The 121,896-nt window shown below is 41.6% G+C and overlaps 2 protein-coding genes across 5 annotated transcripts; both read left to right on the forward strand.

The window, feature by feature from the left end:
- The first annotated feature begins 43,286 nt into the window (after positions 1 to 43,286).
- On the forward strand, positions 43,287 to 106,204 carry LOC138625111 (heparan sulfate glucosamine 3-O-sulfotransferase 5). Of its 2 annotated transcripts, XM_069705817.1 has the most exons (4): positions 43,287 to 43,710; positions 77,366 to 77,439; positions 102,532 to 102,673; positions 104,367 to 106,204. In XM_069705817.1, exons 3-4 carry the CDS (start codon positions 102,567 to 102,569, stop codon positions 105,295 to 105,297), a joined length of 1,038 nt encoding a protein of 345 aa, XP_069561918.1. In that variant the 5' UTR covers positions 43,287 to 43,710; positions 77,366 to 77,439; positions 102,532 to 102,566; the 3' UTR covers positions 105,298 to 106,204. The 2 variants fall into 2 exon arrangements, with proteins under 2 accessions (XP_069561918.1, XP_069561919.1); XM_069705818.1 differs by lacking the exons at positions 43,287 to 43,710; positions 77,366 to 77,439 and adding an exon at positions 93,695 to 93,804.
- Positions 106,205 to 107,049: 845 nt separating this feature from the next.
- Positions 107,050 to 117,501, forward strand: LOC138625117 (histone deacetylase 2). Of its 3 annotated transcripts, none has more exons than XM_069705829.1 (14): positions 107,050 to 107,197; positions 108,126 to 108,238; positions 108,329 to 108,446; positions 108,586 to 108,660; positions 109,304 to 109,442; positions 109,967 to 110,108; positions 110,356 to 110,448; positions 111,717 to 111,825; positions 112,112 to 112,252; positions 113,874 to 113,982; positions 114,245 to 114,375; positions 115,522 to 115,677; positions 115,774 to 115,834; positions 117,139 to 117,501. In XM_069705829.1, the coding sequence occupies exons 1-14, from the start codon at positions 107,143 to 107,145 to the stop codon at positions 117,170 to 117,172; spliced, it is 1,476 nt and encodes a 491-aa protein (XP_069561930.1). In that variant the 5' UTR covers positions 107,050 to 107,142; the 3' UTR covers positions 117,173 to 117,501. The 3 variants fall into 3 exon arrangements, with proteins under 3 accessions (XP_069561930.1, XP_069561931.1, XP_069561932.1); XM_069705830.1 differs by having other exon boundaries at positions 117,142 to 117,501; XM_069705831.1 differs by lacking the exon at positions 108,586 to 108,660.
- Positions 117,502 to 121,896: the final 4,395 nt, after the last annotated feature.

Here is a 121,896-nt window from a genome sequence, read left to right on the forward strand (position 1 = left end):
GTGAAACAGGCTCTCCGTGGGGAACCACTCCGACACACTCCTAACTGCTCTCTCCCCTTTAAGCTTCAGAGTCCCGCATCAGACAGAGGGTAGGGGACCGGGTTGTCCCAGCAGGTCCCCAACCCGGAGGGTTGACCACACAGTGCTCTACATCAACAACAAACAGTCAGAAAGGGAAGTCAGTTGCAGCATGATGGAGAAGGAGTGCCTTGCTATCCCATGGGCGGTCAACACCATGCACTATTACCTCCTGGAACACCAATTCACCATCTGTTCACACCATGCGCTGCCTCAGTGGCATCACCACATGAAGGATACCAACGCCTGGATCAAGATATCTGATGATGTGATATCTGGCTTTACAGACTTTTAAATTCAACGTGGTAAATAGGGGCACTGGTAGCCGTTGCTGACTTCCTCTTTCTGCTGGGGTGGGGTTAGGGTTAGGGTTAGGTGGGGGTATGGAACAGTCCACTGTTACATAATGTTTGTGTCAGCTTCAGAAGCGAGAGATGGTGAGTGGTTCAGCCGTCCCTGCAGGAAATTGTGATCTTGCAATTGCAATAATTAATGCAAATTTAAGCAGTCTCCTAAATATTTATGGGAGCTTGCAATTGTGAAAAATTCCCGAGATTTTTTTCTCACAACATACTGAAAGTATACATTTTTCAAACAAAAATTGCTTTAAAAAAAAAAAAGAACTCCTCATTTACAATCAACAAGACTCCCTCTCATCTTATAGGCGAAACATACTCTATATTGCAGTCACAGAATGTCCATTCTGTAAAAATACATCACTTTTATGATTTTATTTTTTTTTAACTTTAAGCAACTTGGTGGTTCTCTAAGTTCAAACAATAATTTCAAAAAGTTTAGAACTAAAAAAAAAAAAAAAATCTTGTGACGTGCAGCATGCTTATTATGCAAGGAAGTGATTATCTATTTATTCCTTTATCAGGTAGTGTTTAACAAAAACACTTTTTTTTCCTCAACAAAAAAACCTACTTAAAACTCCACAAATTACTTTGCAATATTTAAGAAAATCCGTGACAGAATTAATCATTTTTGATCACAACAATAACCAAAAAACCCTGGTGGGACTGGTTCAGGGAACAGAGTTAGGTAATGAGGTCATTAGCACAGGTGTCTTGTGTTAACAGATTACTCTCTCTCCCTATATATTATCAGTAGCGTTGGGACCAGCAGTGGATATACATCACCCACCAACTCAAGGTGTCCACGAACATCCACAGTGGATAATTGTAGACTGGTTACCAGTCTCTTCTGTGGCTGGTCATCTGAGAGCAAAGGGCCTTTTGTGTTGCTTTTTCCATGTTGTGAGTCAAGAATTGTGTTCATTAAAACTCGCTGATTTCAAACTTCAGGTACATATATTAAGTTATTTAATGTTTAAAATGCAGGATTTGTCCACATTAGAATTTTCAGGCTGTGTTTTTGTGAGAGCACACAATGATACGTGAGCAACATAAAAACGGACAGATCTCTGCTTCTTTGCCCTTTTTCCCTGTTGACAAATGGCAAATCTGCTTCAGAGCCAAACATCAGGGAGAGTGACCAAATGATTATTACATGGTCAGGACTTCATCTGAGAAAATCAATATGAATACAAGTTAATGTCAACAGCTATGCTGTGTCAACATTAACGAAAAGGTTACACAAAAACTAAGATTACATAATGTCATCTTAACTTTGCTGCCTGTTACACAACCCCCACATAGACCACATCCACAGGCTGAGGTTCAACCTGTTGTTCCTGAGGCCTGTACTACGAAGCAGGTTCAACACACTGAGGATATCTTTCAGTTATCTGGCTGAACGAAACCTAACAAACCAGATCACGCGAAGCTGGTTAACAAACTGGCTATGTCAATGCAGGCTGTCTCAATCCAGCTACCAGCGTTTACAAAAAAAAGAAGTTTACGGCATCTGACCAATCACAAATATCAATTGTACTGGCAGCAGAGCGACATATTTCATGAATTAAAAAAAAAAAAGAATAAGTTCAACATAATCAATCTGAAAGCAGCACAGCAGCAGCTGGTGATTGATGGAAGGATGTGTTGGCCAAGTTGAAAGGCTGATATCCTTCTACCAGAAAGAGCACAGGAGGATCTGACTCTGTGTTTCATTTAATTAATTAGATGTATTTTCATGATGTGTGACAGGTTTAGTTTTATCATTTCAGAACGTATTGGAGAAGAAACGTTTTAGTCTGCATGTAGGGCTGAGATGGAGAGAAATAGATGTGCTTACAAATTTAACCACCTTAGTGTGAATATTCTGTACTTGAGTGGATGTTGTTAGAAAATAGGGTACAGACTAAAACCTTCTTAGCACTCAATAAATTTGTGACTAGAACAAACGGCCACACGCGTCAACACTATTCTAACTGCCGTTGTGAAATGCTCTGAGAGGAAGCTGGCAGAACAATGCCAAGATGGATCTGCATTAGATTAGTGTGGACAGAGAGGCCAGCAGCAGCCAGTCTCCGGGGCCTCGGCTGTTCAAAGAGATCATGGCTGCTGTAATTGGATTCATATCAGGTATCTCTGAGAGGTTGAGCTCCGTGGCAATGACGGCTTCTTCAGAGACCACAGACGTGCCGATCCATCTCTTCCTCCAGCCGCCACAGTTTACACAGCAGCAGGACATACAGGAATGTCTCTATGGTGACCCCCAAGGTTCATTTCCTGCCATCATAACCACCTTTGTCTTTGTCCTCCGTACATGTACCTTGAGTGACAGCAGTGACACATCCACTGCTTCTGACTAAGAAAAAAATTATAATTCCTTAGATTCTTTCTATTCTGAGGTTTAATGGTGTAATTTCTGTCCTGCACAGCGCCCCCTGCTGTAATATGTTTGGAGTATAGCTGGTGCTTTGTGTGGCAACAGTGGCTACTCTTACAATTCTGACCACATAGTGATGTTTTATTTTATGCTCAACACTACTGCTAGTGAGATCATACAACACTTTTAATTCCATGAATGATGCAAGTATGCTGCACCCTCCTAGATATTGTTTGTGCATGCCTTCAGAAATGAACATATTATGATGCCCACTAGACAGACGACAGGAAACAAGAGCACGGCTTGATTTTGGGTCACTTTGGTTCAGGCTCAGTGTCTTAAACCTCCAACAAAAATGTGTTTTTAGAGTTTTCCTACTCATGTAACATCCAATAAATGTAACTATGTATGAGCCAAAAATCATCATTCAGTTGTGTCACAAAACTGATGGGCGATCTAACAGAAATCATCGGTGGACGAGATCTTTTGTAACATAAGAAGATCCTTGGTACTCGTGTGTCTCATGGTGCACCTAAGAACAATGTTCATACTATAAAGTTCACGAGGCTGTTAGTTCATATCGATGACAAATTAAAGTGAAAACAATTAGTTTTATTAATGTGTTTTATTCTTAAAATAAATAGTCAAAAACAAAATGCTTTAAAGCTATGAACACAGGTCTGCATCTCCATGGTGCCTGTAAAAGCCAGACCCCCAGTGAACTGTGAGGGGGAAAAAAAATGCACACAGTTTAAGTTAGGTTACTCTCTAAAAAAATGCAGTGAGTGCACCAGTAGTGTTGTAATCTCCTACTTCTTACCATGTTTATTTAAAATTGGACATTCGTAATGAAGCAAAATGGACATCTTTAAGAGAGATGTTGTGAAGATGATTTGAGCAGAGGCTGTATTCACAAATAATGGTATCTTTCCATAAAGAGTCCACTGAGGGCATACATTACTCTAAGAGACACCTGCAGCAAGACAGATCCAGTTGCTCGGTAATACGATATCTCCAGCGCCGGTTGACAGGTGACCTATCTGTGTCAGTGAACGTGGAAAAATGTTTTCATCAATTGTGAGTGAATGGAATTATAACTTTAGACAGATGTAGCAAATCATTATACCTGCATGTGGTGATTCTATGTACAGCACAGCATCTGGATAGTCCAGCAAACAGCTGGTGATTGTATGACATGGACATAATGAACTGTCAAACAAACTGTCTCCTGAATAGGACATGTTTTTACTTAAATGAACAATGCTGTCAGACTGCAGAGGTTGAGACCATCACTGCTGCAGGTCAGGGAGTATCGTTACAATAGAAGCTTCCATCCAGCTACATGTTCAGGATTCACCTGCTTTGCAAAGTGATGAGCTCTGTGAGGAATCTGGTGTTGCAGCCACCAACCATCAGTGGCTGTCATTCAGAGGACTGGGATGTTCTGACACAGCAGTCAATATCCATGATATGTGGTACCTCAGCTTCTCAAAATGATATTGGTGTTAAAAAGTGTGGGTGTCTGACTGTCAAACTTAAACCATTAACCAGATTCAAGCCTCCAAGAGGAAGAACTAATCAAAGGGCATCTATGGGAAGGAGCCAAAGGACTTTTTCGATGAGAGCCTTTTATCCCACGCTGCGCAACAGAAAAAGTGTTGATGTTTTTTTTTTATTGTGTAACTTGTATGATTTTCTCATCAGGAAGCATGATTCTGACATTGTAGGCACTTACTGAATGGAGTTATGCAAAGAAAAGCGTTTCGAGACAGTTCCCACCAGCTCACACGAGTGCACACAGTTAAATTTGGTAATGAATGAATCTATCTGCAGGTACATCAACAAGCGTTAGAGTGCAGTAAACATGGACTCAAAGCAGCCATCAATGTAATTGCTGTTTGTGCAGTCATTTTCATGTATTTCTAAAAGTTCATGAAAATTGATGAACGAGCTGATTGTGACATGTGGAAAATAGATTCAAAGCAACATTTTCTGCAAATGTAAGTTGTACCCTGCTACAGTCTATTTGCACTGTAGGAGTCACATGTTAAACATGGCAATTTTACATCCTACTAAGATCCCTGACATTTGCAAGAACTTGAACTCTGTTCAAGGGTTAGTGAGCATCATTACCATCTCCACCAAAGAGCTTACAGTGCTTTTTTTTTTTTAGCAACAGCAGCAGCAAGAAACGCCCCTAAAAGTTCTGATATCTGCAGGTGTCAGCACAATATGTGCCTGTCTACTGTAATTGAAAACTATAATGATGTGTTAACGAACTTCATTGAGCTGAAAACAGGTGGAGACTCAAAATCCAACACGAACATAAACACAGTGATGAAGATTTTTCTAAAGATGCCTTTATCCACTGCCAGTGCATTACACTCCTTCCGCTGTCACTTGAAAACATATCTCAAGAACATGTTATATCTCTGAGTGGACCTCATGAACATCCGGGGCCTGTCTGCAAGTTTGATGCAACAGCTGGACACAGAATGAACTTCAAATAGGTAGGAATAACATTTAATTTAATTTTTCTCATGTTGCTTTGTGATTATTTATTTTAGCAGCTTGGTTTGATCCTGCTGTTTTATGTTGGTGTCACTATCTTTCAAACCACCACATGAAGTAAATACAGGTAGCATTGCTCTTCATGCTTACTTCATAATGAGCCTGCTGTTGGGAGATGTTGTTCAGACCAGTTGGAAATGTTTCCTGACACTTCTGAAGCCCAACTTCTACTGTTCTGCTGTGACATCATCAGATTCTCTTCCTTTAATCTCAGATCAACATTCTACTACAGAATGCTTCAGAGCAGCTCTTTAGAGTTTCAGAGTTTCTTCAATACTTGTGTGTGTGCATCCGTCTTTCCTGTTCAAAGTTATTTCTGTAAAGAAGCAACAGTAGTGGACAGAACATCTTGATCATTACCAATCTATTCCAGTTAGAAAGGTCTTCAGGATCTGAATCTATAGGTCCTCCCACGCTGACCCTTAATCAATCCAGCCTGCTGTAGATTGGACTCAGTTAGCCACTGCTGCGCGATCGTTATCATTGATTCTCATCTTCTAGAAAATCCGTTCTTTCATTCTCTTTTTCTTGCCAACGATAACTGTGATGCAGTTAAAGAAGAAATATGGAGATGCAGGCCTCCCCATGAACACATGGGGACACATGGGGAGGCCTGTTTCCCACTTAAAACTCTGTGTTGGACTGTTTAATTTTCCATTGTTGACGCGATTGAACATTTTTATATTTTGAGTAAACGTTTTCAGGAGGATGTTAATGACTCCTGCAACGGTCCCACAGTAATAACAATGGCCTGAAAAATGAAGATTACAAACAACAGCAACTTCAGCAGACTGCGTCTTTATATCACCTTCAAATCGTACTTTAATTCCACAGAAAACTTTTAGTTGATCTCTTCTTACATTTTGCAGTATTCTTCTTACAGTTTTAGGCAGCATTAATGTACACATTAGCTGCATATACAGTATAATTGTAGATTTGTTGGTACCCTTCCACTAAAAAATAGAACATGATTTTCTCTAACTTGAAAATGACAAAAGTATTCAGTTTCCATTAGTGTTTATTCCATATCTAATAAAAAAAAAAAAACATTTATTTTTGTTTTGATAGAACAGAATATTTTAAATAACAATTGAAAATGGCAATGAAGCGACCCTTTAAACTAATAATGTGTTGCACAGGTTGAGATTTCATTGTAACCTAATCAGATCAAGGCACCCTGTGCCAGACACAGCAAGGCAGCCTGAAACAAACCGAGCCTCCTCCTGGTTTTCACAGTTTACAGTGTTATTTTCTTGTAGAGCTTTATCATTTAGTCTGTGAAAACAGAGCTTAAATTTCCTCATCATTTTTGCAGTTATGATCACAACAACATCATGCTGTCAGCGAGCCTTTACCTTTAACATGCTTGTCTTTCACTTTCTTTCTGATCCTCTCAGACAACCCTTTTCTTTGCTTTCTATTCAGTATCCAGCATATTATTCCAGCGCTCGTTCCCGTTTTGTCGGACTTCAGCCTGTTCCTGATTCTGTCTGCCTGAATGTTTTCTCTATCTTATTCTTTAACTGCTGAGAACAACACCGAGAGTATCCTCATGAGGGCGCGGCCCCAGTAGGATAAAATACTTTTTCTATGTCTGAGCTGAGACTCTGTATCGGCTCCAGGCTCTCGGGCGTCTCCAAAACTTGGAGTGTTGGGCCGACGACACAGAGGGCCCAATCCACAACGAAGTGTAAGCAGCGCTGGAGATCGACTTACTTTGAGGTCCTCTTCCCTCCCTACCAGAACATTAGGTGGGCACATAACTGAAAAGAAAAGACGAACCATTTTATTTCACCTAAAGGGTTAAACACTAATAACAATTTACAGATTAAAGTCAAGAAAAAGCACAATTCTTAACAAAATCTCCAGAAAGAATCTCTTTAACAGAAGTAATTAAAGCCGAGTCCCAGACAATAAATGAAGGAAAAAGGAGGCTGATCTCTCAAGTCTGTTGCCCTTTTTATACTCTGCAAGAGGGTGATGTGGTCACTTGCTTGTCTATCCTGATTTTGCAACCCATAGTTTTCCATTTACCATAAAGGGCAGCTTCCCCCCACCCCCCACTAACACCTCTGGCTTAGATTTTCCTGTTTCTGCAACTCACAAAGTGAAAAGTTACCTTTTTTGGTAAAAAAATAAATAAAGTAACACCTCTCCTCCCTCTGAAGTCAGAGGCTGACACACAACAGAGAACTCTACTCAAGTAAAATTATCAACATGTAATGACTATATATGTTTTCCATTAACATGATATTGAAGCACATAAGATATTGATAAGCAAGACCCAAAGAAGAGTGAGTCCAGGAGGTGGGCGGCTGGTAAGTGTGGCTGGCGAGGGGTGAGGGTATCCAGTCTGTCTGTCTGTCTGTCTGTCTGTCTATCTATCTATCTATCTATCTATCTATCTATCTATCTATCTATCTATCTATCTATCTATCTATCTATCTATCTATCTATCTATCTATCTATCTATCTATCTATCTATCTATCTATCTATCTATCTATCTATGTCTGTCTATCAGATAGATGACATTAAGCTCTAAAACAAGTGATCGCACTACACTACCACAAAGATACAAACCCCAAGCCATATCTCCTAACCCTTTTTTAGAAACACACACACACACACACACACACACACACACACACACACACACACACACACACACACACACACACACACACACACACACACACACACACACACACACACACACACACACACACACACACACACACACACACTTCATCACTGAATCATAATATTCAGACCCAAGCTAGAGAACTCATCAACATGTTTCCTGAGAGAGGGGTGCTTGTCATGATTCATGGGCCATTTCATGCTCCCATTTCCTTTAGTAGGTAATATGTGTCACTTTTATAACACTGCTGAAGTTGAAGTGTTGAGGTGAAATGTTAAGTGATGTTTCAGCGATATGCAAAGGACATGGATTGACTTAGCCTTAAGTGGATATCCCAGCGCTCATCCAGTCACTGGAGAGATTACAGCCACTTTCCGACGGACATAACAAGGCCGGCTGGAGCGCCTGTGTCCTTGGCGAGCCCTCGACATCCTCCAGCCTGTGGAAGATGGACATCTCACTGTACTCTCAGGGCTAAAAACACTGCTGTACCTGACTAATAGTTTGGTCAAGAAGGGCTTGTCCTGTTGAGCTGCTTCATTTTTATTTTCTTGATTTGTTTATGTCCTGTGACTTACTGATAAGCACCTCCACGATAGAAATCTCTCATTCCATCACATCATAAAGGTGTTCGGTTCGATTGAGATCAGGTGACTGTGGAGACCATTGTCATTATCATTAGAAGATGGATACTGTTATCATAAAAAGGTGATACTCAGTTGGTACCCACCCTCAACCCGTCTGAAGTAAACAACTACAGACCCATCTCTCTGCTTCCCTTTCTTTCCAAAACTCTGGAGCGAGCTATCTTTAACCAACTCTCCTCCTATCTCCACCATAATAACCTTCTTGACCACCAGTCTGGTTTCAACAGACCACTCAACAGAGACGGTCCTCCTTGCTGTCTCTGAGCAGCTTCACACTGCTAGAGCAGCCTCTCTCTCCTCTGTCCTGATCCTTCTAGACTTTCTGCTGCATTTGACACAGTGAACCACCAGATCCTTCTTTCTTCCTTCAGGACCTTGGTGTCTCAGCTCTGCTCTCTCCCTGTTCTCATCCTACCTCAACGACCTCACTTACCGGGTAACTTGGAGAGAATCTGTGTCTGAACCTTGTCCTCTCACTACTGGTGTCCCTCAAGGCTCCGTCCTGGGTCCCCTCCTCTTCTCTCTGTACACCAACTCTCTCGACTCTGTCATTCACTCGCATGGCTTTTCCTACCACAGCTATGCTGATGACACCCAACTGATCCTCTCTTTTCCCCGATCTGAAACACAGGTAGCAGCATGAATCTCTGTCCGCCTGACTGACATTTCTCAGTGGATGTCCTCACACCACCTGAAAATCAACCTCGACAAGACTGAACTGCTCTTCCTTCCAGGGAAAGACTCTCCCACCCTCGACCTGACTACTACCTTCAACAACTCTGTTATCCCCGACCCTGACTGCTAAGAACCTCGGAGACACTCGACAGTCAACTCTTTCTTACTGCCAACATCACTGCAACAACACGTTCCTGTAGATACATGCTGCACAACATCAGGAGAATACATCCTCTTCTCACTCAGAAATAGGTGCAGGTTCTGGTCCAGGTTCTGGTCCAGGTTCTGGTCCAGGTTCTGGTCCAGGTTCTGGTCATCTCACGTCTGGACTACTGTAACTCCCTCCTGGCAGGTCTACCTGTTAGTACCATCCGACCTCTGCAGCTCATCCAGAATGCAGCAGCTCGACTGGTCTTTAACCTCCTAAATTCACTCACACTATTCCGCCCCTCCTCCTCCTCCTCATCCTCTGCTCCCTTCACTGGTTACCAGTAGCCGCCCGCATCCGTTTCCAAACATTGGTACTTGCGTACCGTGCTGTGAACAGATCGAGTCCAGTCTACATCCAGGACATGGTCCAACCTTACATCACATCCCGTTCATCCTCCTCCTCCTCCTCCTCCTCCTCTTCCTCCTCCTCTTCCTCCTCCTCTTCCTCCTCCTCTACATCCAGGACATGGGCCAACCTTACAGCCCAGCCTGCTCCCTCCACTCTGCATCTACCAATCAGCTTGTTGCTCCTCACTGAGCTAAACACTCTACAAAATCATGACTGTTTGCTGTCCTGGCTCCTAAATGGTAGAATGAGCTCCCCAACGACACCAGGACAGCAGAAAGTCTGAACATCTTCCACCACAAACTAAAAATACACCTCTTCCAACTTTACCTTGAATAGTAGAACTTTAGTAGCACTTAAAATAGCATTTAGTGATAAAACTTTGAAGTTTGGCTTTCCTGAAGAAAATTGTATTTTCTTGATCCTTGTTGTTCTGGTTTGTACCCTCATGGTTGAAATGCACTTATTGTAAGTCGCTTTGGATAAAAGCGTCAGATGAATGTAATGTACTAAGGGAACCAAAGTGTGCGATTGTCTCATTTTGTAGAGTCAATGCCCACCGTAGCCTCAGTGTTCTGTTCCCATCTGCTTTAGGGTTTGAGGTGTTGTGTATTCAGAGATGCTCTTAACTTACCTCGGATGTAATGTTATGATTACTTGAGTTACTGTTTCCTTTCGATCGGCTTGAAGCAGTCTGGCCATTCTTTTCTGACCTGAAGAAACACAGCTCACTGGATGTTTTTTTTTCTCTAGAGATTGTTGTAAAATGTAAAATGGCAGTAAATCAGCAGTCACACCAGCCAGTCTCGTACCAAAAACCATGCCCACGTTGAACGTCAACATTCTTCCCATGAGGATGTTTGGTTTGAAATTGGACATGAAATGAGCTGTTAAATGAGTGTAGCTAGTGAAGTGGCTAGTGAGTGTAAATCTGCTAACACAGACACACTGTGGGGACTCGAATTCCTTTTAGAGACACTGAGAACGTTTCCATAACATTATTCCCTACATTTCAGAGAAAAGACTTGATTGAAGTACAGGGGGAGGTTAGAGGTACGTAAGTTGTTTTTACGGTTAGGAAAAGGAAACAATGGTCTTCTCTGTTATCATCTGATTAACCACTATGGGGGAAAATGAGGAAGAAAAAAAAGCCTAACTGATGAATCTTAAATATCTTTAACGTGCTCAAACAACAGTGGCATTATCAGTGGCAACTGTTGCTGGCTTATAAACTAATTATATTACACACCTAAACCCCGGTCAGACGCAGCCTTAAACCTGATGCTCCAAACATCATCAGCTTCATTCTTCTTTGAGCTCGCTAACAATGAGACGGTATAAATCAGGCAGGTTTCAGGGTTGTGGTTCAATGGTGTGTGGGGACAGAGAGATGGACACACAAGGCTAATGTTGTCATTTTTATGAGGTCATGACTGGACTCACCAGCCGGCGGTCTGGCTACTTGGTATACAAGGCCACAGCAAAGGTAAATGGGTCTTGATTGTTACACTCTGTTGCTCACTGCCAATTTCCCCAAGTTATATTTCGCTCTAATATTGTTAGACGCTAATAACTCTTGAGAGGTAAGTGACAGCTGGGCTGCTGGTTTGGAACGTGATGCTCGAAATATGACAGCATAAAAACCCGAAGCAACTCATGCCTGTAATTAATTTCTATCCTTATTTGCTCGTTAGATAATTATCAGTTAAATTATATATTTTGTATCTTCTTGACCAGTGACACTGAGACATTAATGAATGGAATTCCATTATACATAATGTGTCCTGAAATACCCTGCATACAGTATTTTGAGGGTTTTTTCAGAGGTCGAAAGATAATGATGCATTGTGCTCTTATTCACTCACTCACTAACTATACAGTACTTACTACCAGTAAGACATGCTAGTGGATAATGGTTAATGTGTTGGAATTTCTGTAATAAAGGCTCAAAAGCAGAAAGTGTCTTTTAGAGTTTTATGGTGACACATTGATGACTACATCTGCATATGGGCTTCTCACAATAAAGAGCGTCTGAGGCTCAGAGAGATTTCTGCTCTTAAAGTACTATTTTGTACACACATGGACACATTGATAAGCAATGATACGTTTAAGGTCAAAAAGTCTCAAAGTGAGATTGAATATGGGAATCGTTCAATCCCCAAAAGAAAGTCGGTGTAAGTACAGTTACAAAAAAGTTGGGACGCTGTGTAAAATGTAAATATAAACAGAATGGGGGATTAACATGAATCCATATTAATTGAAAATAGACAACATATCAAATGTTGAAATGGAGAAATGGTATTGTTCTATGAAAAATATATGCTCATTTTGAATTTAATGCCAGCAAGATGTCTAAAAAAATGTTGGGAAAGGGTCAACAAAAGAGAGGAAAAGTTGTGTAAAGGCAAAAAACACACCTGGTGGAACATTTCACAACTAATTAGGTTAATTGGCAACAGATCGGTAAGTAAAAAAATTCTAAAATTCAACAATTCAAAAAATCCCACGTGGTCAGCATTTGGGGACAGTGGAGAAGCAAAATTACTTTTTGACAGGAAGAAACTTTCAACATAATGAAAGTCACCATGAGCGGTTGTTGAGAGTTTTGCTTCCATCATACTGTCATCCAGCTGGCCTGTCTTCCTGGCTGCTTACGACCTGCCAGGAGACGCTCAGGTTGGCCCACACAGCCTACTCGGGCCATACCTGCTACCACAGCTAATGGGTTGCTTTCCATGGTGCAGAGCTGTGCTTCTAATTTAGCAAGCCCAATTATCACTCAAGGAGGAAGAGGAAAACTCAACCAACTGCCACTGAGCAGGAGAGAGGAGGAGGGAGAGAGGGAAGCCGCAGATAACTGCTACACTTGCAGACCTGAAATAGCAAGGTAAGTATAAAATTTGCCAGAAATGTTGCAACACAGGTGCCTGAGTAGAGCAAGTGCGTTACAACTCAAAAATAGCTCAGCTTTATGAACTAAGATAAATCCGTGAACAGCAACGCAGAAAAATGTGTTGGCAACAGGAAACACATTACTATTACTAACTTACTTCTATGCCAGGTGTGACCATACACTGTGTATAAAAGGGGACGCAGTTTTATGGGTCTGAAAAAGTAGGCCAATGCGAAAGAACCTTGAACTGCAGAGTTCTGCGAAGGGTTGGCTCCATGAACCTCCATCTCCACAGGCTCCCATTCAACTTCTCTTTTTAAATACAAAGCCTATGTTTTTTTTCCACAAGTGGTTATGGTGCTGTTAGCTAATGTACCTCCTTTAATTAGTTTTCTTGCGGTCAGTCTGAAGATAGTCACATTAGTAATTAGAAATTAGGCCTCAAAAAGCCGTGTTTTTGTGGGTCTGTTTGATTGACTGCCCTGTGGTCCAGTCAGGTTTCCGCTATATGTGGGCAATGTGAAGTGTACTCGGGTTTCCAATCAGATCAAGTCAGATTCACCATTTGCTACTCCCCCAGCTTGCCCAAATATGGTCACTTCCTGCTCCAAACTGCTCCAAACTAGATGGTGATGGCCAAAATTCAAACTCGAAGCTTCATAACGGCCGTTCACAAACCAATGTGTGGCATCCATGCTGGTCGCTACTTAGGTTTAACAAACAGGATACAGGATTGATATGTATGAGATTTAGTGTGCCATATTCACTGTCTTTCAATGTTATTGAAAGTGAGAAAAAAGTCATGGATCTGCCATGTGACTAGGATCTGCTCCAAAACTTAATGGGCTCTTCCTTTGCCCATGCTGAATCCTTCCACCAAGTTTCATAAAAATCAGGCCAGAAGTTCTTCTATCCTGCTGAGAAACAATAAGACAAACAAACAAACAAACAAACTTTTGTTTGAATTTTATTTTACCTGAATCTTCCTTTACTCTTTTGAGCTACTCTTTCAGTTACTCCTGTTTGTAAAGAGGACATTCTGCATTTGTGGTTATCGAGGTAACTTCAAGTTTAACTCCTGGTATTCAGTAATATGAAGGAGGTGCACTTCTTCTCAGGATACATCAGCATGGTAACTTTTCCTGCAGAGATAACCTGTTCCGGAGCAGGTTATGTTGATGATATTGGATTAAAATGTACAAAGGTACCGCCTAAAAAGACTGTTCAGAGATCAGCAACCCAATGCTGCTTTCCCCGGCAATTTATGAGATACACATTCCATTTCATTGTGTTTTTATACTGGTATCATCCTGCAGCAGAGACTGCTTGAAGCATTAAAGCAGGGGTCTCCAACCAGTAGATTGGGATTTACCCGGTAGATCGCTGTGGTCTCAGAGGAAAAAAGGTTGGACTTACCCTTCTACTTGTTTTACCATTTTGTTTTTATAGCCTTTTTCATTTTATTTGCTCCCCAGTCTGTTTGACACCCCCAATGCTGCAGGTGAAATGATGAGGCTTAAACTGTCATGAGAATACATTACATTCAGCTGACACTTTTATCCAAAGCAACTTACAACATGGGAGCAATTTTTTTTAGGGTTTAGTGTCTTGCTCAAGGACACTTAGGCATGTGGACAGGAGGAGCTGGGATTGAACCACCAACCTTCTGATTAGTCTGCAACCCACTCTAGGTTAGGTTAGGTTAGGTTAGGTAGTTACTTTATGAATCCCCGAAAACTACTGACTGAGCTACAGCCTCCTACATCTAAGAACAAAATTATTTAATGGGATACACACATGAAATTATTGTCAAATCTTCCCCTGCATTATATGGGAAGGTGATCATAAGCCTTTCAACTTAAGCAATGTATTCATACAATCAGAAATCCTCTGCCCACTATCGCGCCTCTCTCCAAGGATCCAGCTGGAGTTCATTCCGCTGATCCCCTCCAGCTGGATTAAATACCCCAGTCTTCCGTCAGCTCTTCGTCCGTCAGTCCGTCCGTTAACCTACCCATCTGCCTACCCGTCTACTTCCTGTCTGTTTCCTGTACCTGCCGTTCAGTGTTGAGCTTCAGGCATTCACCTGACCAAAGAAGAGTCCAGTTCGTTCCGCGGAGATCAGCTGTAGAAGTCTTGGCAGTCCTGTGTTGAGCCTCGGGTGTCACAGTCGATTCTGCTCTGCCATCCTGTGTTGAGCCTCAGGTGTCACAGTCGATTCTGCTCTGCCGTCCTGTGTCGAGCCTCGAGTGAAACACAATCGACTCTGCCTGCTATCCTGTGTAGGACCACGGAGATCCACACAGCGATCCAGCCTGTCTGCTGAGCTTGTGGCGGACCTCGGGATTCCCCACAAGCTAAGTCAGCCTGCCTCCCTCTGTGGAGGGCCTCGGGATTCCCCCAGCAAAGCCACGCCCACTCTGCATACTGCCTGCCTGCCTGTCTGCCAGCAGCAGTTCCCAGAGGAGCCAACTTCCGGCTCGGAACGGAATAGCGCATGTGCGCATCTGACTCCAGAGACTGGTTCGTATCGGTGGTTACAGCCATCCACGTTGTGGACGGAGTTTCTCCTCAGTGCCAGAGAGGAGATCGGAGGAAGAGGTGTTTTCTTCCTCTCTGTTGGACTCAAACTATTGGTGTGTTTTCTGTGTGTAATCTCTGCCTAGGAGAAATAAAGACTTAGTTCGAAAGTGATTCTGCTGTCGTGTCTGCATTTGGGTTCGTTCTAAGGACACCTCAACACTGACAGAGTCACAGCTCTGTTGAGCAGTCTATTCCTTCAGCTCTCAGTAGTAATGACTTCATGAACTTCTTTACTAATAAGATTGTTACCATTAAGTAAAAAATTGGCCCATACCTTTTTTACCACTATCACACATGTGTAGTCAAGCACAGGGGTTGTAGAAATGTCGGCGGGACCAGATTTATATTTAGACCACTTCTGCGCTAACTGAGATAATTACTTCATCTTAATCATTAATCTGTCTCTTATACCCCATCTCCACAATGCTGCTCAATGATGTCTTTCCCTTAATTAGCTCTTCCATATTAAATCAGATCAATTCATCTCTTTCTACAGGTTATGTATCACAGGCTTTTAAAGTTGCTGTAATGTAATGTGTAAAACTTTTAGTTAAAAAGCCTACTCTTCATCCACCTGTTTTAGGAAACTACAGGCCAATATTCAACCCTCCCCTTTATGTCTAAAATCCTTGATAAAGTAGTTGTAAGCCAATTTGTGACCATTTACAGAAAAATGTCTTGTTTAAAGATTCAGGAGTCACTGTGCATCATTGAACAGAAAAAGCACTGGTGAATGTTACCAATGATCTTCTGATAGCCTCAGACAGCTGACTTGTCTTCCTACTAGACCTCAGTGCTGCATTTAATACAACTGATGACAAGATGTTATTACAGAGTCTCTATCTCTTTCCTCATCACTTCAAGTTCTCTCCCCTTGTGTTTTGTAGAAGTGGCAGTATTAAGAGGTCTGTCTGAGTTGGTAGGTTACACCTGAGGAGGAAATGGCCTCGTGGGATTTGTCTCTCTTCTGCTGAGAAGTCAGGACAACCAACCACATGGCCTGCACTTAGATTAGATTGCTTTTGTTGTTTTCCTTACATTTGCATTCAGTCTTCACCCATTCACACATGCTTTCATTACTGATGCATAATATTCCTACATTTCTTTGAGATATTAAGTATAATTAAATAAAAACTCTTTCCACTTTGAATTTGTATGTAGACGTTCTACTTTGTTTCTACAAAAATTGTAACACTATTGAATAGATTTCAATTTGTTGATGTCAACAAAGACTTCCAGGCAAACACAAGGTAGTTAAGGAGTTCCACAAGGTTCAGTGTTAGGCCCGACACTTTTCACTTTATACATGCTTTCTTTGGGTGATATAAGGAAACACTGCATAAACCTCCAACATTCCATCCAGCTATATCTTTCTATGAAACCAGATGAGATAAATTAGTTAGTAAAACTTTAGTTTGACTTGAAAATGTCTTTAAAACAATTTTAGAGTGTTTGTGTGTGGAAATCTTGAGACCCTGGAGCAGAACAGAAACAGCTTTAGAGAAATTATGCAGACAGGAAGGAACATATTTGCATAATGCTGCAAAACAGAACTTTTAAGGAGGAACACGCAGTGCCATAGCAGGGCAACAAGCCGTGCTAGCAGGCAACGTTCAAACAATTACCATGCCAGGGACAACTGTTGTCTCCAAACAGGATCAGAATCAGGATCTGCAGTCGGCCAGTGCAAAGCAACAACCTACAAACTCTGAAGAGGCAGCTGGTCAGCCTCTAAAAGTGTTCTCCTTAATTGTGTGCTGTGATGAATAATTATTGTAGAAATGTAAAACTTAAGTATACATATTGCACTGAGGCTGAATGGGATGTTGCAATTCACAGTCTTGTTTTTTTTTTCTGTTACATATATATATTTATTTGTTGTAGTATATATTTTCTTCTTTTCTGTCTTTTTATTTGAAGGTTTTTTTACCTGTTGATTAACAGCTGATATGACAAGTGAAATAATGGAAATAGTGGAAAAGCCTGGAAAATATAAGGAGGGAAAAAGGAAATGCTGTGTCTTTATTGAGTGAAATCTAATTAAACTTTCTTCAGGTAGATGATTTGTTCCCTTTCAAGTGGGACGCAGATGAAAAACCTGTTAACCAAACAGAAAAGACTTGACCTATCAAAGACTGCAATTGACTGAGTTGAAACTACAGGAGGTAAACAATCTAATCCAGGAGTGTCCTTGGGTTAACTTTGGAAAAGCTGAATTGTGAACTGCACTAAAGGCAGCAGATGCTGAGTGTGAACACGTCGCTGCTATTCAATTTCAATTCAATTCAACTTTATTTATATAGCGCCAAATCACAACATAGGTTATTTCATGGCACTTAACACATTCAAGTCCTTACAGCAAGACTTTATAATATTATACAGAGAAACCCAACAATTCAACAATTCCCACATAAGCTAGGAGGGAACAAAAACTCCTCTTTAAGTGAGAAAAACCTCCAACAGAAGGAAGAAAAACTCCCTTTAACAGGAAGAAACCTCCGACAGAACCAGACTCAGAGGTGGGCGGCCATCTGCCTCGACCGGTTGGGGTGAGAGGAGAGCATAGAGAGAAAAGGACAGCATAGAGATACAAGAGAAGAACTGTTGGTGGAGATGACAAGCGCAGAGCAGAGACATGCAGCTCCATGACGGGACATCTGCAAAAGAAAGAACAGAAACTACGCGAGCGAAGGAACTGAATGGAGACAACAAATAATAAGAAGAAACTATGGGAGAGAAAAAGATGGTGAGGTATGAGTCAGTTAAAGAGTAGGAGGAAAGAAAAGAAGCTCAGCATGTAACGAGGTCCCCCAGCAGCCTCAGCCTATAACAGCATAACTAAGGTTTGGTTCAGGTCTACCTGAGCTAACCCTAACTACAGGTTATCAAAAAGGAACTTTTTGAGTCTAATCTTGAAGCTAGAGAGGGTTTCTGCCCCCGAACACAAACTGGGAGCTGGTTCCACAGGGGAGGAGCCTGAAAACTGAAGCTCTGCCTCCCATTCTACTTCTGGAAACTCTAGGAACCACAAGTAGACCAGCGTACTGAGAGCGAAGTGCTCTGCTAGGATTATATGGTTCTATAAGATCTCTAAGATATGATGGAGCCTGGTCATGTAGGGCTTTGTAAGTCTGCTATACAACCTGATAGCAACCAGGACACATGTGACTTAATGCTTAAGGATGGGTAAATACTGCAAAGGAGGTGCATGGTCGGTGGAAACGATAGATCCCACCATCAGATCAGAGGGAATTGCAGAGACACTTAAAGCTGCTTCAACTCCACATCCCCAAGTTGGTTTCCAGGAAGGAAGTCTTCATACAAGCACGAGTAAAGGAGGATGCTGAAAGACAAACACTGATGGCGGCAACACATCAAGTTATCCCACGCCTGCCATCAAATTGAGGCCGACTATGGTGCCCAACTTTACTGGTATTAAATGTGATTTCCACTGGTGGAAAAAGGACAGTCAATCACTCCGGAATCGGGGTGAACTGGACTGTCTGAATTGCAAACTCAAAAGGGACCTTTGTCTCACCACTTAAAACACTGATGACATTTTTAAACTCCTCAAAAACCGCTATGGCAAAAAAAAACATCTATCCCTATTGCAATATAAATATTTACAGAACATGCCACCTGTCAACAGCATTTAACATAAAGAATAGTTTCATTTATTCAAGCTGTGGAGAAGGCACTTCAAGACCAGAATGACCTTGAAGTCACAAGCTCTGTTCAAAATCCGCTGTTGACAAAAGCTATTGAAAGGAAACTTCAGAAACTTTAAAAAGGAGAGGCTTATTTATTTTGCTGACAGGAAAAAGAAAGCATCTATGAGCAGCTCGAGCATAAAGAGCCAAGTCGCAAGGACACGAGGACTGTGCCAAGACATACAGCAAGTCTACCAAGTTAAGCAGTGATTATATAAGATGTATAGTCTGTAGTGATGGGAAGCACAAACAAAAGCTCTACTTTTGCAAATAGTTTTGAGCACTAAAATGTGTCGAGAAAAAGGCTTCAGCTAGAAAGCTGGGAGCAATCAAGAGATGTCTTGGAGTCAATAATGACATCTCATTCTGTAAAAATGTCTATCTGTGTAAAAACTAAGACTGCAAAGATGAACATAATCCTGAACATCATTAATATCTGTGTCCCAATACTGAAATGAAGGAAAGCAGCGGAGGTCAGAAGAGGAGCAGGTTTGGTGCAGAAGAAGAGGAAAGCAGGAAAAAATATTCAGAAGATCAAGAGGAATTTTTCAAAAAGCCTCCACCAGAACTGACAAAAACAATGTCGGGATGTATTTTCAATAGCTGCATCAATACCTTTAAGCACTTTGAAAGACCAACCGGGCCTTTTAGATAAAAATGGATTGCAGGAGTTGCCAGTGCTTATGATGCTTCTTGATGTCACAGCCAATGCTGGACAGAAAATCTGAACACTAATTGACTTGGCATCCGACACTAACGACATAACCGACAAGGCTGCAAGCAGACTGAACCTTGGAAGTGAAGAATTCTGCCTCGTTGTCTATGGAGTTGGGGCCATCAAGGTTTCGGTGGAGACAAAGCGGTCCCTGCTAACAATCACTCAAAGGGCACTCTCAAATCACATCAACTGGTTTGTTATAGACTAGACTATTAGAAAATAGCTAATCAATGCATTAGTTAATTCCAGGTTCATTTAATGTGGTACCCTGTCGTCTGGATATCCAAATGACTCATTAAAAACTCTGCAGTTGATCCAAAATGCTGCAGCAATAGTTCTGATAGAGTTTAGCAAGAGAGATTATATTTTTCCTGTTTTAGCTTCTCTCGGCTTCCGGTAAAATCAATAATATAATTTAAAATTCTCCTGCTGACTTACACAGTTCTACATGACCAGGTTCCATCTTATATCAGAGATCTTATAGAACCACATCATCCTGACAGATCTAATAGAACCGCATCATCCTGACAGATCTTATAGAACCGCATCATCCTGACAGATCTAATAGAACCGCATCATCCTGACAGATCTAATAGAACCGCATCATCCTGACAGATCTTATAGAACCGCATCATCCTGACAGATCTAATAGAACCGCATCATCCTGACAGATCTTATAGAACCGCATCATCCTGACAGATCTTATAGAACCACATCATCCTAACAGAGATCTTCTCTCTCAGCCTGCTTGTGGTTCCTAGAGTTTACAAAAGTAGAATGGGAGGCGGAGCTTCCTCTCTGTGGAACCAGCTCCCAGTTTGTGTAGGGGCAGAAACCCTCTCTAGCTTTAAGGTTAGACTCAAAACTTTCCTTTTTGATAAAGCTTAGAGGGCTGACGCAGGAGACGCTGAACCATCCCTTAGTAGGTCGAGGCTGCTGGGGGACCTCCCATGATGTACTCGATCCTCTCTCTTTCAGTCTTCATGCATTTATATGGCATCGTTTTGTGCCATTAAATTCATGCTTTCTCTCTCCCATAGTCTTGCTAAATGTCTGTTGCCTCCATATAGTTTCCTCGCTGGCATAGTTCTATGCTTTCTTTTGCAGATGTCCATGGAGCATCATGTCTCTGGTCTGCAACTGCTGGCTCCACCAACAGCTCATTGTCTTGGATCTCTATGATGTTCTTTTCTATCTCTGCCGACTGTCAATCACAGCTGTCAATCAGTGGCAATACAGCAGAAATAAAAGCCTTTTATAAGACTTTCGACTTTATTAACAGAAAGAGCATTTCCAAAATGACCAACAATCCAATTATTAGAGGCAGTTTAGACCATAATGACTTGTAGCAAAAAATAATTCTTAGCATTTCAATAGAGGTGGACTCTTTTTGAATTGGAGTGTGTGTAAGCCAGTTTTTTTTTTTTAAGTCAGTGTCATTGTACTTCTGCATTGGCTGACATCTGAAGCCGTGATTGTTGTCCTTTGATTTTAATGTATAATCCTTGTCTGAGCAGTAACATCCACATGTACAGTAGCTGTCTGATAAATGTGGAGTAAAAATGATAATACCTAATATTAAATGTTGTGAAATTGTAAGTGTCAACTTTGATCAAATATGCAATTGCTGGATGAACTATTTCTAAATTTTGTTTGGCTTGGAAAAACAGGAGCAGAAAAAAAAGGTTTCAACTTTTAAATGATCAAACTATCAAATTAGTTGTCCTTCATACAGACACACCACAGAAACAAAATGAACTGGCATTAAGTCAGCCTACTTGAAAAGATGACCAAAAATACAACTCACTGACTGGAGCTTGCATATCGTTTGGCCCCTTGAAGGCTGATCAGGAGTAATAAAATAAAATTAAACCCCATCAGTCAACACGAATGTGCTTCAGCTCCATCAATCCATGTTACTACACTCATGCCAAACACTAACAGTGTCCAATATGCTATTAAATGAACATGACAGATATGTTTCTTTTAATCAAATTACTTGAAAAGGCTTTTCACCTCATCCCACTAAAAATTATTCAAGTCAGCATGTTTAAATTGCTCGTCGATCCTCAGAACTACTGAAAAACCCACTTTGTCTGTGTCAGGGTTCAAGCGCGTTTTGCCAGGTTAGCAGTCCACTATCCAGCAGCACTGCCTCGGCAGACATTATGACTGTCTGAACAACGTCACTCTGCTTTCATCGGTCATAGTGCTATTACTGTGTGATGACAGTTACAGGTACTGAGTTCATTTAATCAAATTCATTTTAAGTGAAATCGATTAACAATTATGCGTCACCATCCAGCTAACAGGGACAAATAACCAACATGTAAAATCAGTGTCACCTATAAATGCAAACTGTGAAGGTGTGAATCCAAGCACTGATCTCCTAATCGAGTGGTTTTGTGCACAAATAATCTCAACCAAGGACTGTGTAAATTTAACAGAATTGTCTTAACGTTAGCTAAATTAATATATAACAGGAACAGTATTATTTTCAATAAGTAAATCTGCCAATCTCACAGTGAAAATACTAATCATTAATCAACATCACTTTAAATTGATAAATTAATCTAATCTACAACCCTGTCTCTAAAAAATGTTGCCCGCTGTGTAAAATTAATAAAAACAGAAAGTAATGACTTGCAAATCCCATATACCAATATATAATTTAAAATAGACTAAAGACAATATGTAAAATGTTGAAACTGAGAATGGTTATTGTTTTGTAAAAAATATATTCTTAATGCATATCTAATGCCAGCAAAACGTCAAAAAAATAAAAAAATAAATCTCTGTACGCAAGAGACAAGGCCAAAACCCATTATTGGATGACGTTCAGGCCTTCAGGCGGCACTGCAGTAAAAACAGAGTAGTGGAAATCACTGCATGGGCTCAGGAACACTTCTGAAAACAATCGTCTGTGAACACAGTTCATGGCTGCATCCACAAATGCAGGTTAAAACTCTCCACAGAAAAAAATAGATAGAAACATGATCCAGAAACACTGCCGTCTTCTCTGGACCAAAGATCATTGAAGATGGAGTGAGACAAAGTGGAAAACTGTCCTGTGGTCTGACAAAGAAAAATTTTACATTAGGTTTTTAAAAAAAAATCATGGACACCAAACCCCTGGGCTAACGAGGAGAGGGACCACTCAGCTTGTTGTAAGCACACAGTTTAACAACCAGCATCTGTGATGGTATGGAGATGCATCAGTGCACATGGCATGGGTAGCTTGCATGTCTAACAACAGCTGAACCATGCTGCCATCCAGGCAATGTCTCTTTCAGGGAAGGTCTTACTTATTTCAGTAAAACAATGTGTGACTTTATGCGGAGCTATGCAGCGCTGACTTGACTTGATGCACGCTGGACTTGCAACAATGCATGATGTTTTTTTGTCTGACTTTGGCCGGCGCTGCAAAATGTCACAATATCACATTAAAACCTCGCAGGATCGAGGCAGCTGCAGTTTTCTGAGTCAGGTGCTGCAGCTGCTTTCCTCCAAGAACCTCCTCTGAGACGACTCTACTTTGTCCTAATTGATTTAAAGTTTTACCGACACGCATGACGTGATGTTTGTTTTTATTCTTAGACCTTCAGAGCAGTTTTTATAAAGTATTTATCTCTCCCAGTTTATTGATCACCTCCTCCTGCAGCTCAGTTATTAAATATGAGCATCCCACACATTAGAAACCTATAAAAACATTTAGGAGTTTGCTGTTTTAAGCCTTTATATTTCCTTTCTTTTCAGCCTCCTGGTTGCATGGTGGTCATTGTTGGAGTTTTGTTTTGAAGTCTTTGATTCTCAATAAAACAGAAAGAATCGCTCTTTACACTTAATTTACACTTAAACCCATCGCCTCAGATGTTTTTTTTACAAAACCTTGTAAAACTTATCTCTGGCCTAAAAGGATTTGAGAAAAATATATTTTTGGGTGAGTAAACAGTGTGTATAGGTTTTGCAAAACAGTCCAGCACATTAAGTAGCAACAATTATATTTTTTCAATTTAAATAACAGAACAGCATGGTGTGAACAACCTGCTCGTGTTACACAGATGTACTGATGTTTCCACATATGCTTTGATTGAACAGGTGTTGTGTGTTTCCCATTTAGTCTCTCTCTACAAATACTGCCCAAAAACATTGCATGACACCTAACGGAGAATGTGTTGCTTAATGTTACATATCTGAAAGGAAAAGTGACACTTAACATGTCAAAAGACATGGCAGAAAGGCTTCGGTGTGGTGAGCAGACAATAGTGATTCTTTGTTTGCAAAATTTCATGCAACACTGATTGGTCAAAGATTTGTGACACTTTGCCTTTGGATGATTCTCTTTCGATAAAGAGATATTGGCCGGTGTCCTGGAACAAATACGGATTCCTGCAAGAACACCAGATAACCACATTCCCATGTGTAACCAACACGTGTACACAATTGAATATAATTCATGTTATCTTTTAAAAGGCCTATACTATAACTCTAACGTGTTCTACTCCACCTCCTGTCTTCACTTGACCACCACCTTCCCGCTCCACTGGCCCCAGCCCTGCAGGAGGACAGAGTATAAATGCCCGGAGGAGCATCCAATGGTTGCCAGTCGGCCATCTGACACCTCGATGCGTGTGTTCTGGCAGCCTGTGGCTCAGTTTGCCAGTGATTGTGGCTCAGAGTCGGTCACTTACTCCCTGTAGAGGATGCTCTTTGTGTTTTAGTTTAGATTTTTTTGGAGTACTTGATCCATTGTCCTTTTTATTTTGTCAATCAGTTCTTTTGTTTCAAATAATCTTACTGCTTCTACGCTTCATCTTTAAATGATCTTTTTTGTAAATAAATTGCTGAGTTTTACTTTTTTGGTTTCTTTTTAAGTTTTCCTGTGGAATGTAACACTATTTAAATCACAAATGAGAGCATAAAGTAAAATTGCACTACAATCCTGATACATTTTTGTGATAATCTTGCTCTCAGAACTAAAACACAGGATAACTGGCTGCTCCTGTCACTAGTCAAAAAATGCCGCCACCTATGCTCTCCAAATAAAACAAATTGTAATAAAAAAAAAAACTCCAGAGACTTCACATGCAAAGGGAAAAACGTAACAATAGAGTAAGTCCGCAAAAAGGTAGGACATTTGTTAACCACTTACAAGAGAATAAAGTACAGACATAGACGACAGGAGAGGCAAGTGTCAACTGGGAGTTTTACACAGTAAGTGTAAGAATCCATTTGGGTTCTCTTTACTGATATTAATCTGATTAAATGTCTTTTATATTATGCTATTCTAACTTGGTACAAGATTATTGACTAAATGATTTCACACAACTCTTGTCATTTGAGGTACATTCCTGCTGATGCTCCTAATTTGAGCCTTAAAACATTTTCCACAGGAATTAATGTGAATGAGAGCAAGAGCTTGTTTTTCAGGGCTCAAATCAGTCGGTTTGTCTTTCTGCAGCACAATGAGGAAATATTCAGAGGTTTAGAGGTTGGGAGAACAATTTCCTCCACACGTCTGTCCTCAACTTCCAGAGGCGAACAACAGTTGGAATCTGATCACCCAAGCTCAGGCCTGACTGAAGAGCAGCAATCTCAAACCTCTGGGCCCTCCTCAGGTTGGGTTGTAAGCACAGGACAGGAAAACCAAGCCACATTTGATTAAACCTATGAGGTCCATGCAGAGAGGAGGACCGCTGCTCTCGAGTCCCCGGTGCGCCCAGATCAGGAAAGATGGAGGCAGCTGAAGGGGAGAAGAAGATACTTTGAGAAAAAAAGTATTAACTAAACTGGGACAAATCTCAGACAGTCTGAACATCCTCACCAAAGGAAATTAAAAAGGCATCTCCCTCTTAGAAAAACATGGTCAACCAAAAAAAAAAAAAAAAAAATCCAAATTATTTTTGGGAGTATTCTGCATTTTAACATTTCTATTTGCAACAACTGTGGTTGATTAATCAGTCTAAAACAATGTGATTACACCTCTGGGGACCACTGTGACAGTGTCGTAGTCTCGTATGAGTTTGAGTCTGACTCGATCAAGTGGTTCCAAATATCTTTTTTATTTGTATTTTAATTAAGAGCGTGAAGTGGCCCAGCTCTCCTCTGCAAACATGGTTTAGACCGTTTCTATGGACTCTCAGTATGTTTTTACAGAACTGAAGATGGACTTTCTCCACTTGGTTTGAGTCCCATCGCTCTTGTTTAATTAATGACCCCTCAAACTTCACTTCCATCTCCACTGGGGCAGGTGAATTTTCAAGTAGTTTTGATAATTAACCAGTGACATATTGAAAAGTGTTAGGAATGACATTGATTGAACAATTCTGTTCTTTTTTGTCCAATTTTTATAGCACATTTATTTTCTGAGTATTGAGGTTTAACCCTAACCTCTGTCTTTCTGTCTTTTTCCCTGTTTGAGTCATTGCACTGTGTCTTTGTGTGTGGTTTGGAAGGATTACACACATTGTGTCTCATATTTGGAAAGAAATCAAATAATTGTTGATATTTTTACTCGTAGCTGGGAGAGGAGTGACAATACATTCACTTTTTCATTTTTGTATTCGTTGCACTAATTAAGCCCATCAGAAAAATAGTTCATGTTCCAAATTCTATCAAAAAATGTTCTTCCTAGTATGTTTAAACTCTGAAACTGATCAATTTGACCTTCAATGTGTAACAGTATATCAAATAGTGTGATAATCAGTGGAGTGTAGGCTTTGCATGAGAGCGACTCATTTCTTTTACTTCACTAAAGGGTTTCAGTACTTCCATAACTACTAGTGAGGCCTTTGACTCTGTCTTTTAGTGAAACCACAGTTTCCTCTGTGTTAAACTACTCTGAATTTAGTGATTGAGGTTTCAAAACATGCTCAAAAACCAAAACTCTAAGAAAAGGACAATATTGACTAAGCTACAGCAAAAGCAACTTCAGAAGGGAGGGATTGCTCAGGTGTTTTCACATTCTGCAGACAGCAGCTCAGGCTACTGAGGAGTGATGAGTTTCCGAGGCTGCTGTGTAGTGTTCCATATGTAATCACAGCCTCAGTCCCTCCCCAGTCTCAGCTCCTCTGACGAAGATCCAGCATCATTTTTAGTCTGAAGCAGCTTCATGAGATCCCTCGACAACTTCTCAATATTGATCCAGCAGACTGAGAGTTAGATGGGAGCACTGGTCATACATCACTGCTCTGTTTCAGACCAGCTGATGAAAAGCACTGTCAGCCCATCTCGTCCATCCTCCTTTAATCCGTTGGGGGTCCATCCCAGAAAATGCAGAGCTCGAGTCACCCCAGCGGCCAAGGACACCAGCCTGTCCACCCCACCACTCCCTCCGGTGGATGGATGTGTCCCCAAAATCAGCCCACATTAGTGGTCATCTGTCTTCATTGGACTCGCTGTAGAGATCCTCAGCACACCAAGATAAGACAAAGATTTCAGTCATCAATCTTGATCTGTCAAGTGCGCTGACTTTCAGCATCCGGATATAACAGCTAAATACCAAGGATGGAGTCTTCTGTCTGGCCTTCATGCCCCCTAAAGAAAGTGAGAGACGATGCTCACTTCTCTCAGATCAAATCAAACCTCATGTCCAGTCTCAGGACTTCAAGTTGCCCGTGGCAATTAACTATCCTTCATTTTTGCTCGAAGGTTTGAGATGAGACATTTAGAAGGAAGTGAATTTTCATTTTGGGACCACTGCACACAGGCATTAGTTGTGTCAGGTTGGAACAGAAAAGGCAGATTGAGGCATCTAGCTGACATTTTATATTAATTCAAAACTGCTGGTGGATTGTAGATCAGACTTCTATGGCTCACAGCTGAATAAATAACATTATAAAAGACATTATCCAACAATTAAAAACAAGTTAAATGCTTGTGGCTCATTTTATGAACAAATTGTGCTCTGAGAAATCCAAGACTGCATCAAATTGTCCTGATGTTGCACTGTGGGCAAGTTCTTCGTGAGGAGAGCTCACCAAACAAATGACAGACCAGCAGGACATCTTTTTCATTCCTGCGAAGACAACCAAATAGCATTACTTGGCTCGTTCCTAGCATTCCTAATTTGAATTAGGAATTCTTCGGGAAGCAACTGTCTTTCAGGTTAGAACGTACCATTCCTAGACTGATCACTGGGATTCTCTGAACCACACCTTATTACCTAACATCAGTGCTGGACCTCGCTGATGCTCTTATGACCTGAAACCAAAGGAGCGGCAGATTAATGCCAATAGTTTTATCACTTATGGATGTTATGTTAGGTTGACTTTTGGCCATTAGTTTGGGGTAAGACCTGATGGTTGGAAATAATCTACAACATAGCAGGTAATGCAAATTCTTTATTGCTTGAAAATGCATCAAATCAACAGTGTAAAATCAAAGAGAAAAAGCAGTGAATTTAATTTTCTGTTCTCATATTTCCCTCTAAATGGATTTTTTTTTTCTGTAAGCAAGCTACACAAGTGCTGTGTGTGATATTGAAATAATGGCAGAAAAAAATAATTTCATTTCCAAGTTCTTTTCATCCAGATGAAGTTCAAAGAGGGTCACATTTCCAACAAAAATAGGCCTAGCCAAATGATGTTCTCTTCCCATTAAAGGGGAAGGCAGAGAGGGTCATTTCATACTTGTTTATGCCCCACATTCCTCAGCTCTTCTCACATCACAGCAAATTGATTTTACTCATGTTGCAGCAGTCCTCCAGATTCCTCCACTTCATACTGAAATTAATCATGGTAATGTCCCCTAAAGTGAAAAGAAAATTAATTTTCACTGCCGTACTGGTCTAACAAATAACGAGGTAGAAGTAAGGAGAAAATGGGAAATCATTACTCAGCGAACATTATCTTTATTATTTGTGCAGAAATGAAGAGACAGCCGTGGAGGAAGTTGAGGCAGATACCTTGAAGTGTGTCTGACTTTCAACAAGATACTGGAGAAGACATTAAAAAGGCAATTGGCCATTGATTGCTTGCTAATAGCAGAAAAAGGAGGGGAAGAAGAAAAGCCACTGCAATAAATTTATATCTTTAGAAAAATGCCCATCCATTCATGCATGATATTTAAGCCATTGAGCTGAAATCCCTCGTAGGAAGTGGAAGATAGAATCTTGGCAACCCAATCTCACTAAAGCTAAGACATTAATGTGTATTGAAATCCATGACTCAAAATGACACCTAGCTAAAATTTTAATTTCTGATTTCAAACACATATCTCTCCAGTCACACACTGAGCTTCTTCATTTAACCATGATTTAATAATTTGGAAAAAGTCATTGTTTCTCTCTTTAGGTAATTACCTCGCTGCCATTTCTGTAATTAAAGTACTGTACACTTTCTTTGGTTTCTATTCTGTCCAAATTTTACAGGATGTAATAAAAACTTGAATGATCTTTAATAAATACAAGGGTGTTTTTATTGCAGAGAATTGTAACCGAGCAACAACATCCACAACAGAGCATCCAACATGTCAGGGAAAGATAAAAAAAAAAAGGTGTGGAAAAAGTAGTAATGCAAACCTTCTATCAATTCTTTATCCAGTGTACTGGAAGCTCTCCCAGCTGACTGGGCGAGAGGCTGGACTGGTTGTCAGTCTACCGCATGGCTGACACAAAAGCTTGTGTCGGGAACTCCAGCAATTTTCCACATCAGTCGCTATTTACAGGTGGTGGCTGGAAGAGGACAGCCTACAGGTGGAGGTGGGCCTTTTATCCACACAGTCACTGAATACACAGTTATGGAAATCCAGCTCAATTCAGCTTTATTAATATAGCACCACATCGCTAGTCATCTTAGGGCACTTAACATGATCAAGTCTTGGCTTTTTAACACGTATGAACAAGCAAACATTTGATCTTCTTTAAAAGCTGCATACACCACAATAAATATTGATAAAGAGTGGCCCACACATCCTTCCAGCTGATCTCCCTCCTCCTCACTTTCCCAGCGGGTCCACGGTCCGTTCGCCAAGGGAGACTGCCTCAGCCCTCCTCGCAGCCTCCTCCTGACAGAGTACCTCCTCCACCACCATCTTTCTCCTGGTGCTGTGGCTTTATTCCATGCTGAGCAGCTAGTTGTTCTTCTCTTCCTTGCTGAACATGTCCTACAAAGTCTGCATGTGTGAAAGCTGCTGTTGCCTCCTCCACTGCTTTGGCTGGTCTCCATTTGCGTCCAGATGCCACGGTCGGTCTATTGTTACCCTCTTATTCTACCGAAGACGTGTCCGTCACGGACATAATGTCCAAATGATCAGTCTGCCCCTGCGTCGGATGTCATTACCCAAACATTGTACCCAGATCAACACATTTACTCGGGGCGGCACGGTGGTGCAGTGGTTAGCACTGTCACCTCACAGCAAAAAAGGTTCTGGGTTCGAATCCGGTCCTGGGCCTTTCTGTGCGGAGTTTGCATGTTCTCCCTGTGCTTGCATGGGTTCTCTCCGGTTTCTCCGGCTTCCTCCCATCATCCAAAAACATGCACGTCAGGTTACCTGGCGCCGCGCTAGTGGCAGCCTGCTGCAGCATGTCCCCCCTGAGAGCCCCCCTGCTGTAGTGAAGAAATTTCCCCTCGGGGATTAATAAAGTGTATCAAAAAATCAAAATCAAATTAACATCAGGCAGAAATGGGACCAAAGACAGATAACCATTTACAAGGCAGAAGACTGTTAGTGTGAACCATTGAACCACTGCAGAATATTTGCTTGGTGAAAACACCTTTTTTTTTTTTTTTTTTTTTTTAATGATCATTCCCTGCCTGACTCTCCAACTCCATTTAACTTTCATTTGGTTACACAGCCAGCGACTCACCCTCTGAGCTACTTACCCCTGATTCTCTGTCAGTGCTGTCATTGGAATATACGTTTTCCTTTCATGCTATTTATCTGAATTTCTGTGAGTGAAACAAAATAGCTACAAAATCCATAAAGCTAAGGAAAGTCTTGGTGCTGCAGGATACCAGCTGTGTTCTTAAATCTGCAGCCAGCGTCCGCTCAGCACTCACTGGTCTAAAACACGTCTTCTTTTATTCTTTTGTCCTACAGGGAGAAACCCGCTAATGGGTTTTACTTTGTGTCACAGAAAATGTATTTCAGATTTATATTATTCCAAAGCAGTAGCTATTTCAGCACCTGGTAACGTTGCCAGGTGTATCAGTGAAGCTTTACATGCTGACTAACATGCAGTTGCAGGATTAACTGCCTGCCATATGTATGGGGCTGCTAAGGTTTGGAGAGACTCTGAGTAGATTTGAAAGAATCAAATTTAGTATAAAGTTTAACAGAGATAACCTTAATATTGGACCCTCAAACTGTAGAAGGGGTAAAACCCAGTAACCCAAATTCCCCGAGCTAAAGTTTTCTCCTCTCTACACTCGTCCTCTTCCTTCTGTGACCTGGTTTGACTCAGATGGCCTCGATGTTCCTCACAGTTTCCCCCTGCAGATGGATTTGCTGCACAGCCATCTTTCTTTTCCCTGATGGAGCTGCTCTACTCCATTAAGTTTCTTGGTGTTAGGCTCAGAGCCCTCCCTTGTTTATGTGCTAACCGTGACTACAGGAATATGTGTCTATCAAGTGTGTGTGCATGTGTGTGCATATACATTCATAAACTTAAATGTATTACTACTAGTAATAGTATTTGAATATTTTACTTTTAGAATATACAGTAAATACAACATTCAAGGCAAAATCCTATTTATAAAGCAGGTTGTTGTAAACTGAGTAGTGGAGGGTTTATCAACCAAGAAAAGGCAATAAATGCATGAATGCTATTTTTGCATTAAATACACTGATAATGATCTTTCACACATTTATGAAGATGGATATCAGCCTTATTATGCACTAACCTTACTTATGTAACATCACATTTATCTTCCCTGATAGATTTATACGATATATTGTCGAGCATGCATTTCCATTGTAAATGAAAATAACTCTTAAATTGACATACAATTCTTCCATCATAATTCACAATCAGTTTTACCAAAAAAGACAAAAACAGGAAAAGCAGCTGCTATCGTGTTTTTCAGCCCTGAGTGGTGACTTCTTGCCATGGTTCATGCTTTTTAGTACTTTTATCAACTTATTCCCCTCAAACCTGGATTAGTATGGCCAAAAAGAGAACCATGTAGAGATTCATGTTCTGTGGAAATGAACCCTCTGTTTTATCACCACAAATTACAACTCGGACTGAAGACAGCTGTTGTAAAATATATTCTGTGATATAAGGTTCAATACATATAAATATATATCTAAATCATGTTTCTAAATCAAATTATAAAGCTTAATACCATTTGTTTCTGCACCATGAACATGCCATTTTGATGTTATCAAGTGGGCATTACGCTCAATAGGAATGTAATTTCTAAAAGAGTAAAACGTTTCAAGAAACCAAATTTAACACTGGGTTGTAAAATCTCTGTCAGAGTGTCTCCAAGGCCTCAAATTTATTGTTTGGGTAAATTTACCTCAGGAAGTTTTAGTATTCATTTAGTATGCAGGATGTTGTGTCAAAACCAAAATGCCTCCACATGCTGCCCAAAAATGAATGAAGAAATCCACCTACTGGTACTGTCATGATTTTGAGATGTGTTTCTCAGATCAGATCTTTAAGACAGACTGTCCGCTCTGTTATTTGTAATTGAGCCAATTGGATTTGGTGTGTCTAGACATCACCAACCTATCTGCAAGGGTTGCTGTGGTAACGATATACGTGCAGCTGCACTGGTGATGCGGCTTTCCAACACGGAAGCTGCTGGCATGGAAGTGTCAGCAGACAATTATTTCCGGCTTCCCTCCGTGGAGTAATGATGTTGTTGTGCTCCACAGCGCCAAAATCCTCTGATAGCGGTCTGCTAGCAGTAATATCGACTCTGCTCACTGTGTCTCTCTGAAAATGATGTTGTCAATCAGTATTGATACAATCTGGATATGGCAAAAAATGGATATGGGCTGGCAGTCTGAACAATGCCGTCGACCGTTCAGGGGCAGAGGAGTAGGCAAAGTAACGGCAAGATGTACTGAGGCAGGTAAAAATGGTTGATATTACATTAAAGCTCAACTGAGATGGACAGAACACGTAATCAAGACACTGGAGAGCCGTTTGCCAAAAACAACCTTGAGCAATATAAAGGCTGCCTGAAGTCATGACCGGAAGGCCCCCACCTCAATACTGCTGTATCATACTGGGAACAAGCAAAAAAGGAAAAACAGACCAGGAACCCTTTACTAACCTGTTCATGCTCAGGAGCAATTACCCATTTCTTCATGAAACGTTAATACGGAAGGCAACAATTGTGTAATTTGTGAGCAGCTGGCCATGTTACTGGTCAGAGTTACTTAGTTTAAAACGGAATAGAATTGGATGGATTCTTTCCTGCTTTTTAAGAAGCAACTATTTCTAAACATGCTAAAAGAAATACCGGTCCTCTTCAGTTTACCCAAAAGAACACAGAACAACACTCAGTCTTATTAACAGACTTTCAGCTTTGGACTACAACAAGCTTATGTCATTCAAAGTAACTGTGACAGACATCTTTGCCGTCACTGTGGGTTCTCTCGGCTGAACGCACAACACCCCACCAAAGTACGATGTTCCAACTTGTTTATTTCACACAAACAATGACTTTTAACTCTTGGACTCTCCTTGATTAAGCCCCTTCCAGGCATCGTTCCCTGAACCACTCCCCCAATCAGTCCCTCCTGCAGCTGAGCCAAACCACGCCCTGCCACCACAGTCACATTCTGCCTTTTAAAATGCAACTGGACAGTAAAGGACAGATAAATGATGGAATTATTGAAAACTACCACCTTCTCTAACATCACAACACCCAGTGGGGAATCCTGCTTCAACTATTGTTTGAAAAGAAGATTCTATGGAAGCTTAATGGCAGCTGATGGTTTCACAGCCTCCACCGTGTTTCCTCTCAGCGTCTCTATTTGGGTGAATTCTCAGGACAATTATCAGCAAGATCCGGGGAAGCGTGAGAGGAATTGCTTGCAGAAGATAATGTTAGATTTCTTCATCCTCTCAGCAAACAGGCCGCTGCCTCCCCCCTCCCCCATCTGACATCCACCTGTACATCAGCCAGGGTTCATGAAGCACGACCAGAACAGGAGCCAGAGGGGACGGAAGTGCACGATCAGGATTAACTAAATGTTTAGTTGTGTATGTATGTATCTTCAATATCTTTGCCAAGCAGCAGCAACTAAAGGTTATCTTTTGTCAATGTATTGATTGCCCTTCTTCAATAAAATCAAAAGAGAGTGTATGAAGGTCTCACAGAAGTAATGATTTGGACCATGTGCCTGTCAGTACGGATCGGTTATTATTGTTTCAGAAAGACAGCACTGCACAGGAAATCAATGCTCATGTGGACTGTAGTTACATGCAGTATCGATGTTATAATCTAAGATGGGTCTTATTAAAGTACAAATAAACAAAAACTGCATGTGAATGTTACTCTCGCATTTCACTGCAGAGAGTGAAAATGTTCAAAAGTGCCTTAAGGGTGTGTTAAAAGGATAGAAGAACAGGAACGATCTGATGAGATTCTACACTAAATCCTAATCGCATTACCGGTTCTGTTTCCCCCTCAGGGACCGCCTTTTATATTTACAGTACAAGATTGAACTGATAACAGAAACAGAGTGAAAAATGGAGATTGGACATAATAGAAGGTGGCTTCATTGCCTCAGATTAATTTAGAACGCGTGTATTTTAACATGCGATCAATAAAGACAGTTACAGTACCAGTAAGATGTGAGGACATACCAATCTCTCAAGGTTTTTGTTTGTTTTACTATTTTCTACATTGTTGAACAAACCTGAATACATCTAAATGATGAAAAAACATGGAATTCTATTGTGAGACAAAAAGTGTTAAACAAACCAGAACGTGATTTATGTTTTAGATTATTCACAGTATTTACCTTAATGACAGCATTGCACACTTTTGGCAAATTCTTTATCAGCTTCATGAGGTCGTCACATGGTTTTCAGTTAACAGGGGTGCCTTCTTAAAATGCCTTGCCCTCTTGAAGTTCTCTATCACACACCTGTCACAACGCAAGTGTTTCTGCTAGTTTTATATTGACACGGTTGTCATTTTTTACATCAAGTGCAGACTATACTTGAATATATATATATAGCCGCCTGATAGGGGACCGGTCTTAGAATGAGATGTGGTCAGGCACATTGTTGGTGCATTCCTGTCTTGAGGAGGCGGAAAGCGATTGTGCGACCAACAAAACTTGATCTTGGGCTGTATTTTAAGTGTCACATGGTCTGGTGCAAGTGCATTTAGGGTGTCTAAATACACTTCTGCTGTTTTAACAGCGGATAATATGAGTGCAAAGTAAAGCGCATGGTTCAAAGGGATGGCACTTAACATAGAATAAACCAATCAGAGTGTAATCTCGTATTTCCTTTAAAAGCTAAGAGCACTTGCACCTTGGCAGATTGCTACTATTCTCCTACTACATGCTGTTTGCCAAGTAGCAGGAGAGAACACCTCTCTGCAGAGGAAACAGATCTGCTTGTGAACAGATTTATTTATACCATAATAATGTTAGATTGTCATTGTATTGGGTTTCAGGACATTTTAGCTGCATATGACCACATTATCAGACTAGTGGAATGAGAGAAAAAGATACTCAGAGGACTAAGAATAACAACAACAACTTCTCATTGAAGAAGTCAAGAAGCAGTAATGTCAAACTTGGAAAGTAATAGCTACACTGAAAGAGGACATTTCTGCATGATTCACAAAACAACAACTCTCCTTTGAAAAAGAGGAGAGAGAGCTCCAGAAAAAACTGACTAAATTCAAGAGAGACACAATTTGATTACAGAGAAGTCACAGTTTACATGTGGAAGGAAAGACACACTCACAAGGCCTCAAAGGGGAATACCTGTTTCCTTTCAACTGCCAAGTCGTGATGAGGACCAGTCTGGGATGGTTTCTACAGACACAGCACACTAAAGAGACAAACCAGGAGACCATCAACATCAAGCCTTTGGTTGGTGACCTGCGCTCCTTTATTCAGACAGCACACATTGAACACAATTAAGACAAAGAATATTGGATATATGTGTCCAGTCATTGCCTCCTAAAGCATAGATCAAAGGTTCATTTTTAAATTATTGGAGCAGTCTCTGCCTAAATAGCATTGAGCACCATATAAGATATGTTGTGCACCAAAACTCTGCCACCACTGCCTTTGTTGAAACTATTTCCACATCATTGCACTCAGCCACCCCCCACTGGTCACAGATTGGTCCACCCTGCTGAGTGGATGAACAAACTCTGATGCAAACAGGCCTGCAGCCTCCCGTAGGGCTACTCTGTCCTCTGCTCACCCCTTGTGAATTTTATTGGTCAATATCTTCAACAAAGGTATCAACAAGGGCGTACCTTTAAGGTCGTGGCACTGGCAACCCTGTGAGCTGGGGCTAGCGAATATTTTCACCATTGATTATTTTGACAATAATATTCTCATTCTGTACCTTTGCTCGCACAACAGCCTCAATTTGTTATTACATGGATTCCACACTCTCTTGAAATTCTGTAACGTGTCGACATGATTGCTTCTCATAATTTATGCAGATTTGTAAGCAACACACTGGTGAAGTCCACCGAACTCATTGTTTTTATAATGAAACCAGTTTGAGACTTTGAGATCTTTGCTTTGTGCGTTATGCTAAAAGTTGCCATTAGAGGATGTTAAACAGTGACTTTAGGGATGCATGTGTTCACTTACATGTTTCAGATTGGTTGGGCCTTCGAATCAGCAGTCATCCAAAATAACATTCACCACACCATTACACCATTACGCCTGCCTGGCCTGTTGAGACGATGGTTTTCCAGTCTTTAGTTGTCCAGTTTTGGTGAGTCAGTGCACACCGCCTTTAGATTTCTGTGCTGCTGCTGTAGCCCATTGGCTTGAAGGTTTTAATGTGTTTTCTGAGATGCTTTTCTGCTCAGCACAGATATGAAATATATTTATTTGAGTTATCATATCAGTCTGTCAGCTCACACCAGTCTGTCCATTCTTCTTCAGTGTCTCCCATCAGCAAGCTGTTTCTGTCCATTGGATAACTTTTTTTTCACCATTCAAAGTGAACTGTTGCAGTCAAAGTCGCTATGATCATTTTTTTCTGTTAATATGAATTAAAGCTTGAGACCTGTATATAAAGGAGTTTATGTATTTCACTGCTGCCACATGATTTTATTATTGCATAAAAAGCAGGTGCACAATTCATCCAAATGAGTCTCTATAACCGCTGTGGTAATTAGTTTTTAGTTAGAACGACTGTTTGACAAATTACATTTTGATAGTTTATCAAAGCATTGAATTTTAAGGTGGGCCTCTTCATTTCATCATTTTAGAATTTTTCAAAATCTTACAAAAGCCAACATATGGCTGTATGTCTTGGGATATAACTGTCTCTAATGGAGGGTGGAAGCAGATGCAAGTTATTTAGTTTGAACACGGTCCTTCGGGGAGATGAGGATGAAAAACAAACAAGTCACATTTCAACACTTAAGCACACGGTGTAACCGCTGAAAATTAGAGCCTGAGGATATATAAGATGTGAAAGAGGGATCTCTTCCAATGTGCATATGATAATGACAAAGGAGATGTGAGGGAGCCGGATGTAGGCGGTGAACAGCGTGCTCTTGAGTCCTCAAACAAGCAGGACAAAGGGCACCTCTTCCCACATGATTGAGGTGAGGCAGGGCGGTCATTGGACGTGAATGTCATGTGTGAGAGATCAATGGAGTGACAGGAGCCAGTGGAGAGGCACAGCAATCTGCCAGCTCTGACATGAATATTTACAGCCTCGGCTGTCTCTTGGTCTGTGGGAGCCCAGCGTGCCCTCTCCTCTTTCAATTTGACACGTAGAGCTTGATATGTATGCAGGTGTCAACATGTGTGTCTAAACAAGCCAAACAGACCGCTGTATATTGGTTGAAGTTAATGAAGCAACAAGCAGGTTTGGTTGAATATTCAAGCCACGAACAAAACCATAAAGTCACAAAAGAAAAGAAAAAACAGCTTTCACTTTGACAGTTTCCGTTCCCTTATTTTTTAATATTGTCCAGTATCTCCAAAAAAAAAAAAAAAAATCCCCAAATCTTGGTGTTTGTATGTTGAGCTGGCAGGCAGGTTCAAAGGCACTATTAGGTGCCATAACTAAATATAACAGCAAAAAACATGACTAGCCATCATTAACATTAGCCAAGATCTACTTGATCTGATTGGAAACTCAACAATACTTCGTCCCGCCCACGGATAGCTGTAACCTGACTGCACCACAGGCATGTCAATCAAACAGACACGCCCCCAAAACACAGATTTTTGAAGTTTATTTCATAATTAAGAACGGTATTATTTTCAATAAGACGGCCAAAACATTAATAGGAAGGAGTGACTTTAACTAACAACACAGACTGAGAACTTAATGAGACCAGTTGAATGGGAGTCTATGGAGCCGGAGGCATTTTGTCGCCAACCTCTAGTGGCACTCGGTGGTATTGCAGCTGAATGCACTTCCACTTCTGCCTCATTTTTCAGAGGCAGAAGCCACGTCCATCTTTATATACAGTCTGTGGTGGACACTGTGAATGTTATTGAGACCAACACAAAGGACCATTGGTGAATTGAGCGACACAGAGAGTGACATGCTCAGAAACCCTCTGGGGGGTCAGAAGAGGGACACAAAGAGCAAAACAAAGGAAATTCAGACCAATACATCCACTGCTTAGCTCAGCAAAATGAATGATTCACTACTGCTAAAGACAGCAATACTGGGGGCGAACAAAAAGTTCAGAGACTGTTCCTGTTGTACATAAACACCAGCATTAATGTGCACAGGACAGTAACACGCATGGAGCAAGTGGAGGTGAAAACATTTGTGAATAAGTATTCCCAGTTCCGTCGCTTTATCAACATTAGCACCTGATGTGATAAATGCGTTACATGGTACATGTGTATTGATGACTGCACCATGGACCTAAAACTTAAGCAGGGAGCACGCATCAAACTAAGTAATAAACTCAGGAAATCAGCAGCAGAGAACATTAGGCAGCCAGCGAGGTGTTTTGATTGACATGTGCATTTGAAGTGGGACAGAACTTCACTGTCTAAAGAAGCCACATCAGAAGCACAACAGGTTGAATTCCTTGACATCCGCAGGGTAATTCGTCCCGCAGGGTCAGTACGGGGACGTTTTCAGATGTTTGAGGGAAAATGCCCGTGGCAGATGGATGGTAGTCCTCCAACATGGCACTCCTGCTCACAGTGCGCTGAAAACCTGTGAGTTTCTTGCCTGCAGCTACAGAATCATTGCTCCACACTGCCTTAATACAGGATTTAGCTTCTTGCAGCTTCCTTCTGTTCTCCAAATTTCTGACATAATACTTGATGAATGCTCTCAGCTCAAATTTCAGGTCAGTGGTGAAATTGCAATGGCACATGTACCGGTGGTCACAAAAATGCTTGTAACTCAGATGTTTATTAAGCATCAGGAACAGTCTCCGAACTTGTTCAGAGGGGCCGCTAGTCATTGTCCAAAAAAACTGAGACCACTACGAGAGCTTCGCTAGCAGTTTTGTGGAGAATATGTGTTTTGTAGCTCTTAAGTTTGTTTCTCCATTGCCAACAGAGTTTTCATGTCTTTAGGTTTTGTTCTGGATTTAATGTGTTGGGCAACCGACCGCACATGCTCATTGGGGTTTTCCTCCGCTGGCCGCGGTGGGTTCCTGCTCTGCCCAAAGAAGACTTTAAATTGTGCATGGCATGACAAATATAAAACCAAGTTTTCTTGACAATCAGAACATTTTCCAAAAAAGTCAATGCTCGATATCCCATCAGACTTGTTGCAGCGTAGCGGCAGCGTATCAGCAGTGTGGCGGAAGCGTGTCGGCAGCGTGGCGGCAGCGTGTCGGCAGCGTGGCGGAAGCGTGTCGGCAGCGTGGCGGCAGCGTGGCATGTTCAGCTACACTGGACAGATCAGCCAGGCAGGAAGTCAGACAAAGGAAATCATAGAGCATCCATTCAATAAAAAATAAAACAATACACAACCTTTGCAGGCTCCCGATCATATATCACATCAGTAAAACAACGTCTAGCCCCGCGGCATTTTAAGTAGGAGGATAAATGTATTCTCCTCCTGCGACAGGTACTGGATCTGAAATGGTTACGAAATAATTAGGAGGGTATATTTCTTAACAACTAAAACACAGCAAGCTGTAATAACTTTGTGGGCTACAGCAAAAAGAACAATAAACATTCATTCAGTGTTGTAAGTGGCTAAAAATACATTATTTATAATATAAGAATTAAGCAAAATTTGAACATTCATTTTCCTATTTCAATGAGAAAATGTTGCTTCGTGCTTTAAATGATTTCACAAGTATATATCACCAATTATGGAATCAACACACCGTATATGTACACATAGCCGACATTAATCAGAGTCAATTAGCAAACACCTGCACTTAAGACCTTTCAGCGTGCAATTAGACTTTAAGGACTTTTGGTTAAATTTTTTACACAGGTTGCTCTGTAGAGTACATAACTACCTCATATCCGTCTTGTGGAGAGGCTCTCATCTTAAATTGGACCACTTACTCAAAATGAGCCTCATCCAAGCAGCGTGTCCAGGCAGGACGGGCCTCTTGACTGAAGATGCCTTATTAACCCATTGCACATAATAAGAAGTCTCCTTTCTAATTTTGAGATATTCTCATTAGAAGGGGTGAAGTCAAGAGCTTCGCTGCAGAGCCACTTAGCCAGAGATCAAAGCGCTCTCAGGGTGATTACACCACACACACTCAAGTATACACACAGCAACCCTCCATGTGAAGTGGGCTTTTTTTTTTTTTTTTTTTTTTAAAAGGATTACCCCACCAGCCCACCAGCCCACCCATCACCAACAAATACTTCAATGGCAAACAGAAATAGAGACGAGACCACATCTGACTCAGTTGGTTCAGATCATCTCAACCTTGACGACTTCAAGCTGATTTTATTTGGAAGCCAATGGGGGTGATATGATGAGAAAGTAAAATATGAAATATATATCATCCCTAATGTGGTGATATATTATATAGCGTTATTTTGTAATGGCATGTACTCATAGTGTCAATGGCTCTGTTAAAGTGACAGGAGTTATCCTGCTAAATTATGGCTCTCGGCATGATCCCTGCCATCAGTAAAGGTTCACTCTAATATCACTAATGGCCAATATGGTAATTGTAGCACATTAAAGGACCCGCATGATATCTCTCTGAAAATTTATGACAATGTGTTGGTTTATGACATTCTTGTCCAACTTTAGTAATTTCCATAATTGTGTTTGACATCGTCTGGCTTAATGTGATGCATTAGAGAACGGCACAAACAGATACTGTGTATCTATTAAAAAGCTTAACTGCTTGTTTCTAGATGTACCAGTGCTGCTGTAAGCTCAGTGATCACACATAAAAGCTGGATCAGGTGAATAATTTATGATTCTCATCCCTCTCCATGAAAGCGTAGCACACTCTGAGTCTGATCTGAAAAGGCAAAAAGAAAAGAAAAAAAAAGTTCCCTCACTGCAGTAAATTGTGAGCCAGGCCTAAACTGTGCATTATTAAAATTTGAATTTGGAGTTGCATAACGTGGCAGTGTCTCTGCGGTAGCTGCTGGTGTTCCCCGGCGCAGGAAGAGGCCAAGCCAAGTTGTCTTACACATGACAGCTTCAATCTGCTGTGGGATGGCTGAATAATTCAAAGTTCTTACGCAGCACCATCTGGCAACCCAAAGCAGGCGTGCAAGACGTCCACCTTCTTCAAATAGTTTTTTGTAAACGTGGTGTTGGATGAACTGGCAGGACCAATGCACAGACAGTACAAGCCGCTTACCAGCAAAGCGAAGTGTGCTGTGTCAACTTATGCCTTTTATAAGAAGACATATAGGCGATCAGACATGGATGGGAAATGTTGTTGATATGACATGAAGTCTATTTTTTTTTTTTTTTTTGTAGAAGCAGGCTGTACATCAGATAGCTCACCCTTCTGTTTGCTCAGGAGTTTATCAGCTTTCAGTAACAAAAATATCAGATTGACTGTTTGACATGATGCTGACCTCACAATCCTGGTCTCATGCTGTGTTCCAGATGACATGTTTCCCTCAGTACACTAACAAATACTGCTCCTCCATGTCAGGACTCTTACTGTGTAGAGCAGTAATGTTAACAGAGTAGTGTTGTTTCAAATCACTGCTGTTCTGCACTGACAGGAAATGACCTCATCATGTGAACACGTCACCCTCCAAAATATATGCAGCTTTAATTATTTTACCCAGAATTCAGCGTGTTTTTGTGTCCTCTGTTTAACACTCAACGAACACACTGATTCTTCTGTCCAGCAGCAGCAGTGGAAAAGAAACACTTTGTGTTCAGGAACAGCTGCAGCTTCCTCACACGCTTTTAATTTGAAAATCCTTTATGTCGGTGGCTCCGCCCCTTCCTCTACAGAGCCAAGATGGCGACCGTTTAGGATGGAAAGTGTCCAGAGTTTCACACTTCTTCTTTGCACCTTTCTGAGTGCTTCATCCTGGTACTTGATGTTTCTTTACTTGAACTCTGTTCTTATGCATTAAAAAATAGTGTGTATTAGTATAGTGTGTATGCCATTTGGAATGCAGCATTAGTCATATTTCTTTCTTTCTTTTTTTTCAAGTGAAAACGTATGGATGTTCCCATGTGGCCACACACCATTTTATTTATCACATTCTGTGTTGTTGAATACATATTTTTCTCTCCCCGAATCATTCAATCTGATTTTAAACGGTTGAAAAAGAACTGCACAAAAATCGACATAATTCATACATGATACTTGTACACACCCACATCCAAATATACACAGCTGGAGGCCTACAAGCACCGGCAAACCAAATAAGAGATCTATAGTCGTAGACTGCTGTAAGTATCATGATGTGAGGAGATTCATCTGTAATGTACTTAAACCAAAATGATGTGGAGCCAAATACTTCTCCCATTTTATAATGAGTAATTTAAAACTGCACTAAACAGTATTTTAATATTAACAATGACTCAATTATGTGAATGTCATGTGAAAGGGCTACTAGTAGTGACAAGCAATCACATAATCCCCCCCCCCCCACCCACCCACCCAGCTCTAAGTGGTGTTTTAGTGTCTTTCAGCTTGTAATTTTGGTTTTATGGCCCACAACTTTGACTTATTTGTTTGTTTGTTTGTTTGTTTGTTTGTTTTATCTGAGCACAATAAGCCAAAGATGACCACAAATGAAAGCTGATGTTGCCTCGTCTGCTGGTTGTGTAATTTGCTAACGTGTTCGGTGTACTTTGCGCATCCGCCCTCCCTCTCCCTGCTCTCCGCTCCCCCTCCTCCAGGAACACGCCCCAGCTCTCCCCAGGCAGCCTCCACCAGTCAGCAGCCGGGCGACACAGAGCTCCACATGTCTGCGCCGCGAGGTGGCTGGAGGAGGGCGCTCCGTTAAATGTGGACTTTAATAAAAAAGAAAAAAGAAAAAAAAAAGAAAGGGCTGTACCTTCTTCCTGCTTACCTTCCCAACAAGACCTGTACGCTGAGAGAAGAGGTGGCACTCTGATCGCGACCGGACGCACGCTCTGGTTCTTTCTGCATGTTTTCTTTCTTACCTGGTTGCCTGTGCGCGCTGCACACTGAGAGGAACATCCGAATTGGAGCCCACTTCCACTGCCCCGTCTGCCGCCAATTGTCCTGCATGTAACCGAACCTGCAGTCCTCCGAGGGACAGGTGGAGTGCTTTCTGACCCCCGCTGCATCCCGGCTGGTCCTCCGGAGCGCCCGGCTGGAAGAGCAGCCGCCGCGTTCCGCCGAGGATGTCGAACAGGTAAACAGAAACTCGGTCATCTTCTCTTTTTTTTTTTTTTTTTCTACATCGTCACATTGTGTCAACCATTGTGAGTTTATGGTGACCTTATTTCAAAAGGTGTGTTCTTCGTAAATTCAGTGCAACATTCCCGCATAGACTCAAAACTCTGGTGCACTCATTTCTTTGATATCCAAGTTTCTTTAAAGGATGGAGCAGTAATTTGACTTTGTATTCTTTGACTTAAATTATCAACTTCATTGCATCTAACTTGATTTGACCTCCTGGGATTATGGCTTTGTTGCTTCAGTGAACATGTGTTTTACAGAGCAATCTTTCCATGTGCATACATGAGCACACAGCAGCTGAGACACTGTTTAATAGTTTCTGCTGATGGACCATGAACCTGTCTCAACATTCAAATTAATCTTTAATTTGAATTCCTGAATAATCTGTGGATTTGCTCTCATCGTGTCCTCTTGTTGGAGTTTCAGGGTCTCTGGTGATTTCTGTCTCCCTCAACATTTCTTTAACTTGCGTCCTTGTGTTTGTGCCGATGTGCCATCACTCTCGTCTCTAGTGATTTATTATTGTCTCAGGCAACAGGTTCTATTTTCAGTGCTGCTGCTTGTCATCATTATTCTGCATTAACCCTGTAAGAAGGCTTTTGTTAGTATTTAAGTGCCTAAAGCTCTTTTGGCAGCCTGTGAGGATGAAGATGAAAAGCTGGGTTACAGGGTAATGAGTGGTATTAGGTGATGTGCTTTGGTTTAATACCAACGAGACGATACCGCAGCTTATATAAGCTCCACAACATCGATTCTGATAGTTCTGCAAAGGATTTGCCATATTTAATGATTGGAAATAGGTCGCTTGCCCTCCTGGACTCCACTCTCTCCAAAAGCTCTGATCATGCTCTGAATGAAAGGAATTAACAGGGAATAAAGGGTGTAGGAAGAAACCGCGGTTTGTACTGGTGCAGTGGTTTTCCTTTCACATACAGTAGTTTGGCAATCTAAGGCTGTCCTCAAAACAAAAGGTTCGCATTGTATTTATCGTCAAATACTTTCATTAAAGCTAATATTGTCCCCCCCCCTGTGTGTTAGTGTGTGTGACCACCCAGCAGCCATCGTGCCAGCTGGAGATGGACGAGCATGGTTTACATTCCATTTCAGCTGGCACATAAAGCGGCATATGCCGCCTGTGCGGAGTTAAATCCACTGCCCCATGCGCAGTAAGAAATAACGAGTAGAAGTTCACAAAGACGTATTCGTAAATCTAAATGAAAATGTTACTTTACTGTCCACACCAACTCATAAAAAAAAAGTCTGAATTTACCACAACATTCATAGTCCTCCCTGCTGTTTAAATACAATCTACAGCAGGTCAAAGAGAAATCTCCTACTTCATATGCCGCCCGTTTCTTTTTGGACAGGTTTCTACAAATGGAGTGCAGCCCATAACCTTTCAAACCAACAAAGCGTTCTATGCTGAAGTTAGAACAGTGCTTGTTGTGTGGGATGTCTGTATTTCTGCTTCTGGTGGTCTGACTGCAGTTGAGGGGAAAACAGTCAAATCAAGTAGTGGAAATCAGGGATATGTGGATTGCAATCTTTGCATATGATGCCAAGCCGCTCTCAAGCAAAATTGATCAGACGTTGCAAACATCATCCTCATGGAGCAAATTAGCTGAGGTTTTTTATTTAAATTTCACAGTACCGGAGTTTGAACATTTATTATTATCAGGAACATTAAATATTTAAAATCCCACTTTGAGGATCTTTAACCAGTTTAGTTTTAGTGACAGCCAAGAAAATGCTCATGTGAGTCATAGTCTGTTTGAAATAGTTTTGTGCTCGTGAGCAGGGTTTCTGAGATGCTGAGCTCTTGATTTGAGGTGAACTCGTCCCAAACCCCAAAACAAAACGTTGTAAAACACAACTGTGCTCTCTACGAGCCAGCAGCTTTGTTGAGTAATGTTTCCTCCAATTCTGTTTAAATAGAGAAGGTGTTTGAGCTGTTTGGTTTGGTAAAATGAACTCTGGTCTTTTTGCCCAGTTGGTTGGGATAGTCTGGTGGATTTGAACAGTTATTTCTGTGGTGTTGATGATGTGCTGCTGATGCAGGATCACATCACCAACTCACTCCAGTCAGGGAGGAACCTGTCAGTCTGAAATACTTGATGTTATGCAGACTTGTTTTGTTTGTAAAAAATGTGACTTTGAACCAAAAGAACTCAAATATAAGAATGTCATTATTTTTCCTATCTGACCTACATAATTAAAAATATTGTGTAGATATGAATAACTTAATAATTGCTTGTACACTGAACTTTAAGCAAAAATGATTAATTGATTAGTGAATTAATAAGGCAGTAATTTATTAGCTCTGTTGATAAAGCTGATGATTCCAATCTCTCCATTACGAGATTTTGCTGCGTTTCCGTGTTCTGTGAAGACTGTATGGGTTGAATGACTTGAGCAATCCATATTTACTTCCTGTTTCACCCCAACCTGAAGGCAACTTCTGCATCACCTCAGAGTGACACCCATCCATCACGTTCTCTGAGTATAGATCTCACCAGGGTAGAACAGTAGGTGTGTTCCCGAAGGTCTAATTTTAGCTATCAGAGGTCATGATGGCACCCAGCTAGCAGCAGCCAGGACAGCATATTGCCCCATTCATCTTAATGACTTCTGTGGGCAGGGCAGCAGTGGACGTTGAGGAAGGACCTGAAAATCCTCTCCTGTGACCTTCTGCGAGTAACGGATGTAGCGCCTCACGCCTGGCAGACGACCCAACTGAGCTCAGCGCCGGACGCTGCCAACTCTAGTAAAACTTTGAAAAAAGAAAAGAAAAAAGGAGAGCAGGAGCGAGTCAGTCTATCAGCCTCTCAAGTACATCAATCTGGCCTCTCCCTCGTGGCCGAGCCACCTTTTATATTTCTTTCACGTTCGTCTTTGCAGAAGCGCTAATTAAATGCATCCAGTATTCAGTAAAAAGACACGCCTACCGGATCAACTTGACCTTGGTTACCAGTTCCAGACATTTAGTGAGCAATACGTGTGTGCTGTGTCATCACTCCACATTCATGATGGTCAGCTTGCCATGTCCAATTTACAAAGACGTGTTTGGGTCGCTGGGATGTGGATTAATTTCTGTTTTAGCAAGCGATTACGGAGGCAGGAAGACACAAACAAAGAGAGAAGGAGAGTGACTTTGGATTGAAATCTAAGGATGGTGCAGAAATCTGTCAGCCGTTGGCGTCGACACCCTTATCCACGTCATCTTCTCCTGGATGGTGATATATGACTAAGGTGACTGCAATCATTATTCACAGGCCGGCCTCCTCTTCACTGGCATCCCTTCCTCCTGGGTCTAATCAAGTGTGTTCTATTATCTGGCAGTAATGATTTGTGGAGGTCTGTGTTACTGTAGCACTTGAAGGATGCCGTATTGCTAAGCTTTCCAAAACAATACCATAACCCGCGTCCATTAGCCATATGGCTTCTACTCCTCGATTTGCTTGATGCACTCGGTGTCCTCGCGGCGCGGCCACGTCGTAAACCTGAGACTCATTTAATAAGATGATTTTTTTGTTTTGTTTTTTTACTTCTTGCAGCAACTGATAATTATTTACATGATTGATTGTTCTGCCTATTACTTAATCAACTATTAGGTTAATCAGTCAAATTTAATACAAATAAATGCCCATCACAGTTTTCCCAAATTGTTTTTTCCAAGCAGCTCTTTAAAATGATAAAGTCTTCAATTTCCAGTCACATAATACAGAGGAAAGCAGCTATTTGTTCCCTGAAGACTGTATTACAAGAACATATTTTAGATGTTTGCCTGATTTAAATGATTACTTGATGATCAGAGTTGTCTGAATGAGTGAATGATTCTGTATTGTCTGTTTAGCTACTCTCTGATCAAGTATTAACAAAAGACCAAGCAAGACAACCACATAAATAACATAAAAAACTAGACACCGGACCAACTATCTCGATCTCAAATGTCGCTGTCAAATAAATGCCTGCAAAAATATTCTTTAAAAAAATACATCATTTATGTATTTTTCATAGCAGTGATACAAAAGTTGTGGTAAAAATATTTAAAAAAAAAAAAATCTTAAATGAGCCACTTTCTGAAGAACAGCAGTTGGTAGATGTAAGGATTGCACTGTTGTATTGTGTTTTATGTTTGCTTTCATGTGGAACACTGAAATGAAAACTGTCTGCAGTGCTTCCATTTTAAAGCCTTTTGATTGAAGGTGTTTTGCATCGATCCATATTTATTACCACTGCTGCGTTTGCTGTGTAATTGACTTCTTAACACATAAATCCCGCCCCCCCCCCCAACTTCCTCTTCTTGCTGGGTCTCTCTCTCTAACTGTCCATCCTTTCCTCCATCTCACCTCTACTGCCCCCCCCCCCCAAAAAAAAAAAAAAAAAAAAAAAAAAGCAATACGTTTAAAGCATAGAGCAAACAAAGCTGTGGTCCAGGTGGAGGACATGTCTGGAAATTAAACATTATCTCCCATCCAGGCGTGAAGATTGTTTCTGGGTCTTGGTTACTCAGTGGATCGAGGGTGAGGGGTTAAATTCCCATGGGGGTCACTCATGCTGAAAATGTAAGCACTCAGGGTTTTACAAGGTGCTTTTTTCAGTTAGCACTCTTACATCAGCAATTTTATATATATAGTACAATTCACCAGCACCACAAACGTTTGCCTCCAGAATGACTATAAAGTTGAAGACACCTTAAACAAAACCTAAACAGTAGAACCGCATTACTTTTCAGTAGGTACACCTATAAACTGCCATGAGTGGAAGATTTGATGTTGAGTCCGAAGGCACAATCCTGACTTCACTTGTTTTTTTTCAGGGCTTCGGACTACATATCATGGTCCTCGTCAGCAGAATGTTTTCCCATTTTATGATTGAAAATGAACTTGTCTAAAAAAGGAACCTGGACATCTCAATTACTAAACACCCCTAGAAATTCAATTCGTACATATCCTGACACCCATGTCAAGAAATCCCAAACAAACAAGGGTCACTCGCTCTCTCAGTATTTTATGACTCGTCTACACTGTCTGTTGCTCGAAGCTCTGAGCCCACTCCTTCCTACTCACACACATAAGGCTCAGTGAACATATGACACCTGGTCAATGTTTTGTCAAACATTACGCAGAGAAGAGGAACTGGTGCATTTCTTGGGGGCTACTTTACCCCACATTTGGTGCGTTGCTGAGTATTTGTGGGAGCAGGATGGTGTGTATAGGACTGAATCAAAATAACCTTACAGTGTGTGTGTTCTCATGGTAATGACGGAAAATGTGAACCAGTGCAACATTTTGGCTCAGTCACATGTTGTTGTTTTTTTAAAATCGTGGCTACTGTTAGGCTTTAGATTTCCTGGTATTCTGGGGCCTTTTGTTGTAATCCATCTTTTTTATGCTCTGGATTCAGTGTAATACGAGCAGAAACCAACAAAGAACCAGTAACACTGAGCTGGAATCAGTATAGTGACATTCTCAATATCCATTGCTATCTGTAGTCAGTCTTGCGCTGAGTCCAGTGAATGTGAGTTAACATGCCTGAATCTGAGTATTTTGAAGTATTTCATCACCGTGACTCACATTTGAAGCCTGTCATTTTTGCCTCAAGTCCCACATACAGTAGGTGTCTCTAAGGAAACCATTGACAAAAACTCAAATTCTGCGTTCCCCTCTGTCTGAGCTTTTTCATCCTGCCAACTGTCTCGACAAAAAAAAAAGAAAAGCTAATGTCTATCCGCTCCAGCTGCCTGCAGACAGAAACACTGAGCGGCAATGACAACGTTTTTTTCTCCTCCCAACTTTAGCTTCTGTTGCATCACGGCTCAATACTCTCTCAACATCAGTCCAGCTGCTGCTGAAATGCAGCCTCAAAAATGAATTATCACAAGCTTTGCTGCCAAACTAAATACAAACATTATTCTGCGTTATACTTCCAGCAGTGAGCTGATTTACCCAACGGCAGAGTAATGACATCTGTAAGCTAAGTGAGAGATATGTTCATCAAATTTTGCAGTGCTTCCTTGGGGCAATTCAGAAATGTTTGTGTTCTCCATGCTGAGAAGAGGTGAATTTCAGAGGTTTTTTTCTGACATTACTATTTTGTACAAACAAAGAAAAGCTAGTTTATGCTGAGAAAAAGCAGGTTTCCTTTCGGTTTGAACATGTGTTTTTTTTTATTTGTATGGCTTGTCTAATTAGATCTGTCCCTGCAGAGCACCCTTACATCTGAAGCTTGAATTGACCACACTGTACATGGGTTTAATGGCTGTCAGTGCCTTTGTCTTTACATATAATCAGGGATCAGGGTGTGATCCTCAATTCTCCGCACCTATCCGCTCCTATCAATTAGAGCTTTTATGGGGGAGGTGCTTTCAGTGTTACCATGGCAACCAATGTCGTTGGCAGTGCATTGGATCCCCTGTAGGGTTGTGGATGGAGCGCTTGCAGGTATCACTGCACAGGGCCTTTTAAAGATTTAAAATCTTCACAGCCTACAGACAAAAAACAATAAGCATGAAATACTTGTGCTCATGTTGGTAGATTGTGCTGTTCATGGACTCAGTTTCTCTTCAGCTGCTTGGTTTGCGTGAGTTGCTGAGCCTGTTGTGAATGTTAACGGATAGATTTGACAATTTAAGGATGTTGTGCAAGTGTCTAGCAGGCAAAAGTAGTAATTTACTGAAAGCAAGCCCAGCACTTCTCCAGCAGTTCTACCCACACTTCTACCAGCAGCTTTTAGATACTATCATGAAAATGTCTAATTAGACATCATATTCTTCTATAACACACTTTTATGAGCAGTCATGCTCTGATTTCTCAAAACGTTTTATCACCATGATAAATCATTGAAATGAAATGTTGACTCAAAAGTTGCCATTGAAAATGCAGCAATGCGATGAGCTGTGGCATCTTTGGGAGACTTCTGTTTTACAAAAAAGTTTGGATGCTGTGTAAAATGTAAATTAAAACCAAATTCAATGATTTACAAATCACATAAACCCATATTTAATTGAAAATAGATCAAAGAGAACATTTTGAAAATGATAAATTGTAGTTTTATGAAAAATATAATCTCATTTTTAATTTCATGCCAGCAACACATTTCCCCAAAATTGGGAAGGGTGCATAAATTTTTTTTTAAAAAAAACCTGGCAAAGTTGTTAAAAAAAAAAAAAAAAAACATCTGGTGGAACATCTCACAACTAGATGAACTGTTAGCCGGTCAGTTACATGATTGAGTATAAAAAGAGCATCTCAGAAAGGCAGAGTCTCTCAGCAGTGAAGATGGGGAGAGGTTCATAAGACTGTGTGGTGAAATAGTGCAACAATCTAATGATAATGTCCCTTGATTTAAAATTGCAAATATTTTGGGGATTTCATCATCTACGGTTCATAATATCATTAAAAGATTCAGAGAATCTGGAGAAATCTCTGAACACAAGGGACAAGGCTGGAAACCAATATTGGATGGTGGTGATCTTCGGGCCCTCAGGCAGCACTGCATTAAAAACACACTATTCTGGAGTGGAAATCATTGCATGGGCTCAGGAACACTTGTGAAAACCATCGTCTGTGAACACAGTTCATTGATGCATCCACAAATGCAGGTTGAAATCTACCATGCAGAGAAGAAACCACCAGCGTGTATGGTGTCATCTGTTCTGTGCTAAACTTTATAATTTTGCTTCAAACTAATAATTTCCCCGGCATGGAGTAATCGATTTTTTTGTGATTCGGATTAAAAATATATATATATATATAAAAAAAAAAACATCATGCTTTGGTCCGACAGGCTTGCAACACAGTTTTTAGATGAAATATCAGACATGAGCTAAACAGAACATTTGTGAAGAATTACAGCCTGGCAGTAGGCAAAACTTAGAACAGTGTTTACATATTTTAATGTAGAAAGGTAGCTTCCAGAAAATATCATTGAAATATACAATGTGACTTTTTTTAGTGGCTAAAATTCGAACTATGGCTCCAAAAAGAAATCCTCTTAGAAGAAGTGTGTGGCCACATTTTTGTGGACAGTGACGCTGATGAGCAGAAATTTGAACTTTCTTTTGTGAGAGAGAAAAACACCACCAGCCTCCGTCTATCTGTGCTGAGTTATGGGTCTGCTTCATCTGATGGAGCACTTCGTCTCCTGCCCAGCCTTGTTTTCAAGTATTCTTTTCACTTAAGCCCGATCGATCGCTGTTGCCAAGTGTTAATGATGAGTCACACTATTAAATGTGATGACCTGCGGCCATATTCTATTACCTTGCTTTCTTGCACAGGCAGACTCCTGTAATTAAGGTTCAAGTAGATGCAGTCGGGGAAGCAGGTTGTAGCCAAAACTCAATTATATTTAGCCTTCACACGCCACCAAAGAAGAAATGCTCAGCATAGATTAAAAGTTTTACTGCTTTATTGGCTTCTGTCACCTGAGAAGATTAATGTTTACTTTAAAATGATGGTGAGATAAAATACTGCTGTACGAGTAGCAGCATAATCAATTACTGAAATTTACCAGCCTCCTTAATTCTCACTGTTCTCATTTTTCGATGACATTTGTTGGGAATATGTGACGGAAGATCCAATGTGGAGGTCTCTGGTCAAACCGAGGAGTATCTATGCTCATTAATAAAATAATGTGACATAGTGGGATGTGACAGTGTTGTGTAATAAAAGGCTCCCTGAACTCTTGGCAGTCTGCGCTTAAACTGTCAAAAGTGTAAAAAAAAAAATGCACCAGAGCAGATGGGTGGTCTTTTTCAACTTTTATCAGCCTTATGTCAGAGGTCAGTGAATGTGTTTAGATTGGCTGCCACAGGGATAATAAAACCACAGGATAGAGATACTTCTGCTGCTCATATGAGTCGTCTCAGATGGTCCCAGAGTGACTTTCATTTACGTTAAGCTGAATTATTCACACAATAAAAGTGAATTAAACATTGGCACCAAACTCAGTGATATCTGGCTTGTATCAGTTTGAGTTCTCTTTAGATGAAAACAGTAAATTCTTCCCCCTGACAAACTATATATGTTTCAAGGCAAGGGTCTCACACCGCTCGCCCGCGACCAGTAGCTGGTTACCCGTTTCTGAGTAGCTGGCTGAAAGTTTGAACCACATGTACATCAATTTGATAATACAAAGTCATTTGGTGAATCTGTTTCAATTCCTGTCCAATCAAATTCACAGACATCCAATCAATATTTCCAAGCAGGTGTCAATTTTGGTCACACCAGAGACGCAGTAACATCAGGGGATGTTATCTGGCTTGCAAGCACGCAATGGATTTGAAAAAGGCTGCGGATAGTCAGTACGTTAAAAGGCAAAAATACTCGAGCAATATTACATGAGAGGGTGTTCTTTAACGTCATCGTTGGCACTTCAGTGATGCGGTCAGGACCGAGGCGATTGATCAGTGATGCTTATATATGTGATGTTTGTATATAATATATATAGATATATACTGTACTGTATATATATATATATATATACATACATATATATATGTTGACTGTGTTTCTGGGTTTGTTTGTATATAATATATATAGATATATAATGTACTGTATATACTGTGCATTTTATATTTATATTTTTTACTGCTATTTACTGCTATTTTATTGCTTTTCTATTATTCTATTCTATTCTATTCAATTATTTTATTCTATTATTTATATTATTATCTTATTGCTTCTGTATGCTGCTGTAGCGAAAAAAATTTCCCCTCGGGGATTAATAAAGTAAATGCCTACCTACCTACCTACCTGATGGTCCGGACCTCATCACTGTCGTGACAATAATGACGTTAAAACACCCTCCAGTGTAATATTGTGATAATACAACAAGTCACCAACTAAATAAAACATTTAATCTAAATGTTTTCATATTGTGGAGAAATTCACTCTCAAAATATAAAACATTTTGTTAGTGTGACCTCCGTTTCCATGGCAACACATGGGGTATGACTAAGAACTGGAAAAACAATCAGTCGCGTCAGTAGACTGTTAAGTAACGTATGTAATGTTTCCTACTCCAGGACCCTTAGCAACCACCTAGCAACAGAGAGGAGTTCTCGTCTCCAACTGAAATTAATAGAACTATAACAAGTAGAAACTACATTATATTACATAGTATATGAAATTCAATTCTAATTCTACATTCCCATTGAGGAGGTGGAGTGATATTTGTAGTGATGAGCAGGGGTGTGATGTCATCATGATTTAAGCATGATCCAAATGTTCAGTTGACCAATCAGATCTCTGGGTCGGAACTACTTGTATGATATTTTACAAAGAATGGGAAACAGAGTTTTTTTTTTTTTTTTTTTTTTTTTTAAACAAATGTAAATAACAAGTGTGTGTGTTTAATTTGCGGAGCGCTTGTGTCAGTCAGTAAGATATTTAACATCGCGGCCACTTCACCAAAGTTCACAGCAATTTTTCATGGCAGAGCCATCTCTGTTTACCAAACCGACAAAGAAGGCCAGCATAGCAACACAGGCTTCGTTTGAAATGGTGCACATACTAACAAAGCACAAAAAGCCCTTCACCGATGGCGGGAATGACTGCGCTGGCTGAAATGCTCTTCAAGGACCATAAAAGTAAGACAAACATTATGTCTGCTATTGCCGATGTTGTTGCTAACACTACAGCGAAGGAGAGAGTGCCTTCTCCACACCTCTTAATCATGGCCCCAGCTCAGAGAGAAAACCCACAAAATAGAACCGGAGTGGGTAATTTGCACGCCTGCTGCCTTCCTTGGATGTGGTAGATGCTTCTCAGGCTCCCTCTCTGCAATCGAACCCTGATTCTGCTTTTACCTGTGGTCACCAAAGTACCACCGAAAGTTGATGAGGCGGACATTCGAATGAGACGTCGCCGCCGGGCAGGGCCGGCGATCGGCTCGAGGTTATCTAGAGTCACCAAAGCGGCCGGGGCGCCCCGAGAGGCACCCGGCATGGGGGTTGGGTCTTATAAATGCAGGCATCCCCGGAGGTCAGCGCTCCTTTGCATGTATTAGCTCTAGAAGAGCCACAGTTATCCAAGTAACGTTAGAGCGATCAAAGGAACCGTAACTGATTTAATAAGCCATTCGCGGTTTCACCGTACCGGCCGTGTGTACTTCGAAGGCTACTGGCAGGATCGAGCCGGTAGCCCCGGACCCCCCGTGCAGCGGCGGACGCCTGCCTGGGCACGCAGAGGACGACTACAAGGGCCCCCATCAGGTCTCCGGCAAGCGGCGGAGCTCCAGAGGGTAAAGCATGGGAGGGGGGAAACATCAAAGAGCAGGGTGGGTTCAGGCTGGAGCTCAGGTCCTGCTGGTGCTCCGGAAGGGTTTGAGAAATGGGGTAAGCAGGAGTAAGATACACTCTTTCTGTCCCTGCTGATAAAATCAAGGCTTTCAAGGAATCAATATCACCCTGTGGTTAGATGCCGAGTGGCTGCTTGATCTTGCGTTCCCAACTGAGAAACAGAATCAGAAACTGGGTGGAAGTGATGTGAGAGAGTGATTTGTGGGCAGACAGGTAAAGTAAGTAATTCACATTATTTTGTTTTCTATGACAGATGTGAGTAGTTTGAGCTTCATCAATTGAAAAAGGAAAGAAAAAGTATCAATTTGTTATTTGTCACATCAATGAAGTTTGTTCTGCTGTTTTGGGTGGAGCTCAGCAATGTGAATACGTTTTTTTTTTTAAATTTTATTATGGCTGTATTTCCTTATGTTACAGTGGAGATAGAAACATTTGGAAAGATAGATGAAATATGGCAGAATGTCAGACTGCAGAGATACAAGTCTCTCATCAGTGGACTTTAGTCATTTGAAATGTGTGTTTATATCTTAAATGACTATTAAAAAGTGCTTATTTTTGTTTGACAGCAACAAATGATCGATGAAAGGAAATGGGATACTGTGGTTCATGGTTGCAACCTTAACCTCCAGCTCATCACGAGCCCTTCAGAGTGATTCAGGGCTGTGGCGATATTGGCGTAATCGCCAGGCCGCATTACTACAACTCCCTAATTATCGGGTTGCCCATACACAGTTTTAACATTTGAAAATGGAGACGATATGATTAATCAAAGTTAATCGTTTGAACGAGGCTAATGGGCATGCTACAGTATAGACACAACAACAAGTTCTTTCCGGCGTTGGGTTTGGTGTCCGAAGTAGAACACATTAAGATTAGTATTTAGCCAGTCACTAAAAATCAGTCCTTGTCTCAAGGACACTTTGCTGCTTTAGCCTTGATTGATGCTCAGTTGCAGGTTCTCATTAGAGTAACTTGTGCAGTGCCAGTTCAAAAAAGCCTGTTTGAACGGGACAGCAGGTAACAAAAAACTATGCACATCCTTTCCTTTTTATTTTACCCGTACTATTATCACCCTGGTTCTTTAGTAATACTCTTATTGCTTCTTTGAATGTTTGTATTTTAAATATAACAAAATGTTTGTTTTTTTACAGCAGTAACAGAAATGTTTACAACAGAAATGTCACTATAGACTCAAAAATATCTCACTAATATTTTTGTCAAGGTACCCGTAGAGGGTGCAGGACTGTCCCACTCGAAGAACTGCAGACGAGTTTGAAAGTTATACAAAAAGCAACTAATAGAATATAAATACATGTACATCCATCCAATAATGGCCTGTGTAATTTGTTTATATGATTCTTGGGCAGCTATGTTGAATGAAATGTTTAGTTGGTTTGTCTGGTTTGTTAAAAAAACATTTTTTACATTTAGCTGTTACCATATGATGCAGTTAGTTTGAAGATCAGTTCACAGTGAATGAAATCATTATTTTAATGGCTTGATTTAATGGTGGTTTTTTTTTCTTTACCATCAAATAAAACTTAATTCAATGTTTCCCAAATGTGTTTTTTAAAATAAATGGTAATTTTTGATTAAACTGTATTATTTAAACAATTAATTTTGGTTAAATATTGTTGTGTGACAGAAGCACATTACATTTTAACATCACCTATAATTTAAATCAATGTCTTGTGCTCTAAACATGTCTCAATGTTGGTGAGCTTGATAGGTACATGTACCCCTGTTTTTTAAATCACAATGAGATTCCTTCCAACAGTGAGTTCTTTAGTAATGGACGCAGCTTTCCCGTTTATCAAACCTTTCCATGTATGGTTGGATGGTAGTTGTAAATTCTTTCTTTCAGAAATACAAAAAAATGTCCTTCCAATAAAAGTAAAAGTGGAGTTAAGCAGGTGATCATTTGATCATTTGGGAGTTAATTTTAAAAGGAACTCTTATTTAATTTGAAGTTGTCGGTGTAATTCCCAGAATTTTGAGGCTGGTAGTGTATTTTCCATGTCTAAATCAGCAATGCTTCTTTTCCTGAGTGCTCACTGGAAAAAGTCTAGAACACTAAAATATTCCTCTTTTCAAAAACACGGCCAACTCTTGCCGGATTCCGCTTTTCTGAAACATGGGAAATCCACAGCAAAAAAGTACTTTACACAATCTGTTGAAATTCAGAATAGAGAAAAAGGTGGAAACGTTTGTGCGCCCTCAGGACAAGACTTTCACCTCCGAATCACATACAATAGAGCAAGAGGCTTCGTCACAGGATAAAATGAGGTGAAAATGTGTTTCAAGTCGAGGTACTGAACATCCTCTGGGATGTTACCTAGATTTTTTTTTTTATCTGCACAGAGCTGTTGCCATGCTTGCCATTATCTCTGATTCAGGACTGTTGCTCTATTGACCTTGGGAGAACAGAGGAAGATCGGATATATGATCTGGCAACCTCTGAACAAGCACTTACACAATCACCTGGAGATGGCCGGCCCGGATGCTGCTCTTCTTGGGGAAGTTCTGTGGTAAATTTCTTGAGATCTTTGTGGCTGCAATTATACGTGTTGGGAGAAATGCATCCAGGCCACAGTTCTCATTCTTCAGCACAGTTTTGCCGAGTCTCTTCTTTATTTTTGTCTCACCTGCACAAAGTACAGCAATGAGCCTTTCCCTCGTTTCTCTTCCTTCAGCACACATATCACCTGGTGTTAATTTACAACTAAATAGGTCGAAGATGTATTAATATACACACAGTATATTAAGATAATTATTTATATGCCAGAATTTGAGTCTCTGATAACACAATCACTCGGAGCCAGAGTGTGCAAGAAAAAGATTAAAAGCTACAAAAAAAAAAGCTAAATTGGAAGTCATGAACTGATGTTCATCAAACAAAGACATTTATACCAGTTACTGGTTGGGGTTTTACCTTTCTCTTGCTCCGTGCACGACACGGCACTGTGCTCCATATGCATGCAAGAGCATTGATGAAGTGTTGCAGAGACGGTCGTCTTTCTGGCGGACCTACCATTTCTGCAGAGAATTTCTGAAGCTCTGTTAGAGTGAACGTCTAGCTCCTGCCCAACTTCCTAACCAAGACTGCTTCCAAACTTCTTCAGTTTCACAATTACTGAGGCCCCTTTGCTCCAGGGAACACTGAAAGCTTTAGAAGTGGTTTAATACTCTTGCACTGGTCTACGCCTCGCCACAATTCTTCAGAGAGCTACAGAGTTCCTGGGTCTTGATTGCTTGGGTTTTGTCCTGCAACGTAGTGTGACGCTTCTTAAGGATGCGTTAAGGAAACAGGATTTTGGTGTTCCAAAGCAAAGGGTCTGAATACTTTTTTTTATAAATGAGAAGTTTTAGATTATGATTTTTAGTTTAAAAAAAAAAAAAAAAACCTTTTCACTTCACTGTTTTGGGAAACTCCCCTTGCAAAAAAAAAAAAAAAAAAAAAAAAAAAAGGGTTTTGATCGATGCTCAGATCGACTTTAAAAATCTCATGCAGCGCCTTTGAACACTACCTCCTAAACGTTAACGTGTAGACGTTATGGTGGTGGGCCGGTGGAACAGAAAGCAGGAAATAATACAAAATACCACCTTTTTATGCTTTTGGAGATGGGAGAGATTGTATGGACATGAAGGGGGGGGTGAAGGCTCGGACTGGAGATGAAAGTGACAAGGCTATCCATTCTGAAAACGACACTGAGAGGCCAGATCAGTGCAGCAAAAAGATGGATGACTGTCTCCACCTTCAGTAGTGACCTCGGGGAGAGGCCACTGACGAGGCACATCACTCTTTGATGAGATTTTCTTAAAGCAGCAATATGCATGACTTTAATGTAAAAAAAAAAAAAATAGACACATTCTACCAAGCTGAATCACAAAGCTGGGCTCCAGTAGCAATTCATATTTATTTTCCTCCAAAAGAACTTGTCCTTATTTCCAAAATTTGTGTTGAGTGCATTATCACCCATGAGAAAAAAAAATATCCACGCACGTGGACCACAAGTGACTACATCCTAAACAGAAGTGACAGGGCAGTTAGTTTGGAGAGTGTGCTGCATTCATTTAGCATCAATGATAAAGGGTTCCATGAATTTGATCAGATGGTGAAGTTGAGATTTAAATGGGACTTTAACTTTGATGAACTTGCTGAACACATATTTCAGGAAGTAGAGACCCCTTCCCTTTTTACACACTTTATTGTATTGTTGGTATAATTTTAAATGAATCAACCTGACATTTATTCTCTGTAATTATGGATTATTGAGGTCAGATTGATGGAAAACGTCTGTTTTAATTGATTTATATCTAAAGACTCGGAAGTGTACAAAAAGTACTTTTAGTACGTTTTTTTAATTATTTTTTAATTTTTTTACTGAAGTGACTATAACAGTATGGTAGCGATGCGCTTGTCAACATTACGGGTCCACAAGTACAATTATATAGCTGCCATGGCGATGACAGAGTGCTATTTTCTAGTCATGAGCACGGTGTGATGTCATGCTGATTTGAGCACGTTCCAAATGTTCAGTTGACCAATCAGATCTCTGCGTCAGAACTGCTTGTTGTAGAGTAACACATATTTGAATCAATATGTTTACTGCACACATAAAACATACTGGGGCAACAAATGGTCTTGTATATATCAAATTATTTTACTTTCATTCTGTTGCTTTTGCAACATGATTATTATGTTCCACGGTGAGCACCTACAGTCCCTGTGGTATGATCCTTTTCCACTCCACTGATCTGGCACCTTCACACTCCACATAATGAACTCACCTGTGACTCTGCTAATTTACACTTGTGTTGCATCATTTAAATTATTGCACCATGCTCCCTATGAATTTGGGGATGTAACTTCAACTTTGTTACAATTGCAACAGCCGTTAGAGAAGTGATGTTAGCTTCATTGCTAAATGTTCCATCTCTTTCTGTTTGTTTGAGTGTATTTTTCCCTCTTTGAAAACAATGTACGTATGTGTGCATGGACAGCACCTTGTCTGAGGTGAACACGTCATCTGTCTTTGGCCAACAGTCAGCTGGTGGCAAGATGGTGCACACCAACTTTTATAAGCTGGCAGCTGGACTTGTTTCTTTTGGATAATGATTGTATTGTCCCCAACAGAAGCTTAGCTGAAAGTATTGCAGCATAAAGTAAATCTTTCCAAACAAAACTCCCTTTATTAGCAAACATAATTCCTCATTTACAGTCAGCAAAGCTCTGCTACTTCTTCTCCCTTCGGCAAAACAAACTCCATGCACCAGAGGAAACTGGAACAGGCGCTAAACTGACCTCCTGCAGTCTGAACCTGTCACTCGTTAAAATGAAAAATACCATAAAGGAGACCTCAAACTTTACAGCAGCTGAAATTCTATAACAGGCAAGAATGGGACAACATTCCACTTTCAAAACTCCAACAACCGGTCTCCTCAGTCCCTAAATGTTTATAGAGTATTGCTAGCAGAAGATGGGCTGCAAAACCATGTTAAACATGCCCTGTCCCAACTTTTTGAAAAGTCTATTGGCGTCAAATTAAAAATGAGCACATCTTTCTCTTAAAACAGTAAAATGTATCTGTTAATATGTTGTCTTTGGTCAAGTTTAATTAAATATGGGTTTACAGGATTTGCAAACCATTGCCTTCTGTATTTATCTACATTTTACACAGCATCCCAACTTTTTTGGAAACAGGGTTGTAGTTAACCAAATCTCTTTATGCTTTGGCGGGGCACTTTCATGACATACACATACACACACCTTTCGAGATTCTATTCAAGTTGCAATAATTAGAATCAGTAAATTGTGCACAGGCTCATTGTTGCAAGTTACATCATGCTGAAACCCAAATAATCTAATCTGGCCAGAATTAGATAGAGAAAAAACTTCTGTGTACGAGCTGAAGTGTCGGCTGCACAGCAGCTGCTGAGGATAATGGTTTTTCGAAGATGACTCATGTTATCCCATAACTGCTGTCCATGGTGCTGAATCAGCCTCCCTGCTGGATTCCACTGCACACTGACACACAATGAGGGGATAAGAGCTGAGGGCAGCGTGCTCACTGGCTTTTTGTCACAATAATGGGTTTTGCTGTTTAAGAAAATTAATGTGATGATTCTCTGCTTATCTCTGTTGACAGAAAGGTATTTATACAGTCAAGGAAAACTTGTCTTAATCCAAACTCAGGAGTGCACTACCATTGCTGGGGAAATGGTTGTCAATTTTGCACATAGCAGGGTATAGCTGCAATGGGTGCCCTGTTTTATTAATAGTAATTAATAATTAAATTAGCATGTCGCCATTTTTTTCTAATTATTGAGATAAGCAGCATTTGTTCCACATTTTATTTTAAGAAAAGACTTGTCCGTGTACTGATAGTTCAGCCAGTTTAATATATTACTTTTTTGCAGAGATGTTAGTATCAGTGTTTTCACTAATAAGACAAAAAAATACTGCCTAATATCCTGTTTACGTGCCACTACAACATCTGCGATCTGCTACAGCATGAACCTCTGAAGGTGTCTTGTAATGTGTTGCACCAAAATGTTAGCAGAGGATTCACAGTGGTGAAGCCCAGTGTCGGCTGATGTGTGATCTAAGAAATCTGAACAAAGGTGGTCTGTTTATGGAAGACAAGAATACAATTTACAGATATATAATTTTCAGAGTTAAAAAAAAAAATCAATATCAGCCCAAAAGGTACAGTACTTGCCATGAGTCATTACAAAACATGTATGCAATAGAACAGTATTTAGGACCAGTACAAACTACAGAAAATGAATTTCTACCTTGAATAATTATCCTGGTGAGCCTTTCTTCTCTGTGCCCTCAGCAGGAAGAGGATGTTCTACATATATCTGTTCACATGTGACACAGTCTGCACATAAAGCATGCAGTTCTAATATGGTTGCAGAAGTGTCACAAAACAAATAGATGACAACCAGGCTCTGGGTTATGAGGCAGAGTTAATGTGACCGCTGTGGTCACTGGATGTGTTTGACACGAGTGGCCATGTAAAGATGAGCTTCTGTGAAAGAGCAGTACCCCATTTATTTTATTTCCTTTTTTTTTTTTTTTTTTTTTTAATTATTTTATTTTTAACAAAAATGGTCATGTTTTATGAAGCTAAATTGATTTGATATTATTTAATGGCCCATAGCACAGGTTGTGGGCGCAGAGGATCCAATTAGAATGTGTGTAACACAGGCCTGTACAATAACACACCATAGATCATATGATGCCCACATGTATAACTCCTTCTGCACTTTTATTTCCCACTGGATGTCTGGAGGACGGACCACCCAGTTGAAAAATAAAATATGCTTGGTATATTTTTTGCAGCATACCTTACTATGTTTTTTTTTATACTTCAACACTTAAAATGATCATACTTCAAGTTTTGTTAAAATAAAACTACTTAACTAGCATTAAACATACCTAAAGATGCACTTAAGGCATGCTTTAATAGATTCAAAATAGATTTTCCTGTATTTTTGGGTACTTTTGCTGAACAATATATTAGACGAGAGTTCAAATATACTCACAGCATCGGAAGTATAATTTTGCAATGTTACCAAAGGTGTGCTGACATTGAACTTCTAATGTATTACCAATATATTCTGAAAACAAAATAAACGTACTTAAAATATAGGGTAAGTGTATTTCAAGCAAATTTTTTACAGCATTGAAATTATAATGATATCATGTTTGAAATAATAACGTATACTTTCTGTTGTATTTTTAATATACTTTAATCAACTAGAAATAAGTGAACTTGTGTTGTGGTAAGTAGCATTTATTTAAGTTGAATTTATTGTATTCTAATTTTATACTTGAATATACTACAATTAACTTTGAATATACTGAAATTGTATTTGATGTATATGTTTTGATACTATTAACTACGACAATTGGACAGTAATTATTGTGCTTACTAGCAGTATACTACTAGTTTATCTTCCATGAGGGACGAGCGAGTACATCATCATTTGTATCTGTCAATGATGTCAACATTAAAGTCGGAGGACAGAACTATGTCTGGGGTGTTGAACCTTTATGTGAGTTGGACCCTTGACTGACTGAACAAGATTCAAAATAATGCAACATGTCATTAAAATCGTAAAAGGCAAACCAAGGGGTGCAATATGTGTGTTAAAATCACCTCAACTCAAGACACTGAGGAATAATAAAAACAAAAAGCTCAGAGGATTCCTGAATGAAACCAGAGTTCGGTTTTGGTGGTCTGCAGATTCAAACTCAGAGTAGTGGGCTCTTGTGATTTCCCAAAATGAGGACAAATTATAACATAATTTGCAATTTGCATATTTGCAAAAAAAATAAGCTACCTTTCAAGGCCAAAACACACAGAACGGCCGCTCCCGTTGTTTTCTATGTGAACCCGAGCGCGATCACACGTGAATGCAGACAGTTCACGCCACTGAACTGCAGCTCATCTTCACTCCGACCTCCCGACCTCTACGCTCTGCTGCTCTGCACCTGGCCGCTCCACTTCCTCACCTCTCTGCTGCAGGTTTCCTCCAGAGAAAACACTTTATGTACCTCACGGCTCCCGTTTCACTTTATCTTCTACTCTGCTGCTGTTGCAGCTTGACTTCCTCACCTATCTGTGCCGCAGTCTCACAGTGGATGAGGGGAGAAGAGTTAAAAAAGCAGAAAAATATCCCGAGCCGTACGCCCTGCAAGGCCGTAATGACAATGACAATGGTCATCTTATCCTTTACATCTTATCCTTTATATATTATCCTATATATTTTATCCTTTACATCTTATCCTTTATATATTATCCTATATATCTTATCCTTTACATCTTATCCTTTATATATTATCCTATATATCTTATCCTTTACATCTTATCCTTTATATCTTATCCTGTGTGGGTTTTTTGTGTCATCATTCTGTGCACTGGACAGATCACCAGTCTATCACAAACACTATCACAGGTAAAACATGGCAGTGGAAGAAAATAAAATAAAAGAATGAATTGTACAACAAGTAGCTCCGCCCCAGAGATCTGATTGGTCCACTGAACATTTGGAACATAACATCACACCCTGCTCATCACTAGAGAATATCACTCCGCCTCCTCAATGGGTATATAGAATTAGAATATAATTTTATGTAAAATGCAATATAATGTTGTTTTTACTTGTTATAGGTTTATTAAATGACCCATTTGGTGAAATCGGGTCTCTTTTGGTTACTTGTCGCTCCGAGCACCCGTACCGTAACACCACGGATCGACACAGACTGTGCCCCAAAAATCATAATACAAAAATATAGATGAGATATGATTGGAGAAAGGAGTGCAGCTGGCCTGTTTAGGGACCTGAAAGCAGGTGAGGTGGGTGTGGCCAGCAGGTAGCAGCAGGGAAAGAGAGACAAACCCTTGCTGTGGTCCAAATGGCAGACTTATGATGAAGTAGTATGTTCCAATTGTACTACACGCAACAGGCTGCAGTCCCTACTAACAGTAAAAAGAAAGAATATTTGATTCGGAGTGAAGGGAAAGACGGAGGTGAACGCAAGGAGAAACAGGGCAGACAAAGACCTTCAACATAAAACAGGAAACGAACAGAAAACAAGCTCAAAACTTGTCAAAAGTAACCTCCAAACTAAAACAGTGTTCAAACCGAGATAAAGAAATCAAATTATACGAGATCATGACACTTGTCCGTTATCATTTTAGATGTTTCTTTAAAAAGGGATATAGAGCTGACAGGATCTCACCTTTTCTTTTAAAGGTCCAATATTACATAAAATCACATTTCCATTTCTTTTTTGATTATAAAGCAGGTCTAGTTCCGATATAAATGATGGTAAAGTGTCAAAACACTTAGTCCATGGAGAAATGCACACTGTACATGTTTAGGATTTCTGCAGTTTGCTCGAGCTACTTGGACCTCTGTTTGTTTGTGTTCGTGTCGTATGTCTGTCATGGAGCTAGAAGCTAGAAAACGGGGGAATTTGTTGTGGTGGGCTGTGGGATGTGTGTGTCACCCAGAAACACGTCAAACAATCAGTTATTGACGTCAAGGCACCATAAAGAAACAGATAGAAATGTAACAACCAGAGATGACTCCAACGGCAATTTATGTACTTGTTGGGATTAATGCACACATTGTCAAGCAATAAAAACAAATGTGCCCGAAAGCCGAGCACACGCCGTCATAAAAAGTCCTCCGGTGAGTCGTTCTGCAGCTTCTTCAGGAGTCGCTCAGTCCCAGCGTGCTACTGCTGATATGACGGGAGAGAGTCAACAACCACCTACAAGCACCTGTGCCAATTACCTCCCTCTATACTACTATTCCCTGAAACTATCCCTACATCTTCTCCTTATACACACAATCCAGGCCTCGCTGCCTCAACCAAACAGTCTGTTCTCCGTAGAACTCCAGGAAGAAGCTGAAGACTATTTTGAGATGTTGTTTGTTCTTATAGCTGTAAAAATGTCCTGATATGGGTATGACGACTGCAAATAAAAGACTCGGAAAGTGTTAAATATGGAACCTTTTAAAACCTGTGCTGGAGCTCATGCGAGCAGGATGACCTATTTTTCAACAGTCTTTAGCGTTTCAAAAGGTTCCTGCTCTGTGATTATTCACATCCCGAAGAAATGCATTCCAACTGAAAACAACACCACTTCCATCAGTTCTGATGAAATATCTTGGTTGATGTGGTATCTGAGTTGAAAGGTGACTTTAACAGCAAATTAAAATCATTACTGTCTGCTTAAGGGCAGAGCTGGAGCGCAGATAAAGTTATTAGTGCAATTATACTCTTGGATTTAAAACATCTTGAGGACAGTAGAGCTTACGCTCAGTGTTTTTTTTATGAATTGATTTTAGCTCTGCTTTTAACACTCTCCAGCCGTGTCTTTTAATGTCTTGGATGCTAACTCTTGACTTATTAAATGGTATCACTCCTTTCTGAGAAACAGACCTCAGCAGGTTAAGGTTAACGACAGCTCACCTGATCTTTTTACATTGTATACAAATGAGTGTTCATTCAGACACTCAAAGGCTCCTTCGCTGTGATTGGACGGCTGGTGACAGTGACAAGCGCAGCGTAAAAGGTTTTAACTCTCGTTGACTGGAAAAAACGCAGAACGTTCGGCGTTGAGAGCAGAATGAACGCTCAGCGCCTCGTCAAGCTGCTGCCGTTCATTAGAAAGATAAACGGTGATGCGGTAGGTAGTCGCAGCGGTGGCAGAGTGTCGGCCGGTTTCACCGCATCCTGATTGGTTGAGATCAACCTGAGGTTTATACTTCTGCTGTGGGTTCGGCTGCACTGATTTTTTAAAATAAGTGATGATAAATATCGTTGAGTGCCGGTTATGACAACAGGATGGTATGACAACATAGACGACTGCTGAACCCCGATGAAAAGTAGAATTTGTTTATACAAGCGTGAGTGGATGGTGTGAGTGCCTTTCCTTCAACTCTGGCTTTAATGAACCGCAGGTCAGGGCACGTTAAGAAAGCACTTTGGGTTGCCACTCATTCATCTTCTGTATGAGCAGAACGGGCAAACACAAAAGGCCCTGCTGGCTTCTTAGTTGTAATGAGCCTAAATGGGTCTAGATGTCAGGGAACAAGAGCAGCTGCTGGAGCCTGGCAGGCTGCTGTCGTAGTCTTAATAGGTGACTGGCACATACAATCTGCCACAGGAGCCAGGCAATTATGTGGGCAGACAAACTCCCCTATCTATAATGAACACTTGCACTTGCAGTCGCTTTAGAAGCTGTCACATCTGTCCTGGAAGGGGTGGGGTGGTGGAGGGGGAGGGGGGCATGTAGTTTCCTCTGAACTGCCTCTAATCTTTGTCTTTTTCGGAGAGTGTAGCGAAACAGTTGAAGGGTGCTCGAGGGGTTTTAGAGGTTGAGAACAAAGTTCAGCTGTATTCTTAGTTTAAAGTCTCTTAAAGGGGCGTTTTCCAGCCAATCCCGTATTCTAGTGGATCAATCTGTGCCAAAGATGCAGCAGTTTCTCTTATTGCAGCCCAATGTAACAATTCAAAGTTTACATTCACTCTAATTACACAAAACATTTCACACCCTTACCTCCAGTGGTGTCTTCTTGTGTGACACCCATTCTTGGCGTTCCCTTTACCGGGGACGCTCAACAAAATGTGCCTAACAAGTCTGCATATTAAGATTCTATTAAAATGCAGGCAGGACAGGGAAAACACAGAGTTTAATGAATACCAGGTATGAATGCAAAGGTAGAAAGAAATGCCATAGCTGGGATTAATTCTGATTCATTCCTCTCACCAAGTGTTCTCAACAGAGCTGGTGAAAGAATTGTATTTCCGCATATACTATACTATATACTGTAGACATGAATAATCCCCCCCCCCCCTGGTTTCAGATGTCTGAATCACCTCCTCCACTTCAGAATTGTTAAGCAGTTAAATAAGGAGGAATGGAGGGCCAAGAAAGTTTTCCTCTAGTTGGAGAAATCAGTGCTTTGTAGGCAAAGCCAGCCAGCTAAAAGTTACCAGCTGCATCAGTGAAAACCAAGTGTGGATGATTCCAATGTAACTGCACAGGTTGTTGTAGTTGAATTGTTCCTCCGTCACCGTGACCATAACTTTAATTTTAGCTCTAAACGTCGGGACAGATTCATCACTCTCTACATCATTAATAGGAATAATAGGAATCATGCTATGATGGTAAAACACAGCAAAATAACCACAGCTTAATAACGTGATCACAGCATCGGGCTGAATGAATAAAGTAAATCCAAATGTAGATTTAATAAATGAGACTAAGACATTTGACAAAAGTTTTGGCAAAAAATTGTTAAATACTCCACCATGTTCTACAGCTGGTTGGTAAATCCAAAGCAATGAGCTTCAATATACTAAAGACGCTACAGTTAAAGGGAACTATGTACATTTATCATTATCAGTGTTATATATAGCCATTTTATATATTATTATTTATTATATAAAAACACTTGATTAGTGCAGTTTTAACATCTGACCAAGCAAAACTACACGGAAGAGCAAATACCACAAGAGATAAGTGAGAAAATGATGATTAGGATTATTATTAGGATTATGCATCCTGACAAACTACCGCGTTCACGCGTGCAAACAATCCTGCTTGTTCCTTTCAAACCTCAAACTCTATCCGCAAACAAGACACTTGAGAACAAACACCCAGCAAACAAACAAGGAGGAAACACATTAGCATAACTCCGCTTCGTCCTGTCACGTCTACACAAACGGCATCAGCTCAGATCATTAACATGAATCAGTGTGGAAGCCTGGCGCAGCAAAACGAAAGGCTGAAGAGAGGATGATCACAGGGGATCTCAGAGGGCCTATCTCTGGCACACACACACACACACACACACACAAACACACATACACACTGCTGCTGATTGCCAGCAGAGGAGTGTGCAGACGGCAAAGAAACAGAGCGGGTGGCGTTTATTCCCTCTGAAGGTGGTGCAGTCGAACTGGAGGCTGACAGCAGCGCGCCGTGATTGACTGCAACGCCCCGTAGAAATGATCAGTGGAGGCTGAGGAATAAAGCAGAATAAACCCGGTGCTATCGCACGTCACCGTCCCTGTGCTGAAGAATACGCACGTCACCCGAGTCTTCCAGACCGTCTGGCAAATGTGACTGCGGTGATGGAGATAGCGGGGATTACAGTTTTCGTTATTAAACCTGGCCGAGGCAGCCTGGAAGTTTAGCAGCGCTGCACATCAGCGAGAGGTCACGTCGTGTTGTGGGATGACAGTCAACTGCACACAATGCTCGTGTTTCCACTGCAAGCTGCACAGCAAAGAGTACAAAGGGACAAGAGAGGAGATCGGTCCGATGTTGGCCAGCTGTGGTTCTCCAGGAGTGACCGGCTGATGTTATTTTGAAGAAGTCGTCAGCACACACCGCAAGTCCGATTGTTTTCCACATTATTCATTTATGTTGTGAAGACACAGTGAAAATATAGATCCACATGTCATCGATATATTGTTTCATTTTTTATTAAACCATTTTAGGATTATATAAGAGGGCAGATGTTAAACTGAGCAGTAACAGCATCTTATTTTGAAAGTCATTTGGCAAAAAAAATGCAAAATTGTGTGTTTGGTGCTGCGGTATGAGACTACAGATGTAAGTAACATGGTGTCAATGACACGCTTAACTGATGCTTGAAGACATGGCACTGATTCCTTTCGCCTCTTCTATTGAATTGCGCACAACAACTTTAATGGTAACGATGGTAACACTTCAGGATGTGGACATGGTGATGAAAGTTTGACAACTGAAACTGTCCCACCTACAATTCTGCTATCTGGATGTCTGCCTTTGAGCTGCGTAGAGTTTGAGTTAAAGACGACCAGAAGTCAGGATTGAAATGGTGTAACATTGGTGTGCGTCTCGTGGACCTGTTGTTGGACATCCACCTGCAGCAGCCGCTCCACGTGTTGTTATTGTCCAGCAGCAGTGACTCCGACGCCACCGACAGACTGCTGGAGAAACAAGGAACAACATGTTGACGTTGCCTTGTGACATCGTTTCTTTTGACCTCTTCATGTTACCTGTGTGCGTTTCTATGGTTTAAAAACAGGATTGCATTTTCATGGGCAGATTTCAGTGTGACAAATGAAACTTCAACTCTTGTCAGGGGTCCAAATATTGTTGTTTTCTAGATTTTATTCAGATCAATGCGACCAAACCATCGCATCTTCATGTCCCTCTCGATCGAGACATGCCCTCTCACACCGGAATCATTTTCTCCGAGTGAACTGTGGTCTGATTGAGACCTCGGGAGCAAATACAAAGACCTTCACAAACTGTTTTTGTGTTGGTTTTTAGAGGCTGTACTTTCACACAATGATGCTTTGAGATTTATTCTTAATTGATGGAGTCATGGAGGTATGACGGGGGATTGCCAAAGTCATTACCATTCATCCTTGGGAGAGGATGTCTGACATGTATGATAACCTCTACTGTCTTTGAAACTCAAAACTGGTCCAATCTTGGATGGATTATAGAATCTTCCAAACAATTTCAGAATTTAGGCTGAGTATACAAAACTTACATTTTTCACCACAGACTGGATCAATGATCAAAATGCATTAATATAGCTGCATTTTTCAAAGCACATTAACCTCAATTAGTGTATATTTGTATTCCTGTCAAGCATATCTAAAGCACACAACTTGCTTTCAGCCACTACTTCCATTGAATTTCAATATTTTGCTGGGTTATGGAAGGTGAGTATTTTGCTCATGTTACTCTTCATCAGTTGAATCTCGTATTTCAGAGGTTAAAGGATCCTTGAAAACGCCATCAAGAACAGTTTTGAAAGAGTCCTTGCTCACATTCATAGCAGGCAGGTGTCACTGATGAGAGTTAGTTTTGCAGCGTTGCACTGAAAATGCTCATCAACCAAAGGCTCTTGACCTTCAACAGGAACTCTCTTTAGGAGAATGTTATGTGAATACATAAACAAGATCTTGCACCATTATATAACACTGTTTTGCTGTTGTCGAGCAGCAGATGGACGTTCTGCAAGAGCAACACCTCGCTTTATGGTGCTTCATATGTTCTGCTCCATAGATTAGGTTGGACCATCAGTTGGCTGAGCCCCGGTACACCATCACTGGTGTCCTATATTGATAGGAACAGCCTGTTAAAATGATGCAAACCATTCACCTCGGTTACAGCATGCACGTAAAACTTCAGTGGACCTTCCCTGATTGGACTGCTCGTCTTTTAACCGATGCATTTGTGATTTCAGCTCGATTATTAGGATAATGTTGATATTAAATATTTGTCAACGGAGCAGCCGCTGATAATTTCACCAGAGTCTGCAAATATTGCTAACATATCTGTTTTGCATAAATAACAAACATTAAATAAGTGGGCTGTCTGAGGGAGCTCTATGCAGTAGATGGACTGTAATCTCATAAACAATCAGTAAACCAGGAGACACCTTTCACCAGGCGCCACACAAGAGCAGATCAATCCTCAACTTTGACCTTGTCAGTCTTTATGGAAGCTGCCAAGTAATTGTCTGTCTCCAGTTATGAGTCTTCTACGTAGCTGCCTGGAGACTGATCATGTTTTTTGTCCCAACTCTAAAAGGCCCTGACTTGGGATTGGGTATTGCTCGCTCCTCAACCGGACGCTTGCAGGACAGTCACATGGACCGGCTTATAAGGTTTGGACAGTGCTTTCCTGATGGAGCCTCAGCTGATGATGGTGAGGTGCACTGGGCTGAGTGTGAAGCCTGTCACTTTTACAGCTGACCTTGACCAGGATCCTCCCAGAAATTTATAGCAAATAATATTCTAAGGAGTCCCATTTCCAAGATTCACTGTCACTTTGCACTCAACCATCACTCTGCCTCCAAGTACAATCTGCACTCATGACGTGGCAGTCCCATAAAAAATATTGCCAGCCACCATGGAGTCCTATCCAATTATGTGAAGAGGGAATTAATACTTTAAAAAGCTGCTGGTTTTAACAGTTATTGCAATTTATGCTGCCTGTTTCACAGGCACATGAAGACCAACTGGCTCAAGATGTGAGGCATCATTACCTTCTGTGTGGGTGCCAGGATGGTAGTTAACTGATTTAATAGGCACTGAATATTCAAACGATTCTCTTACTGCCAGCAACATGGGAAACTGGAGAAAATGTATTCCAACCATGTCTCTCCTAATGTTGCTGACGTTTGGTGAAATACAGAGACACCTTTCTGATCAGCGTCGGACTTGTTTTGGTCATCCGGGCGGATGAGGAGCAGAAGCTGACCGTTGGTTTACCGTTGAACCACGTTCCAATGCTCACTGATGGACTCATGTGTCAAGCATGTTACTGCATTAGTGTGAACGTACACACGGTAGTTTATTCTAACAGCTGGAAGGATTTTTGCTTATTAATCTATTTGTCAAAGTAGTTCCCAGAAAAGTCACTCTTTCCTCCTGTTTAAGTAACATTTGCTCAAAACAACAGCTGTTAGGAAATTACTGAGAACACTATTGTGTAAAATGAGTAAAACAAAACAACCACATGTTCACTATGAATCACCGGGTTTGAGAGCAACAGACATGGAAGGCAAATCTGAACGTATTTGGACTTTGTTGGTTTTTGGTTTTTGGAGGTTTCCTGACAGGAACAACAACACCAGCATTATTCATATCTAAATCTCACACATCTTAACTGGACTTCTGGTTCAACATCATTGTTTGTTGTAGCTACTCTCATTTGAAACCTGCAACTGATTATTGGCTTCTTGGGGCAGAACAACAGGCTGGAAACACATCACTACCATAAAACAGCTTCACAGTGCGGAAGCGGAATATTTCGCCTCTTACATGCATGTGATTTGGTGTATCTGGTATTGTACTGTTATATAGCCAACAGACACCTTGCAAACATTTAAAGAAAATGTATTTTAAAAATGTCGCACAATGTCATACTGTATATTCATTTCATACAGTTACTTCTCTTTATTCCAAGTGGAAAGAAAAAATATATTTTTTTACATCAGAAATTATATTATAAGAAGGCAAATCATGCTCCGAGAGTACTTGAAAGTTTACTTTATAAAGTCCTTCAGTTTCCTGGAGTCAAACTCTCCCCCAAGAACGTCCAAAACAATCCCGTGTCCATGCGTCCACGATGTCCCCTGTTGCTCTCCTAGTTGTGTTTGTTAATTAGTTTGCGTGTCTTTTGTCTTGAGCAGTCAAATAATTAACAATGACAAATAGCTTTTGTGTCAACGAGCTCTTATCCCACCTCTCCAGCTGTGGGCATCTCGCTCCTCTGCAACCTGTTTTTATCAGGCCACGGGAGCCCGAGCAAAACTGCTAATGCGTTAATTTATAACATGACCTGGCATCGGGCCGAGAGAGACGCTCGGGGAGGAAGACAGGGAGGTTGGAGTTGGGTGAAAAACTGCAGCGTCACCGGGAGTCCACTTTTAGCCCTCTTGTGTCAAGTTACTTTGTGCTGAAACAGCCTCGAGAAACAGATGTTCCTGCGAGGCAGATTGTGATTGTTAGCGGGTGAGACTCGGTGGTTTCATCAAAGCTGGAGCTCTTTTAGTGACAGTTGGGAAGACTGTAAATGACAACACGTACCAGCATTCCATGTACAACAGGGGTCTCCAGCCCGGTTTCCTCCGAGAGCCACTTTGACTAAATGAAAGTGTCCGAGGGATACTTCGGCCTCTTCAGTATACATGTTGATTATTTGACTTTACTGTCTGTGTTGTGCAATTTCAGGAACTGTTGAAAAAAAAAAACAAGGATCCATTCAGTTCAATAAAGGCAAAAGAAAAAATGTAAAAAAAAAATGTAAAAAAAATGAAAGGAACACGGCCCAAGTGTGGAAGTGACTTTATATTTTTCCATAAGAAATAACACCTTGGCTACATGTCAGTGCTGTATGAGCTTTATATGATGACGTTTGGTGAGTAAATATACAATAATATACACTATTTATTGAATTGAATTTAACAGGTTCATCTTCTCGCCCTGCCGCCACCTGTGTCCGTAGTTTCTGTTGTATGAGGTGAGGTGAAGACGACCTCCACGGATGCAAGTGTGACTCCACACCGAGTGACACGGAGTGGGAGTGTGTCAGGGACAGTTTGGAATTGGGTCTTATTCACATAGCTGAGCTCCACCCAAACTAGCTGAGTAAGCTTTTATGTGAACAATAACAAATTGATATTCTTTACACACATTTTGTGTCACAAGAGCTTCAATTCAACAGCAGGATTTCTTCTGTGGGCATCTGTGTACTGTGTTCTGTCTAAAGGGTCCTTGATGTTTCACTGGTGCCATATGTGACATAATGATGATGTCAAATATCACCCCAGTCTTTCTGTGTTAAGTGGTGCCTGAGTGGTTTTTAAAGTCTGGCTAGATGTTCCTAAAGTCCACATGGAAGGGAGTATTTTAATCTTCCATTCCTTGAAGCTGTCGTTGCTCCTCCTTGCTGGTCAAATATTTTTGTGTCTGAACATTTTTACAACCAATTTGTTGTAATTGGTGGTCAAACATAAAAATGTGTGAAACAGTTGAACAATCGAACAAGCACTGCATATGAACCACGCTTACACCTAGAATACGAATACGCTTTGTGCAGTTTACTGAAGTTACAAATTGTTTTACATGATTTTTAGGTTTCCAAATTAGCCTTAAATGTTACTCTGAGCTGCCAAGGTGAAAAGAATAATATAGTTGCTTTGAATTAATCTTTTTATTTCACGTCCACAGACACTGGCATCTTTGCCTTGCCCAAAGACTCGACTACTTCCAAACTGTGCCATGATTAGAAGACAACTCAGCTCTATTGAGCATTTTCTGCAAATGAGTAGTGAGGGTTGGTTTTGGTTTCAGGGGTACAAGCTGCTGATAAATACTCAGGGGAACTATTCCCAACTACAAAGTTATGCTGATGCACACAAGACAGGAAGAAAAGATGGACCAGAGCACAGAAAATGCAATGATTTCCTTATTTAAGATTTTAGAAATATGTTTCATTCAACCAGCTAACACAGAAGTTAATCTATAGGCTTTAATTACCTTTTAGTGTGAAGCAATATGGAGTTCATTCAACCGTATTTTCAAGATAGTTTCTCCAATACTTAATGTGATTGCATTTAATAAAGTTTCATATTTTCACTGATGGGAGCCTTTTTTTCATTATGCAAGATCCCCTTCGGCACAAAAGCTTCCATAAAATGAGGCTAGTAAATAAAGTGCTGTTGTGCAGCGGGAAAATGTTTTTGTCAAATGAATCTTGCTAATGCTACTTCTAGTAGCATGTATGTTTTTTTTGTTTCACAAGCATGTGTGGTGACGAGTGGTTTCTTGGCTTACTGAGCGATACGAATCTCCTCTCCCCTTTTCTCACGCTGTGTTCCCTCATCTGTCACTAACATCCCTCTGGAAATTTTGGTCTTCAGCTTTTGTGGCCGCATTTAAGGAAAAAGTTTCAAAGTTTTAAAAGCTGATGAAGGCTTAAAAATCTTGGAGTTTTTTCAGAATTAGAAATGTTTCATTTGAAAATGTCCCAGAAAAATGACATGAGATGAATCTTGCCGTCCCACGCTGTGTGCTCTGTTGCAATAACAATGATCACGTGACTGTGATCAGTAATTTTCCGATTTTGTTTAGTTTGGTAAATGTGAAATGTGAAGCAAGAAAGCAGTTCACACAGAAAATCCTGCATGATTTCAATACATGATTCAATATGTATTTTATGTCCAGTAGCTTCTGGGTTGCGTTAAAAACAAAACAAAAACACCCATGCATTTAATATGTTATGGTTGCTATTCTTTTGGTATCATGTTTTTAGCCACCGTATGAAAGTAAAACCTTTGTTTTGAAACAAGTGAAAGCTCAGCTTGACATTGCTCTTAATGAAAGAACATCAAGGGGAGTTTAAATTGGAGGGAGATGGACTGGTACAGGAGAAAGAGAGACAACCAGAGAGAGAAACTCGGTTATCAACATTGCATCAAAAAGTGTTAAAAAATATATGATCTCCTTTTGATTCAACTTTCATTCCCGCCACAGGGAATCCGGCTCTCTCCATCTTCTTCAATTAAAGATGTGTAGGACGCCGCTGTTTCACCAGTTGAACAATCTGTTGAACACACAGCCGTGTCATTTAAATAATTAAAATGAATCAACTCGTCTGCATATTTGCATAAATTAAATGAATATTTGTTCTGCAAGGCTTGGCAAACACATTCCTGTCACTGCAATGTGTTGGCATGGTCCCGACTGGCCTGGTGTCCTACAGGAGTGCTAATCTGCATACTGCGGCAACGACGATGCAGCGCGGGGTCCGCTGCTGTCGGTGGGACCTGTTCCTGTGATTTACTGGACTTCCTCTCCATGCAGTTTGTTTTGCATGATTCAGGCGGCCGGGATTTGAACTGCCGCCGCTGACTTCCTGGATTAACCTTCAACTCTGGAATCACACCAGTCCGTGGTCACCACGTCCGGCTCCGCCTCTCCTCCCGGAGAGGGAATCATTGGGGAAAGATGCACGTGTCTTCTCCGTTGCTATGTGCTTTGAGACACTTCTCATGAATAAGTATTGCTGCACTAAATAGCGCTGCTCTGGATAATGTATGTCTGATTTAAAACAGAAAATTGGTGAGAAGAGGCCTTCAGATTATTGATTGTCAGTGATTTCATTTTGTTTCCTGAGAGGTTGAATTAGTGCCTTATTATGTTATGTATAATTATTATGTCCTCATCAACTGGACCTAGAAGCCATATATTTGAATGATAGTCTTCTTTCCTGCCTATAAGAGCACAAGCAATACTGAGTTTGTTGTCTGATATCAATATCTAAAACTTCCACCTAGTGACTATGGATCATAAACATTGGATACAAGTCTTTGAAAGGTGGTTACTAAAGTCCAAGTGGAGTCAATATCAATATAATAAATAGCAGTGCCTCCAGGAAACCGTCATCTTGACATTGCAATCATTAATGTAAATCTCTGCAATGAGAGCTTGCAATTTTGCAAAATTCTGCAATTTGTCAGCACGACAGTTTCTCAACAGAAGCTCTGCTGCATCTGAAACTAAACTTTTCCAAACAAAACTTGCTTTATCAACAAATATAACTCTTCACTTTCAGTCAGCAAGGCTCTTCAATATCTCGTCTTCAACATCTCGTCTTCAACATCTCATCATAATTTTTTTTTTAAAAACAGGACTTTTGACCGGTAAAAATGGTTCTGGGCAAAAAACACAAAACTAAGAATAATGATCCAATAATAATAGTAATAATAATAATCCAGTTGTTGGTTCTTCACAGCATCTCAGTAGTAGAGCACCACTACGTGTAGCTGGAGTCATTCTTTGTTGTCCATCCGGTCTGAATACACTACGATCGCTGGTCAGTGAGAGACAGCTGCTGTGTTTGACAAGTATCTGCGCTCATGTTTAAATCATCTTCCTTCCAGAGCGTCCACCAATTGAATTTACCAAAGAAACAAACTGTTTCACACCAATGAGTTTTATTTTATTTTCATCTGTGGGTATTTGAAATGAGCGTGTCGTCTCCACGCTGCATGAAGGTCCCATCGGTCACGCAATGCAGACTGAGGCGGGTTTGTTCAGACGATTTCTGAGCTGCGATGCTTCATAATTGAACAGGATTGCAGGCAGGACATTTAATCATTTACCTTTTATGCTCTTTGTCCTTTTAAATAAACAGACTTCAAAATAAGTGATTTTCTATTTGGTTTAGTCCGTTTTTCTCTTTATATATTACAGATAATGGATCTGCATGTGTGGATGAAGAAGTCTCCGTGCAGCACAGCGCCTGCAGCAGTCATGAGGAATCGAGGGTATGTAATGATCACTCCTCCCCCTCCACACACCCCCCCCACACTGATCCCCCCCCTCTGCACCCTCCCACCTCCACACCGATCCTCTTCTCCCTGCTGAGCGACCACACCAACCCGCTGCAGCTGATATTAGAGACGTGATGCTGACAAGCCAACGAACTGATATCCTAGAAAAAGTGAAACCCATCAAGTCCTGGAGAACCTGAAATACAGTTATAGATTCAGTTTCATGACATGTAGTCGACTGTATGTGAAGTTTGACATCACGTTAACATCACAAGAAAAGATAAATCCCACACCTCGGCCTCTCAGAATGAAAACAAATAATTTTTAAAGTTTCTAAAAAAAAAGTCTGATCTGTGGCGGCTCCAAGTCACCAGACTTAAAGGATCTGTTCATCAGCTGTTAATTCGTCCCTCCAGGAAGTCGCGATCTTGCGGTCGCTATAATTAACGCAAATTCAAGCAAACTCCGCAATATTTGCGTCAGCAAAAAATGTCTTCAGCAGAAGCTGAGCTGAAAGTATTAACAGCATGAAGTCATTCTTTTCAAACACACATAACTCCTTTTTAACACAAATCATCACAATCAGAAAGTCTCTGCTCCTGTTTTCTCATCAAAGCCCATGTCTCCTGGATCGGAGCTGTTTGGTTGGCAAGCAACGAACCGACATGATCGTACTTTTGATATTTCTACATTTACTATTTCTATATTGGTCTCATGTGGTCTCTGCTGGTTGGCACACAGCAGGAGATGGTTGTTCTCTACTTCCTCCTCGGATGGCCTGAGACCTGCTGCTGCTTCCTCTGGCGTGTGCGCTGACTTTACGACCAACCACTGCTGGGTGGGTGGAGCTGAGCCTCCACAGCTGTAAATCCACACCGAACTCATCCATCACATGTAGCCGTGTCTCGACTCCCTCGCTGCCTCCAGCTTAGCTGAGCTACGTCCCTCCTTGTACACATTCTGTGGCACATGATTAATCCTACCGCTCATATCTCTTCTCATGTGTCAGCACCTTCACTGCTTTATAGGCTTATTTTGAAATGAAGTGACAGGTCCGCTCTGAAATATCACCAAATTACAACTTCTGCCATGTGTAAACAATGCAAATATACACCCATACCCACAAATCAAACTTTGTTGCCCCTGTAATGTTTAAAGGTTGTTTTATGTACTGAAGCCTTTTTAGCTGATTCTACATCCGTTTCTCTCAGCTACTGCTCATTATGGATCGCATTTTAGATTTTGGGTGCATTCGCTACTGAAAAATTGTATTCCTAAGTAGCACATGGATTTATTAGAGTCACTAATGAATATGTAAACTTGTAAAAGAACAGGCTACTTCACTGTTATGATGGCATTTGAGTTGTGTGTGGGAGAATAAGGTGAGCTATGTAACAGAGATATCAGTTCAAATGTTATTTCATTACATAAAAGCATTGTCAAAAACTGTAATGGCGGATTTTTTTTTTAAGGTAGTTTTCCTTCAGGATTACAAAATATATATATAGTTTGTTTGAGATTACACGAACTTTTGCAGGTTAAAGAGGAAGTGAGACACTTGAATGGGGAAGAAAGAGAGATGTGAGTCTCTGTGGAGCCCTCGCTGGCTTCTGGCTTCTAAAGCTAACTTGCCTGCAAATGCATGAAGCCAAACGTCGTAAGAGGATAGAATTCACTGAAAGGAAATATGCAAAGCTCCATCATATAAGCATGCACATATGGGCTCCAGATGATGCACATGTACACTCACACAGAGACCCATCGAATCAAATGTAAGGCGCAGCTCTGAAACCAGCTGTTCCACCGTGTTTAAATTATTACCTGTCAGCACAAATTTAGCTCGAACCTGAAGGAGCAGGAATTAAAATGTTCAGATCCACCATGCTGTAGAAATCAGCCACCCCCCCCCCCCCCCCCACACACACACACACACACACACACACTGCCATCCATCATAAAGTACAAACAGTGCAGGTCTACATATTAATTTTCCGTCATTTCCTTTTAAGATCACAGGCAGCTCTGTACAGTGACTAAAGATGGAACAGAAAGAAAATGGAAATTTTTAGAAACAAAAAGGTGCCGTCAGCTTGTTAAATTAGCTGTGCAGAGTTACTGAGCAAAAAAACAACAGATTTCTGCTTCGGATATGGTGTGAAAGGATTTCAGACTCAGCTCAGGCTAATCTCAAAATTCACCAGGAAGTCTGCTTCTTTTGGGGATTTGACACATCCTCTCTTCCCTTGTTTTTGTACAATCATCATGTGCAGTTTTATGCAGCATTTTAGCTCAAAATATCGAACTTAAGTTGAAACATCTTCAACCCAGGCAGAAAAATCTTTGCCTCAATTTGCACTACAAAGTGCTAATTTGCATATCTGTTTTCACCCACTCACATCAGCCTGAACACACTTTTATCCTCACACAGCCACATTGATTATCTCTTTACAACGGACTTGTCTAAGTCTTGGACACATCAGAGTAGAAGTGAACAGTTGGTTCTCATAGTCGCTACGTTGTCATATCCTGATTGATTTCTGAAAGTCTGAACAGCAATGAAACAACATGAAATGTGACTTTTGTAATCTGGATCAAAATCACATTTGGACGGAGTTTGAAATTCAATTACAACCGGATTTCTACCGGTGTCTCAGTCCGGAGGCCCTGCAGGCTCAGATCGCATTTCCTGTGTCTCGACGTGAGTTTCAGAGAGACGGAGTGAACAGAATCTACGCTGCCGCTCACAGAGCGACCGGAGAGGAGGTTTTACAACGATAACAAAACTCCACGGACACAGACTTCCGTGTCGGTAAGCCACGTCAAACATGTCGGATGTGGGAGAAAAGGAGGGTTGAAGACCTGAACAACTTTGACATGATGACGCAGCGTCGCGCAACCTTTAAGACTTGTGGGGTGTTTTCCAGTCAGCAGCGGTGAGTTCACACTGACAGTCAGTCAGAGGAGGGCCGAACCAGGACCCCACCGGGTGCTGCAACAACTCACCATTTACAGGACTTGAAGATGTGATGATGACGTCTCGGCACCGGAGACCAGAGGAGGACGTCCTCTGATGTCTCGTGGAGTCCAGGCCTCGGCGCGTCACAGCTGTTCTGGCATCATGGGTCCAGCCCAGCAGCAGATTGAAGCGGGGCTATTCATAATGCTCTGGCTCATCAGTGTGTGTCACAAGCGTGGGTATTATTTAGTTATTTAGTCTTTCATCTCTGAAGCAGCAACAGATTGTTTCATTTGTTTTTATTTGGATCCAAGAAGAAGAAGACGCTGTGACTTCTCCTTCATGGAAACACAAAACCAGAGCTGCCTGTAACCAGGATATTATTTTAATAATAGGCTGTTCAATGACAAATAGTTGGAATCGTTATATTTTCATGAATTATTGATGAGAAAACCGAATTTCTGAACTAACTGAGGGATGTTGGAAGAGAAAACAGAGCTGATTTTAACAATGGACTGTGTATGAATATAAGAATGTGATCATTAACCAGAACAGAACAAAATAAGTTGTGCCTACTTGGTAATGGTTCAGTTGTCATGGCAACAGACTCCACCGGCAGAGGAATGTTTTCCCTTAAAAGTCTGAGTTATTTCATTATGTTTCATACAGAGACAAATAAAAGAGTCCGTTATTAATCTTCCCCCATAATTAAACATATCAGTAATGTATTCATGTTAGTTATGCAAAACACTTAATGCGGGAATTGTAAACATCAGTTACATCCTCAACTTACAAGGATAATCTGTTTCCATGAGAAACAACCCCAGAAGGAAAACGTATATTTGTAGTTCCAGGAAGTAGAAGTAGCTCCGATTGATGAATTCGTCGTTATGGAGCTTCAGCGATGTTCGACTGTTAGATGGTGACGTGGCAACACGGACAGAAACATGGCAGCAAAAAGGGGTTTGCCGAGTTCATTTCACACCATGGTGTTAATTACAGTTCCTTTTTGAAGTGAATCCCATTGGGAAGATGAGGAAGTGTCTCTTTACTGAGATTTGGTGTCAAAGGTCAGTCAGAGGCGACCTGGAGTGAAGACAGATGGACGTCATTTCCTGGTGTGACAACAAAATCTGGGTTTGAGGTGGTTTGAAGTGAATTCTCAGGTTGTGTTAACTTGTAATTTATATTTTTTTACAGGTGTAAAAGCTTTGGGAAGTTGGTGTCAGACTCCACCAGGCTCCTCTGTGTGATGAAGTACAGTACTACTCTCGGCACTCCTCCTTCCTTTTTTCTTAACAACCCCAATGTGTTGTTAACTGATCATAATATTTAAGTATTCTGTTAAACTTGAAGCAGTCAGTATTTGTGATTGTTTGTTCACATTTACTGGTCCGGCGCTGGATTGTGGGGTCAGTGATGGATTCACACCTTTACTGTTTACTCAACAAGTGTTAATGAAGGTGGACCGAGGTTACACTTAGATTATTGGTCCCTGATAACTATGTGGTCCCCCTTAATTATTAATCATTGTTAATCATTTCATAAATATAGATTATTTTCTTGAATAATTAAACCTGCTCGCACCAGCACACAACAACTACCGTTAACTAAAGACACATGTCACACTGACATTTCAGAAGAACCGTAAACGTCTTCAAACATTTTACACCAGATCTTGAGTAGTCGACTTATTTACGGATTGATGGTGTTCCTTTCTAGCTTGTGAGAGAGCGCTGCCACGGTCTAATGAGGCAGTAGACAACCTGAAATCAATAGTGGCTTCCAGTGAAATGCAGTGAAAACAGCTGCAGTAATTAAATGTGTTTCACTGTGAATAACAGGAGGCTGGTTAAAGATTACAGCGTTTGTCCGAATGTAGGTTATATCTTGATGATGTCACAAGAATATCTGATGATGTCACCGAAGAGAATCTGGTGATGTCGCAGAAGAATATCTGGTGATGTCGCAGAAGAATATCTGATGATGTCACAGAAGAGAATCTGATGATGTCGCAGAACAGTAGAAGTTGGGCTTCAGAAGCGTCAGGAAACATTTCCAACTGGTCTGAACAACATCTCCCAACAGCAGCTGTTCATGGTGAAGACAGCATGAAGAGCAACGCAACCAAACACGCAGCAGAAAGCTGCATCTAAGAAAAGAGAGCTGCAGTTTGTGGACATTGAACAAACTACTATATATACAGTATATATATATATATATATATATATATATATATATATATATATAGATATATATGTCGTTGCATATCCCTGCTGTAAACTCGGACTAGCTGCCGGTGTTGGGCCATAATTTAAGTTGATATTAAAAGACAGCAGCAATGCGTAAATCGTCAGAGGAGCACAGCAGGGTCATCACAGCCCAATGACACGCTGATGCAGCTGCAGTCACCTTCCTTGTATACCTGACAAACTGCTACCACAGAGAACCAAACAGAAACACAAACCACTGCCCTTCACACGAGCCCTTGACTTCAGTGCTTTGGTATAATGGTATTGTCACCACTTAAGATGCACTCGCAGGTCTGTAACATGAGGGAGAGAGTGAAATGTGAAATGACATTAGCCTTACCTCAGGCTGTTTGTATGCTACACGAAGGGTAACTGCTGCATTACTGAAACACCTGCTGAGCATTATAGCCTTCGCCCATCGTTTTTCAGCAACATAAATTTTTAGCCATGCTCATTTCAGCTTGTTTCGTGCTGATGACATGATCCCTATATAATCTAGAAAATGGTTTTGTCAACAACAGGAGCACATCTGAATGTCTTTGGCTGCATAATGTTTAATGCTTCGTGTAATCCCTGTAAATCACAGACTCAGGGCCAAAGAGAAGAAACATTTCTGCACTGCAACTGTGGTGTCTGACTGAGTCCGTTTGTAGGATCATGGTGGAGCCAGTTCACCACAATGTGTCATAGTGAGTGACTGATATCACCGACATCTTACTCCAACAGCACAACTCACAAAGTATCCACTGTACAAATATTTTGATTAATAAAGAAATTAAATCCCATATTATTTATTCTAAAAAGTAACATCCTGATTTGCTCTGTAAAGTTAAAAACAGTTCTTAAAAATCTGATTTCAGCCACATTTATTGCGTAGTTGGTTTGGAAAAGTGATTAAATTCAATTTCTTTTCTGCATGCTGTAAACTGGCCGCTGTCTTCAGTCAGCTGGACATGACATCATCCACCTCGCTGATGCTGTGTGCACCTTTTTGTTTCAGCTCGACAACAAAGTGATCCAGGGATTTTATTAGACGCAGGTTAAAATTAGAGAAATATAGTTATCACATTTTAGTATGAGCTGTTTTCTAACCTGTTTGCATGTGAAACTGCCATGACGACTATTTGCGTAAAACATTTTCATTGCTGCCGTGTTGTCGTCATAGATTTTGAATAATGTAAATTTTCAGAGTGCTAAACCCTTCAGTAAAACAAACCCTTCATACTCACCACATCGTTTCTCTTTTCACACAAAAAATTGTTTTCATGGAGTAAATAATAAAAATTCTAAACTATAATCGCTGTTAAACTACTGTCATTGAAACTCTTCGTGTAAAGAGGTTTCACATCCGTTCACTCAAACTAAAGGGCTTTCTGGATCTGGAAGAATTATGGCCTACATATTTAAATTTAAAGGAGACAGGACAAAATGTGTTCCCGACTAAGAGAGCTCTGCGCTCCTACTGGTCAGCATCATGGAAAAAGTTGTGGAAGTTGTCACATTATATGAGGAAAAGTAAAAAAAAAACATTGTGGCAGGCTCGTCTGTCTGATGGGATGTTGGGAAGTGTCCAAGATATGGCTTCAGTTTTTGATACACTACATTTGATTGAACCATTATTGTGTCTGATTCATTTCTGATGCATCTTTTAGCTGGTGTTAAGTTGAAGTTCATGTTTTTACGTAGCGGTGGTGGTGATCAATGCTCCTGGAGGTCATATACTGTAGATCAATGCTCCTGGAGGTCATACAGATCAATGCTCCCGAAGGTCATATAGATCAATGCTCCTGGAGGCCATATAGATCAATGCTCCCAGAGGCCATATATATCAATGCTCCTGGAGGTCATATAGATCAATGCTCCTGGAGGTCATATAGATCAATGCTCCTGGAGGTCATATAGATCAATGCTCCTGGAGGTCATATAGATCAATGCTCCCGGAGGTCATATAGATCAATGCTCCTGGAGGTCATATAGATCAATGCTCCTGGAGGTCATATAGATCAATGCTCCTGGAGGTCATATAGATCAATGCTCCTGGAGGTCATATAGATCAATGCTCCTGGAGGTCATATAGATCAATGCTCCTGGAGGTCATCAATGCTCCTGGAGGTCATATAGATATAGATGCTCCCGGAGGCCATATAGATCATGCTCCTGGAGGTCATATAGATCAATGGATCAATCCTGGAGGTCATATAGATCAATGCTCCTGGAGGGATCAATCTGATCAAGGTCATATAGATCAATGCTCCTGGAGGTCATATAGATCAATGCTCCTGGAGGTCATATAGATCAATGCTCCTGGAGGTCATATAGATCAATGCTCCTGGAGGTCATATAGATCAATGCTCCTGGAGGTCATATAGATCAATGCTCCTGGAGGTCATATAGATCAATGCTCCTGGAGGTCATATAGATCAATGCTCCTGGAGGTCATATAGATCAATGCTCCTGGAGGTCATATAGATCAATGCTCCTGGAGGTCATATAGATCAATGCTCCTGGAGGTCATATAGATCAATGCTCCTGGAGGTCATATAGATCAATGCTCCTGGAGGTCATATAGATCAATGCTCCTGGAGGTCATATAGATCAATGCTCCTGGAGGTCATATAGATCAATGCTCCTGGAGGTCATATAGATCAATGCTCCTGGAGGTCATATAGATGGAGGATCAATGCTCCTGGAGGTCATATAGATATGCTCCTGGAGGTCAGATCAATGCTCCTGGAGGTCATATAGATCAATGCTCCTGGAGGTCATATAGATCAATGCTCCTGGAGGTCATATGGAGATCAATGCTCCTGGAGGTCATATAGATCAATGCTCCTGGAGGTCATATAGATCAATGCTCCTGGAGGTCATATAGATCAATGCTCCTGGAGGTCATATAGATCAGATGCTCCTGGAGGTCATATAGATCAATGCTCCTGGAGGTCATATAGATCAATGCTCCTGGAGGTCATATAGATCAATGCTCCTGGAGGTCATATAGATCAATGCTCCTGGAGGTCATACAGATCAATGCTCCTGGAGGTCATATAGATCAATGCTCCTGGAGGTCATATAGATCAATGCTCCTGGAGGTCATATAGATCAATGCTCCTGGAGGTCATACAGATCAATGCTCCTGGAGGTCATACAGATCAATGCTCCTGGAGGTCATACAGATCAATGCTCCTGGAGGTCATACAATTCAATGCTCCTGGAGGTCATACAGATCAATGCTCCTGGAGGTCATATAGATCAATGCTCCTGGAGGTCATATAGATCAATGCTCCTGGAGATCATATAGATCAATGCTCCTGGAGGTCATACAGATCAATGCTCCTGGAGGTCATACAGATCAATGCTCCTGAAGGTCATATAGATCAATGCTCCTGAAGGTCATATAGATCAATGCTCCTGGAGGTCATATAGACCAATGCTGGTGGTGTATTTCCACAACAATGTTCAACCTGTGACTCACCGGTGGAGGAAGGCCTGAGGTTTCCTTCCTGTGAGAAGAGTTCAGCTGTGGCTTCATAGAACTGGTCAGTGGGACTAATAGACTAACATATAGTGTTTGAACATGTCAGGACTCTTACTTGTGTAGTGCAGGAGTTTAGACAGAGTAGTGTTGTTTCCTCACACGCCTTCATTTGAAAGTGTTTACATAAGTTGCCCCGCCCCTTCCTGTACGTAGTCAACATGGCGACCGTTTAGGGTGTAGTGTCCAACGTTTCACACTTCTTTTGTGGAGCGTTTTGAGTGCATCATCCTGGTTAGCCGGGTGTAAACCAGAACCCAGTTCCACTCTGTGAATATGGTCTGTAACTCCATAGAGACTCGTTGGCAGTTGTTCCATCCTATTTGGTGTAGAACTCAGGTTCATTTCAACCAATCAGCATGCGCCGAAACCGGCCGACACTCTGCCACCACACTACCTCCTCCAGTATCCACCAAAGCGTTATTTGCTGAATGCAGCATATTTTCTCTAAATTGTTGCAATGAACGCCAGCAGCTTGAGCTGCTGAGTGTTTATTCTGCACTGAATGCTGAACATTTGCCGATTCTTTTATTTATTTTTTCCGGTCGGCCACAGTTGAAACACACTAACGCTGCACTCATCACTGTCACAAGCTGTTCAATCACAGTGAAGGAGGGGCGGGACAAACGCAGTTAACCAGCGACGTTGCTCTCTGATTGGTCCACCTGTCAGAGTGTCTGAGAACCCTAAATACGAGCCGAGTTTCCAGCGCAGACAGGCTGGCTACTCTTAGCGCACTGCATGTTTCTGTACTTGACAGTGTGAACGCACTTATGCACTCAAAATAGTGAGTGTTAGTACACAAGTACACCATTTGGAAATGATCGTCCAGTGTAACACAATCTCATCAGAAACCTGACATTGTTTCACACTACAGTCCCTCAACGTTCAGACTTCAGCTCACACAGGATTTTTCAGGTAACGCTTTCCGGTCAAATTGATATTATGCACTTTGAAGCATGGACTGAGTTTGGAAACTAAGAGTGTGTCACTTATTTAGTTGTCTTTGTAAATAACTTCATTCTGAACAAAGTGTCTTCATCACATCTTTGGTAAAAGTAGGAAGCGTCTGATATTCAACACAAAAAAGAAGAGTGTGTTGTCGTGTATATTTTTTCCTCTCGTTGTTTCTAACTTTTCTATTTGAAGTGATACTTTGGAGGAGTCTAAAACAGTCCCACCGAGTTCAGCGTTCACAGTGTTCACTGTCTTCACACACAAACCACATTCAGTCGACATATCCCATCTATTATTTAAGGCAGCTGCAGTTGCTGCTGTCTTCACTGGGGGTAACAAGCCCTTTAGTTCTGTGTCCCTCTGCTCTGATGGTGGTGCTCACACACACACACACACACACACACACACACACACACACACACACACACACACACGCATACAAGCACACACACACACACCTCACCTGCCATGTAAAATTGTGGGTTTCGCCCAGTTAATTCAGTCATATGAATTATTAATTGTAATAAGTGGAGCTTCCAGGCTCTGTGCTTTATAGCGTCCTTCATCGCTCTGTGACATTACAGAAATGGCGAATGTGTCCGAGTCCAACGGACACCATTAATAACCGAGCGTAGTTTTGTTTCCTTTGTGACTCCAGACCTCTCTCCGCTCTAATAAGGCTTCCAGTGTCTGCCTGTGTGGGATCTGGAGCATTTTAATGGATTCCCCTCCAACCTTTGCATGATAAACTTATGACATGTTTATTTAAGGCACACAAGAATGCTTTGTAGAGTACAAAGGTTTTTTTTGCACTGAATTAAAGAGGCAGAGTTTAGAGCCTGCAAGGGGCATATTTCTTAGATGGATTCGTCCCTTTACTGTCACGTAGATAAATGATGTATCATAAGAAATTATAATTAAAAGAGGGACATGCACCCCATTTCCTAACTGACCAGATCAGTGATCAGAAGCAAAGTCTTTGATTTATTACCCGTCCCTTTTAAATTAATTCTCGCATGCTAAAACTAAAATAACCCTCAACTAAAGAAAAAGACAAAAAGACAAAGACCAGTCATATAATCTACTTATGGATTTATACTGAAAACAACAAGAAATGGCTCCACAGTCAGATAGACACAATGCAGACAGTGAAACCGTCTGTGTCCCTTGGTGCTGCCACAAAAAGACAGATGAATGAATATTTTATTCCAGCTTGTGTGGCACTCCAAGAAAATAAAAGCGTGGTGTATCTATATTTGGATGCATTATTAATAGAGCAGCAGTATTTGAAGCAGGTTAGCTTAGCTGTATGCTGCAGGCTCCAGGATTCTGTTGTATACAATTTGTGGTTTAATTTCCTCCTCTACAATAGAATAGAATAGAATAGAATACATTCAAGTTTGAAAGACAGAAGTCATTATAATGACTCAGAACACATCTCGGGGGAAATGTGTCAAAGCAAGTCTTACAGAAATACATAATACTGCATTAATTGTTGGTTTTCTGGCCCTTTAAATCCATAGAACCTCCACAATAAGCTCAAAACACACAATACCTGCCATATCACCATGCTGAGAAATGTAACGCGTTCAATTCTAGCAGTGCCATTATGCAGGCACATTTATCTCTGGGAATCCACAGTAATCTTTCTAACAGTTGCTTTCTCATTAGTGACGGTGGTAGACAAAATAAACGTTCTCATTTCTAAGTGACAACAGTCACCGACAGACTTTAACGAGAATCCTTGAAAAGGGAAGTAACGTAAAGATGGCTACATACTGTACAGGGCAGCTTCAGGTCTGAGGTAAGAGAAATGGAAATAAAGGAACAGCATTGTAATTGAATTACAGCCTGTTATTTCTTTCTAAGTTAACACAGTTCAGATGCTTAGTGTAGAAAAACAAAAACAAATGTGTTGTGGTTTGCAGATGTACAGTGTGTCCCTCACGAGGGACAGTCGCCAAAATACTGTCCAAAAAAACAGCCACGAACACACCATGCACATCTTGCAAAGTAAGCCTGCAGCCAGTCATGTTGCATTCGATTATGTGGTGTTTAAAGTGACACTGAGTTTTCCCTTTGAGGCAGTTCCTTTTCCAGGACATGAGAAGCACCCTGGTGAAACTGTACTCGGTCTGGGGAGAAGCGTTGCCTGAAGGACAAACTCTGGGAACAAATGTCCCTTTGCTCCACAACCTGCAAGCCCCTTAACTCACACAAATAGAAATATTGAAGCAATACATCAGAGCAAGTTTGCTGACAAGAAAGAAACACCCGCCAACAGTCACAGTGGAAACCACCAGGAGACAACACTACTGATGCAATTTTAGGTAATGCCATCACACCAGCAGACGGGCGATGTTGATAATGTGGTTGGAGTAGTCACATACAGAAAGTAGCAACACTTTGGTATAAAGATTTGATTTTGAAAACCCGCTAGATTTTCTTTGATATCAGCCTAGCTGTCATCGCGGAGTCCTACTGCGACGTTCTGACATGTCTGATGGAAAACATTTGACGTAAACGATCTGAACAGTGAGGCGATGGCAGTATGGTTCTCCAACATGACAACATGTGTTGCAACGCAGTCCAACCCGGTGTCACAGCAAAGCGTGAAGAAGACAGGTGAGATAGTCCCACGTTGGCCTCTCTACGTGGGAGAGTTTCACGTTTTCACAGCGTGAAACTTACACGCACATAAAAGTAATGTCACGAAGGATCATGTGACCAAGTACAAAGGACATTTTACGGCAGTATTAGGAGGCATCGGAGGCAGGAGGCAGAGGTTCGAATCCAGGAGGTGACGTTATTCTTGTTTTTTGATTCCTCACCCCAAACATGTTTTTTGTCACAAACTCCAACCATGTGGTGATTTTCTGTCGCCAACCATCTATTTTTCCTAAAAGTTTCATGTTCCTGTAAATCACATGGCTCTATGCATGCAGTAGGTTTCATTTTCATCCACTCTAGAAAAACGTGAAACTGTCACGCCCAGAGAGACCAAAGCGCGTCTATCTCACATTTTGCTGCAGCAGACGGGCGTGTCTACTTCACGCTTTGCCGTGATACCAGGTTGCGCAATCACAGTGGTCCACCGTGAAATCACAAATATCATTGGTCACAAAAATGTGTGTAACACATGATGTAACTGATGTAAGTTGGAATACTTCCTCATGAAAGTTGTTACGTCACCTTGTTTCAGGTGCTTCTTTGTGCTGCGCTCCACAATCTATAAGATGTCTACAATTCTACTTATTGTTTTTATTTTTCAAACCAAGTGTTTTGCTTTTGTAAGAGAAAACTGGAGATAATATATATCAGTGCATTTTAAAAGCAAAGTGCTCTGTGTACTGAGTTTGACTGCAGCTGCTGTTGCGTAAACAGTCGCATACTTTAGCATTCCCTTGGAATCGTGACTCTGGTGACCTGATCAACATCAGTGCCCTGTTGGCGTTGTACAACAAGGCCTTTGCTACATTTTGGATGAAAATACGTGCATGTTTGAATGGAATATAATGATGCTTAGAATAAAGCAAGCTGTGACATGTCACTCTGCGCGGACATCTCTGGCCGTGTCAGTTCATAGTTCAGTGACGCCCGGCGAGTCTGTGGACGAACGCAGTCTGATGGACGTTTGAAGAAAGACCTCCCTGCCCTGAGCGGCTCCAGCTGACCGGCTCACTGAGCAGATGATGGGCAGCTCATTACTCTGGTCTCCACTCTGACAGCACTGAAGTGGGAACCTGTACTCTTGAGGGGGAAAAAAATCTGTTATTTGTTTTTGTTTTGTTTGTTTGTTTGTTTGTTTCGACTGCCTTTTGTATTTCATCTCCTTAAACTATTTTTACACACCAGATGGACTTTCAGAAAGATGAGTCGCAACTTTTGATTTTCTTCCCCATGTTTCCTCATCATTGGAGGGCGTTTGGGATTTGTGGCCATTTATCCATTCAAGTCTGTCATAACTTTTTACTCACACACACACACACACACACACACACACACACACACACACACACACACACACACACACACACACACACACACACACACACACACACACACACACACACACACACACACACACACACTGCCTGACATTGAGTGTCTTTCATCTAAGTGTTCCTATAAACGTCTGCATCCAGATGTGCTCCACCCTGTGTGGGAAACTGGCTGCCAGTTTTTCTGGATAATGACCTTGATCCCCAAATGAGCAAAGTCGAGGCACATCCTGCTCACGAAGCGCCGCATCACGACTGACTCACTAACATTTGGTCTGTAGTATAATTTATTACAGACCCTGTGTACCATTCGGTGCATATATTCCTATATTGTTGACTTCCTATTGTTTCGGCAGTTATGAACATTTTTATTACGAGATCCTTGTTTGTTTCACAATCGTTTACTTGCAAGTTAGTGACAGAACAAGAATGATTCAAATAACTGATTAAATAACTAATATCTCGACTGGAGGTCTGGCTGGAAGTTAGAAGAGGAGATCAGTAGTAACTCAACTCTGCAATAAGTAGGCGGCTGGACAAAGTTAACTTCACATCAAGACAGAAAACAGGCTGCGATAGGAAGTTTGGTTCTTTACAGAGTTCAAAAAGATGCCTGCCGTTCCTCCGAAGATTAATAATTACAATGATTGAGTATGCTTCATGTTTTTCAGCTATCCTCACTACAGCTGTTCAACAACTTCAATCCTTTCGCTGAAATACAGAGTTTATTGGTATTCACAGTTTGTGGTTTAAACATTTAAGTTTCCCTCAAACTATTGTGATTTAACAGATTCAATTTAATTACATTTGATCCAGCAATAAAAAAGACAACTCAAAATCTGAGCCAAAAACAACAATAGTGGTGGACAACCATCCGAGCTACAGTTCTTTTGAAAATATTATGCAGTATACTAATCTTTATTTTATTTTATTTTTTCCCCACAGTTATCTTCTGAAAGGGAAGATAAAGTTCTTTGAAAACATTCTAAAATTAAATTTGTGTTACGTTTATTATAATGTTTTTTTCCAAACATTATTAGAACATTATGCCAGAGAACATACTTTATGAGCCAGAGAACATACTTTATGAGCCAGAGAACATACTTTCATACTTTATGAGTCAGAGAACATACTTTATGAGCCATAGAACATACTTTAAAAACATTGTACAATTGTTCTGTGGTAACAGTCTTTAAATGTATTTTGAGAACGTTTAGGAAAAACATTATGAAAACAAATAAATAAAAAAGTGTCATTTTCTGGACCAGCCAAAAGAAACATTTCATTGGAGGACAAATTGTAGTTCAGGAAAGAGGTTTGGACAAACTTCAGATCAAAAAGGAGAAAACAATAACTACGTATGATTATGAAATATTAAGCGAACATACGAAGGTGCAGAGATTCTCACTGATTCTTGGAAGCAGCTTTTACGGATCCATAAAATGGGCTTGTTGCATTTTCATTGAGGTGCAGTGATGCGACCTGTCGCTGAGTTACAGGACATCGGTAGCAGTGGAGCACCAAGCCGGTGATGTAATATTAATCCAGAACAGGCAGGAAGGTCAGCGATTTGATTCCTGCTGCCGACAGCGTGTCTATCAACAGCTGTGTGTGCTGTCAGAGCGTCCTCGAGCGAGACGCCGAGCCGCTTCCTGTTCACTTCACCTTCCATCCCTCCGGATCAATGTCAGCTGAATGTCAGGGCAGAACAAACGCACGGCGATCAGGCCGGGCGATCTGAGAGTAAGACGAGACGATGATGTGAGTCGACAGACTGTGATGGAGATGGAACGGCTCCGGTCCCGAAATATTTGAATCTCAATATCGACATTATGACCAAAAAGCCCGTTTCCAAGATAGTCGCTGCGCTGTGTAAAATGTAAATAAACAGAAGGAGGTGAAATCGTGGACACTCATATTTAGTTGAAAATAGACCGGAGACAACATGTCAAATGTTTAAACTGAGAAAGTTTATTGTTTTATGAAAAATACATCCTCCTTTTAAATTCGATGGTTCGGACAGGGGCAAGAAAATACTGGAAAGGTTGCGTGATGCTAAAATAACCACCGGGTTGAACATCTTGCAACTAATTGGATTAACTGGCAACAGCTCAGTAATTGTTTTGATTATAAAAAGCATCCCAGAGTCTCTCAGCAGGGACGATGAGGACGTTATTGTCACTGACCACAAGGCCTTATAAATCATTTTTACAATCTAAACACTGCTAAATATCCTAAAGCTCGATTTCCTTATCCAGTGTATTTTTTATTTCTTAGTGAATTGGCCCTTTGTGTTAACTGAAACGTGAAAAATACATTTCCAATTCGACGACCTTTTTTTTTTTTATTGGCTTCATTGATATGTTTGCAAAGCAAGAAAAAAGAACTTGTTTCATTTGTTTGTTTTTTCATGCCTGTTTTCTGTCACCTTCATACGTCCAGCTGGCTGAGCCAGCCAGCCAGCAGAAGGACTCAACGCTCTCGTGTTTCACCTGACTTGTTTTAAACAAAGGTGCAGCGATAAGAGCCAAAGAAGGAACGTCAAAAAAAATGGACCAAGAAGACAGAGAAGTGACAGAATGGCTTAAAGTGTGTTCATCGTGATTCTTACACGCTTCACATGTCCAGTTCTCAGACAAGTGAGAGATGTCCTGACAAACGGTGAGACGAGTAAACTCCGTCCGGTCAGCATTTTAGTTTCCTTCGAACGTGCAATTATTGATAGAAGCGGGAAACGTTTCTGTTTTGTTTTTGGTGCAAAACTGGGAGAGAAACGTGTCGGAGCAGCTGAGAAAAGGTTAATGTAACACATGATGACGGGTATGTCCTGCTGAGCCGTGCTGTTCACAGACAGCCTGATGGAGATATGATCCCAGCAGTGATGATCGGCCTCTGAGGGGGGGGAAGGATCACGGTCTAAACACCGACTCCAGCGTCTTCATGTCAGAAGGAATCAGGAGGTGCTCGATGGCTGGAAACAGTTCAAAGGTTTTTTTGCATAAGCGCTGCGTGGCTAATTAGCTCCACGCATATGTCGGCTCCCGCTGCGCCCCCCCCCCCCCCACCTCACCACACACACACACACACACACACACACACACACACACACACACACACACACACACACACACACACACACACACACACCTTCATACAGGCTGTCAAACCTCTGCTAACATTCAATCCGCATTACAGTCGAGAGCAGAGATGAGTCTCTGCAGCTCTGGAGGACGACACATGAAGCATCCTCTGATTCCATGATTGAGACACTGCAAGGATGTCCAAAGAGACACAGAGACAAGGAGACAAGGAGACAAAGAGACAAGGAGACAAGGAGACAAAGAGACAAAGAGACAAGGAGACAAAGACACAAAGATACAAAGACACAAGGAGACAAAGACAAAAGGAGACAAAGACACAGAGACAAAGAGGATCTGATCAGAGGCTAAGGAGGTGAACGGTGGGAGCTGAGATATCTCATCAATCATGACTCACTATTAAACATTACTCAACTTTAACCTCAGCTGGCCACCTTACCCCCCCCCTCGACTCCCACCCCCATCACCACCATCACCAACACCATCATCAACACCCCCACCCCAACACCACCACCATCACCACTACCCTGACCATCACCACGCCCCCATCACCACCACCATCACCAACACTACCATCACCACCCCCCCCACACACCGCCCCCATCACCAACACCAACACCACCACCCCCATCACCATCAACACCCCCCACCATCCCCATCACCACCACCACCCCATCACCATCACCACCACCCCACCACCACCCCCATCACCATCAACACCCCCCACCGTCCCCATCACCACCACCCCATCACCATCAACACCCCTGCACCGTCCCCATCACCCCTCCCCCCATCCCCACCATCCCCACCACCACCAACCACCACCACCACCATCCCCACCACCACCACCCACCAGGGCCTCTGCTAGTCCAGATATTAAGTGAGCTGATGTCTTCCCTGTTGGACGGACTGACCCTCGCTCAGCCTCAACAGGACGACAGGCTTTGTTTACCCACATTATGTCTGTGTGCATTCATAGATCTCTGATAAGAATCTTCGTTTTAACCTTTCATCTCTTTGAACAATAAAAAAGCCCAGTTTTTATTTCATATCTCCGGCTGGATCTCAGGATAAAGAGGCTTGTTGGTGTCGGTGCGCTGACTGAAACAGATTCTCACAGATATTTTGAGATGAGACAGGATTTGGTTGATATCATCTGCTTCCTGAGCTCTTTACAGGCAGCGTCCTTTCATCCATTTTAAATATGTTTGTGAACTTTCACTGAGTCTCAAATACTCTCAAAAATAGAATTACTTTAACTGTTATGTCTGAACTCAAGAAGAACCAAAACTACGGTTTAACAGACTGTCGGAGGGAGTTTGCTGTCCAGTTAATCTGTAAACTGAAAATGTTGGAAACAAAAAAAGAAGCAAAAAAGAGCAAAGCTGTGCTAAAAATTTCAAAATGAAGAACCACCAAAAAGAAAAATTAAATTCTCCATTGAATCATGTGGCTGTCAGCAGTTATCTGTGTGGATGGCAGAATTCAGGGTTCGACAAAGCAGCTCCCAGCATCTCGATCACAGCGTGGAAGCTGGAGCAGTGAGCTGCCGACCCTTCATCAACTTGTCTCGTGACTAAATCAGACATCTAGATATCTGGACAGAGATGTTTTCAGTGTTTGGAAAGATTGTTCTGGCTTCTCCTGCCTGTGCCAGGTGAGGAGATATTGAGGAACGGAAGATAATCAGACGATGAGGAAAGTTCTGGGAATTGAACGCAGACACGACAGGTGGCGCCTGGAGGTCCAGCAACACTGCCTGGCTCTCTGTCTGTCTGTCTGCCTGTGGGGCCGCAACGAGGCTCCAACCGCTTCCTGCTCCCTCCAGAAGGAGCAGCCGATTGGCTGTTAGGACGCAGCCCCTCCTCGGGGGGAGTTGTCGGGGCAACAGCAGCAGGCAGACAGCTGCTGAGGAGAACGCACAGCTGGCAGGTATTCATACCTGATGTGATTCAGGATTCTCCCAGAGGTGGAGAGAGCCCGGAGCCACACACACACACACGCACACACGCACACACACACACACACACGCACACGCACACACACACACACACACACACACACACACACACACACACACACACACACACACACACACACACGCCCCTTGCTAACAAATCCCATTAGTGCACTTAACTCAAAAGCTAAAAACAGGCCTTCTTAGTTAATCTTGTTAGTCGTCACCATCTACAGCGTTACAGGCAAAGAGGTGACATGAAGCAGACACGTCAAGCCTCCAAATAGATCTTCTGAAACCTGCTGGAAACCGTGAGCAAAAGATGAAAAGTAAAACGTGTTAGTTTGTTTTTAGTCAGGTTAATAGGTTTTTAGTTTCATGTCGAATATCTGTTTCCATTCACGATAAAACAGCAACTCTGTGGTCGACACTACACAGAACAGATTCTGCATTTGCTTTACAGACGCCACAGTTTAAACAGTACACAGAGGATTCAATGCTTAAAAAGATTTATTTTTACAGACCATCTAAAAAAAAAAGATTACTTCGGCGTCAACAATATTATACATCATCGCTGTTGTTATCATAATCGAGGGAAGAGAGTTCCAGTCTCTGCTCTGATAGCGGTTAAACAATTCACTTTATTATTTAAAGTGAATTTGGCACAGTTGTTTTTACTTGCTGTTTGAAATTAGAGGGTAAAGAACATTAAACCTTTTTCCTCTCCTTTCTGCGAAGAAGAGTCACTACAAAAACACTGTCGACACATCCTAACGTCATGGGCTCCAGTGGGGCCGATACCGTCGACATATTGTTCTGAGATTTTTTGTTTTTGTTTTGCAAAGTACAAGGTTTTACTTTCTTGTGTAATTTCAACACATTAAGCTGTTTCAAGTGTTTTCTGGTTCCTATCATCCTATTTTGGGAATGTTTTTATTCCCTTTTGACAAAAAAACAGGAAAGAGGAGAAAAGTTAATGATGACAGTTAGATATGTGAAGTGTTACTCAGCTGTATGTTGTCACACATCTCTTTAAAAAAAATAACTTGTCATTCATCTCGACTGTCAAAGGAGCCTCTTCTTTGTGTTTTTGTGTTTCTCTACGTAGTTACTTAAAGTGGGAGTGAAATAAAACAGCAGAAACCTCGTGGGTAAATCTCCTGTTTGTCTCTCAGCTCAGAGTTGATGACGGCTGTCTTGCTTGGTGTTTGAAGGTCACACAGCAGTGTGCAGACAGATTGCTTTCTGAGACCACAACATTCACTCCAGGAGTTAATATCCTTCTGCTGTCACATCAGAGCTGTGGGAGATTTGGTAATTAGCCGCTTGTGTTTGGGGATGAAAATGAGCTTCCCTGCGCTCTTAATTTCCTTAAAGTAAAAAAAAGTTGTGATGTGGATGACGGTATTTAGATTCAGACAGGGTGGAAGGGGGAGAGTGTCGTGTGCAGATTGGTTATATTTTCAGAAGTAAATGGTCACGTATGTAAATGCATACATGCATTTGTTTACCTTGATGCTTCTGATCAAATGTAACAATGAGGATAAAACGCTGGCAGAGAAGAGCTGGAGGCAAAAGAATCTCCAGCGCTAGGTGATAAATAATGTAGGTGTAATATCACAAAATGGACGTCTGGTTATGAGCCGTGGAGTGGAGGTCACGAGGAGGGCGGAGCTTCAAGCCAAACAGCAGAATCCTTCCCTTATGGGTAGGCAAAGATCAATAACAATAATAAAGCACATAGTGGTGAATAATTCATCAGTTCCTTGTCCTCTCTCCACAATGTCCTCTGCTGACTGGAATCCATCAGTACGTTGCTGCTGCTGCTGCTGCTGTCAAACGTTGAAGGATGTCATTCTACAACCAGCTTTGTTTACAAATACCTTCGATGAATGGAAGTTAATCTGCAATCAAGTTCCTCTTTGATTGCAGACGGTGTTCAGGGTGTCCCTGGATAACGTTTGTAAGGCTGTGAATGTGGGGCGCTCACTCCACCCGAACCCCGCCTGTCTGCTCCAACCTGCTCCGACCGTCATCCCTAAACCCTCAACAATCAATCCCTTACTTATCCAAGTTAAACCTAACATATGTATTTTCTTCACACTGAGACCGAACAAAATAGACGTTTGCTAAGCAAAATGTGAAATATAACAATACACCAGTTGTGTGTGAATACAGCTGAAGTTGAATTTTTTTGTGTTGCAGCTGCTTGCTGTGGAGGTCAGTTTATCTGTATTACTGTTAAGGAATTACATATTTAATAATCCATGATTATGTTGTGTTTACAAAATCTTAATGTACAAACTTCTTACTAAAACTGTCAAATAAATTTAGTGGTTTAAAAATGTAGCGGAAAAAAAACCCCAATATTTGTCTTAATGTAGTTAGATGTAAAGTTGTGGCTGAATTTCATTTCCTTTGTGGTCGTTTCCTTCAGCTGAAATCTGCTTGTGACTTTGTTGTGAATTTCAATTTTCCCTGTGAGGTGTAGTTAGCAGCAAAGATGGTGACGGACTAACCTGGATTTGACCCACGTATGCACAGTTTGACTGACATCAGATACAGTCCCATGATAACAGCCCTCCCTGGTAGAGTTAAGAAAAGCGTCTGTCCCGAAAAACCAGCCAATAAACATGTTGAACATCGTCTCAGTCGCACGAGTAACTTGTAACAGTAATGTTTTTACTGTTTTCAGGAACAAATAAAATCACAAATTAGAATTTGATCATTACAATAGTTATTAATCCTGTTAATCACTGTTACTTTGACATTTTTATGGAGCTGTCTTGTTTGTTCAATTTAGATTCTATATTTGTACACTTAGTGGATAGACTGCTTGTTTTTGTTTCCTTGGACAAAATAAAACTTACACATCATTTGTTTAAATAACTAAACTCTAACTTTGACATATATTGACTAACGTTAATGGGACTCATGTATGGGTATATCAGTATTGTTTTAAGATAGACAGGAAATATCCTAAACTCATCCTTTAACTCCAAAAAAAAAAAAAAAGTTTGTATGCCTGTGACATGAAAATAGTTTGTTTGGTTTCTAATGCCCTCGTCCATCCATCTCCATATTTTGTGTCTCTGTTAACATTGAAAAGCAACAGCCTATTGTAAGAAGAGAGCCTCGGTGACTCGTGAAGCTTAAAAAAAAAGAGGCATTCAGCCTTCATCCATTCCGCTGTCACACCGCCCAGCTGCTGCTCTTCTCTTGAGTCAGTCCCACGGCCACGCAGTTCAGTGTGTGAGGCAGGAAGTGGCAGTCCTCTTCCAGCAGCAGTGTTTCAGTCACTCAATGAACAAACAGAATAGAGAGGACTCTAATGAGAGCTCAGCTGCAGGGATCTATTTTTACCATTGCCCTCTTATGCTCCACTAAAAATGAAAACAGAGTGCAAGTTGTTAGCACAGCACAGCAAGTGGCTTAATAACTAAACAGTTTTTGTGCAGTGTCACTTGTAAATAGACACTTTTTTTTAATCAAGCTCATATAATCCACATTTCAGTATTTGGAAACTAATTATAGTTGTTATCAGGCCCGTAAACTGCAATGTTTTTCAGTGTTTTAATTAAACACAAAAAGGCCAGTCAGCATTTATTTAATCGCCTAGTGTGTGTGTGTGTGTGTGTGTGTGTGTGTGTGTGTGTGTGTGTGTGTGTGTGTGTGTGTGTGTGTGTGTGTGTGTGTGTGTGTGTGTGTGTGTGTGTGTGTGTGTGTGTGTGTGTGTGTGTGTGTGTGTGTGTGTGTGTGTGTGTGTTTAAGCATCTGTGCTCTTTCTCAGCCCCAATGGCCCAGAAGGCTGTAAGTATAATTGATCGCTCATGACACGTATCAATCAAAACTGCATCGGCCTGGAGAGAAAAATAAAAAAATAAAAGATCACGGTGTTTTGTGTTCTTTGCAATACTTTCATGTTGCAGGATTTCATGGAATTTGTTGCCCTCAAGTTTAGTTACCACTGAGTTTCTTATTAAAAATAGAGACAACCACTACAGACTTAAACTACTTGTTTCTACCTCCTGTGAAACTGAAGTCTTTTAAACCGAGAAAGAAAAATGTCTCCAAACTTGTGAAAACCTTAAACAAAGCTATTTAAATTTCCACATCTCCTCAATGTCAAAGTATTTGTGCAGGCAAACTTTATTTCTTTTATCGAGGACACGCTGTATCATGCCCAGCATTTGTGAAAAAAGCTTGTTGAAATATGTTTTAGTCGCGCTGTATGAGAATGTTAGATGGAATAAATAACTGGGAGCAGAGGTGTCATGAGGGAAAATATATTTTTTTCCAAAGTTTATAATTCTTTGTAACTGTAAGGTATCACCCAGAGCCACTGTAAATTCTCAAAGTAGTGTTTTTTGCAGAGTGCATATTTTATAAAAATAAAGTGTTTCATAATTTATAATGTGTCCAGGCCCGCCCTTTGCTCACTGCCTGGCACAGCTGTTGTAGTTGTAGCTCCTCGACAGGGCAGACAATTAATTCCTGTGTGTACTATAAATAAGCCATAAAGAACGAGGGATGCTCTCTATTCACTGGTACTGTGTTGTGTCTGCTGAGAGATGCTATGACTCCGTGCAATGGGAACAACACACTCCAGAACAGTCTCTATTTTGGAGTCTTTGAAAACCTTTTTCTGAACAGTAACTTAAGAGCAACTCTAAAGGGATAAAACTCTCCACCAAACAACAATTTTGACCTTTTGAACCAACCTTGGCTACATTCAGCTCTTTTTAAAGTGTTCTTCGCTATCACGTCTTATTTTAATCATCTTGAAGAACAGTGAGTCTATGTGCTCTGACGTAATGTGCTGACACAAGCAGACAGCTTTACTATATTACTTACAGCAGTAAGCTATAATGTGTGTAGTACTACATACTACACTACACAGTAGGTTAGACAATGTTATTTTATTGAATTGCAGAACATATTTGGCATAATGACAAGTTGCCACTTAATTATGCTGTATAGAACATGTGTGTATATATATTATATATAAGATATAATATATATATATACATATATATATATATATATTATATATATTTGTGTGTGTAGTCACAGTGGGGTTACAAGCTCTTTGTATTTGTTGGTAATATCAGTTGTAAAGGCTGGATCAGAGTGCACTTGGCCTTTTTGTAATAGAGCATGACTTCTGTGTGGAAGTGTTATCTGTTTGAAAGGATGCAGTGCCCTCCGTTGGATGTATAGCAAAATGATTTATTTTTCCTCCACAGTCAAAAGAGCAATAAGCAGCCTCATAATATGACATCTGGGATGGCAACCTGCAGGGTTTGCACAGCCTTCACCCAAAGTTACCTGATAGGCTCCATTTGACCCTGCAGGTAGAAATAATGGATGCTGTGACCATTCATATAAGCTCTCCTTGAGTTTTTACCTTTTTTTTTTTTTCTTTTTTTTTATGGTATGGTATCAACAACAAACTGGAATATTAAGTAGCTAATAATTTTAAATACTGTCTTGTATTATTCTGCCATTTTAATGTCCATGTCTTCATTTTAAAGCTGCATAAATATATATAATTAGCATATAAAATAATGTGCTACATATGTTAGCAAACATTAAGACTCATTTGACTTCATGTTTCTTGCCACTGGATGAACTTCAGTATTCTCGCTCTTTTCTTTTCCCTCGGAAAAATCGCTCTCTCCATAACTGCGAAATGCTTTGCAGTGTTAACCAGCCTGTCTCTAAATGACTGTCTGTTGGGAAGATAGTGTACAGCGACTTTATCAGGAAACGAGGTTGGTGAGAGTGAGGACACTAAACAAAATGATAACGTGACGCCTTCAAAAGACATTAGCAGTTACCTTTAAACGGTTAAAAATTTCCATCGAGCTCAGAGAACTGCTAATAATAATTGTCCGAGTTGCGCACACCTGCGTGGCCTTAGTTACCTGAGTGACCCCTGTCTGAATACACATCGTCATTTAAACCTATCCTGATGTAGAAATGTTGATTAGTGCAGCTATAATCTGTGCGAGAACTTCTGGGCTCGTCTTTTTTTTTTTTTTTTTCTTTTTCAAATGGAAGCACTAATTTGCGTCCCTCTGCTGCACGCCTGTACATTAGATCAAATCTCATTCTCAACTTGTCCGAAATAAAAAAAATGTAAAAAAAAAATGACTGTAACAGAGTGGGGGTTGATGGGTGAGCATTTCCTCTAATGGCACTGCAGCACTTTGCAGGCGTGTGTGAGCGTGGCCTAATCACTTGTAAGACTTGATTGAGTGTGTGTTAATAAACATTAGGCTGTCTCTCTTCCCCTGGTGATTAGTGGTTTATGTGCTCGGCTCTCTGCAGGCTGAAGAAGCAGTCCTGAAGATTGATGGAGGGCCATGCTATTCAAACAGCAGGCACTGCTGAGACAGAAGCTCTTCGTTCTGGGCAGCCTTGCTATCGGAAGTGTCCTCTATTTTGTGGCCAGGGTTGGGACTTTGGATAGGTAAGTCATCACTGTCCAATTCTAACACGCACATTACTTTTCATTTAAAACAACCAAACTTATGATCTGCTTTATCTTATTATAATTTTTTTTCCACTTTATGCTTTATACACATGTAACTTGGAGATTTTGGAAGATATTTTTCCTGATTCATACCATGAAGGTTCGGCTCTGCAAGTTCCCCTGAATGAAGCAGATTTTATACTGAACATAAAATGAGAAAAGGCTTATTGAGAGATACAGCAAAGGCACTTCAGAAAGTGCAAAAACCTTGAAATGTTTTTTTAGATCCAACATGTTTTTTTTTTTTTTTGTATCAATCAAGCAAGCGACAGCAGTAATCCAAATAGCCTTGTAATCCAGGACCTCTCAACATCTAACATGTTGAGTCTCGTTTTCTTTGCCATATGCTATTTCTAAAATGTCATGTCAAAAGTCTTGGGCTTTGTTTGATATCATTTCCTGCATTATATTCCTCCTACACGATTTGCTTTGACAGTCTGAATTCTAAAGGTGAAATTTACCCACCACATAATGGACTAACAAATTCTGCAATGAAACCAAACGAGTTGTTTCCATGACATGGCACTACTTTCAACTAGCAATAATTATCGCCATATGTTCCATTTTACAGATGAAAATTACTGTTGTGTAACACTTTGTCAGGCTGAGTTCTCTCTCTCTTTCTGAGACCCTCAGCACACCTGACATTAAAATCTGATCCAATCCATCCCAATAGCCGACGGAAGTTTGGCTATTCGTTTTCTGGAGATCCATCTGAAAATAATCCCTCGTTCATTAGAAAAGAAGATTCAAAAAGACCTGTTTTTGGGGGCGTGTCTGTTTGATTGACAGGCCTGAAGCAATAAACATAAATGCAGCTCTCTGTGCCACGTTCCTGTACGTGTGCCTGACTTGGTGCTTCCACGTGTTCCTGTCACAATACGGCAGGTTCGTTAGTTTTGGATTTTTTTTTTTTTTCCTCCACTCAAACAGTACACCTGAACATCTCTGCCGGCTCTTCTTTTATTTATTTTTTTCCGGTAAAAATCCCCGGCGTGTTTCTGCCGAGCGCAGCTGAACTGTGCAGAAAGCAGGAGAGAGTGAGCTGAAACTTGAGCTATAAAGTAGCTGTTCAGTCATTTAAAACACCGGCTGTCTCCTCCTCTGGGTTTAACTCCTCCCCTCCTGATTTTGTATGCGTTCATGTGCTTGTATATTTACATGGTGTATGTGCTCATCTGCACATAGAGCAGAGAAGTGTGATCCGCTCAAGTGGTCTTCCGAGACACATGATAATGTCCGGTGTGAACTGCTGTACTTAAAGCTGGCTAAATGTGATTGGATCACTCAGAACAGATTGGTAACACCAGCTATGCTTTCCTTTCGTGTGTACGTACACGTGGAGAGTCTTCGAATAATGATTGAGTAGTTTGCAGAAAATATTGAGTAATATTTTTGCTCTTCCACAGCATGAATTTTATCGATAAGGCTGCAGTATTGGTCTGGACTTTAAGAGGCTCTGAGGGTAGATACAGGAACATGTTTAGTGCTTTCTCAGCTTTTAACCCCAAACAATGTTTCAATTAACAAGAAGTCTTACAGTCTAGTAGTTTAACTAGTCAGATGGATAATGAATAAGTCCTGTCGAACTAGCTGACTGAAGATGTCTGTTTCCTATTCTCTCTTTCAGGCTACAACCCATTTGCCCCGTTGAGAGCAGAGCGTTCCCCCCCGAGGCTGAACAAATTCCTCTCCGCACACTGCAGTTCAAGCGTGGTCTCCTCCACGAACTACGTAAGGGCAATGCCACCAAAGAGCAAATCCGCCTGCACAACCTGGTCCAGCAGCTGCCTCGGGCCATCATCATTGGGGTCCGCAAAGGGGGCACCCGAGCCCTGCTGGAAATGCTCAACCTGCATCCAGCGGTGGTCAAGGCCTCGCAGGAAATCCACTTCTTCGACAACGACAAAAACTACGCCCGGGGCATGGACTGGTACAGGGGGAAGATGCCCTTCTCTTTCCCCCATCAGATCACCATTGAGAAGAGCCCTGCTTACTTCATTACAGAGGAGGTCCCTGAACGCATCTTCAAGATGAACTCCTCCATCAAGCTGCTGATCATTGTCCGCGAGCCCACCACCAGAGCTGTGTCCGACTACACCCAAGTGCTGGAGGGCAAGGAGCGCAAAAACAAGACCTATCAGAGGTTTGAGAAGCTGGCTATTGACACCAACACCTGCGAGGTGAACACAAAGTACAAAGCTGTCCGGACCAGCATCTACACCAAACACCTGGAGCGCTGGCTCAAGTACTTTCCCGTGGAGCAGTTCCACATCGTGGACGGGGATCGCCTCATCACGGACCCACTGCCGGAGCTGCAGCTCGTCGAGCGTTTCCTCAACCTCCCCTCCAGGATCAGCCAGTACAACCTGTACTTCAACACCACCAGGGGATTTTACTGTCTGCGATTTAACATTGTCTTCAACAAGTGCCTGGCAGGCAGCAAGGGCCGCATCCATCCCGACGTGGACCCGTCAGTGGTGACTAAACTGCAGAACTTCTTCCACCCGTTCAATCAGAAGTTTTACCAGATCATCGGCAGGACATTCAACTGGCCATGACGAGTTTGAACTCCTGCGATGAGATTATTAAAAAGCCAAGCTGCAAGATCTCAAAAGATTTTAGTAGCACTTTGATTCATTTTATTAAAAGAATGACGGTGTGACCAAATATAAAAGGAACTTAATGTAAGTTTGTCTTTATGTGTGAAAATACAACTAAATAGTTTGATGATGATTTGACTGAAATATTCATTTCAAAGCACTTGATTGCAGATTTATTGACCTGTCTGTCAATGTTTCCCCGTGAACAAAAAAAATACTCAGCACTGAGCTGTGCAATTAACTAAAGAGATTATTTTTTAAAGACTATCAAACACAGACATTCATGCTGTTAAGATAAGCTTATGTGTGATGCTTCTATTCATGACAAACACCTTCAAAGAAAACAGATGACATCTGATAGACAAATAAAATGTTCCTTTGTTCCCCAGCTTGTTGTTTACTTGACCAAAACTGCATGTGCAATCCAGATGCCATTATAACATAGTAGACTCTTCTGTTTGTTCATCGTCTTCACTTTAATGCCTGCTGTAATCAGTCCATTAGAAGGTGGCCTCCTTTAATTCTCAACGCAGTATGCAGTGAATATTCAATGCTTACCAGAATAGATCTAGTGTTTCCAATTTAACCGTCACCATGCCCCAAACCTTCAGCGCAATTAAGACTTGAGCTTGTGTTTTTAATGTAAGTATGCTGTTTCTTTCCCCTGCAGCTTTGTCACTGGTTTGCCAAACACCTGGCAAAAAGCCATAGTGAAAAAAAAAAAGTCATCCTCTGATGATTCCTTTCAAACCAACTGTTTATTCATGATTAGCAAAAATGTGTCTGTTTCTGTGCAAAATACTCATTCTGTATCATAAAGTGTGTTGTTAAAAAAATGGTTAAATTAAAAGAACATGTAAATATTTACGAGTTGATTTATTGTGTATTCTTTTTTTTTCCTCTTTATTAAAAGGAATAGTTCAACTGTTGGGAGGTTGATGAGACAACAGTGATGTTATTGAGGAGGTGATTAGTCCGTTTTGTGTTGTCTGTCTGATCTGCGTTTCGAATGGTTGCATATCTTTTGAAAGAAGGGCCGTTATCTGTAACTTTGAAAACCAGACGAGCCATCATTGACACACGGGTGATGCGGTGATTGCCCAGCTGTGTAGAGGGGAGAGAGGAGAAAGGCGCAACCCAAAGCGACGTGAATATGAAGGCAACAGGATAAACCCTGCACAGGGACCTTGAGTAGGCGGGTGTCAGTCACAGCAGGTTAATGCTTCTGTACAATGTCCATGAGCAAACATCTGCCTGCTCTACATTATTCTGATTTCTCTGGCCTCTTAGAATTTCTTGAAGTGAAAAATGGGTGAAATTGTACCATGAATAAGATGTAAGTCAAATAACTATTAGCAGCCAGGTTTCAAGTAGACTAAATGGCATTTAATATGGTGATAGGGTGTTTTGTTGTTGTTGTTGTTGTTGTACTTGATGTGGTGCAGATCGGAATATTTGAAAGAGGGTGCTGACATCTAGTGTTTATCAGGGCAGTACAAGAATATGATTAATACTACTTATCTGTCTTCTCCAATCTCTTTGTCATATATTTACGCATTACGTATCGTAAAACTAATTCACCCCTGATATGTGTGCAGCAGTGTAAGTACCATTCAGCAGGGGGGGCCCGCGGCGGGGCCCGGGTCCGCCTCCGCGGCGTCGCGGACACAGGCCCCGCCCCCGCTGCAGTGGCTCCTCCCACTCAACAACCCTCCGCGGTGTTTTCTTCTGTGTTGACATCGTCCATCTCGTTCTCCGTCCGCGGGAACAAAGTCACGCCGGCTCGGTGGAGGCTTTCTGGACATGGCTTACACGACAGCGGGGGGGACCAGGAAGAAGGTCTGCTACTACTACGACGGTACGGGACCTCCTCGTGTGTGTGTGTGTGTGTGTGTGTGTGTGTGCGTGCGAGCGCGAGCCCGGAGGGAGGCATCTGGCCGGCTAACGTTAGCCGCTCAGCTAAAGTCCGCGCGGCTGCCGGTGACTGCAGGATGTTTTAACACGCGCTTGTTGAGCGTCGGCGCTGACCGGCGTCACCGCGCGCGGCAAACGTGTGATCGGTGTTTTTAAGCGCCCGACGTTAAAGCGAGCGAGCGCGTGAAAAGACACCCATCAGCGGTGGGGATAATTAGCCCGACGAGCGCGTGCCTGTGACTCCCACACAGGACGGTATTCGTTACCGTGTTCCTCTTCATTCAGACGCTGGGCTGGCACGAGGAGACATGTTGAAATACAACACCAGAGGTTTGCAGAAACTCACATTAAGTTGTACTTTTTTTTTTTTTTTTGAAGTTTCAGTTCGTCAAACTTCACGTTTGTTGATATTGTGATCCTGCTTTCATTTTTGACACAACTTTCTATGCATTCGGTGTTTTAATTCGAGATCCGATGTTTCCATGTTGTTGCTGCTTTAGATGAAGTATTGTTTATGAATATTTCCTACCAGATGCAATAATCCAGTTTTAACACCTTCATGGATAGTGGCAGGACATAAAGAAAAGAAAAGGAAAACAAAATCCATACATTAAGATTTTTGTAATTTACTAAAAAAAAAAAAAGTTGACTGTTAAATTCTAGTTTTTGTCCATTGTCAACGTTGAAGTAAATTACTTTTCCTCTCTTGGTCAACATATCGCCGACTATTTCTTCTCCGGTTATCCCGCAAACGTCACATGACCAGTTTTCAGATATTTAGTCACGACTGTTGTGATATTTGTACGTTTGCGTCGTCAATTCTACTCAACACACTGTCGTGTTGACGTGTTTTTATTAAACTTTCTTTACAGGTGACATCGGGAATTATTACTACGGACAAGGACATCCCATGAAACCGCATCGTATTCGGATGACTCACAACCTGCTTCTCAACTACGGACTGTACAGGAAGATGGAGATCTACGTACGTTTCCGACGTACGTCGTTTGAACTCGTCGTCCCGCCGGCGCGTCCGTCCCCGTTGCCGTCCAACTTGTCTTCTCGTTTGTTTCAGAGGCCGCACAAAGCCACGGCCGAGGAGATGACGAAGTACCACAGCGACGACTACATCAAGTTCCTGCGATCCATCCGGCCGGACAACATGTCCGAGTTCAGCAAGCAGATGCAGCGCTGTGAGTCTCCGTGGCCTCTGTGGGACATCACAGAAGACCGGGGAATGTCCCCGACGCTCAAAACAAGCTGCGATTCCTGTTTTTGTCGATTTGCAATGTATTTTGAAACGAAGGACGTGTCCTCGGTTTGATCTTTCAGTCAACGTCGGGGAGGACTGCCCGGTGTTCGACGGCTTGTTTGAGTTCTGCCAGCTGTCTTCTGGCGGCTCCGCTGGTACGTGAAAAAGAAAGAACATTCGTGGGTGGGAATTTTGGTCGACTCGAACAAAAACGACGCGCCTCACACCGGCGCCTCGGACGGAGCGCCGTTTCTGCCGGCGCTTTTGTTTGAAACGGTCGAAAACAAACCCGGACACCATCAGCAGAATGCGACGAAATAGGAGATCTGACACGAAGTCGCATCCATATTTACTGCGTTGCACAGATGCCTCCCGAAGTAGGCAAGCCGACCAGAGGAGAGAGCGCAAACCAGCCCAACCGACCTCGTTCGGAAACTCCCAAAACATCGATTTAATGCAGCTAACGGCAACGCGAACTACCACAAAAAAAATAAATACTTGGAAGCGGCGTCTGTACATGTTTCTTCTGTTGCTGGTTTTCTAGCTACTGTAGTTTTGCTAAAAAAAAATAAAAAAAACCTAGACGATTGGAAATATTCAGAGTTTCTCAAGAGTTTTGCGTATTCTCGTCCCGCCGTCAACTGATGTTACTCGCATCCGAAATTCCTAAACCATTGAAATCTCGAGCAAAGTGCGAAGCCGGCGCTGGTTAAAAAGCTGCGTTGCTGCCGTGTTTGCGTCGAGTCGGCCGTACGAGTTCACCGTCACCAAATCCAGCCTTGTTTCCCCCGCTCTCAGCCGGTTCCGTGAAGCTGAACAGGCAGCAGACGGACATCGCGGTGAATTGGGCCGGGGGACTCCACCACGCCAAGAAGTCCGAAGCCTCCGGGTTCTGCTACGTCAATGACATCGTGCTGGCCATCCTGGAGCTACTCAAGTGAGAGAATCTTCCATTTTTAGTCCGTATTTAATTTCGTCCGTATAAGTAAAAGTACGCGTGTCGACGAGGGGCGATAAAAAAGAAATCCAGGGAATGAGCGGAGTGGAAGTTCTGACCTTCACCAAAAGGGGCTTTTTTTTGGGGGGGGGGGGGGGGGGGGAACTCGTCCGGAACGTGGACCTGAAACCCGAGCGGAGAGAGAGCACATCGAATGTTGCGTCCGATTCACGGGGAACGGTCACAATGGGAGGAGCCGCGCGGTTCACGACCGCTTGCGCCGATTTATTTGCGTCGGCCGCCTCAGACTGACCTCGAGCCCCGAGTTGAAGTGACGGAGGCGCGTCCTGGTCACAGAAACAGCTTTCGCTCGGGCGCCCGACGTCGACCAAGCGGCACAACTCCCAAATAGTTATTGGCGAAGGTCGCAGCTTCCTCTCGTCTCCCCTCGGGAGCCTCTGGACGTCCAACGCGTCTCCTCGTAGTCTCAGAGCCGTGACCTGCAGGACGTTTCTGTCTCCCAGGTACCACCAGAGGGTACTGTACGTCGATATAGACATCCACCACGGAGACGGAGTGGAGGAGGCCTTCTACACCACCGACAGGGTGATGACGGTGTCCTTCCACAAATACGGGGAGTACTTCCCTGGAACCGGAGACCTGAGGGTGAGCAGAACGTTTTCCTTCACAACTCCCAGTTTAGCCATGAAAGCAGCAAAACATCGCGCTGCTGGCGTGGGAGAGTTCAAAGGCATTAAAGGAGGAGACGTTTTATCAGTAAGAATAAAACACAGTATTCATAGGCAATGTTTTTCTGAAAATGATCAGTGGTCTTGTTGATTTTCGGCAGCCAACATTTGCATTGGTAAACTGACGAAGTCTGCGTTTCCCGTTTCTCTGGGTTCTTCTTCAGGATATTGGAGCTGGAAAAGGCAAATATTACGCCGTCAACTTCCCGCTGCGAGATGGCATTGATGACGAGTCATATCAGCAAATCTTCAGGCCTGTGAGTACGAAGCGTGAACATGAACCTGTCTTTTAATATTCCACTGCAAATATTCTTGACCTTTTCAAAATGCTTTTTTTTTTTTTTTTTTTTTTACATCTTTTTCCACTTTCTTCTTGGAGACATGTTGTTTGGAGACTCAAAGTTGCACTAAACAATAATATATATATTTTTAAATTTATTTATTTTTTTCAATCTTTTTAGCATCCTTTAGCTCACTGGTGATTTTTTATTTTTTTCTTCCCCACGAGACTGTTTTCTACACGACCTGCTCAGCACTAAAGGGCAGGCAGACAAAATGGATCACAAACAGAGATACGTGGTGCACGGAACCCTGCGAAGCCTTTAGAATTGAATATATTCCTAAATCAATCGAATATAAAACATCATTCAATTTTCTCCCAAGAGCACCCGATGATAGAAATGAGATACAAATAGTATACTTGGTCGTTTATTTATTGAGAATAATAAATCCAATATTACATATTTGTGAGTGGTGTAAGTATCTGAACCTTTACTTTCCAGCTCTTGTGCAGCAATAAACTGCAGCTGAAGTTTCCAGTAACTTTAAAAAAAACTTCTGAATATCTGCTTCAACTCTGGGATTGTTTCTGTTGGACCGTTGTCAGGACGGTAAATACTGAAGCTACAGCCACATATTTCCCTCAGGAGACGACAACAACAGTAATAATAATAGCAATAAACTTTTGTTTAATTTGTGGAGCACCTTTCATTCAAGAAATGCAGCTCAAAGCGTTTCACAGCAAGAGAATGACATGAAGTGCTTCACGTCAAAAAGATATTAAAGAAACATTAAAAAATTTAAAAAAAAAACATTTGCAAATGTAATTTAGAAAGTTAAAAGAAGGTAACATCAGGTAACATTAAATACAAGACAACACGTTCCAAAAATCCCAATAGTTAAACAAGCAAAAAAATAAATCAATAACTGAACCAAAACATTCAGACATTTCCTTAAATGGTCTTTAAATGGACAGAAGGTCGCACAAACCTGTTGTTCTCAGTCGGACCATCCATGATACGCCCACGCCCAGAGCTTTACTTCCACACACACACAAAAAACCAAAAAAATCAAGACTAATACAAAAATGAAACATATCTTTTGTCTTCGCAAACCTAGAAGCTACTTTTCAATCTTGAGGGCTCGTTGCCACGTGGCAGCGGACGGGCGGGCGGGTTGGTTGTGAGGGTTAAGCCACGCCCTCTTCCAGACGCTCCTCACTGTGGTTTTCCGCTGCGTCCTGCAGGTGATGGCCAAAGTGATGGAGATGTACCAGCCCAGCGCCGTGGTTCTGCAGTGTGGCGCCGACTCTCTCTCCGGAGACCGCCTCGGCTGCTTCAACCTCACCATCCGCGGTACGGACACGCCGCGTCACGCTGCCGTTGCTTAGGTGCCGAAGCACATCAGGTTGCCCGCTCGTTGCAGGTTTGGCGGTTCAACCTTAGGACGAGTAAACCCTGAGTCGCCGCCGTCGGCAAGGAGAACACCTCCGACGGCCCCCGTCGCCTTCGGTCTGCGTGAAGCTGCAAAGCGCTTCTTAGACTGCCGCGGTGACGGGTAGACTTATTTTAAAAATGAAGTTACGAGCGAGGGTCAGGAACCAAAAAGAAAGTGCTGCATCGTGCCTTTTGTTTCCTCCAGGGCACGCCAAGTGTGTGGAGTACGTGAAGACCTTCAACCTGCCGCTGCTCATGCTGGGCGGAGGAGGATACACCATCCGCAACGTGGCGCGCTGCTGGACCTACGAGACGGCCGTGGCTCTGGACACGGACATCCCCGACGGTTCGTCACTTGTCTCATCTCACTGAATGGGAACTAAAAAAAACGAAAGCTTTGGTTTTGGCGTGTTGCGGGAAGCACGGCAGTATTAGCTCAGTGCGGCGAGTCGCAACCTTTTTTTTTTTTTTTTTTTTTAAGCTCAGGAGCCTTGAAAGAAAACACTTCCTTCCAGTACGGAGGCCTCCGCGGGAATCTTCTTTTACAGACTTATTTCGGTTACTTTTCAGCCCGCTGAATGTCCTCGACTGAGGTCACACTTGTGTTGGGGCGAGAAAAAAAAATGCAATAATCTGTTGGCTCCTCTTCATCTCTGCTTGAACCTAAAGACTCCAGGTTGCAATCACAACTACTAGTGAACCATTTGGCAGTTGAGGTGCATCATGGTTAATGTGGGCGTCAGTTGGAAGAAGAAAACGGGATTAAAATAGATTACTATTCTGTCCATCACAAATCTGACAGTGTTTTATCAATAGAGTCCCAAATTTGTTGCGTATTGTAGTGAAAAACATAGATTTGAATTTCCATATTCCACTTTATGTCCAAAAAAAAGTGAACCGTTGCTTTTAGTGTCTGCTGTAACTCCCACTGATGCTTGGAGCAATCGGATTCCTCCGTACAACATCCTGAACTATGGGATGTTGGTGGGTTCTTAGCATGAACTGTTTCCCTCAGGTCCTTCCACAACATTTCTATTGGACCAGATCCACTGCAGGCTCCTCCCCCCCAGCTCTTCCAAATATGGTCACTTCCTGCTCCGAACTAGCAAAGATGGTGACGGACAAAATCTGAACTGGAGGATTCATAACGTTCACAAACCAACGATGACCTCACCGATGGTCGATGACCTCACTGTTGGCCGATGACCTCACCGATGGTCGATGACCTCACCGATGGTCGATGACCTCACCGATGGTTGTCGCTTGGTTTTAAGCGTAACCCATTTGAGTTTTTGATATAATTTAATGACCGTTCAGTCATTTGAAAATCATAACACATCCCAAATAGACACTTAAGCACCGTAATAACAAAAAGGTTTTGAATTTCTTTTCCTTCTTTTCTTGCCATCTCACCACAAGACATTGAAAGTGGATTTTTGAGAGGGACAGGTGGAGCATCTCTAACCGTGACGCCATTAATTGATTGCATAATGTGTGTGTGCGTGTCTGCAGCCTGTGGTGCCGTGATGGGTGGAGGTGTCGGGGTGTCTAGTTAATGTTCAATGACTTCACCGCTGGAAAGGCCCGGCCCGCTTCCTGCCTTTGTTCCCAGCGAGCTGAGTCAGCACACCGAGTGTGTCGAACATGAAAAAAGGGGGACGTAATCAGAGGTTGTTGAATGGGCCAGCGGTTCTCTTAATGGCATTCGGAGACATTAAGTGAACTCCCCATTCGTTTCAATTCATCGTGCCCTCAGCGGGGATCAGTGCAGGTTATAAAGCCTCCGTAAATCATGTTTAACAGGTGTGTTAGTGCTCCTCTTTCAGTCCAAACGACTGATCATTTGACACTCGTTTTTTTTTTTTTAATTTTTTTTTTTATCTCCAGTGTAAATCTTCTCCGCTGTGTTCATCTTGGCTCGGTTTCTTCCAGTTGCCTTATTCTTCCCCGTGACGCTTCCATTGCAGAGCTGCCGTACAACGACTACTTTGAGTACTTTGGGCCGGACTTCAAGCTGCACATCAGCCCCTCCAACATGACCAACCAGAACACACGCGAGTACACGGACAAGATCAAGTAAGTGACTTCAAGTTGCAACGTACGGGGCGGTTGTCGTTGCTGCCGACGTTAAAAAAAAAATAATAATAATTAAAAAAAAATCCTGATCCGCGAGAGGACGTGTCGCAGCGCCACGAGATGTTCGCGGTCTAATAACCGTCCGTTCTCTTGTTCGTTCCCTCGAATTGCTTCGAGCTGTGCGGACGCCCCCACGTGGTGAACTGCTGCGGGAAATGGAAGTTGCGGGCGAACTCCCGGTAACGTTTCTGTGACTTGTCAGGCAGCGGCTGTTCGAGAACCTGCGGATGCTGCCTCACGCCCCCGGCGTTCAGATGCAGGCCGTCCCCGAGGACGCCGTCCCAGACGACACGGTGGACGAGGACACGGAGGACCCCGACAAACGCTTGTCCAGTAAGACCCGACGTCTAATTTCGCGCGGCATTCCCTTTCAACCGCACAGTAACACAAACGCACAAAACTGGACCTCAGAGGACCTGAACACAAACTCACCGTCACCACGGCAACAGCCGAGGGTCATTTCTTCCGATGCGCAACTTTCTCTGATTTAAGAAGGTGCACGTGAACCATTGTGTGTCTTTCTGACAAAAAAAAAAAAGCTTTACGAATCTGAAAAGTTCTTTTTTTTTTGGTGTATTTAGTTTTTGAGAACCCCACAAGTCTCTTATTTAAATGGAAAAACCGTGTTAAAGGTTCCGGCTGACGTACCGTCCGTCCGGCAGACTAATCTTACGTCTGCAACACCCATAACTCAGAAAACAGGCGTGAAACTTCACGTTAGTGTCGCAGAGTCAAAAGTTTCAACCAACGTACTCGTTTGAATGAACTAAACAAGGAAACACGACTTTGGTGACGGTGGAGGGATGCTGATGGAATCGAATTTCCTGAATCAATAAATCATGAATGAAACGTTGTTAAAACGTGAACATCGTTTCATTCCTGCCACAGAAGGGTGAACACGTGTACACGCTGCTGTGACGACGAGATGTCCCCGCTGTGGGATTAATAAAATCGAATCGAATCTCACCTAATCTAAACAAGGAGGTGTTCATTTTTTATTTTTTGTTTATTTCCTAGTCTACGTCGGCGTTGCAGTTTAACCGGCAGGAGATCACCGATGTGCGAAGCGTGTGTCAGCTCCGGCTGCTGCTGTCTTCTTTTGTTGACACGAGTTAATAACGCGGAAACCTGAAATCTCCAAGGATCCTGTCAGCGTGACTCCTGTAGCTCTGAAACATGTGTTCGACATCGGTGGACAGACAGACAGACAGACAAAAAAAGTGGAACCACTGAAATACCAACAGATCACATTTCTGATGGATTTGTTGAAAGTAGAAATGTCTGACTTTTGCCTCGACAGCCCTGATGAACCTGTGGAACAACAATCGCCCGCTATAAAGTAGGGAGGTGTAAAACAGACCGTCTTGGCGCCCTGCAGTCGTTCCTATGAACGTCGCGCGTTCTCCTTCAACGTGTCCTCACGGACAAGGCCGTCCGCAGGAAGTCCACTCATCGGACCGTGTTGTTGTGTGGTTGCAGTTCGTGCCACAGATAAGAGGATAGCCTGCGATGAAGAGTTCTCCGACTCGGAGGACGAGGGGGAGGGCGGCCGGAGGAACGTGGCCAACCGCAGGAAGGGAGCCAAAAGGCCCCGAGTGGACGAGGACAAGAAGGACGGAGAGGAGACGAAAGCTGGTGGGTTCCTCAAGATGGCCCCGAGTACTTCAACCATGGTGAGATGATGCGGGATGTGAATAAGAGGCTCTTTGTTTTCCCTCCATCTCACCACAGATGCAAAAGAAGAAGAAGAGAAGACGAAGGACAGCAGCACCGAGAAGAGCGACTCGATAAGGTGACGCGTCTTTGTTGTTCATGTGTCGTGTTTTTTTTTTTTTGTTGTTTGGAGTATTTACTCACTTGGTTTTCAGACCGGTTGCTTTTTTGAAACAGTGTAAACTTGTGTTCACACTGAAGCGGTTCCTCGGCCTCCTGCAGCAATGATTCCTGTAAACCTGAAAAACCCCTCTTCTACAGACAACTCATCCGTTCGCCGTGGAAATGCTTCTCATCGGCCTTTTTTATGCGTGCGCAGGTGCAAGACGAGAAATTCACTTTGTATCTTCTTGTATTGAAAACATTTCCATGCAGAGTCTAAAACTAAACGTAACAAACGGCCGGATCTCAGCGACAGTTGAGTTTTAAAGTTCACTGCTGGCCGGTTGTGAACTGGTGCTGACAAAACTGAACAAAGGAGTACTCAACAATAGCATTTCCATTTTTGATGGTTCAATTTGAATCCGTTTTTTTTTTTTTTCTTCCAGAAAAGAGCCATATGCTCACACTGAAGTCAGATCTGAGACGAGCTTTCAGCTTTATCAGAACTTGCAGTCGGTCTACAAGCAGCTGGTTGTCGCTGCCTGCTGCTGCAGCGAGTCGCTTCCTCCGCAATTCATTTCTCTGAAGGCATTTTCCACACGGTCTCTCCGAGCTCATCAGCTGTGTTTGCCACACGTCTTGTGTGCGATAGTGCAGTAAAGACGTGGAGACTCTGAACTCTTGTTTTCACACGTCAGCAATGTGTTTCCTCTGTGGAAGAAAACTACGTTACAGGAACCTTCAGAAACTCGAACCGACACCTCTCGGGCTGATTGACTCTCCGACTTCTAATCGCAACGTTCGAAAAGGAATATCTGAACTCGCTCGGCAGCATTAAACAACTCGCATTTAAATGAAAATCTATGAGATGATTACTTTAAAAATATGTTTAACAGGACTGTAGAAATGAAAATCAACCAATTTTTTTTGTTGTAATTATTAAATAATAAATCAGTTAGTTAAAGAGTCATATATCCTGCATCTGTATCTGTTAAACCAACTAAATGGTCCGTACCCGTACTGAGGGGCCGGTGCTTCTTTTGCGTTTCATAAAAGTTGCTATAGTTATTGTTATTGTTTAGCTATAGTGAGAAAACATGTCAGGCCTCGTCACATCAAAATCAAATCAAAATAGGAATAGACACCCAGTGATGTGTGGTCTGTGGTTCAGACCGTGTGCTGTTACTATCATGGTGGACTTGTGGTTTGTTGCTCACTACGTTGCTGCTGGAAATCAAACTGTAAAAAATGTTGATGTTGTTGAAACTGTGTTTTCCTCAGCAGTGTGAAGACTGAGCAGACCAGCAGTGCCTGAAGTGTTCTTCTTCTCTCCACTCACCACCCAACTGTCCACCCCTCGACCATCCAACGCCTCAAAACCTCCTCAGAGTCATGATATTTATTTTCTAGGTGTAAATCTGGAGTGAATCGTCTCTTTGTGTTGCGTGTCGGTGGCCAGCTTGAATCCTCTACTTGAATTTTCCAGGCTTCGTCCTTTGATACTCTTTGAACCCCGTGATTCCAATGTGCTCGATCTTCTGAAGGAAACACCAGTTTGTTGTTTGGTGAACTGAGGCTCCGTGAACCTGCAATCATTGGTTACCTTTTGATATTTTGTATTTGTCAATAAAAGTTTTGATACTGCTTTCTTGGGATGGAAACTGCAGCTCCGTGAGCATTGTGTAATCCAAAGGTTCAGACACAAGGGGGCGCTGTAACCCAACACATAGCATTCTCAGGCAAAGTACCAACACTGGTGGAAGGACGTGTTGTAAACGTGCAGGCACTCAATGTTTCTACCAGCATAATAATATCAAAGACTTCAAACACAAATATATGATTGTGGTTAATGAAGCATACCAAAGTTTGTCGGTTCCAATGTTGCTCTGCTGCCGTCCATCGCTGGTTTGGTGGAAGCAGAACTCCAAGAAGAACAAACGTCCCGATGACGGCTTCCTTGTGCGTTTTAAGATATGCTGGATGGAAAGTAAATCCTAATTATACGCAAATATACGTTTGTTAGTGTGAAAAAAAACAACTTACCAACACAGAGTCTAGAAAAACATATCTAGAAAACAGCCAATTTTGTCTAAATGAGTGTTGCAGGATTGTGCTGAATGATCTGCAGCTGAATCCGTTTCATGTTTATGGTTCTTCCAAAGGGACATTGTGAAGTTTATTGGAAACCGGTGAACTATTTTCAGATGGACCTTCCCAACCCACTGTCCTGCAGCATTGCATTGATGTTGGTAACGGCAGCATTTCCTCCCGATAGATCCCCTCGGGACAGCTCGGGCCTTCTCTCCAAACCCAAACACCGTTTCCACAAACTCGGCGAGGAAGAAGAGGGATATCTCGGTATCGCTCCGGATCCCACTCGGCCCATCCGCGACATTACTAAGTCCTCCTGCGCAGCAAAACCGCTCACCGTAATCTTGCTCTACGTTTGGACTTCCTCGTGTCCCCGTGTCCTCATGTCCTCCCACTGTAAACACAAACGTATAACTTGTGTCCGCGTACGCGCGCAATTATTATTGTCATATATTGAGTGGCTTACGCTCGTGCGTGTCTGTGCGCAAACGTGCTTTTCGAGGCGACATAGCCGCGCATGTGTGCATGCTGGTTTTAATTCTTTAGGGGCTTTATGTTGTTCATTCACACCACGACCTCTTCAGCCTCGTACCGACTCCGGCCTTTGCACTTCGCCAGCGATCCTCTCTGGTCTGCTCCACGTCGGTGTTTGTTTCTCTCCCGTCACTTTCTCCTCACCAGAGCTGACGGCATCTCGTCGTGGTCTATCACCAAACACTTTCAGTTATTATTCTCACTGTCGTGCGCTTAATACAAATAAAAAATAAAATAAATCCCTTTCTGTTTACAAACACGTCTCCTGATTGAAATGAGGTTTGGTATGTGCGATGGCACCTTTTCAACACATTACGAGGAGGGTTTTGGTCCGGAGTAGCGTCTCTTGATCATGTGGTGGTATACTCGGCTGATTTGCCATCTCGTGTAGAAACCCTGTCCACCGTGTTTCAGTGTCTTGCGAGACGCTTCGCTGACCTTGAACCTTTGAAAAATGGGAGTTTGCAAAGTCTTCCATCACATATGTGTGGCCAGCAGGTTGGTCAGGGCCAAGTGAGCCCCGCATAGCTTTTGCTCAGTTTCCTGTTCCCACTACTAAACTGAATGCGTTGGGCAAAATTTGGGCCAGAATCCTCCTCCCCCCCCCAAGGAGAGGAAAAGACATTCCCTTCAGTGGTTCACACATATTCTCAAGCAGCTCTTGTCTTATTGCAATACATTCATGTCAACTGGTACATCCAGGCGCAAAGCTGAGGGCGCATGTAATAAAGTCAAAATGGTCAAAAAACAAAAACAAATAAATGTCCCCCATAAACCCACTGAGGGGTGTGTTGTCTCCGCGTAGTGGAAAGAGACAGTATGAAGTCCAGGCCACTGACGGGGCAGCGCCAGCTCTCAACCCTGAGAGGGCGCTATTGCGCCAGAGGGCTTCCCGCTTACAGGAAAGAAGGAGTGAATGATGTGCATAAAAAAAAAGAAAAAAAGAAGCGAGGTGTAAACAGGATGTAATATCGGGGGAATCATTTATTTTCGGGTTCAATGAGAGCTGGTTGCTGTTTTACAAGAAAAGATCAAATCTCTGATGGTAAAAAAAAAAAAAAAAAAGAAGAACTGCCTGCTCAAAGCCAGGAGGGATTTTATTCATGATACTTCCTTATCCTAAAGAGATAGAGGTGGGGGAGGGGGGGGCATCCGAGTTATTTCAGATCACAGAACCGTGAACAGCAGATTTCTAGGTAAATACAAATGTTTGAATCTTGACACATTTAAAAGGGACTTATGGCTTCTGCTCCAGTAGATTGCTACTACAAGTAGACTGGGCTGTTTATACACGGAGGCTGTTCAGAGAGTTATTGGTGCATCCAGAGAATTAGGAATCACAAAACACACGACTTGACTTTGACAATATTGTGCAGGTTATAGAAAGCAGTTCTAGAAACTTGCACTTAAAGGACATTTACTTGTCCCTTTAAATGTGTCAACATTCAAACATATACTTGTCCTTATACTGACTCTTCAGTCGGTTAGGTAATCACTCCACGCTGGCTTTGGTTACCGTATGCGGAAAGAAAAGAACAACCTTGGAGTCATGGCAACACTTGGGCTGGAGGCCAAAACAATGATTTCCAGAGGAACTGTATGTTTGGACGAAGCGTTTCAGAGTTGTTTAGGGCCAAATACAATTATTTATGTAAGTTATATAAGTTTTGGCTGATTTTAGAAGTAGAAAATGACAGGTCGTCCATGCTCTTTTTGTCTTTAAAACATGCTTGAAGTTAAAATAACATTTAATTCATCTCACTTTATAGATAATGTCATTATTGTAGTATTTTTTTGTATAAAATTAAGACTAAGCATGGTTTTGAGGAAATACTATGAATTGATTATTGTCAATGCAATAAGTCAGAATGAGATGGAAAGTGTGACTACACAGTGAGTGAGTGCATTCAGCATTTTGGAAAAGCCAATGAAGTCTAATCATGAATTCAATACAGTGCTGAGGCTGTCGTTGTTCACATCAACACCAACATCTGTACTCCACTAAATCAGACAAAAAGCCAGAGCATTGCTTTTGAACGACTGCTCAGCTTGGCCTTGGATAGGGTTCCTCCTCGTGGACTGATCTTAAGGTCAGCGGCTCTGACGCTGTGGTTGCTCAGCAACCAACCAGGAAGGTGATGTTATTATCAGGAATGCAATTAAATTCTGGTTAGCTCAGACTTTAACCCTCGTGTTATCCTGAGGTCAAAATGACCCGCAGCTGTGTTCAACCAAGTTCTATTTTATTTCTATATTTTTTATATTTATTGGGATCATCGGTCATCATTCTTTAAAGAAACCCTCACAGCCTCCTTGTCACCAATGATCCCAAAAAATATGAAAATAAAATAACTTGGTTGAACACAGCTGCGGGTCATTTTGACCCAAGGACAACACGAGGGTTAAAAGTTCCCTTTGGCAGTTTGTTGGAAAGAAATTATGTTTTCTAGATACATTCAGTGTTTCTAACCAAAACGTGTAACAAGCATATTTAATGTATACAAAAAAAAATACTCATTAAATAGTTGCAAAATCTATTTCTTTTGAACATTTTGAAGTGTTCATGGTCGACATCCATATTTAGTAATTTTCAGACTTCTGTTTTACTAATATTGGTGGCACAATACTTAGCTTCTTTGCATATTACAACATAGTCAGACTGATACTGAGTGCAATACCACTCAACTAGTCACAGCTTTGTAAAGCTTTCCATAATGAGGACGTCAACAAAAATAATGAAACCACATTGTTTTCTGGTTAATTCCAGTGTTTCAGTGTGTTTGTTGTGAAATTGGACTCGACTTCCTCCTGCACAGAACACTCTGGGTCTGCCTTTTAAAAATAACTGAGCGCTGAGGGATTAATAAAGTATCTATCTATCTATCTATCTATCTATCTATCTATCTATCTATCTATCTATCTATCTATCTATCTATCTATCTATCTATCTATCTATCTATCTATCTATCTATCTATCTATCTATCTATCTATCTATCTATCTATCTATCTATCTAATCTATCTAATCTATCTATCTGTGTATCTATCTGTGTATCTTACTGTCTCAGGTCACCGTGAGCAGCTCTGGTTAATGCTTGTCCTTGTGATTCTCGAGACCGAAAGATCTCCCAACTAATAAGGAGCTAAATCCTTTAATAGGAGGATGCAGACTCAGAGGAATGCGAGTGATGTTGAGAGTATAACTCTGCACCACCTCCTGCAAGAGAGGGCGAAGCAGCAACACCTTCATGCTGACATTATGAAACATTTCATCCGTTTAACTTAGCATCAGAGGGATGACAGCAATTGTAAAACAACTCTTCACACTTTGCATTTCAGTCCTATTAAGTAATATAAACTCCAGAGTGCAGATTTAATGCAGTTTAAAGTTGCACTTATCCATATTTTTATACCA

The sequence above is a fragment of the Brachyistius frenatus genome, unplaced genomic scaffold (genome assembly GCF_029030835.1).
Source record: "Brachyistius frenatus isolate BFR_SWC_R1_liver_20210118 unplaced genomic scaffold, ASM2903083v1 Contig_59, whole genome shotgun sequence".
NCBI lineage: Eukaryota > Metazoa > Chordata > Actinopteri > Embiotocidae > Brachyistius > Brachyistius frenatus.

What these genes read in the sequence shown, in the direction of transcription:
- LOC138625111 (XM_069705817.1), top strand. Translation starts at nt 102,567, where the DNA reads ATGCTATTCAAACAGCAGGCACTGCTGAGACAGAAGCTCTTCGTTCTG. An exon ending in AGGGTTGGGACTTTGGATAG is followed by an intron (nt 102,674 to 104,366) that starts GTAAGTCATCAC and finishes TCTCTCTTTCAG; the next exon opens with GCTACAACCCATTTGCCCCG.
- LOC138625117 (XM_069705829.1), top strand. Translation starts at nt 107,143, where the DNA reads ATGGCTTACACGACAGCGGGGGGGACCAGGAAGAAGGTCTGCTACTAC. An exon ending in CAGCAAGCAGATGCAGCGCT is followed by an intron (nt 108,447 to 108,585) that starts GTGAGTCTCCGT and finishes TTGATCTTTCAG; the next exon opens with TCAACGTCGGGGAGGACTGC. An exon ending in ATCAGCAAATCTTCAGGCCT is followed by an intron (nt 110,449 to 111,716) that starts GTGAGTACGAAG and finishes TGCGTCCTGCAG; the next exon opens with GTGATGGCCAAAGTGATGGA.